The sequence below is a fragment of the Mya arenaria genome, chromosome 8 (genome assembly GCF_026914265.1).
Source record: "Mya arenaria isolate MELC-2E11 chromosome 8, ASM2691426v1".
In the NCBI taxonomy this organism is placed as follows: Eukaryota; Metazoa; Mollusca; class Bivalvia; order Myida; family Myidae; genus Mya; species Mya arenaria.
Genome location: NC_069129.1, coordinates 44,723,366 through 44,856,567, shown reverse-complemented (window position 1 = coordinate 44,856,567; position 133,202 = coordinate 44,723,366). Strand labels below are relative to the sequence as shown.

The following is a 133,202-nucleotide window of genomic DNA, read 5'->3' as shown; positions in this document are numbered from 1 at the left end:
TCGGGTCACACGTTCAAAGTTGACCATACTTACCCGCATTTTGGCCTCCTGGAGCCCTTTTCGCCCCGTACTGCTGGACTCGTATATTATCTTCAGTTTTATATTACATATTCATTTCGCTTGAAGTTATGTCGAGATAACATTTAAAGATTAAGATTTGTCTGTTTTTCGATTACTTTTTGTACCTTTTCAAACAAAATTCAATTGTTTTGCTCATATAACAAGTTGATGACTAAATGTTTAGGCTTTAATTTCACGAAGTAGTTTGATATTAACGTTAATATTAACAACGTTTAATTAAGACGTTTAAGACAATGAATCAAAAACAAATGTTCAATATCTTAGCAAACTCATAGTGATTTTAAAGAACAGAGGTTATTATTGTCTTTATTTCAACTTACCAGTAGAAAAACCCTGGGGCAAATGCAAATTGGTACATTGTGTTTCTAGAAGGAAAATATCTGGGTCTGTTTGTGTAAGGTTCACAGTGACATGTTCTTTACCCGTAAAAGTACACAAAAGTACTCACTTTCAAGTAGAACAAAAAAAACACAACAAATCCAAAGTATAATCGAGAACGGTTGATGTATATATATATATATATATATATATATATATATATATATATATATATATATATATATATATATACTACAGATATTAAGGTGACCATATATATATTAATCTAGGCATTATGAGGACCGCTGGATTAAGGCGACAAAAATTGGTCTCCTTAATATTTTCAGTCCAGATTTGATGTATCAAATGTCAATAAAAATATCCATTGACAGTAAGTTGATTAGCTTGAATGTTTATTTACGAGATCATTTCATTGTTTTAAATATTATTCTCTTTTAATATTAAAAAAAATATTCTTAAACTTTTGTGTTAGTATATTTGTGTATCCATAAAAATAGCTATTAAGGCGACCAGGGAAAAAATCATAATTTTGGTCAAAAATAGCTATATACTAAGCATTTTTTATTTGTTTTACTTTATTTAAAGCTTATTGTATATTATCCCGGAGTTTCATTCCATAAAAAACAGAAATGAGGAAATTCGATATTTCGTGTACCATCAGCATCCAAATTTTCAAGTATACAGAAATTTAACTTTCCGGAATATAACGGAAATTTTCGGGTATCTCCGTGGTACCATCTCCGTGCAATTATGCAGTATGGCGTTCATCTCTTACGGAAAGAGAATGGTAACTTGGTAAGTGTTTAAAATACATATTCAACGTTTTTTTTGTTTATTTTTATTACTTTTGTACAGTTGTATAAATCGTCCACCCTTTGGATGTAAAGCAAATGATTTATCCGGATTTTGTTCATCCGAAACTAAATCACTAGTATCAACATCCGGTGTAATTTTTGCTTGTATTTTGGAGAAACTCGATTGATTTCTAGCAAACTTGGTTTACCACTACATCGTCGCTTATTATTATTTGGTATGTTCCAATCTAAAAAGTGATTTGCTCCTTTAACATCTCAGACTTTAATAAATAAAAGACGAAAGGATACAAATGCCTTACATTTTGTTTGTCAATGTCATGTCATTAGTCATTCTCATCACCTTTGAATAGCAGAACAGAACGAACACTATCACCAATTCGTATTGTGGCTTTTTGCATGTGTCTTAAATTCTCATATTTGATAATAAATGCAACAATAAAATATTTCCCTTATTCTGCCACATTTATGCACCAGTCAATTGTAACAATGGCGCCCAGGTCTTGTTTATACCGGGGATAGCAGGGGAAATTGGCCATGTTTTTACCTTCCAGGTGGACCGGCAGTGCTGAGTGAATGCGGTGTTATTGTTTTTGCGCTGATAACAGGGAATGGGCCTAACCTAGGATGTCCCCAGGGGCGTTTGACGGGGATCTGGTCATTTCGTAACCTTACCATTTCGTAACTACTGATCTTGGTTATTTCGTAACCATTCTGTTAGTCAATTCGTAACCGTCAAGTAATCAATTGCTCATATAATAACCACCATTTAACAAGGTGATAAATATTACACTTCGTTAAGTGTATTGTTCGAACCTGGATGTATATGGCACAGCAACCAAGACACCAATTGGGAGACATTACTCAAATTCTCACTAGTAACAAGCCAATAATTTATGTTACTCAATAGTTATTAGATATATATATATATATATATATATATATATATATATATATATATATATATATCATGCTAAATTAGAAATGATTTGTTATACTACCAAAATATGTTAATTATTTTCTTACATTTTGCTTACTTATAAACAATAATTAAAGACTGATCGTGATGTATTTTTGAGTAAAATTACGTTTACATAAATTATCATTCTTGACCTATTTCATTGACTATATTTGTTTGAATTGTTTAAAACGAACAAAATTTTGTTCTGTTTTTTTCTCAATTGATTCATATTATGCATACTTTATATCAGAAACCGACAAAAAACAACCTTAAATTATTAGTTAGGCCAAATAAAAAAAATAGGTCTGTTTCAGGTTACCCGACCGACCCTATTTTTTCCCGCCGACCCTAACCTATTTTTCCCTGAAAAGAATGTGATTTGGGTACGAAAATCATTTGTTACGAAATGTATGTACGTAAAGTTGACAATATTAGAGTTGGATTTTTTGAATGTATTTACCATACTTCACCTTAGAGTTCGGACACCTTAAAATAATTAATTTTTCGCTCTACGAATTCATAGAAAATAACCATTTTTACATTTTATTTACATGTATGGTAAACCTGCCTTTTTTCTTCATGTCTGCATTTTACCACTTATTAATTTATCCGTAGTTATCAATGGTTATTACGCCTATAAGTCACTGTAGCTCCTTCATCAAGATAGTTAAAATCCCATTCAACACCATTTTATACATGCATTGAAATGAATAAACACCTTTTATCGGCTTCAGATCAAACAGTCCCATTGTGTGACGTCACATAACTCAGTTATACCCACGAGGATCTCATGGAGAGCATGGATATTGTTATTCAGGATTAATGTGTCTGGTGTTTTTTTTATTGTAACTTGAGTATTGCATTTATAACTTTAATTCATCACATTTAATAGTTACCTGTATCATTGAATGTGTTGACTTTATTGTTTTCATGCCAAGAAATCCTATCCAATTTTCGATTAAGAAGGAAACCCCTGTATGCCAGCATATACCTGGATTTTAGCAGCATATGCATTATGTTCCATTCAGTGGTTTTGTGCTAAGGGTTAAAGGACTGACTTGGTTCTCCATGAAATTTTTATCAGTTATCTGCTGTTACAGCTAATTCATTTCATTTAATGGCCATTACGACCAGCATGAAATTCAGGGGAGCAATAATTTTGGTCATTTTTTGGAAAAATCTTTCTATAGTGCATGGTTCTTAGATTTAACGCTTCATCTCATTGTGTTTATTATGACACTTGTCAAATATAAAAATAAAAATTCAATAATAGTTTATTATTAAGTATTGACATGATTTTCTTAACTATAAAAAGTATAATTATTAATTAACTAAGCTAAGCATTACATCTTTGATATTGTTTATGAACAATCTCCTTGATAACAATATTTAACTATCTAAACCACACTCTTGTTATTATGTTTAATTATGTTTAAAGATTGAAAACATCAAGTACAAATGTACTAACTGTATTTCTTAGTTCCCCGACAGCTAAATATTTTCCTCACGCCGGCCAAATCCTAATAGCCTCTTATAGAACAATACCGTAATCAAGTCGTTTAATTTAACAACTTGAGTACGGTATTGTTCTATAAGAGGCTCTTAGGATTTGGCCGGCGTGAGGAAGTTTTTGGAAACAAATAGAATCACAAACCCCAGTCGAACTTATCAACTTCCGGCTCAAAATGTTATGACTCATGTATATTTAATAAAATGATACCGGGGAGTTGTTTATCTGATGATGTCGAAAATCTGCTTAAAGGGGCTTTACTCCGTATGATAAAATAGCGGAAAAAAAGAGAAATTTTTCGAAAACTGACATAAACTTGGCATCGATGTGTACAATGCATTGAAACTTACTAACTGAAGAACCCGGTCTCCGACACAGTTTTTTTTTACATTTTGGTACTTTTTTTACAATTATGATAAAGCGTAACACAGTCCATTAGATAATTGTCCTGAGATTCGTTACAGAAGAAAAAAATTTTGGTGCGAATCTGGTGTAAGTCCCTTTAAGGGTTCATTGTACTTTGCGCTCATTATAAATAGATAAATGAAGGGTCTTCGCATTGATACAAAAAGCTTAGTTCCTTCATTCACAGCAACATATAATTGATTAACGCAAGATTAGCAGCATCAGTAGAAGTTATATGATAGTTAGTAGAAGGAATAGTAGTAGCTGTTGTTGTAGAAGTGGCAACAACAACAATTCAGCAGGAGCGGCAGTAGTTTTAGGGGTATCATCATCATCATCATCATCATTATCATCATCATCATCATCATCATCATCATCATCGGTGGTGGTGGTGGTGGTTGTGGTGGTGCTGACGGTGGTGTTGTGGCGGTGGTGTTGACATTGGCAATAGCAGAAGCAGTAGTGGTAGTATCAACAACAATAGCTGCAGCATTACCACCTGTATTACTAAGACTTAAGAGCACACATATTAAATGACCAACATAGTTGGTTCTGTTTGGTGGGGTTAAATACCTATTTAAAGTAACGATCGTTCTGAGTCATGTTATTATTTGGGGTGGGGGTGGGTCAATATTTTACAAAAAAGGAGTCACTCAAGGACAGCGACCATTGTTGTGAGTTTATGTCGGTCAAAACATGTTCTTTCACAGGTCACGGTATGAAGACCATGCCAGATGAACACAAAACTAAGCAATTTTTTAGATTGAAACATTGCAAAAACAAATCCCAATCAGTTATACGAAAATGCATTTTAACCGCCTCATGTGATCATGATAATATGAACAAAATTGAAGTATTCAGTTTCGCCAATGTGATATATTTCAAGTTTCGTTTGTATTTCCCATTTTCCATGGTGTATACTTACGAACTCAATATTTTTTACAGTGAAAAAACAACAACAAAGCTTTAAAAATGAACAATAAGAGTGTGTGTTTTTGTTAAAAAATGTGAACCCAATAGATCTGACATTTTAAAATCAATATCCATACGCTTAGTAAAGCATACCCTTAAATATAATTCGACCTACGAGAGGGCCAGATTCATATATAATGTAATATAGGTTACATTTTCATTCCAAATAAAACGGTTGGTTAAGCATACCATTTTCATTAACTTCTGTCATATGTCTAAAACGATAATGTTACTCATTAAAAACATCATATTTTTGTTTAAGAATAAGTAAATAATAAGTTTTACTAAATTAAGTACTCTGTAATTTTAATTGATTGTAGTTAACACTTGATACTTCTTCACGTCTTTCTGGGCAAAATTAAATACATTCTTCCAAATCTTGACCCAAACTACAGCAACTCCCTAGATATGAAAACATGATTAAACACATGGTCAGATTCTCGGTCAATTAGGGGTTAATGTGTAGCTGAAATTGGCTCTTGTGTAGAAATGAAAAGCGGAAAAATTGGCTTGTATTTCTTGGCATGATTGATGTTTCAATGAGTATTACTGTACGATTATTGCTTCATAAAGTCTATATTTAAAGTGTGATACAAGTTTCAAAGTTAATTGGCGGATCGTTTTACAAACATGTCATGTCTGTGTTTTCTTAATCTCTGCATTGCCCTTGTTGTTTCTTTAATCCTCCATTGAATATATCACACATCCTTTTCACCAGGCAATAAATCGTTTAGGATGGGTAGTAACCAACTAACTTATCAGTGATGTATACGGTTAGGTAATCTAGCCAGGCATTGTAACGATAAAGATCAATAATTTTTGTCTGTGAGACTTAGTAACTGTAAAAGTTCAGTCGATGTCCTTTGGGTGTCCGAAAATTAGGTACCTAAAATAAATTATTTTTGAAAATAATAATGGATGTCCGAATTTATAGAATGTCCGAACTCTTAAGGTGAATTACTTTTGTGCTTGTGTGGCAGGTATGTTTCAATTCTTGAACTATATTTTCTTGTCAGATACAAATGTGTCAGATACTGACTTTCGGATTGATATGTCAGACCTAAGTGTGCAATTTTGGCAATAAAACCTGCATGTTACTTGTTCTTCAAACCTGAACCCCCAGGTCCTCTTGACAGCATTGAGGTTTCCTTGGCTAATGGCTTATATGGTAAATTTGCTGTCCCACTCTTCATGTAATTATGTTTCAGGGAGATTAGTATTCTACAGAGGGTGATTGAAAGCAAACGGGTGCATAAAGAAAAGTAAAACCGTTCCTGGAAAGTCTCAAATAATAGCAGAGTGGTGTACCATAACTAAGTTGAAATCCAACCATCATTGTCAAAAGTATTTAACCAGACAAATAAAGAATGTTTCCTTTGAAGAATGTAACATGTTTAAAAACTACTTATAAACCTGAAAATTGATGACTTTTATTTTTGTTACTTTCTGAGTCAACAGTTACTGAAATCAATAATATATAAAAAAATAATAATAAAAAATAAATAAAAAAAATCCGACCTACCCACCCTATTTTTTTTAAGCAGTGTTACCTGAAACACACCTATTTTTTATTTGGCCTTATGGTATTAATTTCCAATAACAAGATACAAAATTAAACATATCGGCACATTTTTAATACAATAAGCATATAAAAAGCGCATAATCTTATTCGGCAAACTCACTACATTTTACAATACTTCTATGCAATTTAATAAAAAAGAAATTCTAAAGTTATATGGTCTATATATTTAAAAAATATTGGCTTAAGGTCACAATTCCTCTCAATGGTAGAACATCTATGAATTAAAAAATTATTACATTTAATATTCAGCCTGCTTATAATATTTCCTTCGCAACATAAAAAAATAGCTAGTGTGAATGTTTCTATTTGTCATAGTTTCAGAGTTTATTGGCAAATCGCACTACACTATTAGGAATAAAGAAGGAATACAACTACTAGATTTAACATTGTTTATGTTGCTATTTTTATGTTTTATACTTACAGTAAACTTATTTTGTAAATTCAAATGGTATTAAATTAATTCCTCATAATTATAGGAGTCAACGGTTAAGATATGACCATTCGATTTCTTAACGGTTACGAATTGACTAACACAATGGTTACGAAATGACCAACAATGAGCGGTTACGAAATTATCATAATTCATTTGACAGGGCTTTTACCATCTGTTTGTCTGTGCAGAGCGGGAATTTTACCTGGGATTGGCTGGACCGAAAGTCAAAGTCCCCGCTATTAGCAGGACCTTGGGGGCCCATGCTGCAATTGACTGTTGCATTATTTGGATTTTTTCTTAACTTTACGACACGCCCCCCTACAGTATTTTATAGTCAAGTTTAGTAATATTTTTTTACAGAAATTGGATAACTTAACAAGTAAAGTAAACTGTACTGAGCTTTTAAACAAACCTACATACTTATAAATCAAAATTTATATTTTAGGGTCTACACTGAATAAACCCAAAATGTTAGTTTTGATTTGCTAAATTCGAACAGTATTTAGTCAATCAACACAAAATTTACAGGATCATCAGATAACAGATTTTCTAAAAATTCTCTGTTTGCCAAATAGGGAAGACAGGTTTAAGTGGGGTTAAAAGGTTGCTATCTGTGACCAAAAAAATACTGTTCAAAATTGTGAGTATTCATTTATCTTTCGTTCAGTAAAGAGCATGCAATGGCAGTGGTTGGATTAGATAATCTGACAGCGGTGCTGGACGTCAGGAGTTCAAATATTGTTGTGAGTTCAATGTACCAAAAGAATACCTTTGGAATACACTACCGGGTATTATCTATAAAAATGGCAGAGCAAATTGCCCATATTGTAGTAATGTCTTAGATCCAGCTTGGATAACTTGGACACAGTAAGCGGTTCACACCCAGGGAAATTCTCAGATAAAACAGCGCCTATAAACTTGAACATTACATTTTTCATTGAGACAATTAAAGAAAAAAACATTATTGCTGATCTTCTGAAAACAAATCTTCTAACATTCAAATATTTAATTTGCTGGATGAACTAAGGTTTATATTGATAAGAGATTGCTTCAGTTGGATTTAAACTAATCACCAACAAAAATATATGCATTTAAATCACACAATGTAAACAACTGCGCCACAGATCTTATCTGTATGTTTTGGGATTTTAAAATTTAGCAGTTAAATATAGATTAACATACTGGTAGGTCTGGTTGGTCTGTTGCTTTAGTTGCTAAGTAAACATAATGTCAGTGATTTCATCACTATTTCTATTAAAATATCAGTTTTCTTCTTCAGGGCTTCTCACATTTGCACCATTTTTTTACCATTTGAATCATAAAAAGATAACAAACACAAGAACTTAACACTTTGTGAATATTTAAGGAATGTAAGGGGTCAGATTTCAGATTGCTCATTATTTCTGGAACACTAAATACTTTATTTGATTGTGTACACTGCACTTTCTTGTTAAGCATTCATCCAAATCATTTGGGTAAATTTTGGCGGAAAAACTGCTTTTGGATTTATACTGGTCATCAAAACCGGCACTGACAAAACATAAGACGTGTTTAATTAATGTGCGGGAAAGAGGTTTAAAGGTGTCGGCCCACAACGAAAGGCTTGCGGGTTGCAGTACCCCTTTAAGTAGTTCTTGAAAAAAATTATTCTCTGAGGTAGCATTTGATTATGTGTGCATTGTATTCTTGTATGTATTTTCAATTTAACACATGATTTATATAAGGTTTCTATAATTTTAGTTTTATTTAAGTTTTAAAATTTTGATTTTTTTTTAAGATTTGCCTGCCCCTGTTTGAACACTTAAATTCTTGGTCTTTGGACTATTGTCTGCAACTTCAAAACACACTTTTTGGAACAGGACACATTTTCCTGATATTTTATCCAGTTTGACTGCAATATAAGTTGTATTTATCAATAATTTAAGTACAAAATGACATTTATATTTCCATAATTACCTGGTAGTTATTTGTTAATTTGTTTTAATTCATGGATAGGTTTATTGCGAGTGTCATGGAAAGCTGGAACTTTTCAGTACACAACATGCAAACTGAGAATGAACTGTGTGTGCGGGCTTTGTGAACAAAACCGCAAGGCAGCTATGGTAAGTTGCGTCAAGATATCCTTGGGACCCCCCCCCCCCCTGGACACGCAATACAATTCGTGTTTCGCTGATCTGTTGGCTGGGATCAGATCATCCATTTAGGGATTTAGATATGTTACCCCAGCCACCAGGCTGAATGTTTAACCGTCACCAGACACTCTGCCATGAATGTGAGAGAGTTTAAAGCTATTTCTTATTTTCCTGTGTAACTATATTGATGTTTGATTAAATTTACAACGTCGTGTTACTGAGTAACAATTTGACATTGGGCCAAAATCATCAAGCTAGAGCTTTGCATAATCTTTTCAAATTTCTGGGAGATTTCTGCCCTTGAAAGTATTTGCTAGCAGCCCGCCTCAAAGTTACACTTCGTTCAGTATTTAAAGCTTTCGGATACACTTTTTTGTTAATTTGAGATCTTAATGACGCTACATTGTACTTCTAAGTAAATAGATGCTCAAAGTAACAAGATGCTCTGGGTGTTCACTGGGTGACAAAGGCTACCCAGTATTGGTTGTTTCTTTTTTCTGAAAACATGTTTCTAGTGAATTGCCAAGTTGCAGTGGTTTTGACGCCACAGAACCAGCACAGCTCCATGACAGATATATATGTTTTCGTCATTGATGTCAGTACTGCTGTATTGGTGGCCTCACAATTTCTGTGTGGAAATGTCATCTGATACACTCATAACGGCGTATTTCTAGCATAGCTTTCATAAGTGCATGGCCATTCTCTGTCATTTTCCGATACACTGTGTTGTGTGTGGATAAGAAATGCAGAGTGGTACCACCAATCACCTAAGCCACCATTCCCCTAACAGACAAAAGGCTCATAGGGACAGTTCCTGCAGTTTACAGCAAATTGTAGCCCTACAAACTTCAGGTAAGTGATAAATCTGGGCTTCAAGATATCTCTGTACTCACTTTAAGTTTATACTTCATCTGAACAAAACTTACAATTTCAGCATCAAAATCCAGGTTTAGATCCCAGACCGAAACTTCATTTCAGATGATCTATAAGCCACATACATGTTCACTACTTATGGCGGATAAGAACTTTCGCAAATTGATTATAAATGCGTTTTCCCAGATATACACCCTCCTCTTGCAGATACTGCCAAGCTTGGGTGCACTGGGCCGGTTATCCAGCCGTGTGGAATCAACATCTCCAGCTGAACTTGGGCCGGGAATTATATAAGAATCCTTAGCAGCATGGTGAGCTTTTGTGTATTTATTTCCAGGCTCGTATACCCGTCCAGACTTCTGCGTTTAAGCTTTCCTTTCGTCATTTTTTTAAATAAGGTATCTCAAGTCTTTCAATGAAATCACAACTTTGGAGGCTAGATTTAAATTAAGGAACCATTATGTGTAGAAAGCCTTTTGGGTGATTTAAAATCAAATTAGTAAACAGGATTCTCATGGTTCATGGTTTATAATTGGCCTTGTAGACCTTTCTTTCTTTACTTTGGTAAGAGCCGCTTAGGTATGTAAGAAGGGGGAGGGGGGGGGGGGGGTACAGATGTGATAGTAAACAGTGTTTAATAAGGTATATTTGTTTTTATTTTATCACCATTTTGAAGGTAATGATTGTGTTAAATCAGGGATAAGTAACAAGTTTAACATAAACACTGTAACATGTTCTTTATTTCCAATAAAGCTATAAATTATCTCTGGAGAATTTAGTCTGATCTCCATTTCTCAGAAAATGTAGCTGTCTAAGTGCCTATTCCATCAATGAGTATCACTGTCTTTAAATTGCTGTTGTGGTTGCAGTTTAAATGGCAAAAGTTTTATGGCCCTGCTTGTTTGCAACTCCTCATTCATTTTTGTACAGCGAGAAAAGTAAGGGAATTCTAGAGATTTACTAGAATTATGGATTGTTTTTACTAGAATTATGAATTGTTTTTCTTGAGTTACACAGTACATAAGGAGGAATTAGTGTGTACACAACTCCTCATTTTATTCCTGTTTATTATTTATATATGTAACATAGATGTGTACAAGACCTACGGTACTGTAGAAACATGACATAAAAGAGCTCACTTTGATTAATTTTCTCAAAAAAAGATATCTTTACTGTTAAAGTAAGAACTTTTACTGCATAGTAAGTAATGTCTTCTGCTCATCTTTATGACATCATTACATGGAATGATGTCAACTTCCCAAGACAAATTTCCACATGGCGCAGCTCATTTATATATATTGCAGATGGATTGTTTAGAATGGGACAGTTTTAATTGGACATAATGTTTTAATCGCCATTTTACAGAGTGCCAGCCAGTCATTGCTGTTCTTTGCATTGCTGAGGAGGACAGTCCTGCCAACATAACAGTTTGTTCAATAACAGGTAAAAAACTGGTCTCACTTTACATTTTCAACCACTGTTCGATCGTAACAATTATCAAAGAACCGGCTAGTCTCAATCATGAAGCCGCTCTAATTAGAGTCAATGAACGATATAGATCTGGATACAAGCGTCTAGATGATCGAGACTAAATTGGCAACATGAGAACATTTATTTCCCTTCCTGATTCTTGAAAATTACATGAACACATGACAATTCTACTACCATTTAAAGTTTGATTAATTTTCGGACAAATGTGTTTGTTTTAATTTGCCTTCCGCTTAAAGTAAACGTATATATACTGGGCAAGAAGTGCTGAATTTCATCGTGAATCACAGTGATTATCCAAAGTTTGAATTTGGTTCGGACATGTTTTACGGGAATTCAAAGACATTTTTTGTCAGCCGTCTTATATCACAGGTGTCCATGCATTTGCATACATTGGTTCATTCCAAGATAAAAATTATAACCTTTTTCAAAACGTTCAATCTGTGAGAGTGCAGCTTTAATAGACCTGTAAAGACTTGTCGATGTGAAACTTAACTCTCAATCAAACTATGGTAAAAGATCAAATGCGGGGCTCCGTGTGCGGCATAGACTGCTAATTTTTATTTAATATGATGAAGAGCTAGTTATCTTTTTTAAAAGTCTTCATTTGAAGCAAAAAAAATGTTTCAATACCCTGTATGAATTTTCTTCACCGGATATTGATTCATAAAAAACATTGCTCCAGGGTGCGGAGCTACTTTTTGCTATATGGAAAAATCTTCTCCTCAGAAGTCAACTTTGTTCCCCAATGTGCAAGGCACAATCGGTGAAAATTATTTCAGTAAAAGTCACTGATTATTATTATTGTGATTATTATTAATAAACTTTTGCTATTTCAGGAGACAAACAGAAACACAGAGGTGCTATACATTCCGATGGAAAAGACAACAAAAGCATCTCCCATCATTTTGGCGTGGCTCAGATCAAGAGGAGAATTTTAAGAAAGGTAATAACTGAGCAACTAAGAACATGCACGTTGCACTGGTTAGAGTGTAAGACCCATCTCGCTTCATAAGAATTGATAATCATCAATGTATTAAATCAAGAAATTGAAACGTAAGTGTCTTGTCTTTTGCAGTGTTTTTGAAATAGAATATAATTTAAAAAAAAAAACTAAATTATTTTTTAATATGATTGTGAATGTGTGATGTTTTCTTCCGATCATTCTCTCTCAAAAACCAGATACAAAAAACATATTTGTAGATTTTTTTTGTTTTACTTGTAAATATAGTTTTAAGTTTGTATTTTAGGCAAAGCCTTTTATTCTGCTCAATACAAACTTAAATATTGTAAGAGTTATGGCCCTTTGTAATTTTTAAACAAATACATTTTTTTCATGTTTTTGTAAGCCCATTATTTAGGGACTTTTAATATTTTCACCAGCAGCATGATAAAGTCAGACCAAAAGTGTCCAGTTAGTGTCCAAACAATAACTAAGTTAGAATCCTTTCTCAAATCAGGTGAGCGATATAGGGCCATCTCTGTGTTTGTCTGACAAAAAAACAATAATCAATCTTTGAGTTAAATTGACAAAATATTGTTGTAGAATGTTTTGTGAAGACATACAATTGGATTACTTTTGTGTCAATAGGATTAAGGTTTCTGCACATAAAAATTATTTAGAATAGCATTTGGGTCAGTCGGTTCACGTTCAATATTACTGATAGTATAAGTGGAAGCAGTGACTTAAAATTAATTACCAAACAGTTTCTGCTCAATTGCTTTGAGTTAACATACGAGTTATGAAACTTGGAATACTAGTTCTTGGTGGCATAAATGAAAGACCTTGTTTTGTCACATTGACTTGTAATCAAGCACTAACTTCCTCTAAAAAAAATTCAGGTGGTGGTTGGGCACACACAAGAAGACATAGATCACATGTGTCCAGGCATATGAGTAGACAGGAGTTTCACACTCTGCCAAACTTACTTCATCAGAGGAGCAGAAAGCTTCTCAAGATCCCGCACTGCACACTTAGATATAGTCTTTGACTACAACAAGGGGATGAAAGTACAGAGAGGTCCAATTGAAATCAATTCTGTGCTGCGTCATTTCTTCATTCTGGAAGTCGATGGACATGATTTATCATGGCATCAGGTGTGCAGTTTGTCGACTATCAGCAGTCTTGTTCACCAGTTGTGCAACTTGAGCTGGTAGCTTTATTGCTTGAAGCCACAGCATAAGAGGGGGGTACTGTAGAAACATGACATAAAAGAGCTCACTTTGATTAATTTTCCAGCCAGTCATTGCTGTTCTTTGCATTGCTGAGGAGGACAGTCCTGCCAACATAACAGTTTGTTCAATAACAGGTAAAAAACTGGTCTCACTTTACATTTTCAACCACTGTTCGATCGTAACAATTATCAAAGAACCGGCTAGTCTCAATCATGAAGCCGCTCTAATTAGAGTCAATGAACGATATAGATCTGGATACAAGCGTCTAGATGATCGAGACTAAATTGGCAACATGAGAACATTTATTTCCCTTCCTGATTCTTGAAAATTACATGAACACATGACAATTCTACTACCATTTAAAGTTTGATTAATTTTCGGACAAATGTGTTTGTTTTAATTTGCCTTCCGCTTAAAGTAAACGTATATATACTGGGCAAGAAGTGCTGAATTTCATCGTGAATCACAGTGATTATCCAAAGTTTGAATTTGGTTCGGACATGTTTTACGGGAATTCAAAGACATTTTTTGTCAGCCGTTTTATATCACAGGTGTCCATGCATTTGCATACATTGGTTCATTCCAAGATAAAAATTATAACCTTTTTCAAAACGTTCAATCTGTGAGAGTGCAGCTTTAATAGACCTGTAAAGACTTGTCGATGTGAAACTTAACTCTCAATCAAACTATGGTAAAAGATCAAATGCGGGGCTCCGTGTGCGGCATAGACTGCTAATTTTTATTTAATATGATGAAGAGCTAGTTATCTTTTTTAAAAGTCTTCATTTGAAGCAAAAAAAATGTTTCAATACCCTGTATGAATTTTCTTCACCGGATATTGATTCATAAAAAACATTGCTCCAGGGTGCGGAGCTACTTTTTGCTATATGGAAAAATCTTCTCCTCAGAAGTCAACTTTGTTCCCCAATGTGCAAGGCACAATCGGTGAAAATTATTTCAGTAAAAGTCACTGATTATTATTATTGTGATTATTATTAATAAACTTTTGCTATTTCAGGAGACAAACAGAAACACAGAGGTGCTATACATTCCGATGGAAAAGACAACAAAAGCATCTCCCATCATTTTGGCGTGGCTCAGATCAAGAGGAGAATTTTAAGAAAGGTAATAACTGAGCAACTAAGAACATGCACGTTGCACTGGTTAGAGTGTAAGACCCATCTCGCTTCATAAGAATTGATAATCATCAATGTATTAAATCAAGAAATTGAAACGTAAGTGTCTTGTCTTTTGCAGTGTTTTTGAAATAGAATATAATTTAAAAAAAAAAAAAACTAAATTATTTTTTAATATGATTGTGAATGTGTGATGTTTTCTTCCGATCATTCTCTCTCAAAAACCAGATACAAAAAACATATTTGTTGATTTTTTTTGTTTTACTTGTAAATATAGTTTTAAGTTTGTATTTTAGGCAAAGCCTTTTATTCTGCTCAATACAAACTTAAATATTGTAAGAGTTATGGCCCTTTGTAATTTTTAAACAATTACATTTTTTTTCATGTTTTTGTAAGCCCATTATTTAGGGACTTTTAATATTTTCACCAGCAGCATGATAAAGTCAGACCAAAAGTGTCCAGTTAGTGTCCAAACAATAACTAAGTTAGAATCCTTTCTCAAATCAGGTGAGCGATATAGGGCCATCTCTGTGTTTGTCTGACAAAAAAACAATAATCAATCTTTGAGTTAAATTGACAAAATATTGTTGTAGAATGTTTTGTGAAGACATACAATTGGATTACTTTTGTGTCAATAGGATTAAGGTTTCTGCACATAAAAAATATTTAGAATAGCATTTGGGTCAGTCGGTTCACGTTCAATATTACTGATAGTATAAGTGGAAGCAGTGACTTAAAATTAATTACCAAACAGTTTCTGCTCAATTGCTTTGAGTTAACATACGAGTTATGAAACTTGGAATACTAGTTCTTGGTGGCATAAATGAAAGACCTTGTTTTGTCACATTGACTTGTAATCAAGCACTAACTTCCTCTAAAAAAATTTCAGGTGGTGGTTGGGCACACACAAGAAGACATAGATCACATGTGTCCAGGCATATGAGTAGACAGGAGTTTCACACTCTGCCAAACTTACTTCATCAGAGGAGCAGAAAGCTTCTCAAGATCCCGCACTGCACACTTAGATATAGTCTTTGACTACAACAAGGGGATGAAAGTACAGAGAGGTCCAATTGAAATCAATTCTGTGCTGCGTCATTTCTTCATTCTGGAAGTCGATGGACATGATTTATCATGGCATCAGGTGTGCAGTTTGTCGACTATCAGCAGTCTTGTTCACCAGTTGTGCAACTTGAGCTGGTAGTTTTATTGCTTGAAGCCACAGCATAAGAGGGGGAAGGTGCAGGCTCATCAAAAAGTCTCAAAAGTTGAAACTAGGAAAAGAAGTTTGTCAAGAGTGTGAATCTATTTGCTTTGAAAACCATCGTTACGATGATTTGGTTTCCTTTGAAACTTGATACATACTATGTGTATGTTGAATGAATTGAGATGCTTAAATAAAGAACCGCTATTCAAATATCAGGAAACTGCATTTTTCATACTAAAGGGTAAATGATGTCGCCATTTCCTGTATGTATTTAAATGAGATATGTTTCCACAATTAATATTTTTAGGGAATTTTTCTCATCCAAATGAATGAGATTAAATTGTACAGCGTTATATGAGCTTAATATGTGTTTTCTGTTTCTTTAAAATTGGTGAAAAATTGTCATGAGATAATTAGACCAGTATCCATTACTGCAATCATACAATCAAAGTTTTAAAGTTTTATTTCATAATACAATAGACAATATGTCCATGAGTATACATATTATAAAACGTACATTAATTGCAAAATAAGTCATAGGTCGTAAGACATGATGTATTAACAGCGAAGAGGATATGTTTTTTACTCATAATACATATGAAACGTCTTTCGTAATTCAAACGCTTTATACACATACATCGCTAAATTTCTATTCACAACAGCTTTCTGAGAGGTCATCAACTCAATAAACTTAAACATATTCCGTCTTTTAAAGTAATATGGTTTGATATACATTTCTCGTAGTTCAGCATACAATTGACATTCAAGTAAAAAGTGGTATTCGTCTTCAAGAGTGTTACAAAATAAGCATGTTCTTTCATTATAAGGTGTTGCTGTTGGTTTATGCCATCTACCTGTTTCGATGCTCAACATATGACTTGACATTCTTAACCTAGACAATGCATATCTATATTTTGTTATATTTACATTACACAAATAGGGTTGTAATTCAAAAAACGACACATGAACGTAATTTCGAGCTCTACTAGACTCTCTGAGCTCAGACTGCCAAATTTGTATATAATTATCAGTAGCCCTTCTTTTAAACATATTTAGAAACAAATATATGTCACCAACACCTTGACTAAGCCATACATCATTAAAACCTAATGCTTGTAACAACTGTCTTACATTGTAAGCCCTGGACTTGAAATGTGGATTTTCCTCTAAGTGCATACAAAGTTTATCATACATAAGTTTAACATATTTTACAGTGTCCATTGTTACAATCTTTAACCAATATCTTATGACATTAATCGACCTTTTACATAATAATGAGGTTCTCCCAAGTTCAAATATACAGGGACAAACCCAATGGGCATAAAATATAATTAAACCCTGTTTAGGGGCACGAGGCAAACAGAGTTACTTTCGAACGTTAAAGCTGCACTCTCACATTTTGGACGTTTTGACAACTTTTCTCATTTTATGTCTTGGATTGGAACCATCCAATTTTTGCGAAAAATTAAATGGCAGATTTTTCTATTTAAGTTAAAACATTGATGTTTAATGCACTTTTCTTAAACCGTTAGTAACATTAATTTTCGAACGGAAATATGAAATCTGTGATCTGATCTTTTGTCAGCAATCTTTTATCATTGGTTTGCAGATAATTACGCAAAAAATTGCTCATTCAAAAACAAAAAAAGTTGTGAAAACGGTATATCTGTGGGAGTGCAGCTCTAAATGTTTAATTTCTTGATTTTACTACTGCATTAAGAATTACAGGGGTTGGGGCATATTTTTAGTGTTTTTATTGCTTTTTATGATTCATACAGTCATACTTTATTCCTCAGGGCATAACTTACAAATAGACAAAACTGGAAAATGGTCGTTTCAAAAGGTCAAAGATAATGCAAGTTGAACAATCATATTGTTCATGGCTTGTATTTTTGGTATATTTTGTTGCATATGCTATAGAAAAGTTGAAAGTTAAAAATAAATTCATAGTTGAAATGATGGCTTTGAATGGTATTGTCAGATGAGAAACGGCACTTTTAAGAAATAGGTATAATGGTACTTTATTTATTTTGATCAATTTTAGATATTGTATGAAAATTATTATCTTATTTAGTACATGAGACCTTTTTAACAATTACTGACAATATAACAATGTGTATATGAAGCTTTAGATCAACACTTCAAGCTGCACTCTTACAGATTGTCAGTTAAGACACAAAATTGTCTCAAAATCTGCTGATTTGGTTATCATTCCTTTAAATTCAGTCATATTAGATAATTCACAATAGAACCCATCAGAAATGTAAAAGTGCCGAAAATTTCATTTACATTAAATTGTTCGTAATGCTTTTAGCCATAAAACATCATTTTTTTTAACATAAATATGATAAACTGCTATCTGATCTTTTTTCAGCAGTCTTATATTACTTAAAATTGGGTCTAGACATTTATGCAAAAAAATTGTCCATTTATAGACAAACAATAAAAGAGTACCGGTAGTCAAAACGATCAATCGGTGAGATTGCAGCTTTAAATACACCTTTTAAGACCGCTGTAAAATTCCAATGGTTTGCCTAAATCTTTAAAGCTAGCATACTGTTTAATTAACAACCATACTTATTGTTTAAAAGTGTCATGATATCTTTGTACAATGTTTTTATATAATTCATTAAAGAAGTCAAAACAAATTTGTTTATCTTGTAAATTGTTTTCTATTATTTAAATGACCCAGACAAAAATGGGAACGTCAGTGCTAGTTCTTTTACTATTAACATCCCATGAAGTTTCTATTGGTGTAGCAGCAAGGAGGTGTTATATTAAGGATGCATCATTTAAACCAAATTATACATTCATATGCACAACATACAGGCGTGTAGCCGCCTATACGTGAATACGCGGCTGAATCCACATGATTCTGACAAAAAAATCAACCAAAGTTGCAGTATGCGAACTTGACTACATGAATCTAAAACTGGTTATTTTCCAGTACTAAATAATGCACATCGGAACGCCCAGAATGCACTAGATTGCACCATGGTTTTCAAAATTTTCAAGTTTGCCCCGAACCCCCAGCACATTTATGAATCCTCATGAATAGAGGGGTAGCTACGCCCCTGACATAATTGAAACCACAGTGTGGCTAAACAACACTTGTATGTTTATCCTACGCAGTGATCTCCCATGGAAATGCAATCGTCAAAGAATCTGAAGGGGATGTTTATATGGACTACATTTGAAATGCACCAAGTGTTTAAAAAAGTTGATTTCAGTCACGAAGAGAATCAACCATACCCCACACTTGTTGGAGTAAGATGAAATGTCCACTTTCCGCGAGAAAGAAAGTACATTGAAAATGTTCATTTGATTCAAGTGACTATTTTTTATAAATATGTTACAATACATAAAATACGTTATTTTTTTATAATTGTTTACCCATGTTGAATTTTATTTGGCAAATTTATAAGAGATTTATATACAAGGGCATAGCCAGAAGTTCGTGGAAAAGCTTGATAAAATGAAAACAATATGCAGCATATCTTTTAAACTTTCATACAATAATAATCAGGTAATTTGAAATTAAGAATGCGAGATTCATCGTAAAGCATGTTATAACGACAACGTAGTGATCACTATGGAAACAGGTGGTCGCGCATTCCTCCGCAGTTTCTAAAATAACCCATGACAATATCTTGTTTTGTTGACCACTCACATTGAAACCAATAAAACGGCGCGAAGGTTTGCACATTTGACGTGACGTTAATAACGTGTGATGAAGTGAAGTTTTAAGTCAGTGCGTTTGTTTGTTTATTTCAAAGGAAACATTTTAGCTTGAACGGAATAGTTAAATTTTGTTTAAAATGACGCCAGAAGACAAATTGATAAAACGGGCAGTGATACAGTTCTGTGTAAACCTAGGGAAAACTCCATCGCAAACACTTAAACTGATGAATGAAGCATCGAGTGAAACTCAAGTGAAGCGAATGCTCGTTTACAAGTGGCACAAGCGGTTCAGTGAGGGGCGGGAAAGCATTTGTGACGACGTGAGGTCTGGGCGACCGGTTTCACAAACTACAGTGTGTGACGTCGAGGCCGTAAAAAACATCGTTGACGCTGATCGTCGAGTCACTCTTTATGAAATATGCAAGATGTTGGACATGAGTTATGGGTCGGTACGGAGGATAATGAAAGACAGTTTGAAAATGAGTCGAGTGAGTGCGCGTTGGGTTCCACGGCTGCTGACAGAAGATGAGAAGAGCAAAAGAGTACGGGAATCACGCCGATCCTTAGCTCGGTACTAAAAGGAAGGAAACCATTTTCTTGAGAAGATAGTCACTTGCGATGAAACCTGACTGTTTTATTTCGACCCTGAGACAAAACAGCAAAGCAGTCAATGGAAGACTACCAGTTCCCCGCCACCGAAGAAGGCACGACCATCCTGCTCGATAGGAAAGTATATGTTCATTTTCTTCTTTGATGTGCACGGTGTTATCCTACTCCATGCAGTTCCGCAGAGCCAATCTGTGACGGGTGCTTCCTACTAAAAGGTAAAGTGATATTTAACAAAATTCATTTTTATCAATATTTAGGACTTGATAAAATCTGCATAAAACAATGTTTTAAAAAGTTTATGATTAAAAATATGGGATTGAATAAGTGTTAGTTTTAATTATATTTGATGAAGTACGCAAAACGCGACAAATGTTATAAGCCTCAGTTATGTTCTCCATTTAAGGTTTTGAGGCGTGACTTGTAGAGGGCGATGGCATTTAAGAGACCACTGGCGTTGCATGATGGGTGGATTCTTCACCAGGAAAATGCATCAGCACATAGATCGGAGGAGGCACCGACTACCGCGACAATCCAGCTTGAAGCGGAGATCCTTCCCCACCCCCTTTATTCGCCAGACCTACCACCATGCGATTTTGCCTTATTTCCGAAACTTAAATGTGAACTAAAGGTAAACGCTTCAATGACTTTCAGGCACTACAGAGTGAAGCTCAGACAGGCCTGTATTTTTACAAGTCAGAGTGGTTCAGTGACATTTAGCGGCAGTGGGTAGCGAGACTTCGACGTTGTATTGCGGCGAACGGCTCTTACTTTGATAAGTTATGACGTTGACGTCAGATTCTGCCGTTTGAACTGCGCGGGCTATACTGATCTCATGTTAATGAAAAAGCTGTAGTTTCCTTTATATTTTATGTATCAGTTTGAAGTTTTCTATGTCATTTACAGCTGAAATAGATTTTATAGCGAGCGTTGAAAAATATTAAAATGTGTTGATTGTATTAAGGAATTCCACGAACTTCTGGCTATACCCTCGTATTAAGAAACTCGGAAAGTATGTGAATGGTTTGGACCGGCTTCCTCAGCCGCTAAAGAGGATATGATTATGAAGCGTTAAGGGTTTTAAAAATGCATCTTTTACTTGGATTTTATAGATTGTTATTACGAAATAAAGTATGGCGTATCAAACGAAGTGTTAAAGCTAAGCTATTGATGGCTGAAACCCTTCAATAAATGTTGATTTGTGCTAACATATAGTCTTTGAAGTCCAATATTTGGAAATGCGTTACTAACCCGATTCAACAAAAGGCTGTTGCACAATCAGTTGATTGACATAATCACGTGATAAACCAATAAATTCCATTAAGGTTAAAATATTCAACACCTTAGTATGAGTCCCTGTGGGCGAGTGGATAAGCGATCCGTTATCTGCACCCATATGTGCTTGCTCCCAACTTGAACAAGATTAATTTTTAATACTTCAATCGTTTTTTAAAAATGCAATTGAAGTAAGAAAATCAACCTGGTTACTATTATTTCTGCAATTTCAGTACCAAGGAGTAAAATAAATATACATATAAGTGTTTTCAGATGCATTACGAGAAAAAATATGTTTGGTGCCAAACATGAGAGAGTCTCTTTAACGGAAAAGTTTTGGCAGTTACTCAGTCAGTCAGATGGTGATAAATATAATGCATAGCATCATCGCTCTGGAGTATGAGAACGTTGTATACAGAGTATTTTTTTACTGAACATGCGTCTGTTTATGTTGATGACATAAAAGGTTTAAACTGTTTAAAGGAACAATAACATTATGAAACAACAAATCTGATTACAGATATCAGTGGCAGATTCTGGAATTGACTTAAGAAGGGGTACGTGAAACTCATGGGCTTAATCTTTCCACATCCGTCCCTCCCTCAGAACAGAAATTGAATGGCTTGAAATGTTGGACCGGGGTGGGGGTTAGACTCCCCCAATTTATAGTCCGAAATAGTGCATTTTTATCTTAATATTGTATTTTTCCCGATATTGACTGAGAACATATTATAAACGGACGATTCAAAGGGGTGGGGGACGGCGCGCGCGCTGGGACCGATTCCCCCCACCCTCCACCCCGCCCCCTGAATCTGCAATTGAGTACTTGCATTAAAACCGTCTCCGTAGCCTATTGGTTAAGGCGTTCTATACCCTTCATTAAATTGACTTAATACTTCACACAATTGTTCAGGACCATAAGCCAATGAGGTTACATAACTCCATATCCTTAATACAAGTTATGGCCCCTGATTGACTTAGGTTAAACTTTTAGGCAAGTAAAATTTAAGGGGAAGTTGGAATTTAATAAAAAAAACTTCCATGGGTCACAATGAACCCAATGAACAATGTTCTTTAATCATGAGCTATATAACTGTTCAAGCGTTAACAGACACATTCGTGTGCAGACGAAACTTTTATTGTTTTTACAAGCACAGAACTTGTATTTAGCATTTACAGTTTCTATATAATTCAACTGAAAGTTCTATTTAACCATAATATATCAAATATTAAGTCACCATTCACTAGCGGATTGAGAAGGGGTGCAGTTGGCGTGCGCTCCATCTAAAATCATCCAAGTTTACTTTTTGTGTCAATATATGAGAAGAAAATAATAAAATATACACATAATGCATCATTTCCGACTACAAATTGTTAAAAATTACTTGATTGAGTAACCCTCAATCCTCCTGCAAACGCCCCTAAGTAACGCCCCCTTCTAACGAGAATTCCTGGATCCGCCCCTGGTCATTATATATTTTGTTTATCAAACGGTACAGAGACCAAGTGACTGAATCTGACTTGCATTTAATGAATGAGATGGTCTGTAAAAGATTTCCGATGAATATCCTATGAAATTTGAAGTCCTCCCGTTTCGACTGGTCATTGTTTGTGAATTTATTATACACAATTATAAAAAATACTATTACCAAATTGTCTCTTAAGGTTACGGGAGCCTATACTGTCAACCGTAGAGGGCCTTCGGGATCACAGTGCTAAGGTATAATTTTTTATAGCAAGCGGATGCATTGCATTGTCATTTAAGCCATAATCATTTAAGCTAAAATACGTGCGAAGTAATCTTTTACAACAAAGGTCAACCGATTTGCTAATGTCGTTAAATTTATCGAAAAATACTCCAAGGTGTTTGTAGCTTATGGATTCTGTCACTTCTCCGTTACAAATTGACCAATGCCTTTTACACTTTTTAAAGTCGCTCTGTTTTTCATTATATACAAGAACGTTGCATTTATTCTGCTTATATTCATAACTATCATTTTTCGAGTTTTTGGAACAGACATCCATAATCGATTGAAGGCCTTTCGGCGTTAACGAGAGCAATATCATATCGTCCGCTACTGTAGGACAAGCAAAAGAGGTGTCATGTATTTTAAGAGTACTGTCATGGCAGTCCAGTTTTTCTATTAAACTTTTTATGTAGATGACATAATAAAATGAACTTAGACATTGGCCTTGCCTCGCCCCTTTTCGTATTTGGAACCATGTTGACACGATATTGTTTGTTCGGACACAGCTGTATATATCTGTAAGCATATTCCTCAGTATTTTGAGAAACTTAGGTGAGATCCCAATGTCATAGAGCTTGTAGACAAGTATTTCAAAGTTTAAGTTTTTAAGTTTTAAATTATCACTTTTTTGGCATCTAAATAACAAGCATACAGTTAAGAGTTGTTTTCACGTGTGAATTGTATGCATTCTTTAGCCATAAAAGCAGTAGACATACAGTTTAAGCTTTTTTGGAACCCGCCTTGTAATCCGTGTATATGTATGTAGTTATATATGTTGATTTGGTTGATTATAATTTTTACACATAGCTTTAGAATTGTCGAGCATAATGATATCGCTCTGTAATTGTTAGGATCCGATTTAAAACTGTATAAGTTGTCATCATTTCATAAATTTGAAAAAGAGATATGATCATCGACTATGAAGTCATTTTTTAGACTAACTTTATCTATTATTATGTTACTGTATTTTCATTTCAACGTTTACGTTTTTAAATAATGTTCATTTTGTGCTATAATCATTACAATTCATAACTTCGAGCTTAGATGTAGTATTTATCATCTTGTAAAAAAACACACTACCAAAGGTCGATATTTCTCATTAAATGTTCTCCCAAGTGTGTAATAATTAAACAGTTTGTAAACGAAAATAAGCCTAACGTTTTCAAAATCATTAAAATGATCTTGAACTGCATAACGAATTTATACGATATGAACAATGCCATTTATCAAAATAACAAGGGAAGTAATAACATAATAAATATTGATTCTATTTATTTATATAGTACTGACTTTCTGTCCAAAACAATACAGGTTAGTTTACATGTAATAAACTTTAAAAAATCATTTCCAACATAGTTTTAATTCCATGATTCACAGTTCATGTTTCCGCATAGTAATGTATTTACACTGCTGTACTGCCAGACTGCTAGACTGCTATCTTCACATCCATGTTGCAAAGGGTAAATTTTAAAACATGCATCTGCGGTTAATGAAAACTACTTTCACAACAAAGCATGACTCATATTTATATTTGACCCAACAGGACTGAACATACATGCATTTTGATTCATTAACATCGGGTCTAGAAGTGGCATCACTCGTATTTATTCAAAGGATTTAGCCCTGAGGTTTTGACCTATTAAATGATTGTTTAGACCCACCCCATAACCAACGACTTAGAATGTCTGGAACACATACCATTCTTTCCAAATCTCGTATTCACGATAAATGTTATAAGCATCTCAAACATTACTGAAGTGGCCGTGTAACAGAATTATTTTACCACTCATACAAATGATCGAGTTTTATCAAATGTACGGTTTCAAGAACACCACTTTATATATTTTTGTTTATTTATAAGAAGCTAAAGCTATATATGTATGATAAAACATAATGTGCATGTGGAATAAAAAAATCTCGAAATTGTATATGTTAGGGAATAATGAAACAAGAGGGCCATATTGGCCCTAAATCGCTCACCTGAGTGAAAGAGTTTAACCTTTGTAATCAGTATAGCTTGATATTTGTTCTCAAAGAATATTGAAAAAGATACTGATCAAACATGTAGCCTGGATAATCAATGACAGGACTTGTCACAGTTGCCTGCACTCTGACAGGACTTGATGATTGAGTGCACACTGACAGAATTTGATTTTCATATTTGCACACTGACAGGATTTTGTTCAGTTGCCTGCACACTGACAGGACATGATAATTGACTGCACACTGACAGCACTTTGTACAGATACCTGCACACTGACAGGACTTTTTTCAGTTACCTGTACACTGACAGGACTTTGATCAATTGCCTGCACAAACACGAGATTTCGTTCAATTGCCTGCACACTGACAAAACTATGTTAAATTGTTTGCACACTGAAATAGTTTTTAGTATAGATACACAAACAACAAACAGTGCACCATCCAATAAAATCAATAAACTGCATTAAGCTCTAGTAATCAAATATCAGAATACATTCAGCACCTTCGACTAATATCATTGCTTCTTCCATCTAGGTCAACATCACCTTCCTTCACATGTTCAAAATCAATTTTTTTTTAAATCCATAAAGGCCTTTTCACTATCCACACAGACGATAAGATTGTAGCTAAAAATAATCTACATGAAGTTCAATGGAAAAGTCTATTAAATATATTATTAAGTAAAAATGAAATTCCTTCTAAAGAATAAAGTGTTTGATAATTATTTGAATCTATGAACTTAAAAAATGAAAAATAATTCCTTTTAAGTAACTATGTTGAAGACTTAATAAAATTTAAAATCTATTCCCTTGATGCTAAAATAGAAAGGGAGACCATATAGCAAGACTTAAGCACCTGCCTCAAGAGTAAACTTTACATAACTATCAGATTTTACCATTTTGGCCATTTTGTTGTTGTTGTTGGTGTTGTTGTTGTTGTTGATCAATCATGATATTTGGTGTATTTTTGTAGAGGGTCACGTAAGGAAGCTTTCTTTAAAGTTAAATTGAATTTTGACTGGTAGTTTTAGAGGAGATGATGTTTTTGAAGCATAATAGGAAGTTGGCTATTTTGTTGTTGTTGCTGTTGTTGTTGTTGTAAATCAATCGTGACCCCTTGTTGTATTTTTGTAGAGGGTCACCCAAGGAAGCTTCCTGTAAAGTTTCATTGAATTTGGAGCGGTAGTTTCAGAGATGTTTTTTTTAAAGCAAAACAGGAAGTCAGCCATTTTATTGTTGTTGCTGTTGTTGTTGTGGTTGTTGTTAATCAATCATGACTCGTTGATGTATTTTTGTAGAGGGTCACCCAAGGAAGCTTCCTGTAAAGTTTCATTGAATTTTGAGCGGTAGTTTCAGAGGAGATGTTTTTTAAGCAAAACAAGAGGTCGGCCATTTTGTCGTTGCTGTTGATCAATCGTGACCCCTTGTTGTAATTTTTAGATGGAAACCATGCCCACAGGGTACTTGTGTACGAGTGTGGTGGCACAAAACCAATCGCCCGGCATTGTTGATATGGACTCGTATTGACGATTGCAGTGAAAAGCCGGTAATTCGATGATAGTGTCATCTGCGTTTATATTAAAATTCAAGATCATACATCCGCTACATGTCGTAATAACAGCTTTTCTATCACCAGTTGTAATAATGCCTTGAGGTTGAAAATCAAGGAGCTGTGTAGCCAGATTGTTTAGCTGCTGATCATACACGATTAGCCTGTAGTTCCAATTATCGACAGCTACAATTCTGCCGTCTGAAAGGAAGTCTAGACCTGTGATTAAAGGTTCTCTATCACCATATTCATCCTGCTTCAAATTCCTAGACGCCAACAAACGTAACATAAAAGGACGTATAAACGACCCGGATGTTGCCTTGGTGAACGTTTTCTCGACTTTAAGTGAACCGATGTCATCCCCGCTTTGTATGAAAGAAAGCAGTGTCTTGTTGAATTCGAAAATGAAATCCAGAACATGTTTCTCGGACTCTTGTTTTGAAATCGCATTTTTGTGTTGTCTTATCTTTTTGGTAAATAGATGCATTCTACAGGAATCGTCAATGTATGTAGCTGATATTGTATCAGTATCTTTAGTAATGGCCGTTCGAACTATTTTCTCTTCATCTATTTTCTTTGATTCCATCTTGACTGAATCACGGGCCCTCTGAACAACGTTGCACTTGAAATCATCAAACAGTTTATCTATTTCGTTTTTCATTATATCGATTTGTTCGGGAATGACCTGAACCTGGCGGCGGTAAGCTTGGATTCGTTTTTCATCACCTTTTTGAATATTTTCACATCTGCCATGTAAATTTGCAAGCGATATTTTCCCACTTGATTTGATATCAGTGACTTCAGTGCACTGCTTATGGTACATTATACCACAGAGTCCACAACACATTTCATCGTGGTCTACACAGTATATGTTTAAATCCTGCTTGTGTTTGATGCTTTTCCTTTGGTCTTCTTCCTCCAAACCTTGTAGATCGTGTTCAACCATGATGTCATTCAAGGAGTGGCTCATTGAGCACTCCTCACACTGGTGTTGTCGGCAGGTTTTACACAGCACCACCGCATCGATCCACCTCCCGTTGGTTCTACAGGGATCACAACGTTTCCCCTTTCGACCGGTAACGTTGTCGTCGGCACATGTTTGATCCGCGTCTGGAGACCTTCCTCCAACTTAGTCGTGTACAGTTGTTTGGAAGCATTCAGCCATGTCTTCACAATAAAATGTATTTGACAAGTAACAAATATTACGTACAAATGGATGATGTGGTCATCGCAATCCAGAACGTATTAATGTTTAACAATATCAAACTCTTAAGTAATATTTGTCCTTCTTTTCACAAAGTAAAGGTTTTATGATATGCGCAAATCAATATTGAGTTAAGAAATTGGTTCAAAGCCAACAGACTTTTATTAAAGAGGCATGCATAACACGCTTGGTTGTCTTCATTTTCGTATCACCTGTTATGCTGTTATAAGTAATATATACAGACACTTTTTGCCTTAAGTAACGTTACAGTTATCATGACATTCAAAACGTAAATATGAATGTTTTTTATTTAAGACGCACAAAATCACCTAATATGAACAAAATCTCCCATATGTTATTCAACTTTATTTGCCATTTTAAAACTTTTTTACAATATCATTTGTACAATTATTGGTGTATTGTATTATTGTATATTATTTCATTACATTTTCATTACATCTTTACTCAGAAATAGCGTATTTTAAAAGCGCGATTGATTATTCCGTCATTGCAAAACATGGTATTAGTGTTCTGGGTGTTCGAATGTATTTTGTCCTTTATTAAAAAATATAGATCGTGTCATTCAGTAAATGCTTGATTAAGCATTCCTCACACTGGTGTTGTCGGCAGGTTTTACACAGCACCACCGCATCATTTCACCTCCCTTTGGTTTTACAGGGATCACAACGTTTCCCCTCGAATCTAGAACCTTGTCCTTGTTGAATTGTTTTGAAGCCTTTAGCAATTGTTCAAAATTACGCCAAAGCATATAAAGGAAGAACAAAACCGCTGAAAATTGATACCGGAACTGGATCTCAACGACTTGTGATCTTTTTATTATATCGATTCTTCTTGATATAAACTCAGCAAAAAGAAAGAGTACACGCTTATGGTGGATGGTTACATCGTGAAACTTTGTTGCTGTGTGTATTGATCTTACTGCTAGGGTGTATACCATTCTGATATTGGTTCAATCTATGCAGAAATATAATAAAAACTTGATTTGCAGCTAAACTACGTGCCGTTATTAACAGTGTATCAGGGAGTGGGGTAAATTTCCCCGGTGGATATTTCATGTTATAAAATACATATACACTGTTTATAATGACTCAACATGTCTCGACGGACTTGCTTATAACATACTTTTGGACATGTCAGATGATTACAAGGTATCAGAGATGGTTTTTTACTTCTTGCCATTTAGTCATAAACATTTCAAGTTATTAAACGGAATATATTAACAAATACTTGAATTTGCACAGAGACCTTCAACACCTTCGCTAAAGCCGCATTTTGTAAATATTTAACGGTTCTCTAGAAACATTTTCCCAGTGTAATAAGATTCATATTATACAACCATTGCATTAGATCAGATCATTGTTGTAAAACCCTATACAACACTATATGCATTATGCACATACACACACACTCACACACACGCACTGTTTGTGTGTGTGTGTGTGTGTGTGCGCGCGCGCGCGCGCGTGTGTGTGTGTGTGTGTTTCTTATCGCCCATCTCTGATCGAAACTACCTTTGATAAACTCACTCTGCTCGAATAAGTCACACTAAGATAACTAGTAATCCGCAAACGGTTTCAAGTATGGTTGAAGACATTAGATTATGAAATATCTCAAGCTTTATGCCGTACTTATTGATAATAATGATAGATGATCTATGGATTTGAAAATATATCCGTCATGTGAATAAAAGATGATTACAAAATCACCGGAAATGCAAAAGATGTTTTTCTCGGGCAACAGTCCTATTTGAGTAAATACTAAGTGATTGCTTTTAACAAGCGTTCTATTTAAATAACCTATCAGGTGACTATTATAGGTACTCTGTCCTTCAGTATATTTGAATTAAAACGAAGTTCTGTACGTCTACATAAAGGTTTACACGCACCTTAGCGAAATTATAACTGTAAGGTAAAAATAATAATATGTAGTACATTACATATAAACCATACTCGTCGACATAACATATGAACCACTTCTCACATGTAAATGTCAACATACATATAAGCCCCTTCCCACCTGTACACGTCAACATACATACGAGCCACTTCACACATGTACACGTCAACATACATACGAGCCACTTCACACCTGTACACGTCAACATACATATGAGCCCCTTCCCACCTGTACACGTCAACATATATATGAGCCTCTTCCCACCTGTACACGTCAACATACATATAAGCCCCTTCCCACCTGTACACGTCAACATACATATGAGCACCTTCCCACCTGTACACGTCAACATATATATGAGCCACTTCCCACCTGTACACGTCAACATACATATAAGCCCCTTCCCACCTGTACACGTCAACATACATATGAGCCCCTTCCCACCTGTACACGTCAACATACATATAAGCCCCTTCCCACCTGTACACGTCAACATACATATAAGCCCCTTCCCACCTGTACACGTCAAAATACATATATGCCCCTTCCCACCTGTAAACGTCAACCTTCATATGAGCCCCTTCCCAGCTGTACACGTCAACATACATATGAGCCCCTTCGCACCTGTACACGTCAACATACATATGAGCCCCTTCACAACTGTACACGTCAACATACATATGAGCCACTTCCCACCTGTACACGTCAACATACATATGAGCCCCTTCCAACCTGTACAGGTCAACATACATATGAGCCCCTTTCCACCTGTACACGTCAACATACATATGAGCCTCTTCCCACCTGTACACGTCAACATACATATAAGCCCCTTCCCACTGTACACGTCAACATACATATGAGCCCCTTCCCACCTGTACACGTCAACATATATATGAGCCCCTTCCCACCTGTACACGTCAACATACATATGAGCCCCTTCCCACCTGTACACGTCAACATACATATGAGCCCCTTCCCACCTGTACACGTCAACATACATATAAGCCCCTTCCCACCTGTACACGTCAACACACATATAAGCCCCTTCCCACCTGTACACGTCAAAATACATATAAGCCCCTTCCCACCTGTACACGTCAAAATACATATAAGCCCCTTCCCACCTGTACACGTCAACCTAAATATGAGCCCCTTCGCACCTGTACACGTCAACATACATATGAGCCTTTCGCACCTGTACACGTCAACATACATATGAGCCACTTCTCAACTGTACACGTCAACCTACATATGAGCCCCTTCCCACCTGTACACGTTAACATGCATATAAGCCCCTTCCCACCAGTACACGTCAACATGCATATAAGCCCCTTCCCACCTGTACACGTCAACATACATATAAGCCCCTTCCCACCTGTACACGTCAACATACATATAAGCCCCTTCCCACCTGTACACGTCAACATACATATAAGCCCCTTCCCACCTGTACACGTCAACATACATATAAGCCCCTTCCCACCTGTACACGTCAACATACATATGAGCCCCTTCCCACCTGTACACGTCAACATACATATGAGCCCCTTCCCACCTGTACACGTCAACATACATATAAGCCCCTTCGCACCTGTACACGTCAACATACATATAAGCCCCTTCCCACCTGTACACGTCAACATACATATTAGCCCCTTCCCACCTGTACACGTCAACATACATATAAGCCCCTTCCCACCTGTACACGTCAACATACATATTAGCCCCTTCCCACCTGTACACATCAACATAACATATAAGCCACTTCTCACGTGCACACGTTAATATAACATATGAGCCACTTCTGACGTATAATCGTCAACATACCATATGAGCCACTTCCCACCTGTACACGTCAACATACCATATGAGCCACATCCCACCTGTACACGTCAACATAACATATAAGCCACCTCTCACGTGTAAACGTCCGCATAACATATGAGCCACTTCTCACGTGTAAACGTCAACATAACATATGAGCCACTTCTCACGTGTACACGTCAACATACCATATGAGCCACTTCCCACCTGTACACGTCAGCATAACATATAAGCAACCTCTCACGTGTAAACGTCCACATAACATATGAGCCCCTTCTCACGAGTACACGCCAACATAACATATGAGCCACTTCTCACGTGTACACGTCAACATATCATATGAGCCACTTCTCACGTGTACACGTCAACATACCATATGAGCCACTTCTCACGAGTACACGCCAACATACCATATGAGCCACTTCCCACCTGTACAGGTCAACATACATATGAGCCCCTTTCCACCTGTACACGTCAACATACATATGAGCCTCTTCCCACCTGTACACGTCAACATACATATAAGCCCCTTCCCACTGTACACTTCAACATACATATGAGCCCCTTACCACCTGTACACGTCAACATACATATGAGCCCCTTCCCACCTGTACACGTCAACAAACATATAAGCCCCTTCGCACCTGTACACGTCAACATACATATAAGCCCCTTCCCACCTGTACACGTCAACATACATATTAGCCCCTTCCCACCTGTACACGTCAACATACATATAAGCCCCTTCCCACCTGTACACGTCAACATACATATTAGCCCCTTCCCACCTGTACACGTCAACATAACATATAAGCCACTTCTCACGTGCACACGTTAATATAACATATGAGCCACTTCTGACGTATAATCGTCAACATACCATATGAGCCACTTCCCACCTGTACACGTCAACATACCATATGAGCCACATCCCACCTGTACACGTCAACATAACATATAAGCCACCTCTCACGTGTAAACGTCCGCATAACATATGAGCCACTTCTCACGTGTAAACGTCAACATAACATATGAGCCACTTCTCACGTGTACACGTCAACATACCATATGAGCCACTTCCCACCTGTACACGTCAGCATAACATATAAGCAACCTCTCACGTGTAAACGTCCACATAACATATGAGCCACTTCTCACGAGTACACGCCAACATAACATATGAGCCACTTCTCACGTGTACACGTCAACATATCATATGAGCCACTTCTCACGAGTACACGTCAACATACCATATGAGCCACTTCTCACGTGTTCACGCCAACATAACATATGAGCCACTTCTCACGAGTACACGTCAACATACCATATGAGCCACTTCTCACGTGTACACGTCAACATACCATATGAGCCACTTCTCACGAGTACACGCCAACATACCATATGAGCCACTTCCCACCTGTACAGGTCAACATACATATGAGCCCCTTTCCACCTGTACACGTCAACATACATATGAGCCTCTTCCCACCTGTGCACGTCAACATACATATAAGCCCCTTCCCACTGTACACGTCAACATACATATGAGCCCCTTCCCACCTGTACACGTCAACATATATATGAGCCCCTTCCCACCTGTACACGTCAACATACATATGAGCCCCTTCCCACCTGTACACGTCAACATACATATGAGCCCCTTCCCACCTGTACACGTCAACATACATATAAGCCCCTTCCCAACTGTACACGTCAACACACATATAAGCCCCTTCCCACCTGTTCACGTCAAAAATACATATAAGCCCCTTCCCACCTGTACACGTCAAAATACATATAAGCCCCTTCCCACCTGTACACGTCAACCTACATATGAGCCCCTTCGCACCTGTACACGTCAACATACATATGAGCCCTTTCGCACCTGTACACGTCAACATACATATGAGCCACTTCCCAACTGTACACGTCAACATACATATGAGCCACTTCCCACCTGTACACGTCAACATACATATGAGCCCCTTCCCACCTGTACACGTCAACATACATATGAGCCCCTTCCCATCTGTACACGTTAACATGCATATAAGCCCCTTCCCACCTGTACACGTCAACATGCATATAAGCCCCTTCCCACCTTAACACGTCAACATACATATAAGCCCCTTCCCACCTGTACACGTCAACATACATATAAGCCCCTTCCCACCTGTACACGTCAACATACATATAAGCCCCTTCCCACCTGTACACGTCAACATACATATAAGCCCCTTCCCACCTGTACACGTCAACATACATATGAGCCCCTTACCACCTGTACACGTCAACATACATATGAGCCCCTTCCCACCTGTACACGTCAACAAACATATAAGCCCCTTCGCACCTGTACACGTCAACATACATATAAGCCCCTTCCCACCTGTACACGTCAACATACATATTAGCCCCTTCCCACCTGTACACGTCAACATACATATAAGCCCCTTCCCACCTGTACACGTCAACATACATATTAGCCCCTTCCCACCTGTACACGTCAACATAACATATAAGCCACTTCTCACGTGCACACGTTAATATAACATATGAGCCACTTCTGACGTATAATCGTCAACATACCATATGAGCCACTTCCCACCTGTACACGTCAACATACCATATGAGCCACATCCCACCTGTACACGTCAACATAACATATAAGCCACCTCTCACGTGTAAACGTCCGCATAACATATGAGCCACTTCTCACATGTACACGTCAACATATCATATGAGCCACTTCTCACGAGTACACGTCAGCATACCATATGAGCCACTTCTCACGTGTACACGCCAACATAACATATGAGCCACTTCTCACGAGTACACGTCAACATACCATATGAGCCACTTCTCACGTGTACACGTCAACATACCATATGAGCCACTTCTCACGAGTACACGCCAACATACCATATGAGCCACTTCTCACGTGTACACGTCAACATACCATATGAGCCACTTCTCACGAGTACACGTCAACATACCATATGAGCCACTTCTCACGTGTACACGTCAACATACCATATGAGGCACTTCTCACGAGTACACGCCAACATACCATATGATCCACTTCCCACGTGTACACGTCAACATAACATATAAGCCACCTCTCACGTGTAAACGTCCGCATAACATATGAGCCACTTCTCACGTGTACACGTCGACATACCATATGAGCCACTTCTCACCAGTACACGCCAACATAACATATACGCCACCTCTCACGTGTAAACGTCCACATAACATATGAGCCACTTCTCACGAGTACACGCCAACATAACATATAAGCCACCTCTCACGTGTACACGTCAACATACCATATGAGCCACTTCTCACGAGTACACGCCAACATAACATATGAGCCACTTCTCACGTGTACACGTCAACATACCATATGAGCAACTTCTCACGTGTACACGTCAACATACCATATGAGACACTTCTCACGTGTACACGTCAACATACCATATGAGCCACTTCTCACCTGTACACGTCCACATAACATATGAGCAACTTCTCACGTGAACATAACAGATGAGCCATTTTTAACGAGTACACGTCAACATAACATATAAGCCACTTCCCACATGTAAACGTCAACATAATAGATGAGCCACTTCTCACGTGCACACGCCCACATAACAGATGAGCCACTTCTCACATGTTAACGTCAACATAACAAATGAGCCACTTCTCACGTGCACACGTAAATATAACATATGAGCCACTTCTCACGTATACTCGTCCACATAACATATGAGCCACTTCTCACGTGCACACGTCAACATAACATATGAGCCACTTCTCACGTAAATATAACATATGAGCCACTTCTCACGTGTATCCGTCAACAATACATATGAGCCACTTCTCACGCGTACCCGTCAAAATACATATGAGCCACTTCTCACGTGTACACGTCAACAATACATGTGATCCTCTTTTCACGTGTACACGTCAACATATTAACATATGAGCCACTTCTCACGTGTACACGTCAACAATACATGTGATCCTCTTTTCACGAGTACACGTCAACAATACATATGAGTAACCTCTCACATGTACCCGTCAACAATACATATGATCCACTTCTCACGAGTACACGCCAACATAACATATAAGCTACTTCTCACCTGTACACGTCAACATATCATATGGGCCACTTCTCACCTGTACACGTCCACATAACATATCAGCCAGTTCTGACCTGTACACGTTCACAGAACACATGATACATTTCTCAACTGTACACGTCCACATAACATATAAGCCACTCCTCACGTGTACACGTTCATATAACATAAGAGCCACTTATCACCTGTATACACCAACAAAACATATGAGCCACTTCTCATCTGTACACGTCAATATAACATTTGAGCCACTTCACATTAGTACACGTCAAAATAATGTTTGAGGCACTTCACACGTATACACTTCATTATAACATATGAGCTACTTATCACCTGTACACGCCAACATCACATATGAGCCCCTTCTCACCTGTACATGTCAAGATATCATGAAATCCACTTCTCCCATGAAAACGTAAAAAAACAACAACTTATGAGCCACTTCTCACGTGTACGTTCAAATATGATAATGAGACATTTTCACCTGTACACGTCCGCATAACATATGAACCACTTCTCATCTGTACAAGTCAACAATACATATGAGCCACTTCTCACGTGTAAACGTCAACATAACATATGAACCACTTCTCACCTGTACACGTCAACATAACATATGAACCACTTCTCACCTGTACACGTCAACATAAATTATGAGCCACTTCTCACCTGTACACGTCAACATAACATATGAACCACTTCTCACCTGTACACGTCAACATAACATATGAACCACTTCTCACCTGTACACGTCAACATAACATATGAACCACTTCTCACCTGTACACGTCAACATAACATATGAACCACTTCTCACCTGTACACGTCAACATAACATATGAGCCACTTCTCTCATGCGCACGTCAACAATATATATGAGCCACTTTTCACGTGTATCCGTCAACAATACATATGAGTAACTTCTCACGTGTACCCGTCAACAATACATATGAGCCACTTCTCAGTGTACCCGTCAACAATACATACGAGCCACTTCACACGTGTTCACGTCAACAATACATATGAGCCACTTTTCACGTGTACACGTCAACAATACATATGAGTAATTTCTCACGTGTACTCGTGAACAATACATATGAGCCACTTCTCAGTGTACCCGTCAACAATACATATGAGCCACTTCTCACGTGTTCACGTCAACAATACATATGAGCCACTTCTCACGTGTTCACGTCAACAATACATATGAGCAACTTCTCACGTGTACATGTCAACAATACATATGACCCACTTCTCACGCGTATCCGTCAACATAACATATGAGCCACTTTTCACGTACACCCGTCAACATAACATACGAGCCACATCCCACCTCTACAGGTCCACATAACAGTTGAGACACTTCCCACCTGTACACGTCAAAATAACATATGAGCCATTTCACACCTATACTAGTCAACATAGCATATAAGGCACTTTTCACAGTAACACGTCCACATATTAACATATGATCAACTTATCACCCGTACACGTCCACATAACATATGAGCCACTTCTCACTTGTACACGTCAACATAATATACTTGCCTGTTCTCGCCTGTAAACGTCAACATGATATACTAGCCTCTTCTCACGTGTACACGTCAACATAATATACATGCCTTTTCTCACGTTTATATGTCCAAATACCATAATGAGACACTTTTCACCTGTACACGTCAACATAACACATGAGCCTCTTTTCAACTGTACACGTCAACATAAAATATGAGCCACTTCACACATGTACACGTCAACATAACATATGAACCACCTCTCACCTGAACACGTCAACATAACATATGAGCCACTTCTCACGAGTACACGTCAACATAACATATGAGCCACTACTCATATGTACACGTCAACATAAGATTTGAACCAGTTCTCACCTGTACACGTCAACATAACATATGAACCACCTCTCACCTGTACACGTCAACATAACATATGAACCACTTTTCACGTGTACACGTCACCATAACATATGGGCCACTTCTCTCATGTACACGTCAACATAACAGATGAGCCACTTCTCACATGAACACGTCAACATAACATATGAGCTACTTCTCACATGAACACGTCAACATAACATATGGGCCACTTCTCACATGAACACGTCAACATAAAATATGAGCCACTTCTCACATGAACACGTCAATATAACATATGAGCCACTTCTCACATGAACACGTCAACATAACATATGGGCCACTTCTCACATGAACACGTCAACATAACATATGGGCCACTTCTCACATGAACACGTCAACATTACATATGAGCCACTTCTCACATGAACACGTCGACATAACATATGGGCCACTTCTCACATGAACACGTCAACATAACATATGAGCCACTTCTCACATGAACACGTCAACATAACATATGAGCCACTTCTCACGTGTACACGTCAACATAACATATGGGCCACTTCTCACATGAACACGTCAACATAACATATGAGCCACTTCTCACATGAACACGTCAACATAACATATGGGCCACTTCTCACATGAACACGTCAACATAACATATGAGCCACTTCTCACATGAACACGTCAACATAACATATGAGCCACTTCTCACGTGTACACGTCAACATAACATATGGGCCACTTCTCACATGAACACGTCAACATAACATATGAGCCACTTCTCACATGAACACGTCAACATAACATATGAGCCACTTCTCACATGAACACGTCAACATAACATATGAGCCACTTCTCACATGAACACGTCAACATAACATATGGGCCACTTCTCACATGAACACGTCAACATAACATATGGGCCACTTCTCACATAAACAGGTCAACATAACATATGAGCCACTTCTCACATGAACACGTCAACATAACATATGGGCCACTCCTCACATGAACAAGTCAACATAACATATGAGCCACTTCTCACGAGTACACGTCAACATAACATATGAGCCACTACTCATATGTACACGTCAACATAAGATTTGAACCAGTTCTCACCTGTACACGTCAACATAACATATGAACCACCTCTCACCTGTACACGTCAACATAACATATGAACCACTTCTCATGTGTACACGTCAACAAAACATATGAGCCACTTCTCACATGAACACGTCAACATAACATATGAGCCACTTCTCACATGAACACGTCAACATAACATATGAGCCACTTCTCACATGAACACGTCAACATCACATATGAGCCACTTCTCACATGAACACGTCAACATAACATATGAGCCACTTCTCACATGAACACGTCAACATAACATATGAGCCACTTCTCACATGAACACGTCAACGTGACATATGAGCCACTTTTGGTTTTAAAATCTAACCTTACTTTGAATAATTAAATTAAGCAAAAGCCAACACTTTGATATATATAGATACATATGCAATATACAAACTTTAAATTGCCAAAAAACGTATATACACAACTTTTTAAAACTTAACATTGGTTGAACACATGAGCAGACAATTAAATGATAATAATGTTTTAAATCAGCAATTAAACCTTAGATCGAGTTTTACAAATGTGCATTTTATAACTTTAAATTCAAACATTTGATTCTTAATCAACCAATACGTTATTCCAGATTCCGCCACGTTTCTATGTCTCTGAGAACGTGATTAAACAAACATATTACGTAAGGACACTGATTCATGTTACTATGTTACTATGAACACAAAAATGGTAGCACCCAAAGCTACAGTCATTATACAAAAAGCTCTTGTACTTTTATATTGATAAAATAATTAAAACAGGAACTATACACTTAAAAGAAGTAAAAGGCTCAACGTACAACGCAACGTGTAATGGATATTTGACAGAGACTGTAAAACAGACACACACACATATATATTTTATATAAGGGACAAAGAATAGCTTGATTGTATCTGTTTCTTCATGTCTTTTTCATAAAGAGCTTATTAAATGCCAAATAAATACCAAAAACGATCACCTTTAAAATCATTGATTAGGTATTCAAACATTGAATTTTGATATAACACCTTGTTATAGCATGGGATATATTTTTTTTTCAAATTGAATTAGCTCTTATCAGAGGCTCATCTCTTTGTGGGGAACCCCCGTTACATTCCTTTCAATAGTACATAAAGAATGCGTAGTTGACTACAGATTGTTAGCATATCATATTATTTCCTCAATGAAATAGATAGGGTAATTTAAGCAATTTTACTGATAATGATGTCGTTCTTTTTCTTTCAATGTATACACTGCATTTATAATTTTAACCTTATTATTAACAAAACAATATGGCATTATATTTTAATTTTAACCCATTCACAACAACACCAAAATATCTTGTTAAATATAAAACATGCATATTTATACCAGATATGAGAGCATCTGCGTTCTACTGCTGTATACTGATTACCAATGAGGTATGTATTCACTTGAATTATGACTAAATGTTGTTGAAAATTTCGCTTCATATCACCATTGGTTACCACACATTATTTACATGTTTTAAAATCAGTAAAATCAATCTCAATGATAATGCAATTGGTTTCAATACATCTGTAAAATATTATAATTTATTACATGGTCACAATTAAAGCTGCACTCTCACAGATTGATGGTTTCGACAACTTTTTTATTGTTTGTCTTGGAATGGCCCAAAGCGTTAATAGCTTTAAGAAAAGATGATTTTTTCGGCAGTTCATCAAAAAATCGAGATCGGTTCTATGTATAGGTTAGAGTTTGTTAAGTAATTTCTTCGTGAATAATTAACCTAGGGAAGCTTAATAAATTCTAACCGGCTAAGAGTAAGCGCCTCCCAAATTGCATCAGCTTTAAACTGAATCCGTGCGCCTGTCAAAAAGACCTGTCAATCACTGCAAGATAGTGTGACGTAATTTAAATCAGCGTTGACGCTGAAATCGCGCCTTTGCACATGCAAACAGTAGGCGTGAATATATGCGAATGCGCAGTTATAGCAATTTACTTATTCATGAAGAGTTGTCTTCAGCAATAAGTAACGATTCTTCTGACACAAATAATAAACTGAACTTTTTAAAAATCTAGCGCCCCTGATTGGCTGACAATGTAGGGCAAATACCAATGTAAGTTATCGTATTTGACTAAATTGAAGGCACTGATGCCAAAATGAGCTGATTCTTAGACAAGAAAATAGGTCAAAATAGTTTATGTGTGATAGTGTATCTTTAAAACATGGTTTCTACTTTAAAGGGTAAAGCATTTTTTTCCATATCGACAAGACACTGAGTAAATATTTATAGCTCTTAGATACAGGGTTTGACAAGCTGATGATATTTCAATTGCCTTTATTTGCCTTTCAGTATTGCACGTAAGCATTATTCAGTGGCATATCGAATGACATATCATTGTGGTTGTTAGTCTGATATTTTCTTCCACAATTCAACCTTATTTCACTTCATTAATGGTATAGGGCACAATATGAATACCTTTTCAATACCTTAATTACCTTTTAAGAAAAGATAGTTCAATGGTAAACAATCTATAAGGAACATAATTACATTATCCTTGGTTTCATACAACAATACTGAAATACAAACATATTTAAATACAAAGTGTGTTTTACTATATGATATGTGCAAACGCTCAATATTGTACCACTTATTAACAAGAAAGAATTATGAAGGGTAGAAAAAAGGGTAACTGCAATGCCTGTATTGCATTTGAAGAATAAAATTGTTGCTCGACACAGCTATTTACAAAAGATTCAACTTTATATAATTGAGCCGCATCGTGCGATTTTGGGCCTTCGGGCATAATTATTATAAATGAAAAAATCATGAATAAAAAGTGCCATATATTGTGATTTTTTCTATATTTATCAATTTCTTCCAAACTTCTTTCTTTTAAAGATTTGTCATTGGTGCATCATTTTCTCGACGATTTATGACCATTGGCTTGCTCATGTTTCCATAGCAACCATGGATTTCGTCCCGACATATTTTGACTGCATTAATAAGTTGTATTTAAAATGGCCAAATGTATTAAAAAAATTGATTTAGCAATTTTATCTTAATGTATTTTCCTAAAAGATTATGTGTTAAGAAAATCATTTAAATTATAAGCTAGTAGTAATATTGATACGTTAATTTTGCACGCCATTTGAATAATGTGCTTTCGTAACGACGTTTTTTCCTGAAATATCATTAGATTAAAATACATTAAATCATAATAATAGCAAATATATGATTGTCCGAAGGCCCAATATCGCGCGATGCGGCTCATATGATATACATTTATATTTCACATAATGTGAGATATTAAAATGTGAAGCATAATTGTTTTAAACAGAATCAATATGCCATTTATAAATTTTGTGTTTTGTTTCCTTTGAAAGAGCTCTATAAAACAACATGCTAAAGCCATTAAAACATTCAAAACAAGTCTAGACAATAATAAACTTTAACACCTGTAACAAAATTTAAGTGTCAACTTTCAACTTATAAACACAAATGTATTATCTTACACAATTTGTTATAAATAACTATGGCTCTCAATAAGCATAAACATTCTCAAAATAAGCAGCACACAAATGAATTTCAGAACACTCTAATCATTGGTAAAAATATACTAGTATAGTATTAACACTCTTAATACTCTTATACTTTTTCTAGCAAATTATATTACTTTCCTGAAATTTCTTGGTTATTGGAACCCGTATCTACATCAATGTTTGTATATTTTTTCTAACATTCTAACGAAACAGCAACGTTTAGCAACTCAATCAAAGTAATGTTGATACATCATGCTCATCAATATAGTTTTCAGGATTATGCTGAAATTCTCGTTTAGATGCAAGTAAAGCTATGTTTTATCATTATAAATCACAAAGACTCTAAATAGTCACTTAGGTAAAGTACACTTAACGTGAATTCAAACATTTTGATATATGAAACAAGACATAATACATAACTTGAGGACTAAAGCATAGGTAGCAAGTATGGCACAAAACAATGAATCATAATTTGTACATGATTATAAAGAACACATAAACATATAAACTCATAGTTATAAGTAAAAATAAACCTTAGTAATACTTAAAGTACAGCAAGAAATGAGCGTACACAAAACTAAGATATTAATGACGGACGCAGGAATATTTCAGACGGATCAACACCGCAGAGCTAACGCAAACACTCGTATATTGTTTTTTAATAAAAAAGGGGCATAACTCAACAATTATTAAAATCGGATTTATGGTCTTAACTTTTATTTTACATATTATCTCAGGTAATATGTGTACCAAGTTACATTTAGATATCTTGAATGTTTTGTACTCCAACACACTGTTGATGCTGCCGACAACGATCCAATGCTAGACAATTGCTTGACTAGCTTTAACTGATGACAAAAACATTCTATGTACACAACAAATGTAATGGTATGAGGCTCTATTTGGCTATAAGATGATCAAAATGGTTTATAAGCTCGTCATACAAATTGCTCGTGATATATGAATAGGAAAAATATATAATGCATAATACACTTTGGTACCAAATTGACACTCAGATGGCAATAAAACAAATATTTACAGTGTGTTTGTTCAATAGACTCTTCATTCAGTCAAAACCAACCTTGTCAGATATTCTGTAGAGTAATGTTGCAGGTATAAACTCGCTGTTATGGAACAAATAGGGGTATTCCTTACAATCACGCTACTAGACATAAACGTTCTACAAAATGACTCGACATTTAATGTTTTATACTTGAGATAGGAGAGGTTTGGTAAATCGGAATAAATAAACTGCTAAAAAAGCTATTGTCCAATTTTTGATCATTATACATATGTTTCAGTAAGGCACTTAACTGGCAGGGTTTGAAAGTTAAAATTTGACATGACTTACAGGGACTTGACATGGTGATTTAAGATTGCTATTAGTTGCATAAGCTCGTATATATTTAAATTACCATTCAATTTACAAACTCTTTCTTTACAAGAAACACTAGTTTGTACATTATAATTCATCTCTTGTAGTATCCTAAATACAACTAAAAAATTGACTATGCAGGGTCATGAGGATACAAGTACATATGATTTTATGCACATTCATGATTTAATCACTGAATACCTCTGTTATGAAATGAACAACCCATCTGAATAATAATTTTTATTATTTTTGTCCATCTGAAACCGTTTTATTAATGTAAAAGGTCCATTTTTATATTCGCAATAGTCAGCTACATTTCTTTGACTTTTGTATTTAAGCATTTATTCAAGTCAGATAAAATAAGACTATCTCAATGAAATATGTTTTCAATTTTCAAGACTATTGTTGCAGCAAGTAAGAACCATGTCACTACGAACTAGTTTTGTCCCTTTTGTCACTTCCACAATCAATTCCCTATCACCATTGCCCGTGTCCTTTTTTATCTTCTTATTCCTTTACTTCACCTCGGCATCTGCTCTTTTGTTGACAACAGCTGTGCACTGAAACATGTGAACTATTTAAATTCTAGCTGTCCAAATTATGCAACAACTATGTATGATGTCTTATCCTCCAGCAACACTTACACATCATCATACAAGGTTTAAACTTAACTAGTATAAACATAAAACAAATCAATATATAAAATTTACTTATATTATGTATATTTACAACTTAACATTAATTGATATTTAGTGGTTTCATTTCAAGCAGGTGAAGCGGCATAAATAAATAGTTAAGTGGAAGTTTGCACAATTTAATTTTAATGTTGACCACTTACGATGTAAACAAGGGCTAGCCTTGTAAATGGAAAGTTTCCACTTTATTGGTAGACCACTTAAAAACTAAAGATTGTCAGTATGTTCTTACACAAAATATATGGTTAAATACATGCGACTCTGTCATATCGACCCATTTATGCTAAAAAAGTACATTCTACCAATCTTTAACCATATTTATGCGAAAAGCTACAGAAACAAGCTCAGTATAATTTTTTTTTAAACATAACCCCGGTTTAATGGCACTGGGTAAACGCCAAAGACATAAAACATAAAATCACAAACAAGAAACATGGAATTACTTAAAGCATAATACTAGTATATTTTGAACACGTTATAATTCTAACTGTTAACTCAAACACAGAGTTAACGCCAAAACATTTTTTGATAGTTTGCTAATTATAGAACATGCATTTTATGAAAAATTACAAAGTTAGTCTAAACTTCAATGAAACGAAAATGTACATAATATAGTGTTAGTTTAGAGGTAGTGTCAATGTCAAAGGGAAGGCTATACACCAGGGTATACCCCCCCCCAGTAAATTTACATGTTACTGGCCGTTCCAAGGCGGTCCCTTACAATCCTTGATAAGCAATCCTTGTTTTATATATGGATATATGTACTGTGTTGTTTGTGTTTTATTTTGATGTGGTTCCATGTTGCTGGTTTGTGATTGTTTGTTTTTGTGGTCTTGTCTTTGGCATTTATTCTGTGCCATTTAACAGGGTTAATGTCAAAACTTTCGACTACTGCGCTTGTTTCTGTAGTTGTTTATATTCATATTAGAAATAACTTACCCAGCACTCAAAAAACAAACAAAAACACACCAGCAATGAAAATACAAGTGCAAATTATATCTACCAGGAATGAACAAGTTTTACGTATGGAAACTGCCAAAACAAATATATTGTAAAATAACTATATATAAATCAAAACGGCAATAGTAAATTGTTCAGAATATTAATCAAATGAAACAAAAAACAACAATCATCTACAAACCAATTCCTGAAAATAAAATAATATTGATTAAATTTTGTAACAATTTAAAATCTGCATTTCTGAGACCGTTTCTCAAACTTAGACCCATATATCTAATATTAAATGCTACTTACTAGAACTACTTTACATGAATTTACATGACAGTTTTCATAGTCGGGAAATCTGGCTTGGTATCTGATGCAATATGCTTCCAAGAATAAAAAAAGTTATTCTTTACATTCGGGTTCAGTCATTTTAAATATTGCAGAACGTTCATTACCGGATGAAATATCAATGACGTTGACGTCATGCACAGTTTCAACGTGCGAAATTTGACAACCTAAAGAGTTACTGTGTTTCGTTTGATACTGATGAGGAGCTTCATTGATATGCATTGAATGGCGTTATACGCCCTGGATATATTATAAAGTACTGCCTTTTGGAAGAACATGATTTTTGTTTTAATATAAACAATTTTACTTTAACTCTCATCTGCAGAACCTCACAGCGTGAAGCTTGAAGCAAGGACGTGTCATAAAGGTCATTGCTGACGGACAGATGAACGCACGAATTAAGAGACACCTCTGTGAAGTATGTGAAGTTCTAGTAGTAGACCAGCAGGTCTCCCAGGCGATATCCAAGCCATCTTTATTGGGGAAACAGGTGTATATTGTATGATAAAATATAAACCCATATATTCACCAATATGGCTCAAGACCACAGTTATCTGCCCCTCGTTGACCAAGATCCGGATGTTAATACAGAAAAAAGAGTATCAATATTTTATTAAATTGAATGAAAAAGGAGCAAAAAAGTTCGTTTTGCAGAGAACTTGACTGAATTTGACACCCTATTGCAGAAATTGATAGTTTTCAGTGTAAATATTTGAAAAATCATAGCTTGTGGAAGTCTGAAAATTAGTCGTTTGTAGCCGATTGACTCCTTGGCGGAAGGTTATGTATTTGAACTCAATTTTGACAGTCGGGTCAATGGTAAACATGGTGTTTTCTTGTGATTATATTTTATGCCTTGAATTGTTCTGGAGATGCCATGTACTTGTTTTTCAATTGGGGTGTGTATAAAGTCAAAAGCCAGGTTAGTGTCTATATGAAACATATAGTAAAAATAACTGTGGTCTCACGCCTGATATGATAACGAAGTCAATGGTCTGGTGCAGAAACAGACGTATAGAAATCATAATGGTAAGGTGTTCTCGAAACTTAAATTATTCTCAACTAGAGACAAACTGGCCAATTAGCACGTATTTAATTATGAAATTTGATTAATTAAACCTCTAAGCAAACTGTAGTTTTAACAAAGCTTCACTTTAAACGGTCAGTTTACTAAAATACAAACAATTACAAATTTAATATGCCATTATGTAGAAATGCATCTCACCAAATCTCTACTTGGGTACTTCTCTCAGAAGGATGTTATGGAAGCCGTCATTGAGCCATGCCGGACTTTGGTCACCCTTAAATGATTACACATTGTTCACCATTGGGGTCCCGTCTGGACCAACACTGGATGTAAAAAGCAATAAAATAAATGCCGCACTCTCCATCTGCATACTCCTTCATGTGAAGATGCCCTGCAATATCTCCACACCGCCACATTAGGTCTATTTATTTACATCATTTGCTTTTATGATGATGTGGCCCTTAGTGAGATTTTGTCCTTGAGAGGGGCAGGACTATTTTTGTATGTTGATTTGGCTCTCTGCGAGATATAAGGAAAATAATCTATGATTTGTTGGGGGGGGGTGCGAGGTATTAGGAAAAACAAATACTAAATACATTGTTATTCAACTACGTTGCTCTTAGCAAAATATGGGAAACAACTTCTGCATTTTCAACGTCTAATACAGTGAAGAGTTATTTATCGTAACAAAGTTTGATAGCCAGAATGATTTAACAGCGGTTCGCTGTGTTAGCAGAGAAGTGACAATGGCCGCGTTTAAACATGAGCGAATGTTAAAACATAAATGTGTACTGTTGATAATGATAAATTGGATGTTGTACAATTCCGACGATTTGCTTTTAAAGGCGGGGATAATATAAAGACACTTTTTCATCTAAAAATGGTCATTGACACATAAGAGCCATAATATTTTAAAGGGAAACCCCCGCTACTTACGCGGGTGCGCAGAAAAATTCTAACTTCAAAATATCCCGGATTATTTAGTGTTACTAACATTCTTACGATATGGGGGTGTAAACAAAAGCAAAACACTTTAAACATGTTATAGATATCATTATAGACTTAAAAGCTCCTTTTTAATTATAATTAACATGCGACGTAGATGCAATTTCCATGGGTGGTCAGGGTAATCCATTGGTTGTTTAATAATGTGCTATGAATTTCAATCCCGATGGTTCCTTGTATGGTTGCTTTGTTTCGTATTGTCAAGGACAACATTCAATAAATAGCGAGCGGTGTAAATAAATAGCTTGTAATTTATCCGCACAGAAGTTATAGACCGTTTTTTTCTCGCATACCGGACATGTGTTCCGGTCATGTGACCAATGCTGGAAAAAACCGTCTTACACCTCATGTAAAATAAGTCATGCGCAACAACGCGACACTTCTTATGTATTTTATTGTATGGTTTATGGAAAGTATATTATGTCATTTCAAATAAGCGCAATTAAATATATAAGTAAATATATAAGTAAATAATCGTAAAAACGCGATTTTAGAGGAACTATTTGACGTCAAAAGTGATTCAAAATTACAGTGCTTTATGGCGCCATTAAACAACGACACGCGCTTTTTGGTGAAATGAACAAAAGTACGTTTTCTACGTCAGTTTTCCCACAAATTGATAATTTTAGATATGCAATAAAAAATATCAATCATGTTGTTTCGGTCCGGAGCAAGCCTCGTTACCGGCTTACGCGCGTGCTCTCGGGCCGGATATTTCTATCCGTACTGGAAACACATGATAGATTCCTAAACGCACGTTCCACTTGCTACCGTTCCATTATAAGAGTTACTTTGTAGAATATGTCAAATATGCTACAGTTATCATTATCGACGTAAAAGATTCTTTTTTAATTATTATTATTAAAATGCAACGTAAATGCAATTAAAAACCCAAACGTGTTCAATCACTGATTTATATCAATTAACTAACTCAACCAAAACGTGTTTGATCATTATTTTATATCAATTAACTTACGTAACTAAATTTGGTTTGAAAAAAAGCTAAACGTCAGATGGATTCGAAACCGCTACCGGTGAAATAAGAATCACTTCCGATCGAAACACAATTACTCTAGTAAAGTCAATACACATTTTGCTTAATTGGTAAACTGTTTTTCATCTCCTTCTTTTTTGATTTGGTTAGATACAGAGATCATGACCATATACATCTCAATGTATGTGTGGGAAAATAGAAACACATATTCTGACAAAATCTGTAAGTTATGGATGCAAGCAGGATAACAAGCAGATAGTTGGGCCAATACAGAACAACGCTTTGTTCCCCTGCGATCAGAAACACTAAATTAACTGTTTCAAACATAATTTAATACACTCTTATTTCAAGTCGAATTTATGTAAAAATGATACACGCAAATTAAAAGATATTTCACTTTCTTTATTCTGAATATACAACATAATGTATACATGTATTTGTACATAAATATCATGGCAGCATTTCTAATAAAATAGTGTTTGATTGTTAATGTTTGAGAAATAAAACGTTTATAAAGCCCTTAAAAACATTCGAAAACACTATATATCAAGTTCCAAGGTCGAAGCGATTCCAGAAACAATTGTTGGTGCCTTAAATACGTCAATTACATAATGCGTTTATAAACTGCTTATATGCCATAATGATTTAAGTTTATGAACGATTACTTTAAAGAAACAAAAAATAGTTTTAAGTAAGTCTTATATTGACTTAAATGTTACAGCTAACAGTTATAATTATATTATTTTTATCAGTGTAAAATGAACATATTTATCATAATTGTATGTATCATAGACGGAGCTTCAGATACCTGATACTTTCAAGAATTAAACTGTCGATCAAACTTATAATGTGTTAGGGTGACATTATATTTGGGTTTATCAAGGTCCGTGCCAAAATGAATACGGTAATAACAAATACACTACGGGAAATAACCCGGAAATATGATAGTTATGACCATACAGTACGGTAAATAGCGGCGGATTTAAATAAGACAATAAAGTTCATAGAACACTGCTTGTTGGGTTTACACCCAGGTTGTCGACATGCAACACCCTACATATACATATATTGATATCATGTGTTGTTTAAATACATTAGGAACTACACAAGTTGCCCATTATATATTAAAAAAGAAGCGCGATTGTATCTGTTGTACAAAATGATATGTTTCACCCATAACGATAACTACTTACTTGTACTAAACTACACGACACTTGCAAACTATACGTCTGATATGTAGATTTAAAGCACATTAATTCCAAATATAAGGAAGTTAAAAAACATACGATTTACGGTCGATATAGGCTAGACAGAGTCGACACACTTTTACTTTATTATTACAGTATATCAATAATTTATCTTTATCGCAACTGGAACAATTGTAGTTTTCTTTTTCCTGGGCAGCTGTTCGACACAACAATCTTTTGACCGTCCTTGGACACAGCAACTGCGAATGGATAGTTCATTTCAACCTTACAAGAACCCATCACTCTCCCGGTAGTAGACAGCTGCACGATAGAGTCAGTGTTTTTATTACACACAAACACACAGTCCCCGGGACCTACACAGAGCCCAGTAGGCCCTTGGAAACAGTCATCTTTCACCACTGTGGTAACACAGATCGTACCGCTGACGTCATGGAAAGATATATTGTTGTTCAATGTGTCACTTACAACTACAATTTGACGGTCAGGAATAAAAGTGGTGGCGTTTTCAAATTTGCCCCATTTGAAGTTTTTTTCGGGTAGTTTTGGTTCAAATTCTTTCGCTTCAGATGCTGGCTGGATACCTGTCGTCATATGTCGATGCACAGAAACTTTCGTCAGATATAATCGATATCGTATACATGTTGCGTGAGTATGTCTTAGTTTGTAGTGTCGTAACTGTATTAGCTCTGCTTATCTAAAAAAAATACGATTCTCCAGCGCCCTATACAAACAATAGTGTCATTTTTGAAACATACAACATCATATAACATTTCTGTTTTTTTCAGTTCCTAGTACGTCTAACTTGTCGTCAAAAATCAAAAGTTTACAGTTCTGACAGTCTACTCCAATAATTCTGTCGTCTGTAAGAAAGTCAAGTCCAATGATGAACGGTTCTTCATCATTGTCTCCATCCGGCTTCAAATCTCTTGACGCCAACAAACGAAACGAAAACGGACGCACAAACGATCCATGTGTTGCCTTGGTGAACGTCTTCTCGACTTTGAGTGAACCGATGGCATCCCAGCTCTGTATGAAAGAAAGCAGTTTCTTGTTGAATTCTAAAATGAAATCAAGAACATGGCGGTCGCCCTCTTGTATAGAAATCGTCCCTTTGTGTTGCTTCATTTTATGTGAAAGCAGTTGCATCCTATGGAAGTTATCACTGTATGTTGCTGTAATGTTATCAACATCTATAGTGATGAATTTTTGAATTTTATGATTGTTTTTCTATTGCGCAACCTTCGGTCTGCATTGCACCACATGTAAGTGACGTCAGAGCATTGCTTATGGTACATTACACCACAGAGTCCACAACACATTTTATCGTGGTCTACACAGAATATGTTAACATCTTGCTTGTGTTTGATGCATATTTTCCTTTGGTCTTCTTCCTTCAAACCTTGTAGATCGTGTCCAACCATGATGTCATTCAAGGAGTGGCTCATTGAGCACTCCTCACACTGGTGTTGTCGGCAGGTTTTACACAGGACCACCGCATCGTTCCGCCTCCCGTTGGTTCTACAGGGATCACAACGTTTCCCCTTCCGACCGGGAACGTTATCGTCGGCACATGTTTGATCCCCGCCTGGAGATCGTCCTGGTCGTGTACAGTTGTTTGGAAGCCTTCAGCCATGTCTTCACAATAAAGTGTATTTGACAAGTAACACATTTAACGTACAAATGGATGATGTGTACATCGCAATTCAGAACGCATTAATGTCAAACTCATAAGTGATATTAACCTTTTTTATCACAAAGTTTAGGTATTATGATATGCGCAAATCAATATTGAGATAAGAAATTGGTTCCCAGTCAGCAAACTTTTATTAAAGAGGCATGCATAACACGCTTGGTCATCTTCATTTTCGTACCAACTGTTATGCAAGCAATATATACTGACAATTTTTGCCTAAAATCACGTTACAGTTATTATGACATTCAAAACGTTTTTTATTCAAGACGCACAAAATCACCCAATATGAACACAACCTCCCATATGTTACAATATAATTTGTACAATTATTGGTGTATTGTATATCATTTTATTACATTTTTATTACATCTTTACTCAGAAATAACGTATCTTAAAATCGCGATTGATTTTTCCGTAATTGCAAACAATGGTATTAGTGTTGCGGTGGGGTTCGAATGTATTTTGTCCTTTATTAAAAAAATATAGATCGCGTCATTCAGTAAATGCTTGATTAACCATTCCTCACACTGGTTATGTCGGTAGGTTTTACACAGCACCACTGCATCATTCCACCTCCTGTTGGTTCAACAGGGATCACAACGTTTTCCCTCTGATCTGGAACCTTGTCCTTGGCACATCTTGACTTGATCGTTTTGGAGCCTTCAATCATTGTTTAAAATTACGCCAAAGCATATTAAGGAAGAACAAAACCGTTGAAAATTGATACCGGTTTATAATATATCGATTATTCTTGATGTAAACTCAGTAAAAAGAGAAACTGTACACGTTTATGGTGGATGGTCACCGCGTGAAACTTTGCTGATGTGCGTATTGACCTTACTGCTAAGGTGTATACCATTCTAATACTGGTTTAATGTATGCAGAACATAATAAACAAACAACTGATTTGGCCGCACAACGCCGTTATTAACAGTGTACCAGGGTGCGTGGTAAATTTCCCTGGTGGATATCTCATGTGATAAAAAGGCAAACATTGATTCATATCATATCAAAATGAAATGCTAAAACTTTAAAAACATTTCATTTAAGCTATCGTACTCCTTTTTCATGTGGTACCTTTGGAGGTATAAATTTCAAAAACATTATTGAATCTTTTGTTTTAGAATGAAACAAACATGAAATAGGATAGTTTAAATGTTTTGTAACAGTATGACAATTTTTATTTCGAAAGACACAAATATTTCTTTATCATTTTCCCCTAAATTACTGCAACATAATATCGCCGCGTGAATGACAGAGATATTTAATACATACATGTTTATCACACGCTATCAAAGTTTCATCGATGTGTATGTCTCAAATGAACTTCCTTACTACAAACTATTGGGTTTCAATTAAAATTATTCATTCTTATCAATCGCCACTTCATAAAGACGTTAAAAAATACCCCAGGGGTAATTCTGCCACAACTGATATATTTTCACATCTGGGCAAATTATCAGCATATAAATGCAACAATAGACAAATGAAGTTCTAATAGTTTATGCCAAGTCAAGTTTCCTTTATTTCACTCATTCCAATACAAACATGGATAAATGAGGTTATATCAAATGATAAATGTCACAAAGGCAAACGAGTGAAATGGGTACATTTTAAGGTTTGTTTTCTTATATTACAAACGTTTGACAATGATTATTATATATAGTAAATTACCAGTGTAATCAATTGGTTATTGTCACATACATTAGTGGATAAATAAATAAATGGAGAGTCAATAAAATATCGTAGCAATTAGAAAAAAAATGGCTCAAATTCTGTAAATGTCAACAGGTATGTCCTACAACTATAATGATTTCAATAAAATTGCTTTAACAAACAATATTAAGTTAAACATCTGCGTTTTATTCCGGGTATTTATAAGTTGTCGATAAAAGTAGGGTTTCAAATATTTCTTTCGTTCTTCATCAAAAATTCTATATTCTAAAAGATAATGAAATTCATCGCCTAATTTATCGCAATGTGTACACACTCTTTCATTTAGAGGCGTTCTGTTCCAGCTACCAGTTTCAATTGGGAGTTTATGGTTTCTTGTTCTGAATTTAACTATAAAATGTAAGTTTTTAGTCGGTTGATCTAAAATGTATGGCTCAATGCCGAATTTTGTTTTAAATATTCTGTAAAACGTTGCTTTATTGCATGTATCAGTAGCACTAAACCATTCATTAATAAAGAGATCTTTTAACTTTTGCTTAACCGTTGCCTTCAACCACTTTTGATTCACAAAGTTTTGGCCTTCCCATATATTAATTAAACCACATTTACTTAAAATACATTTAAGATGGTAGATCCATGGAAATTTTCTTTTTAATAGTTGATTGAGTAATTATAAATACTCTTATATATCAAAGACGAGAGTTTCGTAATATTGTTATCAGTATTTGTTAATAATTTTGTCCAGAAGGCAATCATTTTATCTTCAATATCAACCGAAAGCGGCATTACCCCGTTTTCACCATAGACCATATAATATGGAGTAGATCGTTTTAGCTTTAAAATATACTTAAGGAATCGAAGTTGAACTCTCTATAAAACATCGTTTTTTCCATAGCCCCAAAACTCAGCTCCATAAAGAAGTATTGGTTTCAGTTTTATCAAAGATTTCAATTTATAAGTCTATAGGTAAAGAAAGGCGATTTGCGTTCCGTAATAAACTGTACATTGCTCTTGTAGCCTGATTTGCAATATGTACTTTGCATTTTTGAAAAGAACCGGTTCTACTAAAGTATATACCTAGGTATTTATATTCATTAACTATATCGAGTTGGCTTGCTTGAAATGAGAAATTAAATGTAACCGGTCTTCCTTTTCCAAATACTAGTATTTTAGACTTTGCAATATTAACTGTTAGTGTCCATGAATCGCAGTATTGTGCGTATGCATCGAGTGCATTTTGTAAACCTGTTGGAGTTTCAGACATAATAACTGTATAATCAGCATATAGAAGTATATAGAAGAATATTTTTATTGAAATTTTGCACATTTTGAAAATGGTTCGGATTTGGTAATAGTACACTGCTGTCTATATTGTTACTTATAAAATACTCGTGTAAATCGTTTAGAAACATGGAAAACAGAAGTGGAGACAGATTTTCCCCCTGTCTGACACCTATATTACCTGGGAAATAATTTGACAATTCTGAGTTTACTGTGACACATGATTTGATATTGTTGTACAAATTTTTAATAAGAGTTAAACATTTGCCGTTTATATTGCATTTTAAAAGTTTCACCCAAAGCCCTTCTCGCCAGACAGTGTCAAAAGCTTGTTTGAGATCAATTAACGCGCAGAATAGCTTTTTTTGTTACAGTTCAAATATTGAATTATGTGGTTTATGGCCAACATGTGATCTGATGTCGAAAAACCCGCTTTAAAACCTGCCTGACATTCATGTATGATATTATTAGATTCCACGTAATGTTTTAGTCTATTATTTATTACGCAAGTAAACAATTTCCCTATACAACTAAGTAGAGTAATAGGTCGATAGTTTTCAGGTTGTGTAGGGTCACCCTTATTTTTGAAAATAGGATTAATAACTCCAACAGTCCAAGATTGAGGTATAACACAATATTCAAAAATTAAGTTAAATAATTTGACATATATGTTCTTAAGAGCGTCAAAAGTAGTTTTAATATGTTCATTTGTTATTTTATCTAGTCAACTTGCTTTGTTATTTTTTAATGATTTTGCAGCTTTTTTAATTTCTTCCAATGTAATTGGAATATTAATTTCATCATTAGTTACCACATTTACATTAAGTTCACCAGACTGGTTACTTGTGGATTGTATATCCTTATTGTTAACGCTTTTAAAGAAATTAGACAGGTCTTCAAGTCCTGCTTCATTTTTGCTTCTACTTTTGTTATTTAATATTTTCCAATATTTACGAGGTTCTGTGACCTTAAGATTTCTTAACTTTAATATGTCGTTATTTTTATGTTTATTATGAAAAGTTCTCATTGTATTTTTATACATTTTACTTTTTTCGTTTAAGTTAATTCTATTTGTTTCGGTTTTTCTGATTTTATAAAGATATCTTGCTCTATGGAAATTTTTATTTGCCTATTGCATTTTGTACCAAACCATCCCCGTGTAGTTTTGCAATCACTGCTATTTCGAAGCGTTTTGAAGACAAATGTCATTTTGCAAGCATTTACAAAAATGTCGGAAATATTATTGACAATTAGATTAGCATCCTCTTGCGTGAATGATTTTGATTGATTATGAGTATCAAGTTGTTTTAATATATCATTTAATTTATGCGATTTAACATTTTCTATCAACTCATTTTGTTTTGTGTTATCCCATAATTTTAATGTTGGCTCTATCGTTTCTTGGTTCTGTTTGTATTTAGACAAATTAAAATTACACGTCAACGATATAGGATTATGTGCATCCGAATAAAGAGAACAAAATTCTTGTATATTTTAAGATAATACATACTTAAACATGTTAGCGTTGCAAAGGAAATAGTCCACAGTACTGACTCCTTTACATGTTGCTTTACCTGGAATATCACCCTTTGTTCTACCGTTTAGAATAAATAAATTATTTAACTGGAGGAACTCAATAAATCGGTTTCCATAATTATTAGCAGATTTGTCACAACTTTCTCTGTTTAACTCTACATTTTTGGCGCACTCAAATTGATTTATCTCATGTATATACTCATCATATATCTCTTCGAAATGGTTTACTTTAGACAAATCTTTGTCAACTGGGATAATATCGTATATAATTTTAGTTCTACTATTGTTATCCCCAAATATACATATAAGCTTATATTTAGAGATCAATTCGTTAAGCTCTAGTTGAATATCATTAAAAGGGCCTTCAACAGAGTATAAAGAATATTCAGGGGGGACATATACAATACCACATAAAATATCTGACTCAGAATTTACATACTCTTTGTCAATGCTAAACCATAAAACCATTTTACAATCAGTGTCAATAACATGTACATACTTAGAAATACTTTCTTTAACTCAAAGAGCTAGGCCACCCGACTTTCGGGTATTTCATACGACACTTCGTCTGTTCTTTGTGAAAACCACAAAATCATTAATATCAATACAATCAATGTCATCTAATTTTGTTTCTTGCAAGCCGATAATATCATGATTGTTCAAAATATCGTTAAATTTAGGACAAATAAGCTTTGATTTCAATCCACAGACATTTAAAGATAAAAGACGCAAATTTCCGTTATCACCTTCGTGAAAACCGTTAGATAGTTTATCATTTTCATCAAATTTACGAGTACCGTTAGGTGGTTTCAAAATATTACATGTAGTATGGCTATTTGTATAATAACGGGAATTATAACTATAATGTAAATAATGTGCATAATAGTTATTTCAGTATGATAAGTAGGCACACATATTCATGAACAAAAGGTTCCAAACATTCATCATTACTAAATATTCACCATGATTGTTAACAGAAGACAAATCACTATTTGCCGTGTGGTCAACAGACCGACGAGCTAAGTCACCACTGTATATTGGGTCAGAGATCAAGCATGACTCTCCGTGACTGTCCTATAAACGGGACTCTTCGATGGTCGGAGGTTCCTCGGGGGTATCCATAGGTTGCGCAGATGATATGTGATCGTCATGGACACTATTTATTGGCGGCTCAGTGCAGCTTATTGGAGACGCTGAGTTGTCCGAGCGCTTGATAACACATTCTTGGTCGAGTGGGGAAACCGCTTTGCGTTTGTTAGAATTATCCGGCTCGATTGAGGCAAAGCGATTCGGGGTTTCGTAACTCGACAACGGTCGATGTACCTGGGACAGCGTCTGTGGGTCGTAATAGCTGGAAGGGGCCCCATGCACTCGTTGGCCCGATGGGTGCGTTTTGGTTTGTGGCGTGAAGTAGGTATTATGCGTAGGCGGGGGTCTGGGGGTCTGCGGCATCCCATGTCCGTGAAATGGTGCCCGAGGTGGGGACTGGGGCGCGGACCGTGGTCCCTGGTTTGTCGGTCGCAATGTTGGCTGATCGCGCATGCCCGGTGCAGACAACTGGTGGCCTGGGCGCGAGAAACTCTTTGTTTCGGGGTCATACAGCCAACTGTCTACGTACAGCCGGTCCCTAACAATCGAGACCTTGTTCCCAGTTTCACCGTATTGTCGAGCTAGTGGATATAACACTTTTCTCTTTTCCTCTACTTCTCTAGGGAAATGTTCATAAATCTGATGTTTTTTTCTGGGATTTGTTAAGGATGAGGCCTGCTTTGCGAATTTGTTCCCTTTGCACATAGCGTTCGAAAGTTGCGACTATCGGCCTAGGTCTATTATTTCTAGGCTGTGCGTTCGGTCTACCCACCCTGTACACCTTGCTGAATAATATACCTTTTATATCGGTGCTGATTTGGTCGGATACCCGCGACAATGTTTAATTGATCAATTAAACGAGACTTACCTGTAAGGTGAAGTTTGATTGAGATTCTCCGAAGCACAAAGTCATGGTGATGGGCTCAAGTGAGATATGCGTCAGCAGCCCTACTGGTCAATCTTTAAAACATCCGTGAGTGAACACCAGTTATACATTGTAGTCACAGTCGTACTTTAGTTACTAAGATATATGGGAGGGAGCATTTTGGGTGTGGCACTTGAGCCCATCACCATGACTTTGTGCTTCGGAGAATCTAAATCAAACTTCACCTTACAGGTAAGTCTCGTTCAATTGATCAATTCTCCTTCAGCACAAAGTCACGTGATGGCCCCAGTGAGATTTTAAAGGGTGTTCACGAAACGTTACAAACCAAGAACATTGAAAACTATTTTGGTTTATTTTCTATGTACAGTAATGCATGTAATTAAAATATTAATCAATATTGCATTAATCGACAGAATTAGTATTATCAGCAGCTTTCAAAACACCTTCTGCAAAACTATGATCAGTCAAAGACTGTTTATTATAAAATTTATTAAATGTACATTCTGAAGACCAACCAGCGGCATTCATTATAGTTTGTATTAATGTGCCTGTCCCAAAAGCAGCGCTAGTTGCGGCTGACCTAACACTATGACCTTTAAATTGCTTAGTGTCAATACCGGCACTGGTTAGTACTGATTTTAGCCATCTGGAGAAAGTTTCAGTTGAAACTCCTTTATGTGGTTTTTGGACACTAATAAACAAATCACTAACTTCCCCTCTTTTGCCGCTGCTTTGTTCTAAATAAACATCTAAGGTTTTAACTACACATAAATCAACATCATACGTATATCGTCTAAATGTAATTGGCTTTACATGAAATCCCGGCCTTGTCTGCTTAATTAGCTGATTTATCACAAATGTAACGGTATCTCCCGCATGGCCCATATTCTTAATATCTAACATCTGTAATGATTGGGCTCTTTGACCAGAAAGAAGGGCCATGAGCATAACCAATTTCATGGTAAGTGGCTTAAAAGACAGTTTCTCTGTTGGAGACTGCTGTTTGAGATACCTAATTACCACAGACACATCCCAAGTGTTTACATAACGAGGCAGGGCCAGCCGCATGTTAAAAGCCCCTCTCATGAATCTAGAAATAATTGGGTGATTTCCAACTGAGAATTCACTGTTTTGTAAACAAATAAAGGAGGAAATAGCACTCCTCGCAGTATTAAGCACATTGTAAGTTAATCCCTCTGAGAAAAGTTTGTCAAGGAAATTGATAACATCACATACAACTGGACTAGAAACATGAACATTATTTTCAGTGCAATACATATTCCACTTATTTATATACGTTGTATATTGCTTTTTCGTTGATTTTCTCCATGAACTCATAATTACATCAATGGCATTGTCTGATAAACCCTGATCTTTGTATTTTTCCCTGACACATGACATATTAACAAACTTAGTTTCTGGCATAATGGGTGCAGTTTGTCTTTTGCATATGGCAATGTTAGAAGACGTTTCTGTGGTGGAACTCGCCGGGGTGACTCGACACACATTTTCATTAGTACCGGATACCACATCTGCGTTGTCCAATCTGGCACAACCAACAAACCATCCGCCTTGTCGTGCGCAACTTTTTGCAGTACCCTGCCTATCAGACTGAAAGGTGGGAAAGCATAAAAATCTATATTTTGACCAGTCCCAATTAAATGCATCGACACGTGCAGACCCTGGGTCTGGTCTCCAGGAAATGTATTTGTCTACCTGGTGATTCAGCCTAGAAGCAAACAGGTCTATTTCAGGTGGAAAAAACTGTTTTGAAATCCTGTTAAACACAGAAATAGATAGCATCCATTCTGTATTGTCGTGAAATACTCTACTTTCTCTATCTGCAAGGTAATTATCTTTGCCTGGTACATGCTCAGCAGTTAGCCAAATATTATGCTGATAAGCATATTCCCAAATTACACGTGCGATATCATTGCATTGTTTTGAGCGGGTACCCCCATGTGATTGATATATGCAACTGCAGTAGAATTGTCTACTCTTACTCTGACGTGCTTTTCTCTTAGGCACAATGTATAAGCTTTTAACCCAAGTAACACAGCGTTTAGTTCTAAATAATTGATATTGTCTTTAAAAGAAGCTTCTGCTACAGTCCACTGGCCACCTGTACTGTTATCTTCACATACTGCCCCACATCCCTTTGAAGAGGCATCGGTTGTTAATGAGATCACTGGTATGTCCCTTTAAAGAGGCACCCCGCTGTTCTTGACAGCTTTTAACTACCAATCTAGATCAATCAGAGATTCAGCACTTAGTGTCATATGGGAATCAAAATTGCCTTTATTATATTTCAAAGCACTTGTTTTATCCTGTTCTAAAACTTTTGTGTAAAGTATCCCATAAGGTATTACTATACTATACGAAATCATTTTTCCTATTATTTCTGCTACCTGCCTAATTGTATAATAAGCAGAGTTCTGTAAAGTTTGTATAGCTAGCGTTATTGTTTGCACTTTTTGTTCTGTAAGGGAAATGGTCATAGTATTTGAATTAAGAATGAATCCCAAAAAGACAAGTTCCTGTGTTGGTATAAACACTGATTTTTCGTTGTTTATAACGAAAACTATGTCAGCAAGCAACTCTTGTGTGACAGAAACATTTTCTAGACACTCCGCGTACGTAGTACCTTGTAAATACGAGTCATCCAAATACACCACAGACGGAAAACCTTTCATACGAAGACAAGAAAATACAGGCTTGAGAAGTTTAGTAAATTTCCTTGGTGCACTGGCTAAACCGTTTGCAAGACATGTATATTGATAAAGCTGACCTCTCCATATAAATCTCAAATATTTCCTGAATTCCTCAGATACGTTCACCGTATAGTATGCATCTTTTAAGTCTATTGACGCCATGAAACAACCAGGTGTTATAAGCCGTATAGCCGCATGTAAACTTTCCATTTTAAAATGTATGTACTCGATTGACTCATTAAGAGATTTTAAGTTTAATATCACTCTGTATGAACCATTAGATTTTGGCCTTAAATACACTGTTGAGATAAATTCTCCATCACAATGCTCTGTAGTCTCAATTACGCCTTTAAGTAAAAGGCCCTTTATTTCTCTATCCAGCACTATTGTCTCTTTTGAATTTAATTTAGTTTCACGTACATGAGTCTGATTTGGCGTGTCAATAAATTCTATGGTACAGGCATAAACAGTCTCTAAAATACTCTTGTCAGTGGTCAGTTGTTCCGATTGGGTACCAAAATGCTTTAGTCTGCCTGCTAATTTAATGCAGTTAATGCTAGAGTAACTCACCTCAGCTACATTGCAGGTTGAGGCTAATGTTTGGCATGTTGTTTGGGAGTCGCACTGGACTGTCCCCTGTGCGGTCCTCCTCGAGGACATCCCCTTCCCCTCTGTGTTTGAGGATAACGCGGTGGATACGGTCGTTGTCCTAAAAAAGAGCCTGATTTCCGGAAAGTACGGTCTTTCGCGTAAGGTGTCTGCCTGAATTTTCCTGCACGTACTTTGAATCCAATTTTGTTTGATTCAGTTATTGATTTCAACTGATCAGTTATATTGTCTCCGAATAACATCTGTGTGACTGGATTAGTATTGGAACATATGACCTGATATTCCTCGTTCAAGTCGCGCTTGATTGACTCACGCCTGCAGGCATTAGCATCTGCATTTCCCACGGCAGTCAGTGCTACGGCATCCACTAATTTTGTGACAAGTTCATCGAAATTCAAACTCTCCTGGCAATCCCGTCCTGCAACCAAGCAATCAATCACCTGCATGATCGGCACCATAGCTCTTAGTGTGAACTGCTGAATCTTTTGAAGCTTCCCGTCTTTTGAACGCGTTTTCGCTTCAATTATTCTCCATATTTCAGGATTTACTTTAGGAGGATTTAACTTCGTGACGTTGTCTGGCACGGGGTACTTATCTGCCAAATCATTCCGTTTTTTGTCTTCCATTGTCTTGTCAATGATTTTTTCCGTCAAACTGGCAAGAGGTCCCGAAACTGGTGAGCCTTTAGCTTCACTCAATGACAAAGCCGCGGCAATGTCCTCAAATATACCAGCCGCCGTAACTGGCTGGCTGCAGCTGGCCTGGTCAGCGACATCAGGCGTTGGCATTGAGGAAGACTCGTCTTCACTCTCATCGCATGGTTCTTGCATTTGTTTGCGAAGTCGATCAACGTCTGACTTCAAATGCGCGTAATTTTGCATCATCTCTTGCATTAATGCAATTTGCTCCTGTTGGCCTTTCTGAATGGCCAACAAATCATTCTGTGGTGCCCGAGAATTATCCCGTTTAGGCACGTCCGAACTGTCTTCCTGATTACAGGGTATGTCTGTTACAGTTGGACAAAGTTCTTGTGATATTTTTTGCAAAATACCACCATCCATGATTAGTGTGATACACTATAACTGTTTATTTCCAAGTGTCTAATTAACAACTACAATTATTATAACTAGAACTATTTAAATTCACAAATACGTTTTATAAATCCAATGTATCACTAATTCTTATAATCACTATGAGCTATCACTCTACAGTAAAGATAATATTGATGTGTACTCAGCAAGGGCTAGAACGCAATTGACCAGTAGGGCTACTGACGCATATCTCACTGGGGCCATCATTGGACATAGGTAGCAGTATCGGCCAGAAACCCTTTTATATAAATATAAGAAAGGCCCCGAGATCGTTTTCACGTCTTGCTCATTAGTCCCAAACTATAAACGAAATCTATTAACAAATACTTGCACTTGTCTAAAATATATTGTCAATGAAACCTTCACTAAAGCCATATCTTATAATATTTAACGGTTTTCTGTAAACTGTTACCCAGTTTTAATCATCATCATATTTATACAGCTAGTTTATTTCATTAAGTTAAACTCAATACAACACCAAATGCATTATGTACATATGATTACAATGTTTCTTATCTATCATCTCTGAGCGATTCTACCACCTATGGTCTAAGACAAACACCCTCTGCTAAAATAATTCCCACTGAGATATCTAGTAATCGACAAACGGTTACAGGTATGTCATAAGAATATGCGATAGCTCAATGTATCTAACACACTTATTTATTGCTCAAAGATAGATTGACTATAGTTTTAAAAAGAAAACAAATATGTCGTGCAAATGAACGATGATTGCAAAAATTTACCCAAAATGCGATGGTGTACAATGGTCTCATTTGAATAAATACTCAGTGGTTGCTTTAAATAAGCATTATGTTTACATAGCCGATCAGATCACTGTAAAGAAGCGAAAAAACAATGTTCCCTGTCATACTTATAAGAAGCCACTTGTCACGTGTACTTGTCAACATAACGTATGAGCCACTTCTCACGTGTATACGTGACATATGTACATGTCATATGTACACGTCAACATAACATATGAGCCACTTCTTACGTGTAAACGTCAACATATCATATCAACCAATTTTCACGTGTACACGTCAACATAACATATGAGCCACTTCTCACGTGTATACGTGACATATGTACATGTCATATGTACACGTCAACATAACATATGAGCCACTTCTTACGTGTAAACGTCAACATATCATATCAACCAATTTTCACGTGTACACGTCAACATAACATATGAGCCAATTCTCACGTGTACCCGTCAACATAACATATGAACCACTTCTCACGTGTACGCGTCAACATATCATATGAACAAATTCTCACGTGTACCCGTCAACATAACATATGAACCACTTCTCACGTGTACGCGTCAACATATCATATGAACAAATTCTCACGTGTACCCGTCAACATAACATATGAACCACTTCTTACGTGCAAACGTCAACATATATGAACCAATTCTTAAGTGTACAGGTCAACATAACATATGAGCCTCTTCTCTCATGTACACGTTAACAAAACATACGAGCAACTTCTTACGTATACACGTCAACATATCATATGAACCACTTCTCATGCGTACACGTCAATATATCATTAAACCAATTCTCACGTGTACAAGTCAACATAACTTATGAGCCAATTCTCACGTGTACCCGTCAACAAAACATATAAGCCAATTCTCACATGTACACGTCAACATACCATACGAGCCAATTCTCACGTGCACACTTCAAAATCACATAAGCACCACTTCTCACGTGTACACGTCAACATTTCATATGAGCCCCTTCTCTCATGTACACGTCAACAGAACATATGAGCCACTTCTCTCACGTGTACACGTCAACAGAACATACGAGCCACTTCTTACGTATACACGTCAACATAGCATATGCCCCACGTCTCACGTGTACCCATCAACATAACATATGAGGCACTTCTCACTTGTACCCGTCAACATAACATATGAGCCACTTCTCACGTGTACATGTCAACATAACATATGAGACTAGTCTCACGTGTACACGTCAACATAGCATATGCCCCACTTCTCACGTTTACCCGTTAACATAACATATGAGGCAATTATCACGTGTACCCGTCAACATAACATATGGGCTACTTCTCACGTGTACCCGTCAACATAACATGTGAGGCACTTCTCACGTGTACAAGTCAACATAACATATGAGCTACCTCTCACGTGTACCCGTCAACATAAAATATGAGGCACTTCTCACTTGTACCCGTCAACATAACATATGAGCCACTTCTCACGTGTACATGACGACATAACATATGAGACTAGTCTCACGTGTACACGTCAACATAGCATATGCCCCACTTCTCACGTGTACCCGTTAACATAACATATGAGGCACTTATCACGTGTACCCGTCAACATAACATATGGGCTTCTTCTTACGTGTACCCGTCAACATAACATGTGAGGCACTTCTCACGTGTACAAGTCAACATAACATATGAGCCACTTCTCACGTGTACACGTCAACATAACATATGAGCCACGTCTCACGTGTACACGTCAACATATCATATGAACCACTTCTCACGTGTACACGTCAACATATCATATGAACCAATTCTCACGTGTACAGGTCAACATAATATATGAGGCTCTTCTCTCATGTACACGTTAACATAACATACGAGCAACTTCTTACGTATACACGTCAACAAATCATATTAACCACTTCTCATGTGTACACGTCAACATAATATATGAACCAATTCTCACGTGTACATGACGAAATAACATATAAGACTAGTCTCACGTGTACACGTCAACATAGCATATGCCCCACTTCTCACGTGTACCCGTTAACATAACATATGAGGCACTACTCACATGTACCCGTCAACATAACATATGGGCTACTTCTCACGTGCACCCGTCAACATAACGTGTGAGGCACTTCTCACGTGTACAAGTCAACATAACATATGAGCCACTTCTCACGTGTACACATCAACATAACATATGAGCCACGTCTCACGTGTACACGTCAACATATCATATGAACCACTTCTCACGTGTACACGTCAACATATCATATGAACCAATTCTCACGTGTACAGGTCAACATAACATATGAGCCTCTTTTCTCATGTACACGTTAACATAACATACGAGCAACTTCTTACGTATACACGTGAACAAATCATATTAACCACTTCTCATGTGTACACGTCAACATAATATATGAACCAATTCTCACGTGTACAAGTCAACATAACATATGAGCCACTTCTCACGTGTACACGTCAACATAACATATGAGCCACTTCTCACGTGTACACGTCAACATAACATATGAGCCACTTCTCACGTGTACATTTCAACATAACATATGAGCCACTTCTCACGTGTACACGTCAACATAATATATGAGCCACTTCTCACGTGTACAGGTCAACATTACATATGAGCCACTTCTCACGTGTACAGGTCAACATAACATATGAGGCACTTCTCACGTGTACACGTCAACATAACATATGAGCCACTTCTCACGTGTACACGTCAACATAACATATGAGCCACTTCTCACGTGTACACGTCAACATAACATATGAGCCACTTCTCACGTGTACACGTCAACATAACATATGAGCCACTTCTCACGTGTACACGTCAACATAACATATGAGCCACTTCTCACGTGTACAGGTCAACATAACATATGAGCCACTTCTCACTTGTACACGTCAACATAACATATGAGCCACTTTTCACGTGTACACGTCAACATAACATATGAGCCACTTCTCACGTGTACACGCCAACATAACATATGAGCCACTTCTCACGTGTACACGTCAACATAACATATTAGCCACTTCTCACTTGTACACGTCAACATAACATATGAGCCACTTCTCACGTGTACACGTCAACATAACATATGAGCCACTTCTCACGTGTACACGTCAACATAACATATGAGCCACTTCTCACGTGTACAGGTCAACATAACATATGAGCCACTACTCACATGTACACGTCAACATAACATATGAGCCACTTCTCACGTGTACACGTCAACATAACATATGAGCCACTTCTCACGTGTACACGTCAACATAACATATGAGCCACTTCTCACGTGTACACGTCAACATAACATATGAGCCAATTCTCACGTGTACACGTCAACATAACATATGAGCCAATTCTCCCGTGTACAGGTCAACATAACATATGAGCCACTTCTCACGTGTACACGTCAACTTAACATATGAGCTACTTCTTACTTGTTACACGTCAACATACCATATGAGCCACTTCTCACGTGTACCCGTGAACATAACGTATTAGCCTCTTCTCACGCGTACACATGTACTCGCCAGCGTAGAAAACCTCTAATTCCAGGGCAAATACTGTTGTTGCTTTTCTATTTGCCGTTTTAACGATATCATTGAATGGAGTTATTTAACAAGTATAACGTTTTTTAAGCCATCTTTTTTAAGTTATTTCAGAAAGCAAGTTGATTGATCGCGTTACACAAAGTGGTTGTTTGTACATGTTTACAATTTGAAACAATTCTTTTTTTTTTGGGGGGGGGGGGGGTAAATATGAACAGAATAGAGCGGAACAACTATTATCAGCTAAATGTCCAACTGCGTTTTTTAAAATACATGTTTTTTTCACACATATTTTGGCGGTACAGTCCACTGTTCTCTCCTTCCAATTTCACATTTAAATTAATGTTATCAAGATATAATTAGTTTATTTACTTCACCTTTAAATAATGTCACATAAGGCCAATAGAATTACAAACTTTTAGTTGTAGGGTCACTTTTTGTTTTGTTTATGAAGTGCATTCCTGACTGCAAGGTTTTCCTATTTGCATCACTATATTGCCAAATATCGGCCTTACAATGATATATGCATGTATCTGACCAGCAATTGGCTCCTCATTGCATTGAAGTACTTTTTTAACAGAAAATGCACACTGTAGCAAATTTCACTGTATAAACTTTACATTGCTCTACAACTAATGTGAAAACCTACAGAAACAAGCTCGGAAGCAAAAATGTAAAACATAAACGCGGTTAAATGGCACCGGTTGAACGCCAAGACTCAATTAATTTATAAATGGAATAATGAAAAGTAAAAGTAAAAATTGAAAGTAACAATTTTATTTTTATGATCGCAACTTAAATAGTCACCTTCACATATTTGACTTTTGTATGCATGCATAACATCTTATTGTCAAGATTCATGTAAGATTTAATAAGATTAATTCAATGAAATATATTTTTACTGTTCAAGAAGGAGTCTACGCGCATTTTAACCATCCTAGTGCGTTCATATACCCGGTAATGATATCAATCACGCAATATGCCATGACACCAAATATCTCCTTGGTTTGGTCTCTCAGAAGCCTTAAAGCAATGAAATAAATGCCACACTCTCCATCCGCTCACTCCTTCATGTGTTAATGCACTGCAGTATCTCCACACAGCCACACTAGGTCCATTTATTTACAGCATTTGCTATTATGATGATTTGGCCCTCAGTGAGATTTTGCCCATAGGAGGGGCAGGACTAATTTTGTATGAGTATAAGGAAAAACAAATACTAGAAAACATTGTTATTCAACTATGTTGCTCTTAGCAAGGTATGGAAAACAACTTCTGCATTATCGACGTATAATACAGTGAAGAGTTATTTATCGTAACCATTTTTATCAGAATTAGTTAACAGTGGTTCGCTGTGTTAGCAGAGTAGTGACGACAACGATCCCGTTTCAACATGAGCGAATGTTAAAACATAAATGTGTACTGTTTTATGATGAGTGCGATGCTTTTCAATTCCGACGATTTGCTTTAAAAAAGTGGAATTTTGGTAATCAAACTTGTCATGTAACATCGCTAAAATAAACAAAACTTAAACAATAAAGTCATAGTCGTAAAGCCTCTTACGGTAAAATAAATAACATTCATCACACCAAGTTTCAAGTATTAAACAGTTGTTATACTTTTTGAGTCATGCCAAGATACAGTCTTAATGTTGTATTTTCGCCAATTTCGTTGTCATTGCATCCACATTTTAGTAACACGAAAACTATCATATGACGTGCATAGTCTCCTTATGCCCTCTTATCCATATACTAAGTTTTGTGAATGTAGCTTATATTACTTGATAGTGATGCATATAATCTGTATTTTAACTACTTTCGTTGCGATAGAAACCACAATATTGTCTAAGACATAATAAAACAACACGCACATTTCTTTACGGCCATCTCTTGCGTTCAGATGGTATTATTGCAGGATCTAGTCAAAGTAGTGATATTCTTCATGATGTTTGTCTAAAAAAAACACTACTTGCACTGTCTTCCTCTATCATCATTTCAAGCTTTATTAATGTCTTGCATACTTCTTTAGCTACTGCAGCGTCAATGACGGATGTATGGACAGAACGATAAACACGCGGATGGAGGGTTAACCTAAAGTTCACTCCGGTAAATATCAACCCCCAAAAGCCCAAACCATGTGGACAATGAGAAACCCATAGCGAACGACAACATCTAGTTTGCACCAATATGAGCTTAGCAATACCTGTAGGGGTTACAAATTAAAAAGGTTGGCGTAAACAGAGAAATATAATTTGCACTCCATTCCCCATTTATCTCCAAAGTATTTTATTTTATCTTTACGAACATTCAAAGGCCAAAAAAGATACTTGCAAAGAGACTTTATACAAAAAGCTTTATTAACGAACATAAAAATACACAACCTTTAACACACAATTAAAGCAAATAGACGAGGATTCAACATATATTGAAATGTGCAACTGTATGAATCTAACTAAATACAGATGTCTCGAAAATTAAAAATATTCATAAACAAAGCGTGCGTTCACGTTGAATGATAAGAATGAGAAACAGCAAAAAGTTAATGTTTTGGATTTCGCATCAGCATCATGGGGATTTTCTACACGAGCACAACCGTTGACTTTATGAGAAAATCAGGTGCCTGCAACAGAACACAAGAAATATAATATCATTCATCTGAAAATTGAATACATAAACATTCAAAGCTTCAATTAGTTGACATCAAAATATGCCTCATTCAAGAAACATGGCAATGTTTAATGTTTCAAAGTTCCTTAAACCTTTATTTGAACTGTGTAATTCTTGAACATATTTTTTAGTACTGTTGTTTCATCCGTTTTCACCCGAGAATGTTAAAGTTGTTCTATGAAATATTATTATATAACCTTAACAGTACATATGTAAACAGATAGTGCAGCTCCTTGTTTCAAAATATTATATTAATATTAATAATAAAATATTAGCACATACTGTCTTGCTTGAATGTTTATAACTACGATGTATCAAAATTAAGATTTGTCATGTGCACACCACTTCGCCGCACTAGATGTATATACAATAATATGCCATATAAATACTATCATGTGTCGCACATAATTGATCCTTACGTATAATGTAATTATCTTTAAAGATGTACGAAACTGCACAACATGTATGGAAACCAACACCAAACAGACAGTGTAGAAGAGAGCTGGAATATTCCAATTTAAACAATTCTGAATAGGTTTCAGTGCAAGTTTTACTTACCTAGGTAGCGTCGGTCATTCTAGGCGCTGAACAGATAACATACGCGTTAATTATACACAGTTAGGTGTGTGAGGAACATGGATAGAAGGAGGGGTTAGTTAATAAATAAGTTTGAACGACAGGTTAAACTATGTTATACTATCATTATGTAAGCATGTGTTTACACTCCTACGATTCCGTAGTGCCTCATGTTCATTTCAAAAAGTCTTTGGTTGATACAACAAGGCTGGTATTGATATAAAGGCTGCAAAATTGTAAGGTTTGCTTTTCCTTTCGGTAATGTCATTGTTTCACACAATGCCATTACAAAAATACGTTGAATACCACTAAATGTGTTTATTGAAATAGGTAAATTTACATATCAGTCAAACACACTGTAAAAGCTGCTTTGATCATATTACTTTAGTAAAACAGAATTTGAACAATTGAGCCTGAAATCAATGCACAGCCCTGAGTTGAATGTCCGCGGCTTAACGTACACGTTCGAATATGAATATTTTCCGATATAAAAGTATTATGTCTGGTAAACCTTTCTGGCGTTACAAAAATATACTCCTGCTTGGATTAAACACTTTTGGTGGGTCACATTTCATGTTGTAGCCACTTCCCTTGTAGCATATGTAGTAACCAGCTTTGTCGGTAGGATCGGCCAGTATAACGTCGTCTTTGTCAGGTATACATGGGTCCGCTGAAATGGCAATTTTTGGGTCGGTTTCAGGAAGACGTTTCTTTTTCAACGTTTTACCGGACGCTTGTATTTTCGTTTAAATGTATATCCAGTTGCACCTTTGAAGACTTTTGCCAGTACGCCGGTTACAAGGTAGCATATTTAGTTGCAGTTCATGCATTCAAGTATGTATGCTTTTTTCAACAATCACTTTTGTCAAGTATGTCCAAAATTCTATATGCCGTGTCATACCCTTGGCGCATATCATTAGTTGAATATCATGCATACGTCAATCAGCGCATCAAAATACATCTTTCTCCGGTAAGCAAACAAAGAAGTAACGATCTCATTCTGAAATCCCTTAGTATCACCCTGGAGCAGCTTCAACCAAAATGTTATCAAAATGTCCAACAAAAACTCCCTGTTCAAACATATTTTATCCCACATTCCATCTTTGTTGCCTTCATATTTCACCAATGCAACCCTTTACCATTATTAATATTTTTATTATGCAAATGAATCAGCATTTACTTTTTATATCAAACCCTAGTATGAACAAAAGTAAAGTAGTATTGTAGTGCGTGTAAGTCTAATCGTATGCTAGGCTATTGCTAGCCCTACTAAATATCATTTAAAAAAAAGAATAACAGGTGGTCTTTTCAGTGTCATCACCATGTATACACATGAATGGAATATTTGAAATTATAACTGAAAATCGATCATTTCTTAACACAAATACTTTTGGAAACATCAAACACCCGACTGGCTTCGCATTGGAAAATGTACGACTTTCCAAAGGAACAAATGATAAACTTTCGTAGATCGTCTGGGTACGCAAAGTAAACGTTTGATTTATCCGGGATGCACGGATCTGCAATATATTAGGGTCTGTTCTGAATTTTGTCATTAAGATTGGCAAGTTGTTAACACATTGTGTGATTTGCACTCTATGAAGCGCTACAAGCATGCGAACACTACGGGGATGCTTGTTTGCGTTAATGTGAACTACGTAGCACATTAGATTATATTTATTTTACATACTGTAGAACCAACGTTTGTCATTTCACCATCATTAATCATTACTTTCTTATCTAAATTTTGGATCTTGCTATCGACATTATAAGAAATTTTCAAAAACATTTCAAAATTCAGATATTTTAGCCGAGCAATGTCAACGTATGGGAGAATGTGTAAAAATATTTCTTCCAAATACTTGCTGAGAGTTTAATGACATGTTGTTTAGTCAATTTCAAGGAAATCGTGATTTTCATTTTCACTATGACAAATGGTGATTTGAGACAACTAAATAAAAACAAATTCATGTAGCCGTTAATTACGCCATGGGATTCGAGGTCGGGTTGAACACATTTCTCAGTTCACCCGAATTTAATGAATAAAACAGCAACATATTGTTAAAACAAATCCTTGGTTCAACAGTATGTGCAACACACAGTAGTTTGCCAAAGTTATGTTATTTAATTTAGTGTATTATGCTTCGTCGACTAGCTTATGTATCAGTTTTGTTATTTTATATTAAGCAGATGTCATAAGTATGTGATTGTATGTTCAGACGTTGTCTATAAAATGTTAGTTTTCAATATCTATATATGATGGCTAGTAATGTGTTAATACAGTGATTATCATAATTTTTTGTTGTTTTTGCTCTCGTTAAATATAATTTAGCATACAATTTATATTTAAAAATATGTTTATTTATGTTTTTTACTAAGTTAATACTCATGCAAAAATCAATGCCTAGTGTGTTAAATTGATTAGTAAGTTTCTCATTTTTATGAGGTATTTATAATATGTCTGTTTGTTTTGTTTGTAAATTTGTACTTCTGATGCGGTTGTGAGTTTTGTTGGTCAGTTTGTCATTTTGATGCGGCCATTACAATGTGGCTTTGTGTTATGTTGGTGAATTTGTCATTTTGATGCGGCCATTAGAATGTGGCTTTGTGTTTTGTTGGTCAGTTTGTCATTTCGATGCAGCCATGTGTGTTTTGTTGGTCAATTTGTCATTTTAATGCAGCCATTTGTGTTTTGTTGGTCAGTTTGTCATTTTGATGCAGCCATGGGTGTTTTGTTGGTCAGTTTGTCATTTTGAGATGCGGCTATTGCAATAGCGCTGTGTGTTTTGTTTATCAATAAGTTATTCTAATGCGGCCTTATTATTGTACCATGAATCATTCCCGCGCCTTCTGTTACTACATAAATATATACTTTTATGCAAAGTGTTCATGTCGTAACAAGATCAGATGAAATGTTTCCTGCAAAACTTGTTTTTTTTCTCCCAAATGGAAAATGTTCACTTTAAATAAAGCGTCAACTAGCTGCAACTACTAGTTATATTAATTAAACCTTGTCCTTGCCAAATATATCGCGCGTCAGTTCTAGGAAGACAAATGCTATAACATGCTTTGTATTGAAAAGTAGCGATACTATAGCGTAAATTAATAAAAAAGAAATAGGAAGGGATTGATTTGAGACCCTATAGATATTCGAGGATTTTACCGTTTCATATATTAATAAGTTATATATTACTTTAATTATATTATTTTCTCGTCAAAAGTTTCCTTAAATCTGCTTCATATCTAGCTAATGAATAATACAAGCTAAATGCACATCTACATTACATTGTTAAAGCGCATGCATTGAAATATTAATAACAATAAAGCGTGCAACCAATATTTCATGCAATAAAGAGTTAGTCATAATAGAAACAAGCATACTTTATATAAAAAAGGGCAGATTATTTTATAAACTATCGTAATCGTTTATATAAAAATGGCTTGTGACTTAAAGTCATTTAAAACGGATTAAAACAGAAATCAGAGTTCCTAATTGGAACCGTTTAAGTGCATTCATAAAAAATCATTTCTCCAAAAAAACAATATCACATCTCTGGTAAAAATTCAATTGCTTTTGCATTAAGTTTGTTTAAAAAACACAGACATAAGACTGAACCTTCACAATTTCTTCCAAATTACATTTTGTCCTAAAATTCTGCACCCGATTAGCCATTTTAATCCATTACTAACTTCATGAAATCCTTATTAATTTGCAGTATAATTATAAGTTTGTACATGGGACAGTTGTTAAATGTATATATAGCAGAAATGTAAATATCGAAAACAGAAATATTACAAAAAAGGTAACGTTATCAACTTGTGACATGGGAAATTCATATATACAAGAAAGAAACATGTTATGAAGTAGTTCATCACTCACCTGAGGGTGTGGACAGTGTAGTGCCTCCTCCTGTCACAACTATGGAATTGGTAGGGTCCTGTTGTAGTGAGTCCTCAAACACAAATAATGGCCCCACCACGAGAGCAATACGGTTGTTAATTGTCTCCCGGTGGGCGTTCTCCACCAGAATAGCAATCAGAAGCTGCGGCAGTTCCGGCACCTGGTCACCGCGGAATGACAGGTGGAAGTTCACGTGCTGTGTGCCCTCAAACATGTCCGTACTGGGATAAAATGTAGTACAAAATATAACACATATTCATATTTTCAATTCACCTATTTGAAGTAAGAGTTTGAATCTCAAGCGGATGTGTGCTTTTGAGCATGACTGTACTGGTGATAGAAGGTATAACATATTATGAAACACATAAATAGCTTTACTTTTATAGCAAAGAATATAAACAATCCAAACATTCGGTTCCATATTCACTAACGTTTGGAGTCTTAGACTTAAGAATCTAAGCTCCAATTAAAAATAAACTGTAAGGTATAACTATATCTATTACAAGGGCTATTATGGTAAATTGTTTTGTATGTTTAACAAAAAAAACACTAGTTCTATAATTATTTACCAGCCTTACGCTTAATAGAATATGTGTATTATTTTATTGTAACATTTTAGAGTTTGTAACATTTTAGAGTTTGTAACATTTTATAGTTTGTCCGAGTACCACACTCTATTTCATGAGCACGTTGTTGAATTTGAGAATCGTACGTTTGTCTTGGAACATGTCCGTGCTTAGAAAGATATCAATTGAGGCTCGCAACAGGGATAATCTAGCACCAGCCTATATGGCGACATGGGACAACATAGTGTATACTCTAACAGTCAAGGAGGCACATCGGCTTGTAACAGGATTACATAAAATGCAACTTACTAGAACTTCTTCACATCACATTTTTCATATGTAGAGAATCTGGCTTGATAACTGTCGTCAAGCTGAAATACAGGACAAGACACATATTTTCCAACCATTTTGTTTCAGCAACATATATGTGCATTTACAATGGAACCTCTGTTAAAGGACAGGTATCGTTAAACATATGCATTTGCACAACTGTGCTTCAGCCCAGTAATGAAATATAGCTTACATATTTGCAGAACTGTGAGGCAAGGAGCTGGAACTCTGCCGAGTTTGTGTCCGCCAGGTTGGGAGTCATCGTGAAGTTCAATAGCCGGAATGTCATGTTCACAATTGTGTTCACTAAAATGATAAAGAGTAACTCGGATTAATACATTGCGCTAGAAAGTCTGTCTTGCTCACTGAAATAATAGAGGGGAAATCAGTTAAATATTGCTGATATATAGGTATGATCCATAAAGAACATAAATCTTTGACGTGGCATGGTGAAGAGGCTTATATATGAATTAAATACCAAAGGATGTCTGGTCGCACTGGCAAGGTAAACAAAGATGTCGATGTTGCCCTTTCTACTTCAATAGTAGAAGAGGAATACTTATCTGTTTGAGTCTAGCTGTTAATTCAGTATATTAAGTTGGTGCGTCCCCTAAACCAAAGTGAAAAACTTTAATATTTTTTTGTAAGAAGTAGTCATATAGTAGTTTTAAGTGTCGCATTACCAGATTATATGAGCAAAATAAAAGAAACTGAATATCTCACCCTGGCTAGGTGGGGGCGTGGTGATCATATTGATGAGGTAGTCGGAGATGTTGATTTTCACCTCGTCCCACTGTAACTCATTAAGGAGCCATTGGTCGGCAAGATGAACCCACTTCTTGTCCCCAAGCGGGTACACGGAGCTCTTGGCCTCGATCATGGAGTCTATCTCACTTTTGATGAGCGGTTCGGTACCATTAAATACAATAGAATATGTGAAGCCGACCTGCGTGTCTGGATCGTTCTGACGTCTGCAAAAAACGAAGGGCAGACAGTATATAGATGTGAATACAATTGAACATGTGTCACAATTGTAATAATATAATTATTCTGTGAACACGACCAGTGTGTATGGGTAGTACTAACACTTGTACGTAAAATCTGAAAACGCCAGGACTTTTTACGGGTAAAACAATATGATTAAAATGTGATAAAAATCATATGTGGCGTTTGTTCTAACACTTGGTCGTATGTTACTCTTTATGGAAAAGGTAAATGAATTTGGATTCATTAAATGTATTCAACCATTATACAAAAATTCAGAGGGGCTGTAAAAAGTACACTAAAAAGTCTAGTCTTTTATTTCAAAGCCACTATAAGAAATGTTGGATTTTTTTAATGAAGTAAAGGACCTGGTCAAATCCCTCAACATTAGTTACTTCAACAATCAAAAAAATAGTTATAATATATAGAGTAAATTCAAGGGTGATAACTCACTGGAAGTTGTCTATGAAGCAACGGTAGTATCTCTCCTTGTTCACATTGCCCTGGATAGGGACTTCTCGGAATATCTTGTCAATCTGAAATTATTCGAGTTAAAGGACCTTGATCGTTAATTATAAATCTTGACAAACGTGGGAAACTACAAAACATACTTTTTTCCTCATCTTTATTTTCATTTAAAATAATTCGCACACATTTAAGAGCATGAATATATAACACTAAAATAATTTTATTCTAAAAAAGAGATTGACTGAATTTTTATTGATACGTTTCCAGTAGTGACTCTCGTGCAAGAGTCGGTAGTCATGAAGGAAGACTGTTAAGCAATAGAAGCGTCTACCTTTACCTCTACAACCATTTAAATATTTTACTAAATACTACAATTCTTACCTCAGAGCAGAATGTATTTTCGAGCTCCTTAAACTTGGCTGACTCGGAGTCCCAGAGTCGGTCTTCGTCCCGCCATGTAAGGCCGTAGATCTTCTGGGTGCTATTGTACAGCCATGCATCTACACGAGTGAACAAAGAGGTGAACAATGATACACACATGATACAGTTCAGTTCTGAACAATCTTAACATTTGTTAAATTTATTTGTTTCATTTTTTACACTTCACAACAATGCGTTTTCAAAATTATAATTGCATTACACAACAATGCACATGTTATTTGTACTTTCATGTATGTTTCGTGCAAACAAAATACAAATGATACAGCTAATTTCAAATACATACATGAGAATTAAATTTATTGTCAACTGATCCTTCTGACTAGACCAAAACGCATTTGTTCAACCTTACTCATAAGCACGAAATTTGCAAATAAATAATAATTTGACTGTTATTTATTCCTCTAACAATCACAGAAACAGAAACAACTAGGATATCCCATACCGAAAGGCACGTTATAGTTATAAAGCAGCAAGTCTGCGTAGTACACGAGGAGATCTCCTATCAGGTGACCGACGACCTGTTCGTAGCGGTATCTGGGCGTGTCCTCAAATATCACCGTGGCAACCAGCTGCTGCATCTCTGGTATCGATAACTGGCCCATAAACTCCAGCAGGATCTCAATATTTACTGGGTTGTTACTGAAAGTGTATAAAGATATTTAATTAGACACATGTTTATTCCTATTTATCTTTCATAATACTTGGAACTTTTCTGTCAAAATCATTTATTTTTATTTTTATTGATTTTCTTTGTTCTGTAAAAAATCTTTCCTCATTCCATTTGAAACATTGAAACATGCTTTTTAATAAAAAAGAACACATCTACGAACACGGATAAAGGTTACTTTCCTCATACCTAAAACATGAAAGATCGAACGAAGATTATAAACTTACCCAAATCTCTCAACCTTGCATTTTTCGTATGTTGGAAAGAGGTCTTTTCTTCCATTCAAAAGTCGGTCAATCTAGACAGAAAACATACGTCAAAATAATTAAATTTTGTTATACATTATTTTGCAAACAGTTCTAAAACGTTCCAGATCCCAAGAAATATTTCAAACAAATAAAATAAACAAATATATATATATTCCTTTAAATGTTTTAAATAGATAAGCTAAGAGACTTTTTTTGGAACAACTTATTTCTCAGACAGTTTAATGATGATTGCTAGATCATTTACTGAAAACGCTAATGTATACTTTTTTCAAAGTGAGTATAAAATGCATTAGCACTGCTCTATGCATGTAAAGGCAAAAAATAGACAACTATAACATTTTTAAAGAAATTCTATCAAACATTTAATCACTTGTTTGGGAACAGCCCTTCATTTGTATTCGACAAATCTTAGAAGTTTTTCTATACGATCTCAGTCATTTGAAATGTAGCATTATGGTATTGTTGGTTGACTAGATGTAATTTCATTAACATTGTAGTCAAGCACAGTTTCCGTGCGAAAAGGTTTCTGCTTCGTTTGATAGTGAGAGTGGCTTCATTAATATTTATTGAATGGTGTTAAAATTATCTTGAGTTATTGTAAATCTCCCCCTTTTATGGAGGGATATAATGAGATTGTAATACCAAATTCTTATTGAACTCACATCCATGCAGAACCTCTCAGCGTGTAGCCTAAAGCGCGGCGAGGACGAGTCATAAAGGTCATTGCTGAAGGTCAGATTAAGCACACGGAACTTAAGAGGCACCTCTGTGAAGTCTGTAAAGTTCTGGTAGTAGACCAGCAGGTCTCCAAGGCGATATCCAAGCCATCGGTCTGGGGCAAATAGAAGTTTATTTTATGAGGCAAATAAATATATAGACCAGCAAATATCCAAAGCGATTTCCAAGCCAACAGGCTGGGGCAATACAGGGGTATATCTTATGAGACAAATATATACATAGACCAGCAGGACTCAAATGCGATAGCCAAGTCAACGGATGTGTTTCGGGCCATTATGTCAAACCAAATATCACACAGTCAATCAGAACTAGGAGGGCCATGCTTATTCTTTTTTTGCAAACTGCATTATTTATAATCTTGACTTTTACAATCAGTCACTAAAACAAACAATAACGAAATTCAATATGCCATTACATATTGTTTACGAATCGTTTCTCACCAAATCTTTCCTTGGGTAGGTCTCTCAGAAGGATGTTGTTAAAGTCTTCCTTGAGCTGAGCTGGGTTTTGATCACCCTCAAACGAAATCTCATAGTTCACCATTGGGGTCCCGTCTGGCCCAACACTGGATATAAAAAAGCAATGGTATAAATGCCCTGCACTCTGTCTGCTGGATATGGAAAACACTGGTATAAATGACACAATCTTCATCTGCTTGATATAGGGAACAATGGAATAAATGCCCAATTTACATCTGCTGGATTTAGAAAACCAATACCCTAGAGGACCCTATTCTCAATGTGTGAAAACCGTGGTATACATGTATCTCTACATAGTCACTGTGTGTGGTCAAATAGCACAGGCCTGCACAGACATTTTAGTAAACGTACTTCTTTCAAATCTTTGGGAGGAGGAAGGGGATACTTTACCCCAAAATTGCTACAGTAATAGCTTAAGGTCAAAATATAAAAAAAAACAAGTAGAAGTTGAATAGATTTTATAAAACTATTTTAATTTTCTAAATATTCAGACATTCATAGTTATGCAACTACGAACAAAAATCCAAAATCATAATTAATAGGAACAAATTACTAATATGACATGCCTTTTTTAATTAAATGAATTCTCTGAGGCTGTGGTGAATAAAAATTATTAAATAAAATCCAACAAATGAATGCTCATTTTTTTCCAAATTTGCATTTCGAAAGTGTTACTTACGGGAAAGAATTCACTTTACATTCCACATAATTTGGGAATCTGTCAGCATTGTTCTTCATGATAGTGTCAACCTGTAAACATCAATAGAAACAGGTCATATGAAATATTCTTGAAATATAATATAATTAAGTATTATATAATTAATTATGAAAAAATCTTGAATGATTACACAATTATGAAAATATTTTCTTGAAGAATCATATTAAGTTATGAAAACATTATTAAAGATAATATAGTTAAGAAAATATTCTTAAAGGATAATATAGTTATGAAAATAATATTGAAGGATTATAAAGTAATGAAGAGATTATTAAAAGATTATATAATTATGAAACCATTCTTAAACGATTATGTAGTTATGAAAATTGAAAATTCTACAATGTGTATATGATTATGATGACATTTTTTCAAATATTATATATTTATGTAAACATTTATATAGTTTTGAAAAAAATTGTGAATGATTATATAGTTATGAAAATATTCTTGAAGTATTTCAGTTCAGACAATGTTATTCAAACTCTTACATCAGCACACAGAAGGTTGGCATTTGTTTGGAACTCTATTGATCTGTTGTTGTCAAACTCGGGAGATCGTGTGAAGTTCAGCAGCATCGCATCAGGAATGGACACCTTGGTCAGCTTGTAATCATCAAGGAAAAACAGGATATCTCCGATCTCGATTCCCAGGGAGTCCCCATAGATTCTCCGTGGAAATGCCTCAAAAATGAGGCCCTTGGCATTGTCGATGGTACCCGGTGGAACATTGCCCTTGAACTTCAATTCCCATTCCATGCGTGTCGGGTTGTCCCTGAAGAATTGCGAAGTTTCTTACGTTTAAATCAGTACGTTTACACATGTATTGCATATAACATTTATGAGTTATTCACGTTTCAGATAACATAAAAACTCCATATCGCTTTTTGGTATTTGGCTAATGTTAATTCTAATTCTGTTCATTCAAGTTTATAACAGCATACACAGTTAATGACGTCATATCTGGTTACTTCGGCCGATCTGTTAAAAAATACTGACATATTCATAGACGATCAGGATTTACATATGCTGTCATGTCATGCCTGGATATATAAACTTTTAGAGCCATACTTGAACGCAGTGACGACGCAGTCCTCATAGTCAGGGAACCTGTTTCTATGGGTCGACATCAGGTTATTGATCTGAAATACCAATCAATCTTTTGTTATTAATGCTCACATTTTCTAATTGGTAAGTGCAAAGTGTACAAACAACAAGTCACGAGAAAAGCATTGCTCATACTTGATATCTTTAAAATAACTATTGCACACACAATATCTAATTTATATTGCTAAAACTACTACATCTAATGACATAAAGATCAACCTTCTTTTCAACAGATTTAAAAGTAATCAAATTTACTTGTACAATGTGTCTTATCTTCATCCGATACATATATCTCACTCACTTGGAGAAGCCATTACTTACATCATTACAGAATAGCTGGGCGTGCCTCTGGAACTTGGAGGAGGTGTTAAAGGCAAGGTCAGGCGTGTAGGTAAGGTCAAGGGTCGGGAATGAAACCTTGAAAGCTGTCTGGATGCCTGAAGCAGAGAGGTGCTTATACATTGTCAACTAAACATTACACATTTATATCACATGTTTAAGGCAGTTTTAGGGTGGGGAAAGACACTTAAAATCACCCTCAAACCCGTTTCCTGGAAAGAGAAAAATACCCTAGATACGGAGTGAACCCACAATGTCTTGGGTGAGAGGCAGACATCAAGAGAACTAGATTTCTCTCAACCTTGTGCGGAGTGAGCCTACAACGTCTTGGGTGAGAGGCAGACATCAAAATCACTAGACTACTCTCTGCCTGGTGTGGTCTGAACACACAACCATTTCGAAAAAGAGTAGAAACCTCTGAAACCAGTCTTAATTAATCTAAACTTATAACAATCTCTGACCTACCATTCTCACAGTTGGGTCCAGTGTAATCCGTCAGACAGATGCACACGTAGGAGCCAAAGTTATTGATACACGAGCCCCCATTCAAGCATGGATTCAGAGCGCACTCATTGATGTCTGAAAGTGAGAAGTATTCATTTGTTGGGTGAAAATGAATGTTTATTAACAAATAAAATAAACACATTTCATACACAATCAGTTCCATGAAAAGAAAATTGATACCCCACATTTAAGAGTTCATCAAGGCCTGCCTGTGCCCTTTAATAAACCACATTCGAAAGACCATAAAGGTCAGCCTGTGCCCATTGGCTGCATAATGGCCTGCTTTGTGTGCTCACACAAGAAATTGGTTGTTTTTCAACACAACCGAGTCATATGTGTTTCCACACAACCGAATCATATGTATTTCCACATAACCAAACTATATGTATTCCTTCCACACAATATTGACGACTGTATTTCTACATAAGCGGGTCGTATCCATTTCCACACAACCGTACTGTACATATCTAAAAGTAAAGATGCATTCAAAATCCTAACCAACTAACACCAGCGATTAAATGCAGCACAGAGGAGTCCAGTATAGCCGGACAGAACGTACTATTCAAAGGCGTTTGTACCAGTAGCTCAATTCTTTAATTATCAAGCAATTGTCCATCATACACTTGTTTTACGATTACCTGCTGCACATCGTGGTCCAGTGTAGCCGGGTGGACAGATACACTCGTACCCTCCGATCGTGTTGATACACGTAGCTCCATTCTCACAGCGAGCCAAACCCAGCACACACTCGTCAACGTCTAGAATGCGACATTAAAATGTGTTAACGGAAATATACTAACAGAGTAGAGAACGGTGCATGCAATGATACTGATAAAAATTTAAACTTCTCTCTTATGAAAGTAGATGTCTGGTAAAACGGTGTTTAGGGTATTGCGCTGCAAAGTCAGCTTTTAAGGTAATCCAAAATAGTCATCATGTTCAAGTGTATTACAATATATTATAAAAACAGAACTTAAAATCATGAATAATACAATAACATTTCTCACACAATCTTACCGTTCTCGCAGTGTGTGCCGGTCCACTGTGGCGGACAATTACACAGATATGAGCCCTGGGTGTTGATGCACGTCCCTCCGTTCTTACATATGCTCAGGTCAATACACTCATCTATGTCTGAAAAAAACATGATCAGGAAGGTTTGCATAGAGATCAACAAATATGACAATACGACGTTTCAATGCATCTTGAATTGTTTAGCAATAAGATTTATGTATTGTCGATTGTAGATAGCTTTAAAACAAATTTAAGTATTGGTTACATGCTTTTCTTGGTATTGGTCAACATTTTACCTTTAAAACTCAAACCGGTATTAGTTATGTATCAGACAATTACGGTAAATTCAAAATATAACTATGTTTTAAAACTAGGTACCTGATTAAACGCTGAAAACCTAAAAAATTAAATCCTTGCTCTTTTTATTTTTATTTTTAGCAAGATCTCAACTAATGCTTGAACAGGGTAAGAAGCCTGGTCCAATATAAATTATAAAAGCGACAAGTTAAGGCCAAGTTAAGAAATTTGAAGCTGTACCTTTTTCACAGTTAACGCCAGTGCGTCCCTCGATACACTGACATACATACGAGCCCGGGGTATTGAAACAGCTTCCTCCATACAGACAAGGATTTGCCAGACACTCGTTGATATCTGAAATTGTGGCAAACAGGAATACGATAAAGAATTACACGGAGTTTGATTTCCAATCTTTCCATTTTAAACTGTAATTTGAAAACCTTTATTTCAGCATATACAATACAATATTCGATAAAGCTCTGTTCACTTACCCAGTTCACAATTGACGCCTGTATAACCGGGCGGACATTGACAGGTGTAGGAGCCGGCATTGTTGATACACACTCCCCCATTCAAACACGGATTCACTTCACAGTCATCAATGTCTGTTTCAAAGCAACAAAACGATTAATTGTCTTATGTAGGGTGACAGAGTTTAACGCACATAATAACTACAGCTGTAAAATATATAAAATCTCATTCAGTGAGTTCTGAATATCCCTAATGTTTGAACACTTCGGCAAAAACTGATTCGAGTTTGGGTGACTTTTGCTTATCCTGGAGCATAGCCATGTAAGGATCATCATCAACGTAATGTTGTACTCATTAAATCACTGAACATTCAACTAAGGCTATCACTTTGATTATTTCCGTCATAAAAACCAAACATCTTTACTTACCATATTCACAGTTTGGACCGGTCCAGCCGCCTGGACAGAAGCAAGTGTAGCTTCCCTCATTATTATAGCAAGTGCCCCCATGGAGGCAGGGATTAAGTAGACATTCATTCACATCTGGCAAGGTAAAGCAATTAAAATGAATTTTAATGCTATACACAATGTTGAGTTGAGTTGAATTTACTTGTTATTCATATGGTGACAGAAGCATGTAAGTCGCTCTCGTTGCCTTAGCGACTCCGTGCAAACATGGGACAAGTAAGACACTTGTTTATATCTTGAAGAGAATACTTAGTAATTAGTAAAACAGGGACCACAGCTGGAGTTAATAACCTCCTGTTTGTTACTTAGCCAAGTGTCTATGCAGGTATGGATAAGTAGACACTCTAATACATCTACATCGGGAAAATATACAGGTATTATTGGTTCACATGGTACAAAGAAACATTCGATGACGAAATCTGATAAAGTAGATAAATTATACAGTTAATACATTTTATATTGGGATTGAAGAAATAAATTCATACAAGTCTAATTCTGATATCTAGCAAAATACAAACCTAACAGTGTGAAATAACCAACTTATAATAAATATATCTCACCAATGGTACAGTCCTGGCCAGTCCAGCCAGCCGGACATTGACATGTATAGCTGCCAATAGAGTTGATACACTGGCCGCCGTTCTTACAAATACCCGGGAACTCTACACACTCATTCACATCTAAAAGTTGGGAAAAGGTGGATTAATTATATGGGTTGGTTGTAAAAATATTTATTTACACATAACATTTTCAAATTCAAAATGTATAAAGTTTGACCACAATCAAAAAGATAAACTACGGTCAAATATATGTCAGGTAGAGAAACGACATATTTTCACGAAACAAAATAATTACAAAAGAATAGAGAAGGAAGCTATGAAGCTGATGTTATGTCTCGCTTCCATGCTATGTCCCTCTACACGAGATAGTTGTATGTATTATATTTTGAAGAAAACTGAAATGTCTTGAAAAACATCCGACCTGATTAAGTATAACTGTTACCATAACTGTAGAATGAAAACGGCTACACGATAGAATGAACTAGGTCAATGTTTCATTTCATTTTGATTAACCCAAGACATTGTTTGTTTATTGTTTTAAAATACTAAGGCTCTAAGTAAATAAACTGAAAATTCATTAAAGGGACACAACTGAGTAATAAGCAAAGGGATATATTTAACAAGCAACTAAAGTTAATCTTATGATCGACGATTATTGACTTCATTGACTTTATAGGGTTGCTATTTATACCAAGAACTTCGATTAACTGCATCGTTCTTAGAACCAGTTGAGGTAAAAATGAATATCACCCTAAATGCAAACGATGCCAGGAGGACTCACCGAATGCACACGTGTCTCCCTTGTACCCAGCTGTACATTCGCACATGTAGCCCCCTATCTGGTTGATACATGTTCCCCCGTTCAAGCATGCCACAGACAGGCACTCATCCAGGTCTGCAGATAAAAGTATTTAGCTCTTCAAAGATATAGAAGATATTAAATATATTGAAAAATAGCTGTAGGAATTAACACTTTTAGGAAATTACGTGCTTGTAAATATACACATAGAAAGTCATGTATATTTTACGTATTGATTTGAGGAGATTGTGCTGTGTAATAATGTCTTCTTGTATACTTTATAGTTTTGTAGCTTTGTTTTTCATAACTGAAATGATGTTTTAAGGTCCTTACAAATCTGACAAGATGACAATAAAAAAAATGACCATGCTACCAGTATACATATAACATAAAAGAGAAAATGAAATAAAATATAAGTTTCGCCATTGCCAGTACTTAAAATTAAAACTACATATTTATGTGGTATAAAATTGTTCTCATACCAAAGTTGCATAGTTCGCCTGTCCATCCAGTCGTGCAGATACACTTGAACGAGCCCGGGGTGTTAAAACAGGTGCCCCCATTTTCACACTGCGTAGTTGCGCACTCGTTAATGTCGAAAGCGCAGTTTGGCTCCATCCAACCAGGTGGACACTCACACTTATACGATCCAGGGAGGTTCACGCAAGTCCCATCATGTTGGCATGGGTTCAACAGGCACTCGTTTATATCTGCGAGAAAGGAAACCAATTATGATATGGGGTGGGAACATATCAAGTTAAAACTATGACAGAATAGAACAATGGTGTTTTTGTCGCTCTTGGTACATCCTAGTAGACAAAAACATAGCCAGAAAAAGAGGAAATATTACAATTAGCATCTTAATGTAAATAAACAGTATATCACAAGGAAAGAGGGAAATAAATATGTTGTATTTTATATATCAAAATGCAGAGGTACAGTATTACCCATATTACTATGTTATTAATTTATAAAAGTACCCACCAACTTCGCAGTTTTTGCCCGTCCATCCCATGGCACACTGACAGGAATATGTCCCTGCCCCGTTGTAGCAGATACCTCCGTTGAGACAAGGGGCATACAGGGAACACTCATCTATGTCTGTGTAATAGAAAAAACGGCTGGATATTGAGATCAAAATATATGTACTATGATTTGCGGTAAAGGTATGACTTCAAGAGTTTCATACACATTATATTAAAGTCTTCAAGGAAAATTAATGTTATAGGACCTACTAAGAACAGTAAATGTTTTCATGAAGAGCTTGAAAAAATTAATCATCTTTTCGTAGTTGGAAGATCTCCAATTACAAAATAACAAACATAAGCTCTTCTGCACGATATCATCATAACAATATTAACATCATCATCATTGTAAAATGAGTTAATAGTTAATATCAATATCATCCTGTTAGAACACGCTTCGATTTTCTACCGTACCAATCCGGCAGTTGACTCCCTCCCAGCCCTCGGCACAAAAACACTCAAAAGTTCCCGGCAGGTTCCGGCATGTCGCTCCATTCTGGCACGGGAACCGGTTACATTCGTTCTCATCTATAGAAAGGTAATATGAGATACAGGCATTATAAATACAAAATCCAATAGATCTCATCTGAGGTATACAAAAATAGAGGCACATGAACGAGTTACACTCGTATTTGCCTTAGATAAAATAAAGAAAACGAGGGACTAACAACACTCTTGTCAAAGATTAAAGATCAGATATGCTAGCGGCACTAGACTTTGTACACATATTCTCAATTGGATTGAGGTAAGAAGATACTCATGTGAGGTTATAGACATCTCATTTGGAAAAGGGTGAGAAAATACTTATGTGTTAATATAGACATCTCATTTGGAAAAGGGCGAGGAGATACTCATGTGTGAATATATTGACATCTTATATGGAATAGGGATCGGAGATACTCGTAAGTAAATGTAAACGTATTCTAAAAAGCAAATTAAAATTAAATACAAATAATGATGTATTCTACTTTCGGAAATATTTTCAAGAAGAATGCAAATGAGCATTGGACAAAAGCTATAATCATAATAGCATCAGTTTAAATCAGGTTGTCATATGTTTCAAAGACCTGTAAATAATTGTAAGTATTTATTTAGTTCTACAGATGGAAATAACAATTCGTTATTCTACGCAAACATCGAGACATCGTACCTTCATCACATATCTTGCCGGTCCATCCTGTGGAACACTGACAGATAAAGGAGCCCTTGGTGTTGATACACTTGCCATCATGGAGACATGGATTAGTGCCATTCTCTATACACTCATCGATGTCTGAAATGGGGAAGGCGAGGTAAATAAAAATGAGTATGACAGAAGCTGAGCTGTTGATATGAAGCCAAAAGCTAAGTACTGGTGCTATGATAGAATGGATATAAATACATACTCTGTATAAATAAACATTTTTTTTTATTATAACAACTTCTGCAAAACTAATTGGCGTTTGTTTTTTTCGTGTTTTTTTTTCCTTTCAAACACCAGACATTAATCAATGAAACAATGATTAAAATCAAGTTGTTGTTTTTAAAGTATTCTGCTGCTTTTTATATATTTTGTTGCTCCCATGTCATATAACTCATTGACTACAGTATTCCTAATAAAGAAATGTTCTTCATGTGTTTGACACCTTTTTGTACCCACCAATTTCACAGAGTTGTCCAGTCCATCCAGCGAAGCAGTCAATACATTCGTATCCACCAATCAGATTCTTGCAAATGCCCCCGTTGAAACACTGGAGGGAATCACACTCATTTCGATCTACAAATGTTTAAAAGGGTTATAAAGCATTTGTCATTTGAAGAATGACTGCGCTCTGAGTAGTGAAAGCTAAGAATTTCTATAAAAACACAATCCTTTAAGACTATGTCTATTTCATCTTTTGGTACATTTACCTTCACTATCGGAACCATATGTTACAAAAAAATGTGATAACCTCACTCTGCGTATTGAGCATTGACCAATACTTACCAGTTCAATATTTGCCATGCAAGGATAAAAAGGAACCCCAACTCATAGATTTATTATTTAGCAATGCTTTGTATAAATAACATGAGGTATCAAACAGTCAATTATTATGTATATACCTTTAGCACAGATGGGTCCCTCCCAAAACTCGTTACACTGACAACGGAAACTGCCATCTGTGTTGAAACAGATACCGTCGTGAAGGCAAGGATTGGACTCGCACTCATTGGTGTCTAGAAAATAAAACAGGCTAAATCTGAATATATGTTCCAGTACAATAACACACACTTTGGATCCTGTACCTAGTTTAGGTACTTTATGTAGTGTCAGTTTTTGTTTAATGAAAGCATTGGCATAGTTCTGTGTGTGTTTAGTATAAATATATAATATTTATTGTCATGATTCGTATGGGCACCAAATTTCAAATCAACATCCTACTAGTTAAGTAGTTTTTAGCGAGCTCTGTACTCATTAAGGGAGATAACTGTCTTTGAAACTTGCTTTAATTTCTTACAAAATTTAATAAAAAGGAAAATGTACAAGGATATGTGCACATAAGACAAATACCAGCATGTTATTTCAGCAGTCGAGTTTTGCTCTGTCCAATGGACACACACCCTTTATCAAACACAGCATTGTATACTTTTAAGATATAAAGTTAATATCAGTAGTCCACGTACCATTTCTGCAGTCAAGTCCCGTTCTTCCTGGGGGACACTCACACGTGAACGAACCAACTGTGTTGATACATGTGCCACCATACAGACAAGGATTCAACAGACATTCATCCACATCTGAAGAGCATAAGCACATATTCATGTTTAAATATTCATCAGAAATAATGAACACAATTTACCTTGAACCAAAGCGATTTATAGTCAGTATGCGTACAATAAACAGCTTCAAGTGTATATCACTGTTTTCTTATAAAGGACATGCACAGAATTGACCATGTATTCTAGAGAAAGTAGGGTAGCTGTTATAACATAGATTTAAAATATATTTGTTCATACACATTTTGCATGAAATTAAAATAATAAAAGACATACCAAGTTCACAGTTTGACCCTCGATACCCGCGTGGGCATCGGCAAATGTATGATCCCTGGGTGTTGTCACACGTGGCTCCGTTCAGACACGGCATCTCCAAACACTCATTCATGTCTAAAACAAGCAGTGAGGGTATGTAGCCTTGATAATGAGGGTGTGCAGCATTGATAATTATTATGTCTTTCAGCTGAGCAATGGTCACATTGATGGGTCTTCTTTAAGCTGATAACTAAGGTCTACATTTGAAATCCCAAACAGGGTGGTAATGGTGCCTCTTTTAATATCTTAATTCTAGTTTTCTAGAGTACTGGAGTTCAAAACGATCAAGTATTAAAGTAAAGCAAAACATTTCAAAAGATAAATACTAACAGTAAGTCAATATTAGAATCATGCACAATCTAAAAACATCTTACCAATAAGGCATGTGGGTCCGGTCCATCCAGCCGGACACAGACATATGTACGAGCCCACAGTGTTGGAACATGTACCTCCGTTGTAACATGGGTTCCGCCCACACTCGTCCACGTCAAGTTCACAACGGTCGCCACGCCAACCGTTCAGGCATTCACAGTTGAATGAGCCCACCAGGTTACGACACGTTCCCCCATTATAACATATGTCCGCAACCAGGCACTCATTCACATCTAGAAATATAAACATACATGCATGTTCATAATGCCATGCTCTTTCTGTTTCTTTCAATTTTTCAACTCTAAGACAGCCATTAACTTCCTGTGTAAGATGTATTTAAGAACACTTTAGTTAATATTAAATGCAAGTGTATGAACCTTGCAAGATGATATTTGTCTTGGGCAAGTGTATTAAGTTCGCCAAACAATACAAACAGTTGTATTCGGCAAGTGGCATTACTGCAAGCAAGTGTTTTTTGCAAGAGTATATATATTTTCTGCAAGTGCCTTTCCAAGACAATATTTTAATACTGCAAGCAACGGTCTTTGAAAGAAAATATTTTTATTTTGTATGTGTATTAGCAAATTAATATATGTATTCGGCAATTGCAATTTAATATTTGTATGTGCCTTTGAAAGTTAATATTTTTATCTCGGCATGAGAATATAAGCTCCAGTACGATGTATGAACACTGAAGTGTAAGAGCAAAATAAACATATTCATTTTAAAAAGCCAAGTAACAAACTGTATATCAATTATAAAGTGTCATGTGTAACTCACCTATCTGGCAAATGTCTCCACTCCACTCAGGTGGGCAGTCACACTTGTACGAGCCATCCAGATTCATACACACGCCCCCATGGAGGCATTCAATACGGGCACACTCGTTAACATCTACAAGTGTATAAACAAGGTGTTTATTGGGTTCAAAAGTAAACTTTGAAGTGCAAATACTGTATAGTGAATCAGAGCATTAATGTTTTTATAGTAAAAATCACAATAAGACAATTCTTAATTTATGACTTTGTGTCACATTTGCATAAAATTCTATACATCTTAATCTTAACAAAGTCTTGCAATGTAATCTTGTTTTATCATATTTTGATTTTAATGCTGCTTACAATAGATTTTGTTTAACCCTTCTCAATGTATATATCCCGTGTCGTTACCTGCGGTACAGTCCTTGCCGGTCCATGCAGCGGGACAGATACAGCGATATGAGCCATACGTATTTTGGCACGTTCCGCCGTTTTTACACATTTGCCCCAAGAGACACTCGTTCACATCTGGAATTGGGGAGAATATACATATCTTTACTTGCAATATCAGAGTTCAATTCATGAACATGCATAGATGCATTGCCATTTTTTTTTATGAAACTTTCCTAAACACTCAATCAAAAAAATGTCAGTAGTATTAATATTTTTTTTTTCACTTCTACTTCTTTTAAATGCAATGCTGACCTTCACAAAGTTTTCACAGAGAAATTATGATTGCTATAAATATACCACAGTATGCATAATTAAAGTGTTAGCTTAGTTAACATATTGTGAATTGGAGCCTCGCTCTAACTTATATAAGGCAGTTAATGCGAGTGATCCAATGTATTTTACAACAATGTGCTAACATGTATTGACAGATATACTAACATTATTGGTCAGCTGACTGGTTGATTTATGACCAGTCCTACTGCTTGCTAAGGTTATCATTCTATTTGGCTCAATAAAATTTCCCTATATTAGTACAATAATCAAGCCCTACCCTGATCACAGAGTGGACCAGTCCACCCCTCTTCGCAAACACACTGAAACGAGCCAATTGTGTTCTCGCATCGTCCGCCGTTAAAGCAAGGTCCGTAACTGCACTCATTCTCATCTGTCTTGCAGAGCGGGCCCGTCCAGCCTGGTGCACAGTCACACAAGAACCCACCCACAATGTTTCGACATGTTGCCCCGTGGCTGCATGGGTTGTTGAAGCATTCATCTGTGTCTGAAAACACAGGTAATGTTTGTTTGTGAAAAAAGAATAATTGTCCGTTCTCATAAATTAAAAATGGCTTTTGTGTCATCAATTTACGTTATCTGAACAATTAAAAACATATTTATAACAAAGGTGATTCAAAAAGATAAATCCCATATCCTAGTCCACCCACCATTGTCACAGTTGATACCAGACCACTGTTCAAGGCAGATACATTCGTATGTCCCTGGCATGTCTCGGCACGTCCCTCCATTCTTACATGGATTCAACAGACACTCATCCTTGTCTGAAAATGCATACAGGTTTGTTTACGATTGAATATAAGGATAAACACGCAGTCAAACCAATGAGAATTTTAGCTAGAAGTCATCCGTAAAATCGTTTAAGGAATTTGACGGTGTATTTAACATGTGCATTAGTACCAACCAGTCCTCTTGTAAAATTTGCATAATGTCCCTTTTTATAAATTGTATACATTGAAAACATGTCCATAGATTAACTAGACTTAAAGTTGCATGGTGCAAGGGTTATAGACTAAAGAAGGCCCTTATATTTTGCAAGGGAAAATGTTTTACTGGACAGATAATATTATGGCCACTGGTTAAACTGAAGATAATGTAAGATTAGGGAATAAGGAAAAATTGATAATTTCTTCTTACTTGTCTGACAGAATGGCCCCTCGTATCCCTGGGGACAGAGGCACTTGTATGATCCCAGAGTGTTGACACACGTTCCCCCGTTGTAACATGGGTCACTATCACATTCATTACGGTCTGTAATTCATAGTACAATATATGTGTTGATACAAATGTAGATAAAAGGGCTACCTCCAGACAGCGTTTTATCCTTTTATTATATAAGTCATCAACTATAAACATATCTTTTTTTACACCAAGAACATATTGCTTTCTCTTCCATTTTTTTTTCTTGGCCAAGTGAATTAAGTTCGCAAAACAATACAAATAGATGAATTCGGCAAGTGACATTACTGAAAGGAAGTGTTTTTGCAAGACAATATATTTTTTCTGCAAGTGCCTTTCAAAAACAACAGTTCTCTTCCATTTATTTCATGGATCACAAACTAATGTTATATAAATGTTTAATATTCACATGTTTATCATCGTAGGGTGACATAAACCTTTTAACGGTAATTACAAATAAAAGTAGACCAATAAAATATTTTATGTGAACTCGAAAAATATCACTAGGACCAAATGAAGTAAAAATGGATTCCCTAAAAAGATCCTAGCTTGAAGTAAACGCATGAAAACACATTAAGCCACAGACCTATATCACAGAATGCTCCTGTCCAACCCTCCGTACATTCACACTGATACGTCCCCGCGATGTTAACACATGTTGCGTTGTTCAGACACTCAATAGCCAGACATTCATTCACGTCTGGAAGCAAGTAGTAAATGACAAATCCTTATTTTTTGGCAAAATCCCACATTATGTTAATATACTTAAAGCAACGTTATGGTGTATTATTTGTTTACATTAAATTCAAGAGAAGGACAATTACATTACGTTACAGTTGTAGATTAAATCATATGCAGTCACACAGCTTTAGGTCTTTGATTATAACATTCAAGAAATATTGTAAAACTTTAACATTCTTATTCTTATTAACTAAAATAATACAACAATCCCATTGACCAATGCTCTCACCATTTTCACAATGTTTGCCTGCCCATGCAGTGGTACAGTCACACTTGTAAGATCCCAACAGCTCACGGCACGTGCCTCCGTTATAGCACTGGACCGTCTTACATTCGAGGATATCTGAAATAATAACTAGGACATTCTAACAACAAAATAGATTCCAAATAATCTCTGATAAAATATATTCAAAATTACAGTTTATTAAATCAATGCTGAATGGATTACACAGTTGCATCAAGTTGCACGAACATCAGATTTGTGTAACAGATACCTTAGTTTACCGTTACAAAAGGTCTGCATCATCACACTAACAAACATCACTTCTTTCTCCAGTCAATTCTTACCAACCTCCCATCCTGAGTTACAATCAAACCTGAACGAGCCAGGTAGGTCAACACACACCCCATTACCAATACATGGGTTCCGCAACGTCACACTTACCAACATCACACCTGTCTCCAGTCCATCCCGGGTTACAGTCACACCTGAATGAACCAGGCAGGTCAACACACACTCCATTACCATTACATGGGTTACGCAGCATCACACACTCTTTCAGGTCTGAAGTGGAAAAACATGTTTGACAACCATGGATATTAATGACCTGCAGCAACCTATTGTATAATACTGGATAATATTTCGGTTTGGTAAGTTAGCCAAAATATTTTAGATTGGTCAATATTTATCCAATTCTAATATCCAATCAAATAATTTAAATGTGCAACCTAGCAATAAGACTTCCTGTTCACAACTTATCCAACAGAAAGCATTTGTAAAACAAAACCTTATAAGTTATACACATGTGTTTTGTTTCACATTAAAACAATTTGATTGGTCAACTTTTAAAATTATTGGATAAATAATTAAATATTGACCAATCAATAAATGTTTTGGAAAGCTTTAACCAAACAAATTAAAGTTAACCATTTTCATACCATTGGTTGCTGGCTACTGAATGCATGCCAGACATTACACCCGTATTAGCACCCATACATAACGTTAATATCCATATTTAACACCCATACATAACGTTAATACCCGTATTTAACACCCATACATAACGTTTATACCCATATTTAACACCCATACATAACGTTAATACCCATAATTTTCACCCATACATAACGTAAACACCCATATTTAACACCCATACAAAACGTTAACACCCATTTTGATCACCTGGCCTCTATTTCTATAAGCAATATTGCGCGTAATAAGCTCAACGATACACTCAAGTAACAGAAAACATGTGTAGATAAAAGCCTACAAGGGACTTAAGAATGTTGCAAATTGGGCCAGGCAGAGAAATGACAAATTAATTTTGTCCGAAGAATGTCCGAACAACATTTTTTCATACCAAACAAGGTTGCAAAATGAAGGAACTTTTGCTTCTTTGCATGCATCACTAAAACAAATCACAAAATAGACCTACCATACCCGTAATATGGATCAGTCCATCCATTTAACATTTACAGAAGAACAATAAAAAACTAATGGACCTACCTTCTCCACAATAGGGGCCAGTCCATCCTTTTTCACATGTGCAGTAGAATGATCCAAAAGTGTTTGTACAAGTCGCTCCATTCGTACACGGGTTGGAAGGCAGTAAACAATCATTTATATCTACGAGGAAAACACACCTTAGGTATCAAATGAACAAATTTACGTTTTCATTTAGCACGAAATAAGTTATAGATAAAGCTTTTGGAGTTTGAGCTTTTGTTCTTTATTGCAACTCTAAGAGCTTGCTTGTAATTTTTTTTCATATTCCTACTATACTCAGTACACATAAAACCCCTTTAAAATAATACCAAAACAATGAATTGTGTGTCACCAGTATCTTAAATTCACAAAATGTTACATCCAATTTCTATTTTTTCCTTTATAAAATAATTTCTAATTTATGTTCAAACAAATGCAACTAAAGTAGCTCGAATAATGAAAAGATGAATGACAGGAACATTTTATTGTCTGTAAATAAATATTTGTTCTGTTTGCAATAAAATATTCAAAATTTAAAATAATAATAATAATAATAATAATAATAATAATTATAATTATAATAACTAACATTAAAATATAAATATTTACAATACACAAATATTACAAAAGTAGGTACCTATTTCACACGTGTCCCCCTCCAGGCCTGGTGGACATTCACACATGAAGCTACCAACCAGGTTGATACAGCTTCCTCCATTCTTACATGGGCGTATTTCCACACACTCATCGCGATCGTACTGACACCTGTCGCCTGTCCACCCAGACGGACATTTACACATGTAGGCGCCGGAGTTGTTAAATGTCTCCTGACAGTAGCCACCGTTAAAACACTGGATACGCAGACATGGCTCCGTGTCTGGAAGGTGCAAACAAAATCATACATGTTGGCAGGAAAAATATGCTGCATTTTTTGTTTGTTGTTGTTTTTACCATCAATATTATAACAAACTTTCTGCATCAGAATCAGCTATAAGAAAATATAAATAAAAAATGATATTCTCAGGTTAATTTCTCAGTGTCTCAGAATGGTTAATTGGGATATAAGATATATTCATAAGGAACTAAACCTGTCACAATTAAGCCCAATCAGAACATCACATGTCATTTTTATGGCAGATGACAACATATTGTGTTCAAGCAAGTTAATGTATAAACATTACAAAAAACAATTATTTTTATGGAAAAAGAGTTTTAAAGAAGACCGCTATTACAAAATCTGAATGAGAAAACGTTTTTGTCAAGTCGTCAAAAACTTATCTTACCTTTTTCGCAGTGTTTTCCACCCCAACCCTGTGAACAGTTACACTGATAGGATCCCTCTGTGTTCACGCACTCTCCGCCGTTCATACAGATGTACGGGTTCACCATGCACTCGTTAGTATCTGAAATTGGACATGAAATTCAACTTCATATGTAGCTCATAGTTAGATGCGAACATGAACAAAGTAACAATCTTTTAAAATAATATCCTATATATACTATTAGTGGTGTATATATATATTTGTATCTTATTTTCTCGTATTTTTAACTTGCGTCTTCATATGAAAGTGTCCTATACACACTGATTTACGGTAGCGTCATTTAAGATATGGGCTAATACAGTCACTAGGGTAAAGAGTTTGCATGACCAAAACATCGAGGATTTGGCTTATTTTTTTCCCTTTCAGATGAGATGAGATAAAAATGCAATAGGCTTAAATAATTGTGAAACAAGTGTAACTAATTTTTGTTATACCGTTTCTGCATGTGGGACCCTGCCACCCGGGCGCACACTCGCATGAGAACGAGCCCATGCTGTTAAAACAGATACCCTCGTTGTAACATGGTGAATATTCACATTCGTTGACGTCTGAAATAGAGAAATAGGAGAGTTTTACCATTGGATTATGCAATTAATATATAATGACCACATATATAACTTTATTGATAAGTCCTTTCTTTATCAGAAATATTGGCGTTGGATAAGAGTTGTTAGAACCTGCAGAGATATAAGGTAGACTCTTTTACCATTTCGTCTAAAATTTTAAAGTCTTAAAGAGTTTTAGACGTAGATCAATTTGCAAAAAGTAGTCAAGTAGATGGACAGACGGAGCATAAAATGCCACATTGTTAACCATGGTAACAGCCCTACAATTAAACATCTGCAAAAAAAAAATAAAACCATTGCATCAATTGAAACCTGAAGGTAATCTATACACTTACCAACATTACAGTCGTTGCCGGTCCATCCCGGGGCACATTGGCACACATACCCGCCAGCCTGGTTGATACATGTACCTCCGTTGTTACAAGGGCGGATCTCCCTACACTCGTCACGATCTGGAGTATACCATTGGTGACAAGGATAAGCATTAGAGATACAATGACACATCAAACTGTTCATTCATACTATTTGACAGATCTTGATCAACATAGTATTAATCATGTCTTTGAACGATAGTTTACTGAAAGCTTACTTCCTTCATATGTATTATATATGTATTTAATTATAGTGGAAACATGTGCTTTAAATTACCAAACTCACTTTTAGTCAGTATATTATTTGAAAGAATTCATTATTAAATCAAATGGCACATGTATACTGTAATTATTAGTTCCATACAAAATGAACATGGACTAACCATCCCCACAAGTTGGGCCGGTCCACTCAAAAGGACATCTACAGATGAACGCGCCATAGGAATTGTAGCAGGTACCTCCATTTTGGCAAACTGGGGGAGTCAGGTTACACTCATTCACATCTTAAATTACAAAATACTTTTACAGTAACGACTGCTTAAGCCTGTAAGAAATGATTGTACAATGGAGATTTCAAAACAGACTAACTGCACTACAGTGCGCTTTTACTTTATTCAGTCTTCACCAGGTGACGTCATCACATCACAACAATAAAGTTATAATGACTTATGGCATATCATAATCTAAAAGAAACAATGTCCCATTTATACTATCATTAATGTATAATAATCTTACACCAATGCATCTTATTCGTGTTCCGGAGCATTTTTTAAAGCATGTTATCTTCTTTAAGGAGTTAAGGGGCGTATTTTGATCTTACTTTAGCTATACTTGCACTGTTACAGATTCACGGGCTATAAACATATATCATATTCTACTTTGCCAACAATTTTATAAAGTTTACATATTTGATTTTAATTTTCCGATTGTTGTTATTGGTAATCCACATTGCTAGTTATACCGCTGTATTTACACTAAACATTCAAATGAATCTAGGCGTTGATAAAGAATAGCAATTTAAACTCATATAGAATAAAAGTAACACAACTGCCTCCGACCTTTTTCACAGATGTCACCGGACCATTCGGGTGGACAGAAGCAGCGGTATCCACCAATCGTATTGGTGCACGTCCCTCCGTGTAAACATGGGTTGGTAACGTTACACTCATTGAAATCTGAAGCAGGCATAAAGGGAGTTAATGTGCCTTAGAAGATCAGTGTTTTAAACAATTACGAAGTGAGCAGTCCAATGGTAACAACTGATTACATTTCTTTGCTTTAAACTAGGAGTCGGATTGTTATTTGTCCGAGCTTTAAATAACATGGATCTTCCGTAGATGAACCTCATATATTTACATGACTTTAAAAATCAAAACAAAATGACGAAAAAGATTGTGTTGATATATCCCATCAAAACACAACACATACCATCGTTACATGTAGGTCCTGTCCACTGTGGCGAACATAGGCACTGGAAGTCTCCCTTCACGTTGAGGCATGTGCCACCATTATAGCAAGGGTTCGCCTCCAGACACTCATTCACGTCTGAAAATGTCATATGATAAGGTATAAGTATAAATAGCATTTATGGAAATCAAGGGCAATTCTATTCGAATTTTATTAGTTATCACTAAGGAACATTTTGATAAATACAGTATTTTATGTCAAAAAGATCCACTGCCAGTCAATTTCTATACAATCGTCATGTATTTAAAATTTAAAGAAAAAGCTATTTAACATATCTTGCAAACCAATCAATGCATAATATATTGAAATTATATGATATACTTTTGACAACAGACTTGTTCAGGACTTTTAAAAACCAGTAAACTCTATAATTAACTGTCATGTACAAACTATATGTTATTCAATTTAAACTGATAGAGTGCTTTACTCACCGAGGTGACAGTCAACACCCTGCCATTGCGGAGGGCAGTTACACATGTAGCCTCCAGCAATGTTGGTGCAAACGCCGCCGTGGAGACAAGGGGCATACAGCAAACACTCATCCACGTCTATAATAATCACAACAATTTTAACTATAATCAATAATAAAACTTAAAACTGATTCAAACTGAAAGCACACGGTAGGTAATAAAGGAACTCACATTGTATATTGACAACATTTCATTGTAAAACTATGTTAAAATGATTTAGATTTCCCTGTGTTTTGTAACAAAAACATCAACATACAGATGCTTGTTAAAATAGAATTTTAAAAAGCGATTCTTACACATTTCCACAAAACAGAGAATTTATGTCACATTTGTTTATATCTGTTATAAGGAAGAGCTCTTATTCTAGCTTGTGGTGGTATTTAATCATTGTTACAAGCTTTATGTTCACATTTTAAATGATAACATTTCTTTCAATGTCTTAAAACTTGAACAAGCCCCTTTAAATTCGTAAATGTATATGGAAGGCAAACCATTGAAGGAAAAACTTCACATTTAAAAGAAGATCAAATAAAAACCAAAGCAAAAGTGCAAAAAATGTGTAAAAAAACTATTTACAAGGTAATAAATAAGTTACATAAGGTCTCATTGAGAACAATAAAGTGTTTGACAAAATGACCAACCTTTGTCACAGTGGTCACCGGTCCATGTCTGTGGACATTGACACTGGTACGAGCCCTCGAGGTTGACACACAGACCATCGTTACGGCAAGGATTATTGAGGCATTCATCCACATCTTAAAATATTTGCAAATAGGAATACAAAATCTTCATTTATCAAAAAGCCAACAAAAGCGTACCAACATATGCAACTAAGCAATAAACTGAGAATCAAACAAAAGAGTGACGTTTCTGAATTGACAATTCCGGCCAACACTGATACTTGTGTTTGTGCTTGATTCATCATTAAATTAACATCTCCAGGATAGATACATCGACATATAACAAAGCTGACCCGTACCTTGTTCACAATTCTGGCCAGTCCATCCCGGACGACACTGACATCTGTACGAACCCAAGGTATTGGTGCAAGTTCCACCGTTAAAACATGGTACTCCAGGCACCTCTCCGATAGTACACTCATTTACATCTGCAAGACAAGAGTCAATAATTTAAAAAAAATGCTTGTGGTATACAACAAACTTATAAACCATCTCACCTTCTTCATTAATTTGTATTTCAAAATCACAACCATCTCTCTTACTTCATTTATTGATATGCTTATTTCACAACCATTTCACTTTCTTCATATAACTCTTAGTTCACATATCTACATATTTAGTATCTTCTCGAATAAATGAGATCCTAATTGTCCCCCCGTTTTGCATGTTATCAACAATTTCCACACTTTAGATAATAATTTCTTAACTCTTTATTTATTTTTCATTAAACTAATAAATATTTGATTTATAAATTTAAAATGCTCATTCACATAAAGCTCAAAACCACCATTTCATCACTGATACTTTTATTATCATAAAATATACCCTGATCACAGTCTTTTCCCATCCATCCAAGTTGACACTCACAGCGGTACGTGCCATACATGTCGATACACCGGAGAGCGTTCATGCACGGTGCATACACCTCACACTCGTTGATATCTGGAAAATAAGCAGCAAGAAATGAAAAGAAATCAAAAATTATGTCACTTCTTACTATAAAATCATTTACGTTTGTGGCGCTTACTATAGAATCGTTCATGTTTTTGCGCATTTTAATCTGCAATGGATTCCCAAGTTTACACCCAAAGGAAAATATAAATCTAATAAGTAAAAGTCTGATTTTTTTCAAGTCTTTTAAAAAAGTATTTAACATGAACAACAACAGATTTACTTAAAAAGTATAATACAATAATGCAACCATCCCAGAATATGTAAAAAAATTACTTATATTTTAAATCCCTTCAGCAAAGCTCCCTTAATCAAACAGCCATTACAAACTCACTTCTTTCACAGTACTGTCCATCAAAGCCTGGCAGACACCGGCAGACAAACGACCCAGCAGTGTTTTCACACGTTGCATTGTTCATGCAACGACTGAAGTCACACTCATTCACATCTGAAAAGATGCAGTGCATTAGTTTGTTCATACAGTAATAATAAAAAGATAAAATAATTGCTAGTTCAAGAATAAATTATATATAAATTGAGAAGCCATATTTTACTTTAAGTGAATGCCTCAGAATAAATCAAACCTTTGGCAATTTCGTTTTAAGGCAGACACCTACAAAAATACACAACCTAATCCAAATATGTATGGAATGACAGCTATCTGTTACTTTGAAATAAAATAAATGTTCTTATTATCCTTAATATAAATCTAAGGCTAGCGTACCACAAGCAAAATAAACTTAAACTATGGAATAATATATTTAACGAAAATATGACACTAATATCAATTCAAGATAATACCACGGACCTATATGTACGTGATAATACTAAATTCGACTAAGATCTTTATTGAACCAGGCCCCTTGTATCTTTAACAGTAAAGTTACAAGGTCAAAACCCCATTTCTTTTGGCCTTGACTACCACACCTCAAACACATGTTATCGAATCGAGCTGGAAACATTAAATACCATTTAAATTACACTGATTTTATACACACCAGTTTCGCAGTGTTCCCCTGTCCGTCCAGTGGGGCACTCGCACTTAAACCCTCCCGGGAAGTTAACACACGTCCCGCCAAACTTGCAGATGGTCACATCCGTACATTCATTCTCATCTGGGGTATAAAGAATATAATGTCTATATCATGTAAGCTGAGCTATTTCAACATTTTTTTTTTCATTTTTTAAATGAAATTATGCCATGTAATGAATCAGTAACTTGATGTCAGAAAAAATAAAATGAAACCACTACTGTTAGTTGAGGGAGCTGTTGAGATTTTGACAATACTTCAAGCTTGAATAAAGTTTTGATTGAAATACTTCAGAAGTGAATAAATTCCAAAGTTAACACCATTATAACAGTCAGGTCCAGTCCACCCCCCAGCACAGTATAGATTTAAACGCCTGTAACAGTTAGTAAAGTAACAAATATTACAGTACATAATTGAACTTTAATGTACCTACCAATGTTACAGTAGGGTCCAGTCCATCCCAATGCGCAGATACAGCTGTAGGAGCCATCCTTGTTCTCACATGTCCCCCCGTTCTGGCAGGGATCAGCAACATCCACACACTCATTGTAGTCTGTAAACAAACAATAACAATCCTAATATCCCATGTTAGTATACTAACATACAATACACATGTACCTGCAGACATGACATACATGTGTACCTGCAGACATGACTTTACCAGTGATACTTACTCCGCCAAAACACCTTTTTACAGTCAATCAAGGGGCTCGTAACTATCTTTAAAACTATAGTCAAAGTCCTTACTGTACACAGGCATGATGGTAAGGCCAGGTAACACATGAATAAAGCATCAGTTTTCGGTCACAATCAAGCTTGAAGAAATAAGATTAAAAAAACAAAAGTACTTAATTTAGTGTGTTTTGAGTTTGTACAAGGTTCATGTTTTTGCACAACATGGACCACACGCCTAATGCTACAAGATGCCAATGACATTACATCATTTCATTTGAAGATCTTTCATTTTTTTAGTTGTAGCTCAGGCTCAAGTGTTTGCACTGTGATGTCGCCAACATTGAAGTGGTCAGTGCAGATGTCACCAAGACTATATGACAATATTTCAATATATTTTCTTAAAACAACAGAATCGTTTAAGATATGCCCTGCATAGGGTCTTTTCTCTCAAAACCCATTATATATGCTTACCAATGGTACAGTTAGTGCCGGTCCATCCGTTGGCACATCGGCAAGTGTAGGAGCCAGGGGAGTCAATACACGTCCCACCATTCATACATGGGGAGTACACTGTGCACTCGTTCACGTCTGAAATAAGTTATGCCATAGTAACAGTCATTTCAGCTAGCATTGAACATTACTTAGCTTCACTTGAATGCAGATGAGGAAAATATTACAAAGACCATTTTTTCTTGAAAATATACTGTTTAACATAAAATGCACTCTTTAACAGCAGCACTAGTATGCATTAATCATATAGCACACAGAAACAGAATAAAAGCCGTTTTATCAAACATGGATTGCTTTGGAAATATTTTGTTTCAAAACTACAGTGAAATTGCTATCTCAATATAAAACTGATTCATTTTTTTATTTTCAAATAAAACTATTAAGTCACAGTATTAAAATAAATTTGCTTCGTAAAAGCAAGTATAAGTCTTACTGGTCCTGCAGTTTGGTCCGCTCCAGTTGGGAGGACAATCACATGTGTAGGAGCCCAGCAGATTCCTACACCGACCTCCGTTTGTACAAGTATCTCTCGCACACTCATCATCATCTGAAGAAGCATTAGGGTCAAACATTAAAACCTGTGAATTCCTGGTATCAGAATTAAATTTCAAACAAATTGTTGAACTAGTTAAATGCTTTTGAGTAGTTCTCTTTTGTCGTCTTTCAACATGTTGTGGCACTTAGAAAAATATATTGTAGTATTATAATACAGTATATTTTAAATTATCCTTACCACCACACAAAATCACTAATATGAGCCCTATGTATGTTGGCATATGTTACACCATCCCTCAGCCTCCTCAATCCCCCTCCCCTCATACTCGCATAATCCCAAGACTTCTACCAACCTTTAGTGTACCACCCAATTCTACAAACCACTAGTACATTCATATCCTTTCTGTCCAAGGGCCCAGAAACACTTGTATGAGCTGTCTGTGATGTCAAATGTTGCACCATTTCAACTCACCACCTCGACCCCTACTCCCCGCCAGTGTCTCCCTACCCAAACCTACCAGTGGTACAGTCGAATCCAATCCAGCCCTGGGCACAGAAACACTGGTACGAGCCGTCTGTGTTGGCACATGTTGCACCGTTCTTAAACGGGTTGAAGCCAAGGGCTGTACACTCATCTATGTCTGAAATGGAACAATCAAGTATATAGGCGTAGATTATGAAAGTAACCTTTCAAGCAGAGTATTCCGATTTATTGGTCAAATTCTTAGACCCTACCAGTGCTGTGCTTTTTGTTAACGACTACTTTATATTGAAGTTAGTTCACCTGCTCACAAATGTATTACAAACAATTCAGTCTGCATTTATGTAAACCATTTTAATTACCGTTTTATCACATTGTAAGACAGTAGGCAACTGTTTTCCTAATAAAGTTGGTATTCAAAAAATGCGTTTTGAATTACATTACTTCATCAAAAACAGGTTCATGGATTCAAAGGGATCATGTACCAGTACAAGATCTAGCTATCTTCTGCTGTTATACCTAGTTCACAGTCCTGCCCTGTCCGACCGTCAGGACAGATACAGTTATATCCTCCAATGGTGTTGATACACTGGCCGCCAAACAGGCACGAGTTCACAATCTCTGTACACTCATTCTTGTCTGGGAAGAGAGTAGGAAAAAGCAAAGCTGTAAATTCTGACCTATATTTTAGTAACATTTATTAGTATTCCAGTGTTGAACTACTGAATGGTTAACAGTGTGTGTATACCACATAATAAATTACGTCATACATGCTACGTCGGAAGGCAATATTTTGCTTAAAATGAAGAATTAAGTCAAAAGATCATTTTTCTTTTACACCACCATTTTAAATAAAATAAATGGCCGTCTATACCGCTTAAAGAGCCCCGCATTTGTTTTATTACCGAAATGTGATAAGCTGATTAGTTTCATCAAACACTTCGATAAACCAGGTTCCAAAATAATGTTTTGACAGTGCTCTGTCAGACAGCCGTATTGTGAAAAGGATTGTCGCAATGTTTTAAGAAACTTAACTCTCAATCAAACTCTGATAAAAGACAGGAGGCCGGACTCCAAAAGCGGCATAGACTGCGCTATGCTCCATTTAAAATGACGAAGAAATAGTCAAGTTATCTATGTTTAAAGTCTTGTTCAAATCAAAATATTGCCTTCCGACGTAGCATTTATGACGCAATTTATCACGTGGTATACACACACTGCTTAAGTTTATTCAGCATTAGCTAAACGTGTACTGTAATAAAGTTAGGGTAGAATTACTGTGGTAAAAATGTTAAAATCATCTGCCCTCCTACACTGCAAGTTGGACAATTACGCTATTGAGGGCAGTTACAGATGTATCCATCATTATAATAGATAACATAACTTCCCCCAAGTGGGACCAGTCCACTGTGGAGGGCAGTTATAGGTGTAGTCATAATAACAATCAATAACCTACCTTCCCTGAATGTTGGACCAGTCCACTGTGGAGGGCAGTTACAGATGTAGTCATAATAACAATCAATAACCTAACTTCCCTGAATGTTGGAGCAGTCCACAGTGGAGGGCAGTAACAGGTGTAGTCATAATAACAATCAATAACCTACCTTCCCTGCATGTTGGACCAGTCCACTGTCGAGGGCAGTTACAGATGTAGTTGCCATCACTGCCATCCACACAGGTTGCCCCATTGGAACACGGGTTCAGGGAACACTCGTTACTCTCTGCATAAAATATGATTTATTAAAAACTTTGTAATACATTAAAAAAGGCACCTGGAGTTTCCTCTTTGATACTTTAAGTACAGTGAGTAGATTGATAATTTACCGAATAGATAATAAAATTTTAAAAACAAGTTACTTTTTCATACAGGTACCTGAAAATCGGAAATACATCAAATTGGCATAAAAGTAAATAATTGATTTTAACAACTGTACAATACATAATTTAACAACTGTACAGTACATAAAACTGAACTTCTATAAAGCCTTAAAAGGTCAAATCAAACGAAAGCTACATACAATTATATTACATCGCTTAGGAAATGGTAAACAATGACTCACTGATGGAGCAGTTAGGTCCCTTCCATCCTGGCGGACATTTGCACATGTAGCCACCATTGCTGTTGGAGCAGGTTGCTCCATTCTGGCACGGGTTTCCCGTGACACACTCATTTATATCTGGAATAGGGCGAGGAATGTAATCAAATAATTTCTGTTTAATATATAATAACCAAGGAGGCATTAATCAGAGTAAAAATCTACAATATGTGTATGGAATATATAGCCTTTAAACTGTATGCATTACCCGTACGATGGTGAACTTCATCTATTGATTTGAATCATCTGATATTTCCTTGTGCAATCTGTTGTAAATGATCATGAATCACAATTTTAAATATTAACTGATATTTCATAATCATAATTCCTTGAAACTCATAAGCTTTTTTGAGAAATAAATCAAATACAAAGGCCAGTAACACAATTCTTTCATCTTGCGAAATAAATACTCCAGCAAACCCTTCATCAATGTGCTCAAAGACTGGTTTATCCGTATAACATATTTTATATATATTAAGCAACAGTACGTTATGGACCATTCCAGAGCACAGTCACACAGCTTGTCCAAGACTCATTAGACAAGTGCCCCCACAGCTCATTGACACACATAGGGAATGAAGCAGGGGTATATAAAGTAACACATGCTTGAATATACATACCGACTCTACAGTATGTTCCAGACCATCCAGGAGCACAGTCACACAGCTTGTCCTGGACTCCCAGACACGTGCCCCCATTATCACAGCTGATGGAAATACACAGGTCCACAACTATGGAAGAAAATAGAAATCTTAAGTTAATAAGAAAGAGTATGCAATGGAAAAAGGTAGGGTTGTTGTCACAAAATAACCTAGAAATCAGTGTGACAATAATGAGAGATTATATTGAGTTGCAGACCCACTATTTGCTTTTTTTGTCTACTATATTAGGATATGATGAATATGATTACTTCCATTATGTTCCTAATGTTCTGTGATTTAAATCATTATATAAGACTGATGAACTAAAAAATTACACACTGATTAATCTCAGGGCTCACTATAAAGGCGCACAATGTAAGCGCACAGTGTAGTGTGTGTTTATTAATTTCAATACATTTTCATGTTTTACTAATTTTACTTCAACAATATAAACAACCAAAAGCATATGATTAAAGTACAGATAAAAATATTAACCTTTTTTTTAATTAAAAGCTACGTGGCCACACGAATTCCCCAGTTAAAAATATTTTGTATCTGTACTAAAATGATGGTGTTTTTACCATTAACGTCAAAAGAGTTTAACACGATAATGCATTAAAATGAATAAAATAAAATTTTATTTTGCGCATTGAATAACCTATATCGTCCATACTTCAAAACTGATATTACTTACAGGTTCCACAGTTTTCTCCAGTCCATCCACTAGGGCAGCGACAGTAGTACCCTCCCACCGTGTTCACACATGTTCCCTCGTTTAGGCATGGGCGGTACTCTACACACTCATCTATATCTAAACACGAGGGAAATATAAATGTCATTAATCATTAGAAACTAGGACAGCATCAATAGTACCCTCCCATGTGTTCACACATGTTCCCTCGTTAAGGCACGGGTGGTACTCTACACACTCATCTATATCTACACACGAGGGAAATATACATGTCATTGATCATTAGAAACTATATCAATAGTACCCTCCCATGTGTTCATGCAGATACCCTGCTTAAACATAGCCGAGATTCTGAACACTCATTCATATCTACATGGGTGGGAAACAAACAGGTCAGAAACCATAATATTACGATATGGGTGACAGCCGAGTACTCCAGAGAAGGTAAAATCAGTCTAGTAAAAATCTGTTTTCTTATCATAGTTGTCATGGCAAATAATATTGTAGACATTTTTTTAATAATTTATATCGGTGAAGTACAAAGTGTTTACATACTTCAAACTGGGTGTTATCTCTTAATTCTCATTTATGTAAAACAAACATGTCTCCTAGTTGTTCCAAATTCTGATTCACTCTTTTAAATACAAATTACCGTTCAAAGCCCTATTTCTCTTCCACTTACCAACACCGCAGTCGGAGCCAGTGAATCCGTCACCACATGTACAGTAGTAGGAGCCAGGAATGTTGACACACTTGCCACCATTAGCACATGATTGGTAGCTGCACTCATTTATATCTGAAAACAAGGAATACACCAGACATTTTATTCATGATTGAATTCAATAATAATGACAATACTTAACCTCTTCAAACATTAAAACCACAACCTATGGTCATTACACTGTAATTATTACCTGCAACTAAGACTAAATTCTGACCCAGGAATAAGATAACTGCTCTAAAATGCAAAGGCAACAATAGGTTAAATACAATACTTATGTGAAAAACTACAGAACCAAGCTCAGTGGCAAAAGGTTTAAACATAAACCAGGTTTAATGGCACTGGGTAAACGCCAAAGACATAGAACACAAAAGCAAAAAATCACAAACAAGAAACATGGAAGAACAGCAAAAACTCCACAATAAGCACAGTGATCCTCCCATTTACACCTTTCATACCGTAAGCTGTCACAAAACATTTTACCTAATCAACTAAAACAACACAATGATATTCTGTAATGACCTATGCTATAGTCTCTTCTAAACTGAACAAATCTGGACAAAATAAGAAAAAGATTGTTCGTTCAAACAAATAATAATAATGTCAGTTTATGACTATTTCATCCTGCTGAATATAACATTTGGTACTCTCAGCTTTTAACAGGATATGGATTAAATTGCATACCACTGGTACAGTTGATGCCTGTCCAGCCCGTGGGACACACACAGTAGTAAGAGCCATAAGAGTTCATGCACGAGCCGTTGTTCTGGCATGGGTGCATTGTCAGGCTCGTGTCACACTCATTCAGGTCTGAAATACAGAATAGATTATAGAGCTACATACGAAAATACAGAAATGTACATATCTAATTGATAGCAGGGTGATCTATGGACCAAAATTTATTTGGTTGGATTCCGTTGACAGGATTTTATGTATAAAATTATTAATATTAATAATGTACAACAGGGCATTGGAAAGGATATTGGAAATTCTATGTATCGTTACCTGTTCTACAGTCAGGTCCGGTAAAACCGATGGGACACTGGCAGTAGTAGGAGCCGAGAGTGTTGATGCAGCTGGCCCCATTTCCGCATGGAAATCGCTCACACTCATTTATATCTGGGGTAAGCAGTGAAACATGTCAGATAACATTGAAATTAATCAAGAAATAATAAATAAAGAAATCATTATAAGTCATAATGCTTATTTCAGAAATGATGTGTCACCTTAGAGCAATAACTCAATAAGTGCATATATAAATAGAAGCAGTTATTGAGTTCTTGCACTAAGACTCAGCAGTAAAACATTGAATTTCTTAAGTTGGCCTTATAATTAACGAAAATTCTTAATCTTATGATATTTTATGCTCGTTGATAAGAAGTCCTTTATTAGGTTTCCTTCTTAGTTACCATAGTTACTGTAGTTACCATAGTTACTGAAGTTAATACAGTTTCTGGTGCATGTTCTATCATTTTGGCCAGAGAAATATTTTCTGTTCAGATATTTTCATCCCCACCCACCACTATTCATAACAATCCCAACAAAAATGTTTTTTATTTGACAAAAAAAAATGGATTGGGAGAAGTGGTTGAAAATCATGAAAACAGTGCTACAATTTTACAATTTTATTTTTAAAAGTGTCACTCATGCTTTTATTTTAAAGATAAAAAAACTGTTCAGCTGTGTCTTTCCAATATACAAAAAGAGAATTTGTAAAAAAAATCCCTCTTGCATGTGTGTTTCAGTAATAATTTATAAGTGCGTTGATGCAGGATGTTCATAGTAGGTTAAGGTGGTTTTAATTCGGGAAAAAGTTCTTGACATTATTTTTAACCTTTTGCTTTAACTCAAAAACCATTCATGATATTCAAATGAAACTTGGTACAAATGTTGCCTGCAACAATATGCAAGACCCCTAACTTTGACCTTGATAATTGTGAGATAAATCTCTAACCAACATTTAACAAAATACACAACATGCAAGTAAGAGTTGACTGTAAAGCCTCCTTTATTGGAATGATGAAGTGGAATTTTTTTATTATAATTTTTACAATATATAGAATTGTTGTGCATATTTCCCCTGGCATGTCTTACATTCATCTATTTATACAATGTCGTATATATATATTAAATATTTTATACAATGTGCTATATATAATTTATACAATGTCGAATATATATTCAGGGATGTGATTGACCTGACAGCTGGAGGCCATGGGTTCATGGGGCGCTCTTTGGGAAAAACTTTAGGGTTCTCCTGACTTCAAATCTATAAGTTTAAATCAAACTGGAACATCAACTTAAACAACCGAAAGCACCTAAATAGCTTTTTTTTATCAGCTAAAAATCAGCTTTTTTTGGGGGGTTGGGGGGTTGGGGAGGGGTCTCTGTGGCCATTAGATCCGCGGAATTCCGCGAATCAGCAGACAAATCACATCCCTGACTTATTATATACAATGTTGTATATTCAGCAGGAATACGGAATTCGTGTGCATGTTTTTGCTTGTTTATGCCTTAACTAATGATTATCATTTACCGTAGAATGTTAATTACTATTAGAATATGTACGCATTGTGATTATTATTTATGTGCTTAAATGTGTAATCACAATGTTTTGTTGTCTAATAATTTTTATTCTAACATATATCATCCAACATTGTTTTATCAAAGCATATGGTTTCATTGCTATTTACAAAATTAATTGTCAGTTTTCTAAAATGCAAATTAATTTCCAATGCATATATACCCCTTTAACAATTTAATCTCAACACATGAATAACTACTTCTATTATATGTATAACTGATCGATGAATAACAACAATTACATCGAGTTTATCTGATCGATGAATAACATCAAACAAGATTTAAGCAGTTTATATGCGAGTAAGTCTCTTAGTTTAGTACGTATACTTCATTAGCATTTAAACTTAGCTTTTTGAATAAGTGTCTTTTCGTGGTTATTCCTTTCAATTTTGAAAAATATGACGACGTGTATTTTTCCCATGAACATTAAGTTTTTGCCTGAGATAACTTAAGCCATATATGCTGTTAGCGATGATAATTATAGTTTAACCGCATGTGCATCAAGTTTTTCAGGAAACAAAAAATCACCTGACTTACTGATATTGTTAGTTTGTCTTTTTTTCTGTCAGAAAAAATGATGAAGTATTGTGATAGCCTTGGTGTTGTTGGCCATGTTGGTGTTGTGGGTGGAGTTGTTGGCAGTGTTGTTGGCAGTGTTGTGGGTGGAGTTGTTGGCCTTGTTGTGGGTGGAGTTGTTGGCGGTGTTGTTGGCAGTGTTGTGGGTGGAGTTGTTGGCAGTGTTGTGGGCGGAGTTGTTAGCGGTGTTGTGGGTGGAGTTGTTGGCGGTGTTGTTGGCAGTGTTGTGGGTGGAGTTGTTGGCAGTGTTGTGGGCGGAGTTGTTAGCGGTGTTGTGGGTGGAGTTGTTGGCGGTGTTGCTGGCAGTGTTGTGGGTGGAGTTGTTGGCAGTGTTGTGGGCGGAGTTGTTAGCGGTGTTGTGGGTGGAGTTGCTGGCGGTGTTGCTGGCAGTGTTGTGGGTGGAGTTGTTGGCCATGTTGTCCACATAAAAAAGGCTTTTACATTGTCCATTTCTCAAGAACTGTCAAAGATATGAAAGTGGAACCAAGACCACAATGCTGCCAGAGACCATATGAACATGTATAGCAAGGTACATAGCTCTGGCCTTAATAGATGTTGAGTTATGCCCCTTTATGAGACGACCGTTGGCAATTGCTCATGTTGCTCCGATTTTGGACTTTGCATTGATTGCTTATGACACTGAACTACTTTTATAAATAAAAAAGTATTTTCTCAGCAAAATTTCTCAGACCTGAATAATTTGTAATATGTTACATTATTTTTGCCAAAATCTACTGCACATGTAACTAAGTTAAGTCAAACTATGACAATCTCCATACGCTAGTTACTTTACAATAAAAAATATTGACTACGGAACTTTTTTTTTACCTTAAGATTTGTTTATAAATCTATTTCTCCACCCTATTATAAGAGTGTACATTTTCATATGATTTTGTATAAATATTTGTTTAAATATATTCACGTAAGTCAGGTGAAAGTTTTTTGATTTCTTGTTTGTTAAAAGTAACAATACAATTCATTTCATGGCATGTGTACCAGTTCAAGATATATCACTATACGGAAGCAAATATTTAGCTAATAGAACTGCTTGCCTTCTTGTTACCATAGCAACAAGCACAGACGTACCAGTCCCAGTTAGACCGGCGGAGAGAAATTCTTGACAGCACAGAGTTTAGTTTGAACTCACAAATTGCACAGCTCGAAGCTAAACTTAACACCACTGCAGAGTCTCTGAAAATACAGGTAACGGGTTTTACACGAGGCATTGTAATAATTTTGATGATATATTCCATTGTATGGTCACCGAAAATATCCCAAGGTAGACATGTAATGCATACATATTAATAAACACTTAAGTCGAGTCAATCTTTGTCTGACAAGGATCTCTTTTCCCCAAAAGAATTCTTTTGATTGTTTGAATAATGTATTATATTAAGTGTACTTTTTCAACAATGATAAATATTAAATTTTCATGAAGTCAGAGAGTGTTATAAACAATTAAACTGTGGAGGCTATATATGGTTCATTTGTATTTCATCCTTTTTTAATTTTTTAATACATCAATATGAAAAGCGAAGGCATATTGTTGAAATAAATTTGTAAGCAGAAATATAAAGGTAATTGAGCAAAGTTAATATCTGGGTGGTTGGGTGCATGTTGCATGGTGTACTGGCTAGGCTAGGGTTGCACATCACTGCTTCAACACGTATTGGCCTGTGGTATTCAGTGCATAGCCTATAGACATTGCAGAAGATGTCCAGATCTGCATTACCATCTTTTATTCCTGCAGCAAGAAAGCAAATACACTTTGTAATGGTGTGGAGTAGTTTTCCTGGAGGAGCCTGTCCTGGATTAGTGCAGAAATAGACCATCTGCCGTCTATTACAATTATGAAATTAATTTAACATTAATTCCTTACAGCCATATATTGCCATCATGACATTGTGTATCATAGTATGTCTGCTACAGAACTCCAAGGTTGACAAGCTGAAAGGTTCTCTGGAAGAGGCGATGGACTCGCACAAGAAGGCCATGGACGACAATGAACGCCTCCTCAACGACCTCAAGAAGGCAAACGCTCAGTGCAGGGTAGGGGCGATTTGAAAAAAATATTTAAAAAAGGCAATGAATAATTTAAGGTTGCTTATTGATTTAGCAAATATTTTGAAAAGTATTTGAGAAATGACGTGATGAAAACAAGAAGGCTAACAATATCATTGTTTCGATAATTGATTATATAATTATAAAATTGAAAAGATCATTATTGGCCATTATGGAGTGAGTTTGTTATAATATCATTTTTTTTGAAAGTATTATAATCTTTATGAGACCATGAAGTGTTTGAATGCATGAAAATATTTAATAATCAATCAATACTAGACCTGTTTTAATCTTAGATAATAGATAGGAAACATTTGGTCTGGTGTCTATCATTAACTAACAAAGTGCAGGGTATGGGAAATGTAAAGAGTTGATATTTTCAGATATGTGAAAAATGTAAGCCAGCACATTAAGGGGGCTTTAACATTGGCCTGTTTTCATTACAAAAAATAAGCATATTTACATACTTAATAATTGTATTACCAGTCTTGTATGAATACCACAATTATTAACACAATTATTCAAACCTGCGATATTTCCACTTGATAATGCAACCTTTGTTGCTTACATGATATGATATTACAGTTTTGTAATATCAAAATAAGCTTAATATAATTTTAGAAATTCTTTGTAAGCAGGAAATCAGTATTAAATTATACTATACCCATTGAAATTCAGCAAGAAATGTTTGTTTTGTAAGCTAAAAAACCTTTGAATATAAATTTTTGTACATAACTGGGTATTTCATATGTATTAAACTACAATGCTGTTGAGCTAGCTTTTATAGCAACACAGTAGTATGTCTACCTACAGAGTGAGAGGTCGCAGGTTTCATACCTAAAGGAGGCATGTAGCTATTTGTACAGTGAATTACATATAGTCAGGCTTTAAATTCTCAGAACAAATTTATTCCTCAAATCAACATTTGAATTTCTTTTTTTTATCAACAGAAGCTTGAAGACTTGAATGCTGAGCTGCAGGGGGAGTTGCGGGCTCGTGACGACTTCCTGCAGATGTCAGAAGAAGACAGCCGGCAACATGAGAATAATATTGCTGTCCTTAACAAACAGATACAGAAAAAAGATGACATCATCAAGTGAGTTAGATACAAGGACATTATTAAGTGGGTTAGATATAACATAGTTAAATGTTAAAACCATATTTTTTAAAATGTTGACAAGAATTTGTAAGCATTTAAGTGATATTCATTTTATAGCTTATAAAAATATTACCAAAATTAATTGATTTTCATCCCAAGACCTCTTGATTACTAGATTAGAGCATTACCCCTAGATTATTAAGAGTTCAAATAAACATTTTTCAGAACAAAGTTATATTTCATTTGACGACCCTTCACTTTCAGACAAAAGGTTAATTATAAACATTTAAAAGTCATAATGCAACCAGTCAGTCATAAAATAACCAGTCATGTATTTTTTACTCTTGAATTAAAATAAATATACATTTCAATGTTGAGGGTTTGTCTTTAAACATGTGTGTGAGCAGAATAAGGAAAGGTTTGTTTGCACTGATCTTGAATAGAACCCAGGACCCCTTGAATAAACAGCGCTTGGATAGAGTTCTGACAGATAGAATAACAACAAGTCTTCTTTTATTGCAATAAAAGTTGCTTAGAGCTACTGAACTTCCACATCAAGGCGGTTGTTGCCAACTTGATGGCATCAGTCAGTGAAATGTCTTCAGAAGCAGTAGCTGGAGAAGCTCCAGTAAATTATACAATTTTGATTATTTGTTATGAATTCAGTGGTTTGTGTGCTGTATAATCCAGGAGCCTGAGTGACACACGGTGCCAGACAGAGGATGAGACGATCACAACACTGCGGAAAACTGTGGACGAGGTCCAGGACCAAGCCAGGTAGGGTCAGCAGGGTGGGGTAGCAGGGTGGGGCAGCAGGGTGGGGCTGAGGTCGGCTAGTCATGTATTGAATAATTCTGAAATTGATTTTTCGGTAGTTTAATACAATGCTCAATACAAGGGTACCCATGCTGCTGAAATATTTTCTTATCCCTAAAATTTGAAATATTTTCTTATCCCTAAAATTTCACAGTTACAGGATTACATTTAAATCATAAAAAAGAAAAACCTTTTAAATAACAGAACAGTCTTGTGAGAGAAATAGCACTTATCAGTTGGTATTTATTGGTTCAATGGTTGTCCACTATTTCCATACCAGGTTGAGTAAGCGTAATGAAGACCTACTGGGACAGGAGAACAGACAGCTGCAGCAGGAACTGGGCATTAAGAGAGATGACTGCGAAAACATGGAGAGAAAACTGCATCAAAAGGTAGGGGGCTGAGGGAGCAGGAATGGAGAGAGATGGATGGTATGAGGGAGGAGGGAGGTTGAGACGGGGGGTCAGGGTAGATGAATTGGAATTGAGGAGAGGGGGGCAGGGAGCTGCAGCCGGAGCTGGGAATCAAATGAGATGACTGTAAATATATGGAGAGGAAATTGCATTAAAAGGTATTGGGGTGGGGATGAAGAGAGGGAAAGGGGCTGGGGAAATTGAATGGGGAGCAGGAAACAGATGAAAAGAGATGACTGTGAGAGTAACCATTATGGTTGGGATTTATTTCTATCTGGTACAATTATACTTTCAGCTGTTCATAGACAAGTGGTTTATCCATGAAGGTTATAACAAAGATAATAACATATTGTTTCTGTCTTTAAGTTTGTGTGTTGTTTTTTTAAAGATAATAGGTTGAGGTGTTGTTGGAGGCAGCGCCATCGTGCAGGAACATGAACATTGGCCATGACTCTAAAACCATTCCAGATATTCAAACATATTAAACATAAAGATATTAAACATGGCATAAATGTTGCCAGAGACAATACTCACATGCATAGCAAGGCACATTACTCTGCCTTTGAAAATTGATGAGTTATACCCCTTGTTTGACTGAAAAAAACAATAGACAAAAGAGTTTTTTTTTAATAATATTGTTTGATGGGAATTTATTATATTAATGCCAGTGTTCTTATTCAATATATGGAATAATGCATGTATATTTATCAGTTGATGTAAATGCATTCTTGCCGTGTAAAATTATTTTAAAAAATAAATTTGAAATCCTACTCATCCCATTATAGAGAATTGTCCGAGACATCAAAGACGTGGTATGGTATTATAACATTGATTTCATTTTGATGTTATTTTCTTCGTTATGTTGAGCTTTCCTATAAGTGTTTACAACTCATGACATTTGATAATCCTACATTGTATTGGGATTATAATAATGCATCTCTCATATAATTTACATTTTGTAAGTTCATGCATGGCATGGTATATCTGCCTTTTTGAATAGACAACTATAATGTTTGTTCATGCTTATATTATAATTGTAACCTTGATAAATAAAATTTACATTTATAGGCAAAAGCATGCAAAAGTTGGAATGCTTAAACCTACAAATTGAAACATTCATATATTATAAGCTCATACAATGTCATGCATTGGCAAGGCCTATTACTCCAAGCACATATATTGCAAGGCCCATTAACCAACAAATATGCAAAGCAAGGTCTATAACTTTACAAATATGAATAAGAAGGCCCATTACTCTACAAATATGAATATAAAGGTCCTTAACTCCATGCATATGAATAGCAAGGCCCATAACTCCACAAATATGAATAGCAAGGCCCATAACTCCACATAAATATGAATAGCAAGGCCAATTACTCTGCACATATGAATAGCAAGGCCCATAACTCCACAAATATGAATAGCAAGGCATATAACTCCACAAATATGAATAGCAAGGCCCATTACTCCACAAATATGAATAGCAAGGCCCATTACTCCACAAATATGAATAGCAAGGCATATAACTCCACAAATATGAATAGCAAGGCCCATAACTCCACAAATATGAATAGCAAGGCCCATTACTCCACAAATATGAATAGCAAGGCCCATTACTCCACAAATATGAATAGCAAGGCCCATTACTCCACAAATATGAATAGCAAGGCCCATTACTCCACAAATATGAATAGCAAGGCATATAACTCCACAAATATGAATAGCAAGGCCCATAACTCCACAAATATGAATAGCAAGGCCCATTACTCCACAAATATGAATAGCAATGCCCATAACTCCACAAATATATAAAGCAAGGACCATAACTCCACAAATATGAATAGCAAGGCCCAATACTCCACACATATAAAAGCAATGCCTATAACTCTACACATATGAAAAGCAAGGCCCATAAGTCCACAAATATGAATAGCAAGGCCCAATACTCCACACATATGGAAAGCAATGCCAAAGCAATGCCCATTACTCCACACATATGAAAAGCAAGGCCTATTAGTCCACAAATATGTAAAGCAAGGACCATAACTCCACAAATATGAATAGCAAGGCCTCCACAAATATGAATATCAAGGCCCATTACTCCACAAATATGAATAGCAAGGCCCATTACTCCACAAATATTAATAGCAAGGCCCATTACTCCACAAATATGAATAGCAAGGCCCATTACTCCACAAATATGAATAGCAAGGCCCATTACTCCACAAATATGAATAGCAAGGCATATAACTCCACAAATATGAATAGCAAGGCCCATAACTCCACAAATATGAATAGCAAGGCCCATTACTCCACAAATATGAATAGCAATGCCCATAACTCCACAAATATTTAAAGCAAGGACCATAACTCCACAAATATGAATAGCAAGGCCCAATACTCCACACATATAAAAGCAATGCCTATAACTCTACACATATGAAAAGCAAGGCCCATAAGTCCACAAATATGAATAGCAAGGCCCAATACTCCACACATATGGAAAGCAATGCCAAAGCAATGCCCATTACTCCACACATATGAAAAGCAAGGCCTATTAGTCCACAAATATGTAAAGCAAGGACCATAACTCCACAAATATGAATAGCAAGGCCTCCACAAATATGAATATCAAGGCCCATTACTCCACAAATATGAATAGCAAGGCCCATTACTCCACAAATATTAATAGCAAGGCCCATAACTCCACAAATATGAATAACAAGGCCCATAACTCCACAAATATGAATAACAAGGCCCATTACTCCACAAATATGAATAGCAAGGACCATAACTCCAAAAATATGAATATCAAGGCCCATAACTCCACAAATATGAATAACAAGGCCCATTACTTCACACATATGGAAAGCAATGCCCATAACTCCACAAATATGTAAAGCAAGGACCATAACTCCACAAATATTTAAAGCAAGGACCATAACTCCACAAATATGAATAACAAGGACCATAACTCTGTCTTTAATAATAATGTTGTTTAATTAGGCCAATTTGAATAAAAAAGCAGTCAAGAATTTGCGTCCACTCCATGTTGCTTTACCTGTTATCAATTTGCGCTGCATGAAAAACTAGTTACGTGTTTATATGTAGAAGGTATTATTATACATTATGCATTTTCTGTAGCTTATGAAATATGTGTAAAATGTTGGTGAAAGCTAGAAGCTAGTGATTGTATTCAATGTAAAAATGATTCTCATTGATAGAAATGTACTAAAGATGACATTCAGAAGCAGTTTTTAGAATTTTAGAAGCAAAGCTAATGAAAAAGCTTTAACAGACCTCTTAGGAATCCATATAAAAAATATTTATATTGGCAGATATACATGCATTATTTCCTGTCTGTCTGTACCGTGTATTGAGTCAATCTATACAAGTAATGAAGTCCTAATGGTTTTCACTGATCTATAACATGGCATACTAACCATTGGTCTGGGCTTATCAGGGGTATATGACCTCAGGTATCTGGTGTAGGAATAAGCTTGTCATTTCCTCACGCTATTGATAATAATGTGAATGTTTTATGCCTGCTGACACAATGTCATTTCGGTTTCATGACATAGCCTACTGTTTGGTTATTACTTGTAGGATAATACATGGTTGACCATGACTTTCCGTTGAAAATTGCCCCTGAGTGCAAGAATAATTACCCGAGAACTTCACTTGCTTTTCGGAATTAGATCGCAATATCGTTTTTCAAATATTTCCTGTTTTTACATCAGCTGGTTTTGATGTTCATTTCAATATGAGAAGGTAGGGTCAATCAAACAGTTTCATTAGAATCTAGGCTTATATGACGCTAGCCATTGTGCTGAAATAATGTACATTTCTCAGCAGAATAAGTATAAAAAACATTTCAACAAAACACTTCCTTGTCTCACTGGTTTTTTACCTTACCAAATATAAACTTCTGTTAATGCCATTCCCAGTAAGTTTCATTTAAACCTGGTCAAATAGCCCCCAGGTCAAAACACCCCCATTGTGGTCCAGTAGCCCCCACACTTATGGTCAAAATGCCCCCACTCGGAAAAAAATTGGTCAAAACACCCCCAAAGAGACAAAGCGCTTGTGTAAATGTTTGCCTAACTGGTGATAATTTGCCATAACTATATCAAAAATAGGATGTCATGGTGCACATTTTTGTCTTTTTGGGGCAATAATGCCTTAATCACCCTCACATACCATGAAAATCTCACGGGTGGATGCGGCAATCATTTTTATAGGAAAACAATTCTATAAAGTGAAATGTTGCTATACAAAGTGGCATTTGTATTATAAATATGTAAACATAATTACAACAATGATAACTTAATATACGTGCCTGGTGACATCAAATTAAAGTTGGCACCATATGAAAGGCGATCTTTGGTGGTTACTAATACATAAAATAGAAAACCGTAGTTTATTGATTATTTTTTATTATTTTGTTCTTCATTTTGGAAATCAAACATAAAATTGATTTTTTTTCCAAATTTTTCAGGTTAAAACGTTTTTTTTATTTAAATATTGATTTATTCTTTTACTCAACAGAGTCTTGAATGATACCAAAATGATATCAGGTCATGAGGCATCAATATTTAACATAAATGTACATGGGATATCTGGAGTGTAATGACTGAACTATTTTAAAATTATCTTCAATTTATCAGTTTACAAGGTACAGCAGAAAAAAAGTTCAATTAGTCTAGTATAGTAGCCCTCGACTGTGGCGTAATTTCGTTATAATGACCTAATATGTACTAAATGCAAGTACATATAAACAAATATTTATTGTTCATGGCAGGCATACTTAATCATCACTTTGGCTGACATTTTTAGCCCTTTGAGAAATGATGTACCACTTTTCATGATGAACAATAATATGTTCAGTAAAAGGCTCTCCACTTCCAGTTTTATTTCTTTTAAAGTTAACTTTAAATATGAAAAACACTGACTAATAAGTCCGTTACAATTGAATATGCATATAAAAAATGGTAACAATAAGTCTCCCTACTTTTCTATCCAGAAACAGGATGTGGCCAGACTAGAGGAGGAAGTGGCCACAGTGAAGTTACAGCTGTCAGCCGCCGAGGAGAAACTGTCGTCTATCAACGTCCACCATGAGGCGGAGCTGATAACCATCAAGGAACAACTATCCAAGGTATGTTTTATAACATCAAGACATGTTACAGTAAGGCTTATTCTTCTCTCAGGTAAAAATAAGTGTAACTTCATTCTACAACTACGGCTATTTGTAGCTCCCCCTGTGTAGATGAGCAGAACTATGAAGGTGATGTGTGGCCATTGTTATCCCTGTTATTCCTGTATTTTATATAAATCCCTATCTCGATGTAGGTGAGCAATGAGCTGGAATCAAGCAGCACCAACCTGGGTGACGTTGGAGCCCGGGCTCGAGATCTGGAGGAGCAGGTGACAGATGGGCGAGGCGAGATCAAGAAGAGGGATGCAGAACTCAAGGTACTGGGTTCAAAATTTATTAAATAAGAATATCAGCCATGTTAGAAATATCTTCTGGCATCTCTAAAATCAGGATTCAGAGCTATTAATGTAAAACAAGTTGCATAACTCTGTTTTAATAATTGTTCAGTAATGCCCTATTATTACCTTAATTTATTTTTGACAAGCCTTGTCATTCACTCTAGGGATATCTTGTATTGCACATCTCACACATTTACCTGTGTACGTCCTTTTTCAGGTAGCAAATGCCCAGATCGAGGCATTACGGCTTGAGAACCGTCACCTACGCCAGACCATCATCCAGCAGACTCAGGTGAATCTCGACCATACAGAGACAGAGACCCAGCTACGTGAGATGCAGCAGACCTACCAGGCACAGATCAAATCACTAGAGGTGAGGAGTCAACAGGCATAATGAAAGTTTAGAAAAAGTGTCAGTCATTCGGACCGACAGCCTCCGATACTTTGTTGGTCCGAAAGAAAATTTGCCGGTCCAGCATTATTGTTCGAAAACTTGCTTTTTCAAAGCCTATGTTGCTAATTTTACATTCACAAGGAATGAACAGGTATCAATTATTTTTACCAGGCTCTGCTCCGAAAATTGAATTTTAATGACACCATTTTTTACACTTGCACTGAATCGAAATGGTCATTTTGATTGTGTGTTTTTTTTTTGTTTTGTTTATTTTTCAGACAATTCCAGTACCGATTTCGGAATTGAATAATATGTTCTGAAGGATAAGAACAGTTGGAACTACACTTTAAATAATTCCAATGTTCATGACAAAAGTTAGGATTAGACATTTTAGCATTTCAAAACATCATTCGATATATACACATTGTTATACATTATTTGGTAACGTATTGCAAAGAGAGGCAAATGCTGAATGGTGTTTGACTTAGGGTGGTACACGCATTCCGACATCTACACTTCTCCGATATTTGTACCAGGCACTACTGTGGCATATGTTTGTACCAGACACTACCCTCACATATATTTGTACCAGGCACTACTGTCACATATGTGCACCAGACACATATATTTGTACCAGACACTACTTTTACATATGTGTACCAGACACTTCTGTGGCATATATTTGTACCAGACCCTACCCTCACATATATTTGTACCAGACACTATGTCACATATGTGTACCAGACACTACCGTCGCATATATTTGTACCAGACACTACTGTCACATATGTGTACCAGGCACTACTGTGGCATATATTTGTACCACACACTACTGTCACATATGTGTACCAGACACTACTGTGGCATATATTTGTACCAAATACTACTGTGACATGTTTACCAGACACTGTCGTCACATAAATTTGTAGCAGACACTATCGTCACATATATTTGTACCAGACACTATCATGACGTATATTTGTACCAGATACTATTGTCATATATGTTTTATAGACACTACTGTCACATATGTTAAGGTATGTAAACTTAATGTTATATATTTAGAAAGATAATGTGAGCCTGCGTGATGAGCTGGGTGTAATGCGTCAAGAGGTGACGGCTCTGGAAGACCGCTTTGACCATCAACTCCAGCGTACCATACATGAGGCAGAGATGTCACACACTGAGGAACTCTCAAGGGAGCAAAGGTAGGGTGATGGGGTAGACAGGCAGGGAAATAGAGGATCTGTCAAGAGGAGAAAAAAAGTGAAACTGCAATCAAACATTGTTTTCAATATCACCAAACACTTGATCTGTCTTCACCTATGTCGCACCATTTATCATGGTGATGCTCATGCCAATGATTGCTTGGTTGGCTAGATAAAGCCATTAAATGTCAATTGAGCATTTTTGCAAGCTGAAAAAACAGTCGCGATATGTAACTCTGAGTTAACAATCGTAGAATATAGCTAACTTCTGCTGCACACTCTAAGAATGCAAGATTATAGTTTACTGTGTTTCTCATTTTATGAAATTAATCGAGAAAATATTTGAATAAAGAAAACAAAATGAAGAACCCAAGCTCTACTCATGTTGCAGCGGGTGTTAATAACCAGCATGTTTGATCACGTTTGTTTGTCGTATCACTTTATAAATATAAACACAATGAATAATTGTTTATTTATTTTTCATGTGTTTATTGAAGTGAAGAGCATTATATTTAAAGATGCACTCTTACTCCCAAAGAAGATTTACAACAATAAATAAAATTGTTTTAATTTCACCAAAAGGATGAATGAATGTCGAAAACAATAGTTTTTATGACAGATACCGAGTTTAATTAGAAAGAAATGTGCATAAAACACGGTATTTCTACCTTATGAGGCTATAGTTAAATACGGTAGATCACAGTTAATATTTTAGCATTCACCAATCGTTTAATATATTTGTGTTTACTGCTTTTGAATACACAGGTACAATCTTGTTATCAGTAGTCAATATTTTCCATAAATGCATTATTTAGTAAGTAGTTAAAGGTTTATCAGTCAAAACTGATGTTTGTTATATATGTGTATGTTTTGATTTTGAATTAGAGTGTCACTTTAACAAAACTGAGAGAACCAAAGAATCAGTGACCATGTTCATACATTACAAAGGCAGTTTAATACCAGGATAAAAGGTGAAATATTTTGTTGGGATTTTAGAATTGTGGATTGACCAACCAATGAAATCCATGAAAATGTCCCACGAGCATGAATTATTTTACAGTATATCGCGGCACATTAAAGTATGATAATAATATCACAACAACTGTTACAGACACCTGCAGGACCTTGAAGAGGATGCGGACCGCCGTGTGTCCATGTTACAGGACCGCCTCGACTCCACCATAAATCGGTATGAGGAGCAGCTAACGTTGCTACGAAGACAGAAAGCGAGGGTGGAGGACGACCTTGACCGGGAAAGACGAGCAGGCTGTAAGTTTCAGTGTTAAATGATGAGGTCTAATTATACATGATAATGGTGTTATAGGTAGTATGAATATTCATTCATTCATGTCTTGGTTTCCTGGTCTTGGCTCATGTTTCATATTTCTGATGCCATTAATATTTAATCATCAAGAATGCAAGAATTAATTTAAGATTTCATTAGATTTTGAATTGATGACCTACGGTAATTCATTTATTAAATACTGGGATATAAAAAAAACAATCAATATTTAGCGACTTCATTTCTTTCAAAATTGCATAAAATAATAATCACGGAAATTAATGTTTTGTATTTTAGCATGTCTGTTTGTTTGTTTTAGAAAAAATGGTCATGGTATCACTAGGAATATTACTCAAAATCTTAGTGTTTTCTGTGACAGCAGAGTCATGCAAAACTCAAATATTTAATCGAAAACGCTGAAGGTCATAAGTATATGAAAACTGCTGACAAGCCCTGGCATCACCATGCAGTGGTCTTCTGTTTTGTATGAGAAAACATACCATACACTTAAAGAACTAAGATAAGAGCCTTAATATGTCAAACCTGCAAATGACCCTTAAGTTATTTCATCATAAAATTGAAAATTATTTTGAAGCAGTATGAGCATTAACATTTGTTTGCCATTTTTAGCTCGACTATTCGAATCTGGTTAAGGTTTTGCGTGAAAGCACACAGGTTAATATCTCAACAACTACTTGAGGTATTGCATTAAGACTTTATACAATGGTACTCAACCATCCAACCTACTTAATTAACCACGTAAGATAACTCTAGTTTGCATTATATTCAAAAAATGGCCCCTTCTTTAATCATAGAATTCTGGTTAAGGTTTTGCTTGTTACCACTTTTAAGTCAATACCTCAGCAAATACATCTTGTATTGCATTGGAACTTTACACACATGCTCCCAACCATTTAACCTTCTTCTTTAATCAAGTAAGATAACTCTATCTTTCATATTATATAATTTTTGCCCCTTTATTTTGCAACTTAGAAATTCTGGTTAAGGTCAGTGCATATTAGCACACATAGGATAATATATCAGCAATTACTTGATGTATTGCATTGAGACTTTATACAGTGGTATTTAACCACACAAAGTAATTGTATAACCAAGTTAGATAACTGTATTTTGCAAATAATGGCCCTTTATTATTAGACTAAATAATTCTGGTTAAAATGCTCCATGTAACCACATTTATGGTAATATCTCAGCACATCATGTATAGCATTGAATTCTAATCTAACAGTGATCCATGCATGTTTCGCCTAAACATTTCAATCCTTACACTGAAAAGCGGCGGAATAGTCGAGCGCGCTGTCTCTGTGACAGCTCATGTTGTTTAAGTTCCGATTCATCTGTTCTGTCATAAGCTAGCAGCATGAATTAATAAACTCTGCTCCATTTTTCAGCGTCTTTCCGCCAAGGTGATATTGTGATAGAGGAGGGGGAGGAAGGTGTGATATATGTCAACGACGATATGTCCCTTGCTGACACCGACAGCGGTAATGAGATGAATTTTGGGGTGCGTACAAGAGTGGAGTGTTTTGTTTTTCTTGAAAATATTTTTTGTGTCACAAAAAAAAAAGAAGAAAAAATGCATGACTACATGACCTCACTTGAAAATAAACTTCTAGCAATCAACAGACTGGTTTATTAGGTGCAGGCACAAAAACGAAAAAAGTAGTAACAAAGATTTGAATCCATCTTATAGGGGTAATTTCTTTTCATTGGTATTCTACCAAACCCGTTTTGGACAAATGGCTTATAGATGTTTATACTTATGTCCTTGCAGATCCCGGCATCAGAGAAGTTCCTCAATGAAGAGGCAGCCCGAACACGCCAGCTAGAGAGCATCATAGACTGCCATATACAGACACTGAAATCTTCCTCTGACATGGCCATCAAGAAACACAAGAGATAATCCACGCCTGAGAAGGGGGTGGGGAAAATCCCAGCAGGGAGATGGAGATAAGAGATAATCCAAGTCTGAACAAAGGAAATAAACCCAGCAGGAAGATGGGATGAGGATTATACACTGCTAAAAACAGACACTGAACTCATCATCTAACAAGATCAGAGGCGGGAGAGAGTGTTTGTTGTGGAAAATATGGCATATAGTTGAGAAACTCCTAGCAGGTTGTAGGGGCTTTTGGGGGTAGTTATGGACATTCTGTGATAGTTGTGAATATATGTGTACATACATACCTACAATCAAGACTTTCAAGTGACTAGTTTACTGGTAACATTGTAATGTTACACTAAATATATGATGTTGTTCTCATACAATATATATGTGACCTATCCACGTAGTCCTTAAAGGGTCTGTCTCACAGATTGGCACCAAAAAAAGTTTTTTTCTGTAACGAATCTCAGGACAATTATCTAATAGAATGTGTTACGCTTTGATATCATAATTGTAAAAAAAGGTATGAAAATGTAAAAAAACAAAATTGTGTCAGAGACCAGGTTCAAACCTGCGTCGCCAAAATTAAACTCCAGTGTCTTACCTACTGAGCTTATAAGGCTTACTCTGTTCAGGTGACATAATTAAGCTATAAACCTACCTCGGTAATATCACCGACTAGCCAATCATGCATAAGGAATGAATTCTACCTGGTAGACATACCCAGTAACTTTTTTTTAATGGAAAAATACGAAATAACTGCTGAACTTTGATAAATTGTAAACTATGTGGTACTTCAGTAAGTAATTTTCAATGCATTGTACACATCAATGCCAAGTTTATGTCATTTTTCGACAATTTTCTTTTTTCCGCTTTTATCATCTGTGAGACAGCCCCTTTAAGAATTGTTTGAACCATGTGATAAAATTGTGTACCTAGACAAAAACTGTTGTGTACAACCATAAGCATAAGTATCATTATTTTACATAGAAGAACAGGGAGGGTGTCGTCCATGGAATAATTAGCTCTATACGACCTGAACATTCTGTGGTGTGTGAGTTTGTGATCACTGTGATATGAAAACATAGAGAAACACTGTTGCTTTAGTAATTGAACTCTGTACTTGATCAGCTGCTTGTTGTACACACAATCAGGCTAAGATGGTATAAAAACTAAACAATCTCATTTTTATAAATAATGCAGGATTGTTTGATTATTAAACCTTTTCCATCGGTTAAATATACATTTGTAAACTTATGAATGCTACCAATGTTTTATACTAGATATTGCATTCGTAAGTTAACAAATGTATATGACATATACACAAAGGACATAAAGTTGGGTCAGTCAAAATTGAATATTATGACTATTTTGAAAATGCATTTGCATACTGATTGAGATTATGAATCATACATTTAATTACATTGATAGTAAATGTTTTCATTTATTGACTGCCATGTTAAATTCTTGCCATATAATCGCCGTTCATATTTTCTCAAACTATTGATAATTTGTCATTTTAATAGTTTTGATACATTTCATGAGATGGAAAATAATTTATATTTTTATCCATTGTATCAAATTAACAATTCGGATTGATATTTATGCTCCCATATAAACTAATGTGATGTTTTGTAGAGAGTTGTCTCAGATGGCATTAGCGAATTTAGGCATACAAACATGTAATAAACATCAACTAGGTTGAAATACATATTAAAGGAAATATAGATATATATACAACACATACTATATAATTATATCAAATATAAATATATTAAAGCTGCACTCTCACAGATTGAACCTTTTGACAACTTTTTTTATTTTTTGTTTTGGAACGAGCCATTTTTTTGCGAAAATGCATGGAAACCAGTTATATAAGCCTGCTGACAAAAAATTAGATCACAGATTTTTATATTTAAGTGCAAAAATTGATGTTTTATGCATTTTCTTAAACCGTCAGTAACAGTTTAAGCCATAAAACATTACGGTATATCTGTGAGAGTGCAGCTTTAACAATACTTTTTTTGTTATATATCACATACAGCGAACCTGGTAAGCTTGAACTCCAAGGGACTGGCGAAAATACCTCGAGCCTTGAGGAGTTTGAGCCAAGCGGGAATGATTCTATTCAGTTTAAAGAAATCGGTCCTTTAGATCCAGTTAGAGCCAAGGAAAAAATTGAACCAAGCGAGTTCGAGCCACGGGGTTCGACTGTTTTGACAAGTGCATTTCTGTTGAAATTGTTCAATGAGAAAGTTAGCAATAGCAAATATAACAAAAGGTTTCAAATATGGTTAGGAAGTTTAATCTCCCTTCATGTAATGGCATCATCTATCCAGATGCATTTATTTATTATTATTATTTATTATATGATGCAGTCGTATTTATTTTGTTATGACTTGTTTGTAAGCAATTTTAAAGAGTTTATTAACATAGTCAGATATTTAACTTCTTGTGTTAGTTTGTGTTCCTTTCATATTGTACATGTATGTATTTAATGTATTGTGCCAAATTGTTTATATAATCAAAGACATGTTTCAGGGATATTATACTCATACGGGCCATCTTGCCAATATTAAGCGTACTACGAATTATCAAAAGATCAAGAAATTCAATGAAAAACGATATTTGAATTTCAACTTGAAAATATGAATGAACAGGCTGGAGCTTTCCAGCCAAACTCTTTGCTTTGAAATGTATCTCTAAGTATCTGGTAATAAAGGTTTTAGAATTGATTGTATGATACATTCATTGGTAAGATCGCCCCATACTTAGTACTTTAGCTTCTAGAAATGTAGCTTTTAAAGTAGTCCTTGTACTAGACAGTGGCATTATTTATCAGCATTTTATTTGGTATATAATGATTTAAGGTTGACAATAATGCTATTCATAGATTGAAAAAAATTATTTCTTGAATGAACACCTTGTTGTTGTAATAAGATTTCTTACCTAATGTTGAATCATTTCTGTTGTTGTACATGTACTAGATAGTTTGAGTATTTATCAGCATAGTACATATTAATTTAAATATGCGAACATTTGCAATTTACCAGTATTGATCTGAAAAAGATTGCTGGAGTGAATATTCTTTTGTTTTTATGAAGAGTTTTTTACTTTAAGGTTTATCGTGTAATCAGATTGGAACATACTCCAAATATATATTATCCAGACATACTTTTGTGTCTCTTTTTCTTCTTGTATTATTCAGATTAGAATACTTTAATTTCCTTTTATGCGAGTTCATGGATTTTCTTTTTACTTTCAAAAGAGCTATTATAACACTATATCTTGAATACTGAGCACGGCATGTTGTGATTTTCAGGATTTTGTACACACAATTGTCCAGATGTTTGGTCTGGTCAAAATGGTCACTTATCTGTCATATATACACATGTAACATTACATTGATTGCATGGAGTCATGCCTTACATAAATTCATTGATAACTTCTCAGTAAGTTGACCTATAGTGCATGAATATAGAAAGTCTATTGCTTTCATGAAATGTTATGAAATAATCATGATGAGCATGCATTAAAAATGGAGTCATGCCTTACATAAATTCATTGATAACTTCTCAGTAAGTTGACCTATAGTGCATGAAAATAGGAAGTCTATTGCTTTCATGAAATGTTATGAAATAATCATGATGAGCATGCATTAAATATATATGATGCCAGTTTTGATGTTTATCCTTAGTTTGTATTGTATTGGTCTCCCTTTGCATCAGTGCTTGTATTGATAACTGTATTTTCCCCATTCTATTCAAAGATTTGAAAGCTTTCAAACTACGTCCGCTAAATTCTTAAACCATACTAGTGCTACTAGTGCATTCCATCTTGTTTCAGTGAGATTCTCGAGTTGTTTTGACATGTACATTATGTTTTTGTTTATTTTTATTTGCAATGCTGAATAAATCATGTGAAGAAAATGCACTGGGCTGAGTTTGTTTTATTTCAATGCTCTTTATACTTCGCACGAAAATATTGTGTAGAATTATAAACATGGCTGTTTGTCAGAGATGGTCCAAGAAATGAATGATTTGAATTGAGGGGGGGAGGTATGCTTATTTTATGATCTCACCTTGAAATCCATACACCAGCATTGATTCCAGTGAAAGTAAAAGGCTTGTTAGGTTGTGGGCCATAATGCACAGACAGGATATCGCAGTGTTTATAGCATCTCTGGTTCTTTGATGTGTTCCAGTGAATAGCAATGTTACATGGGACCTTGTTTAACGTCCCGCAAGGAGTACTGAACTTTTGTTAGTGCTGAGGTAGAGGATCGGACCTGCAGCCACAGGATGGATCGTCCAAGTTTCTAAACACTAGGCCACAGATTAGCAACATGAATTTAATGCATGTGCTATATGTTGTGTATGTTGTGTATTTAACTTCAGCCAATAGTGAAACCTCTTGCTGATAAGCCATGCCTAAACTACTGTGATAGCATGCAGCATGTTGTATATTTAAAACATATAGTCACTTGAATGCTAACCAAAAATGTGTAAATGATACATGAAGTCACCAGTTTGTGACACCCTGCAAGAAGAACGTGCAGTTGTTATTTTGACAGTAATAGCTTTTAACATGCTGGTTGATTGCTACCGGTATTTATAGCCATGAGGCAGTAAACATGCTGACCCCAGGTTGCTACATATAGTCATCAACAATACCTCCAGGGAGACTTCTCTTAAAAACATTTCAAGCATTAAAGCAGAAACTACTGGAATTAAGAAGCAATTATTTGTTTTATAATTAAAGTAACCTTTACAACAGACTGATAGCTACATGTACAGCCAATGAAAAGAAAGTCAAGTTGTTTCATAACAAGTTTAATACTCTGTTGAAAAAATATACAACAATCTGACCATAAAGAAACTATGCCTACAACGGCATAGCCTGATGGCCAGTAACTAACATATACATATACACCACACAATAAATGGGCAGGTTAAAATATACTGCATCAATCCATTAACAATATCAAGTACAAATATAAAACATTCATCTGAGTCAAGCATCAACAGAACAACTGCTGCCTATTAAAGCTGCACTCTCACAGATATACCGTTTTTACAACTTTTTTATTTTTTGTCTTAGAAAGAACAAATTTTTGTGTAAATATCTGCAAACCAATGATAAAAGATTGCTGACAAAAGATCAGATTGCAGATTCTCATATTTCTGTTCGGTAATTTAATGTTTTATGGCATAAACCGTTATCAACGGTTTAAGAAAAATGCATAAAACATCAAATTTAAACTTTAATATTAAAATCTGCGATCTATTTTTTTGTCCATACATTTTGGCAAAAATTGGCGTGTTCCAAGACAGAAAATAATTAAGTTGTCAAAAAATTCACAATTTTTCTTGCATTTATGCTGTTTGAAAGTATTATGGGACACGAGCAAATTCCATTAAGGGTGCAAACACTTTCATGGTAATTCAATCCCCTTCCCTAATGTGTTTATACAGCATTAACGCAAGAAAATTATGATATATTTATATTTTAAAAACGTGTTCATTACGATTAAAAATTACCCGGTAGCAGTGTCTTCTGTAATTGAGTATTTTTTCTCAGAGTAATTGAATCAACAAACTAAGATGGTTTAAAGGAATAGCTTTCATTTGTTACGTCCTATATCATTGGTTAAATTGCGTTGCACTAATCTAATTGGAGCTCAATATTGAAAAAAAAACATGACGTCATAACTCATAGGGTGTCAAAAAAGATGATGGTCAAGTTGTATACCAAGGACTAGGGTTATGTAAAAAATAGTTTCATTTAAAAGGTGTTAATGAGGATTAGTTCAGGAATGACTAGAACGAACACCAATTAAAATGTTATCATATATTTGAAAAAAATCTACTGAAAAAGATTATTATTTGAGGTTACAGTCATTATTTAATCATTAATGATTCAGTGTAAAAAAAAATTATGTAAACATTTTTTATACAAAACTCAGTTGTTAATGCAAATTTGAATGTTCTGTTGCCCCAGGGCTGGCGGGCACACACAGGTGTTTGAGACAAACTGCCAATTCTGCTATCCTAATCCCATCCCTGGAGCAATTTGTCAAAATCCCTGGGGTCAGGAATGTTCTTTGAATCTAAAGCATTGGAAAATTAAAATTCTTGCAAGTCTATTTTTCTGGAAGACAATGAAATCATGATATTAAATTTGTAAAAACCAAAAAAAAAATACACATGAGATGTTTTAAATTGATTCAGCTGATATTAAAAATGTGTTAGTAGAATAGATCACATGGAGTTACATAATCAAGGTTAAAGCTACGAGTAGCCCAAAAAGCTACAAAATAATTAATATCTTTCAAAATAAAAGATTTATTTTGGACAAAATTATATATATATAACATCTTTTCTACTTCAGCATACATCATGACATGTTAGGCTGCTTCTTTATATTTAAACTTTGCATATAGTATGAGATCTCCTGTTTAGAAACTGTAGAAATTATCTATTCTCAAACTATTTTTTACATAACAAAGCATGTTTTTTTGGCAGTCTGAAAGTGTGTCAGGTAGTGTTTTAAAGAAACAGTTACAAGAGAAATATGGTTTGACAAAGAACAAGTTCCCTAAAGTTGTTAAAGGACAAGTTCCAACCAATTACCGTTAATACACCAAATACACAGGGCAATCCCCTAACAATGAGATACCCCAGGGGCAGGTGTTTATCACAACACTGCAGTAAATCACCTGTCAAATCCCCCATTGTATAAACATGTCAATAATCTGTATAAACATTCTTTAAATACATTGCATCATAAATAGCATACTTAGGGAATAGATCTGAATTCAACATTCCAACCATTTAATGTAGGGTTTCAAACAATACAGTAAATTGTATACTACCATTATGAAAAAGAAAAAAATGTAATGGTATACTATTATTATCCTTAATTTATGGAAGAACTAACCATACAGTGGTTTGTTAACTAGTTGAACCATGCGAGTGTCAACTTGAACACTAGATGCTTTCATTGTATACACTGTCTAATCCATCTTACTTTTTGTAATTGTTTGCATGAATATAATTAGAATTACTTTTGTTAACATTTTTCCAATATTGTACTATTTTAAAACTATATGCTTTTATTTCCAGGTCACCAGTTCATTCTTATAATAGGGTAATGTATGCTATTCATGTTGAAAAATTCT

At 35.6% G+C, this 133,202-nt stretch overlaps 4 protein-coding genes and 1 long non-coding RNA gene across 5 annotated transcripts; 2 read left to right on the top strand and 3 right to left on the bottom strand.

The window, feature by feature from the left end:
* Positions 1–10,031: 10,031 nt before the first annotated feature.
* On the top strand, positions 10,032–13,772 carry LOC128245092 (uncharacterized). Its single transcript, XR_008263053.1, has 5 exons — positions 10,032–10,079; positions 10,308–10,411; positions 11,466–11,543; positions 12,428–12,534; positions 13,431–13,772. It is a non-coding gene; the product is annotated as an uncharacterized LOC128245092 (long non-coding RNA).
* Positions 13,773–26,834: 13,062 nt separating this feature from the next.
* On the bottom strand, positions 26,835–27,917 carry LOC128244239 (uncharacterized). The gene has a single exon (XM_052962255.1). It carries the CDS (start codon positions 27,915–27,917, stop codon positions 26,835–26,837), a length of 1,083 nt encoding a protein of 360 aa, XP_052818215.1.
* Positions 27,918–69,699: 41,782 nt separating this feature from the next.
* Positions 69,700–110,404, bottom strand: LOC128244238 (fibrillin-1-like). The gene is made up of 67 exons (XM_052962254.1): positions 110,392–110,404; positions 109,194–109,307; positions 108,873–108,998; positions 108,150–108,263; positions 107,471–107,587; positions 106,756–106,866; positions 106,100–106,216; positions 105,644–105,760; positions 104,559–104,678; positions 104,077–104,199; positions 103,497–103,610; positions 103,025–103,141; positions 102,312–102,431; positions 101,846–101,962; positions 101,182–101,295; positions 100,722–100,838; positions 100,196–100,324; positions 99,858–99,971; positions 99,178–99,294; positions 98,708–98,824; positions 98,338–98,454; positions 97,663–97,782; positions 97,244–97,360; positions 96,777–96,890; positions 96,304–96,423; positions 95,658–95,897; positions 93,980–94,099; positions 93,545–93,658; positions 93,161–93,274; positions 92,533–92,646; positions 92,046–92,159; positions 91,655–91,882; positions 91,063–91,179; positions 90,674–90,787; positions 89,896–90,126; positions 89,483–89,596; positions 89,114–89,227; positions 88,553–88,666; positions 88,110–88,226; positions 87,621–87,743; positions 86,885–86,998; positions 86,430–86,546; positions 85,928–86,155; positions 85,428–85,541; positions 84,647–84,766; positions 84,048–84,161; positions 83,640–83,753; positions 83,389–83,502; positions 82,855–82,971; positions 82,476–82,595; positions 81,799–81,912; positions 81,316–81,431; positions 80,959–81,029; positions 80,380–80,662; positions 79,853–79,923; positions 79,135–79,259; positions 78,619–78,788; positions 77,915–77,985; positions 77,463–77,659; positions 76,961–77,079; positions 76,565–76,647; positions 75,851–76,098; positions 75,321–75,433; positions 75,107–75,168; positions 74,211–74,452; positions 70,866–71,000; positions 69,700–69,707 (listed from the first exon to the last, which is right to left on the bottom strand). The coding sequence occupies exons 1-67, from the start codon at positions 110,402–110,404 to the stop codon at positions 69,700–69,702; spliced, it is 8,424 nt and encodes a 2,807-aa protein (XP_052818214.1).
* A 932-nt stretch (positions 110,405–111,336) lies between these two features.
* Positions 111,337–111,762, bottom strand: LOC128244237 (putative mediator of RNA polymerase II transcription subunit 29). Its single transcript, XM_052962253.1, has one exon. It carries the CDS (start codon positions 111,760–111,762, stop codon positions 111,337–111,339), a length of 426 nt encoding a protein of 141 aa, XP_052818213.1.
* A 102-nt stretch (positions 111,763–111,864) lies between these two features.
* On the top strand, positions 111,865–126,885 carry LOC128244236 (centrosomal protein of 63 kDa-like). Its single transcript, XM_052962252.1, has 14 exons — positions 111,865–111,876; positions 112,416–112,550; positions 113,277–113,396; positions 114,359–114,504; positions 115,198–115,284; positions 115,604–115,715; positions 116,522–116,548; positions 120,760–120,894; positions 121,089–121,211; positions 121,450–121,605; positions 122,692–122,834; positions 123,946–124,103; positions 125,529–125,641; positions 125,912–126,885. The coding sequence occupies exons 1-14, from the start codon at positions 111,865–111,867 to the stop codon at positions 126,038–126,040; spliced, it is 1,596 nt and encodes a 531-aa protein (XP_052818212.1). The 3' UTR covers positions 126,041–126,885.
* The last annotated feature ends 6,317 nt before the right edge of the window (positions 126,886–133,202 follow it).

What these genes read in the sequence shown, in the direction of transcription:
- LOC128244239 (XM_052962255.1), bottom strand. Translation starts at nt 27,917, where the DNA reads ATGAGCCACTCCTTGAATGACATCATGGTTGAACACGATCTACAAGGT.
- LOC128244236 (XM_052962252.1), top strand. An exon ending in GAGGTCCAGGACCAAGCCAG is followed by an intron (nt 115,285 to 115,603) that starts GTAGGGTCAGCA and finishes TTTCCATACCAG; the next exon opens with GTTGAGTAAGCGTAATGAAG. An exon ending in AGAGGGATGCAGAACTCAAG is followed by an intron (nt 121,212 to 121,449) that starts GTACTGGGTTCA and finishes GTCCTTTTTCAG; the next exon opens with GTAGCAAATGCCCAGATCGA.
- LOC128244237 (XM_052962253.1), bottom strand. Translation starts at nt 111,762, where the DNA reads ATGGCCAACAACTCCACCCACAACACTGCCAGCAACACCGCCAGCAAC.
- LOC128244238 (XM_052962254.1), bottom strand. An exon ending in CGGACCCACATGCCTTATTG is followed by an intron (nt 89,597 to 89,895) that starts GTAAGATGTTTT and finishes TGCTTGTTTTAG; the next exon opens with ACATGAATGAGTGTTTGGAG. An exon ending in GGGAGACACGTGTGCATTCG is followed by an intron (nt 84,767 to 85,427) that starts GTGAGTCCTCCT and finishes CCCAACTTTTAG; the next exon opens with ATGTGAATGAGTGTGTAGAG.